Source organism: Pinus tabuliformis, chromosome 9, assembly GCF_031772625.1.
Source record: "Pinus tabuliformis cultivar Carrire ecotype Pingquan chromosome 9, CPIR1, whole genome shotgun sequence".
Lineage (NCBI taxonomy): Eukaryota > Viridiplantae > Streptophyta > Pinopsida > Pinales > Pinaceae > Pinus > Pinus tabuliformis.
The window spans coordinates 1,489,416,658-1,489,560,836 of record NC_142307.1 but is presented as its reverse complement, the minus strand read 5'-3'; the positions used below and the strand labels follow the sequence as shown (position 1 = coordinate 1,489,560,836).

Here is a 144,179-nt window from a genome sequence, read left to right as displayed (position 1 = left end):
CAACACCTTTGCTCCTTCTAGGCTTCTGCAATCTCTCATTCTCTTTTGAGAACACTTCAGTTGTCCTCTCTGTCCAATCTCTTGTCGGATTCTTCAGGTTCACTGCCACTTTGAGTATTTTCCTTATTTTGTCTTCAAGAACTCATCTGGTTCTCCTCTCACAGTTTCTCTTGCTGTCACCTGTGCATTAGTATAAAAACACACATTCTCAATTTAAAACAGAACATATTACCTCACCTTCAAGATCTCAACATGATCTTGTTTCACCATTCCACCTGTGCTTTGAATGGATTGCTCTTTGTCTTGTCCCTCAAGTCCTCTTTCCTTCAGAACTTGCATTAAGCAATCTTGCTTTCTCTTTCCTTCAAGGAATCCTTTGTTCCTATCTACTCCAAGCCTCTACTGGAATTGCTTCAATCTCCCACTATAGTCTTTATCATTCAACACATTACCTTCTTCTATGTGCAAACTCCCTTTCGCAGAAATCTTTCTTCGCTCTGATTTCAATTCTGGCTCTGATTACAGATCTGCTCTGATACAAACTTTTGCTCTGATACCACTAATGGTGCAGGGTATAAACCCACACATACCCACAGTATGCATTAATATGCATAAATACCTATGTCCCAGGTAATTGACTCTCAAAGGAGTCAAATCTTCAAACCATAATTGGTTAAGGCCCTACAGAACAATTCCTTTTTATCGAAACTCAATCACCCCCCAATACCTCCTATCGGGACTTTAGACTCTTTATAAACCTTCCTCCTTTCTATCGGGATTCATTAATTCTTCAGAACCTTTATATAACGTTATAAACCCATAAGCCCGCATATACATCAACCACCCCTCTTAAACCTTGGTTAATATATATATTTATACATAAACCCCTTCGTAGGCGTTATCTTTTATAAAACCCATTAACAAAGAAAATGCTGCAAACATACATTTTTTCTGCTTTCCGTACGACTTTGGCACAGATTCTGAGGTTGTACCTCTATCGCAATCAACTATCGGCTCTTCATGGGTCATATAGGCCTCATCACCCCTTTTCTTCCGATACGCGACTATCGGAACATAATATAAAGGAAATCATGGGAATACACTATCGGCGAGTCTTTTACAAGGGAAGTGTTAATATACTCAAATACACTATCGGCACTGGTTTTCCACAGGATTGTGCTATATGCAAAAGCACTATCGGCGATCATTGTCGGCAGTTCCACATGGAACGGAGCAATAACATAACACTCCGATAACTCTGATGCGATATAACATGTGGGCTATTGTCAACAATCGCAATCGGCGGTCCCGATATGCTAAGCTTTCCCGTTAAAGGCTTGCAATGTGACCTTTATAGTGGACCCGATATATTATAAGACCTCCTCTATAACGTTTCGGATCCGGTAGTATCGCACTATCGGATTTTGGCGCTCCAAAGGGTTAGTCCCTCCTCACTGTAGTTCTGCGATGCGATATTGGTTCGGACCTGATATGGGTATAGACTGCTCTTTATAGGATTTCAAGTCCGGAACTTAATTCCGACTATGGTTTACACTCATTTTCAGTGTAAACTGGATTTTGGCTTGCGGGACTTAACCTTTATAATAATTTCGCCGATGCGATGCTTCGCCCTTCTCCTCATGACATCATCTGAACCGTTGATCCTTGTGATCCAACGGTAGCTGAGCGTCGAACTTCACTTCTCTGTTCTTCCCTTTTACTTGATTTTTTCCACGATTTCTTCAATTTTACCTCTGAGGTTCGGTTCTTCTGAAGGTTCCCGTCCTCTGCTATTCTGCTTTACACTCTCCCTCCTAAGCTTACTCTATTTCTTCAATTGGATTCTAAAATCCCTTATGATTCCTCTGAATCATTTTGCTCCTCCGCGTGTTCTGATGAACTCTGTTTGCAACCCCTGTTACAGAACCTACGAGTTCACATAAAATCCAACACTTAAAACATGCATTCCACTCAGAATTGAGATGGTTATATTAATAATAGAAACAATGGTTACAGAATGAGGTCTCTGTGCTTCACACACAGGCCTGTTCTTCAATATTGTGGCCTCCCTCCATCTACTCTGCCCGTAGGCTTACATATATCTAGAATGGTTCTGTTGAACTAATTCTGGGGTAAATCCTAGATTGACTCCTAAATCCTCTCGATCCTCTATGTCCACTTCTAGTTTTAATTAATTCCTAAAGTCTCTCCTTAGTTCCTCGAATCATGCAACTGTTTAAGAGTCATATTTGACTTCTGACTCTTGTCATTTATTCATCACTCAGTTCTCATTTATTTGAGAGCTTTTACAACTTCCTCCACTATCTAATTAAATCACACTTAAAGGCCTAAATATTGCATTAGCTTGAAACTTAGGAAACTACTTCTCTAAAGCTACATGATCCCCTATGTCTATTTAATTACAATGGTTTTTCTCTTGGGTGAATGCTCCAGCATCAACCAATATGGAGATTCAATCACTGTAATAGCTCTATGATACCTGCTATTGGGATGATGTTTCTTATGGCAGCCCGTTCCCGAAGCTCGATCCAATGAAACATCTTTAGGCATCCCACCCAATTTCCTATTTTCATACCCAGATTTAGAGACTCCCCATCGGAAGGATCTGTGTAAAGGGGCGATTATGTATAGACATTATGCTATGAAAATTTTTCAAAATGCACTCGCCGAGAGGCATCAATTCTACTTTATAATCAGTCACAAAGAGTAACGAGTCAGTTTCCTTCCACCACATTGTCTTGGGCTCTCGAGCTAGGGGTTCCAACCTCCATAGATCTTCGAAAATGGTAGTTTCATTTGACTAATTCAGTGAAACAACCAAAATTGAAAGAAGTTGAAAGTAATTCAATCAAAAGGAAAATTAATCAATCATAAAGAGTAATCGGTCAGTTTCCTTCCGCCACATGGTCTTACGCTATAGAGCTAGGGGCTCCAACCTCCATAGATCTCCAAAAATGGTAGCTTCATTTCATTAATTCAGTGAAACAACCAAAATTGAAAGAAGTTGAAAGAAATTGGATCAAAAGGAAAATTTGCATTATTCTTGAGTACATATACCTGACATTGGACAAAGCTAAGGCTGAAGAGACACCCTTGCCTCCACCAGACATATCTTCTCCAAGAAGTAACTTGGCAAACCTTTCTTTCATCAACTCCATATCTGTGCAATAAAACTCCAATTATTCATTCAATAATTAAGAACTCGTGTTCATTGTATTATTTCAATCTTTAGAAAGCCCCAATTTTGCAGAGTTCTCTGATCCCTTATATCAAAAGAAAAGTAAACTTTGCCTTCTCATAGCCTCAAAATGATCTTAAAAATTAGTCCTTGTTATAGGACCATCAATATTCAAGCATACCATTTTAAGTTTTTGTACTATTCTTAGACATTCAAGATTTCATATAAACCAAACCTAGGATAAACTAAGCATGGAAGATATCAAATTGGTACCAGAACTACTTATTTTGTGCCTGATTCTTGGATCAACTATGTGGTACCAACTCCTGTGAAGCTTGACAGTTAGGCAAAAGTGTGCTGATCCATTAAAAACATGAACCTTACAATCACATAAGATTCGACTGCAATATATCCTAAAGCTTTGGCCGAAACTCGTCAACGGTCTCCAACTTTGGCTTCCACGATTTGTTGGTGTTCAATATCAGCTGCGCAAGCATCGTTGATAGCTCTGGATCATCTTCCAAATTCAGCTTCGGACTAGAAGTTGATCCTCCTATGACCTACCACTTTGTTTCCCCTCTTCCAATATGAATACATTCTTTTTCATTTCTTATGGGAGGGGACAAATGAAGTCATCAAGGAGGGGGGGTACTTTGGTGCCGAAGTGCCGCCTGTTCGCAACTTTCATGGAAAAATTGGCCTTAAATGCCAGGGAGGCCATGTCTGTTCTAGAGAGTAGCAAGTGCAGTTTGGGCATGGGCAAAATAAAATAGAGATGCCCCAAATCCAATTCTTCATCTGTCGTTAAAGGATTAATGCTACGCCCAATCTACAAACTGTTGGCATGACATACAAAGTGTTGGGGATTGTCCAACATCAAATTTGCTGCTTTTATTCGCCTCTGAAAGTCCTGAAGGCTGCCATTCCAATGTATGACTTTCACAGTGCTGGAAGGAACATTGTTTAAAGGGCAAGAAATGTAACTACCCATCCTCAATATTATTACTTCTCTATTTGTCTGTGTGTAGTGATCGGGAGGTAAAGGGAGTGCAATTGTGTGCAGGGAAATTTATGCCAACGCTTGCTACGAGAACCTTCGGTGTTCGGATGGTGCTCGAATCTTGGATTAGAAACCTAGTCAATCACAACTATTTCAAATATCCTGAAGGGTTCCAACCACCCAACTACCTTCCAATAATTGAACAATTGACAATCCTCCAATCGTCTAACACATAATCTAACGGTGCAGAGTGATGACAGGTAGCCTCTAGGGAAGTTCTTCTCAGAGGGACCACCTTACGACATAACAAGCAACTCGACCTCTTGAGTGACACTGTAAACCACACATTCGATCTGCAGTTTGGATTAATAAAGTTAATGCGAAGACCTAGAAAAAGGAGAATCAAGTCAAGTGAAGATGAAAGGAAGTTTCTCAAAGCTATGGAGAACCGAAATTTTGATGTTTTTCTCTATCACATGTGTGATCTTGAAACTAGTTACAAGGACCAAAATTAAGAGATTGAGTTGCAGAAGTTACAAGAAAGAAGAAGACAAGGATCTAGATGACTACTTGTGTTAAGGGTTGACTTGGTGGATGGAGTGAGTCTATGTCTTTGGTCAAAAGGTCAAAAGTGTTTCAATTTGATTTGAATTTACTAGTGGAAGAGTTTGACTAGGTTTTCCCCTCCATAGAGATTTTTCACTAGCTGAGCTCCTACATCTTGTGTCCTTTTTCTTGTGTTTGTGATCTTCATCTATTTTGGCATTTGTCTTTTAATAGAAAAACTCTAATATAATAAAAAAAACTAAATAATATCACAATAACTTCTCAAGATAAGATAAATCATTTAAAGAACCCTAGTCTAAATATTGCCAAAATTTCTCAACATAAAACAACAAAAAGCAAAACATAAAACTCTAGTATCCAACTGCGTCGTCATAAAAAACTAAATAATATCACAATAACTTCTCAAGATAAGATAAATCATTTAAAGAACCCTAGTCTAAATATTGCCAAAATTTCTCAACATAAAACAACAAAAAGCAAAACATAAAACTCTAGTATCCAACTGCGTCGTCATATTACCATCCATGCTTGTTCCATGTGCGTCATGGACAGCGTTGTCCTCCACCTCCCGCGGTGCCGCAAGAATGGTATTATTTGCATCTTCTCCTCCAATCGATGGACACATTCCTCAAGAGCTTCGAAAGTGGCGCAGATTTCTTCCTTGAAGACCTCCCTTATCCCCTATAACAACTCATGCTTGACGTTCAAAAGAAGCCGAAAGACTGTCTTTCCGCCTCCGCGGCCGAACCCCAATGTTGCAGCACCTCGAGCAAGCGTTCCAGAGACCCAGACAAGGTTGCCAATAGATGGTTGAGTTCATTACACCTTTCCCCTACAGTCTGTGCCACCGCTCTCTCCATACTCCCCATCAACAGCTTCATAGAGAGAATCAGAGTTACCAACCTCTGCAATGAGTGAGAATTATCAAACCCAGTCGCACCGTAGCAGTATCGTCCATGAAGAATTTATAACTACCAGCTCTGACGTCTTCCATTCGCACATGCAAATCCATGCCAATTAACCACCCGACCACAAGGAATGTCAATTCGCCAGCCGAGCATTCCAAATAATGAAGCTCAAAATCTTCCCATCTTAATTGCAGAGATAGCCTCAATACAATTCGCACAAGGGAGGGCCTCAAACATGTCGTTGGCATTAACCTTCCACCATATATAACCACGGTCAAAATAATTAAAAATCATGCCCAATCAATAAATTTCATTAGCCTTGGTCTCGTCCCTGCACTCCAATGCAATAATTTGACTTCATTTATATTCATAAAATTAGTTCTTCCCCTCTATGAGCAGTATATGGGATTAAAATCCCAAAGATCAAACGAATAATTCACCCTTGTCATGGAATTGGAGAAAGTATTATATTACCTTGATTCATCTGGAGTTCACCTTGAGCTAGATTGACCCCTTGAAAGTATTATATTACCTTGATTCAACTGCAGTTCACCTGGAGCTAGATTGACCCCTTGGCTGGCTAACGAATCAGTGGTTTTTGTTAAGATTCCAGAGAATATGAAAAAATTATATTTGTTCAAAATATTTGATTTGCTTGGCCATCCTGTGCAAAACATGTGTTGCATTGTGGGGGACTGCTTCTTTGAATTTTAATCACCAATATGGAGTCCCCATAAACAACTAATTCTTAATCCTTCTGCGCTTGGCTATTTCTAATCTATGCCACAAAGCAAGATATTCAACATGATTGTTAGTGGTGAAGCCCAACCCCAAGCATTATGTAATTCCACTTGTTAATCAAGGTCAATGATGACCCCTTCCCCTCCTGCCACCTCTAAAAACAAAACTATATTACTAACTTAAGTAATTTATCATTATTATTGCAAAGTCATTTATGTTTGATATTTAAATTAAGAGTTATCAAGATTTTTAGATTGAAATGTTTACTCGTATGTAATTGCATGTTAATTAAATTATTTATCATAACAACCTTATAAATGGGTTAATAAAGATTAAAACAAATATATTTTTGGGACTAGGTAAGGATACAAGTAGAAGTAAAATTAAAGATCAAAACCACCTTCTCTATTTGCAGTATGAGGTAAAAACCACTTCTGGTTGGTTGACTATAATTTAGCTTATCATGTATCATTAGCAAACCATAATGGTGTCATGTCATCTAACAGTAGTGGAAGTACGCTCAAGTAGGTCTCACTACCAAGCTATAATTCACAATGAATATGTTTTTTAGGATTTTCTTGTGATAGGATCCTTATGTTGCCCAAATACAAAGAATTTATGTCGTCATATTACTCATACCAAATCAAATTTTATGAAATAGAGCATGTTAAAAAGTTGTGTTGTTTTTTTGGAACACTTCCAAACCTATACATCATTATTCTGCTCTCCTATAAGAATGATTTTATTATATCGATCTCTAATCAGAGACAATTTCATATAAAAAAGCAACAATAAGACTTTCAATTGTAATTTTACTTTTACTAACAAGTGATGGATTTTTCTTTGAGCTACAAACATTAAGGATATTTGGTATAATTTTGATATTTTCTCATGAAACTCACATTGGTATTGATTCTCTACCTTGTATTTCATGTATACAATGATCACCAACCTCCATTTTTGTATTTATTGGGCTTTGAAAAAACTTCTCTCTTACTAATTGTATGCCTGGTAGCACCTGATTCAGTGTACCAAACACATTGTGACGTGGAGGTTTCCTTGTGGGTGGCCAAAAAAAGATAATCAATTTCTAGTTTAATTTGATTAACAAGTATATTGATTTATAAAAAATTGTTTTGATGTCTTTCTCCACTTCCGTACCCCTAATTGAACCTCTACCTTTAGTCATTTAGACTTCATGTCTTTTATTGAAAGTTAATTTTCCTTGTTATAATGATTTATGCCACAACAATTAGATCTGGAATTTTAAAAATTACTTTTGAAACACTATGAATTATTTGTCTAACTTGAATGCCAAGTATGCATGGCTCTACCATGCCCTATTGGAAACTTGATGATCCAAATTGGATCATTATTTTATTTTTCATCCATCTTGATGCTTTCAGAGTGGAAAAAGAGAAGGAACCAACCCACAACGCCATATTTATCGGTGGGTCCCAGTTTGGAAATTGGGGTCTAAAACCTTCTAGAAGCAATTTGAGGCATCAAATGACATTTTTTTAGAAAGAATTTTTTCACTTGATTGTCACCCCTAACGTTATTATACATACAAACACCTTTACAATGGTGCAAGAATCGCTTGAATCAAAGTCAGTATGCAAAAGTTATGCCTCTCGAAATTTTACCTTCCTATTTTGACCACCATGATTCAAGAGCATGCCACGCCATACCCCATTATTCATGGAAAAAGGGTTAGCCATATGATCATGATAAAAGTGACTCTAGAAGAGTCCATATTGTAACTCAATTTAAGAGTTGAACAAGTCAAACCTATTACCATTAGTAGGCTATCACTTCATATTATAATTGGGCCACTAGGAGGAAAAGGGATTCCAATATTTTTTAGTGGATTTTGTTCCATATATGAGAAAAGTAGTCCTGAGTGGATAGGGATAGAGAGAAAACATAGAGGGTTTATGCATTGTACCAACTTGCAGGCCACAAGCTTCACTTATTTGTACTTGTATCTATTTCCATTTAGAGAAATAGAGAGTAGAGCAGCCTCACCTTCCAACTGGGTTTTCTCCCAAAAGGGTTTCCCGAGTCATATCTTGTGTTATTATTGTTGTGAGTGATTGTATTTTTGTTTCTTCTCTATTTTCTACATAATTGTAATTTGTGCGCGTAAGCAATAAACAATAATTAATAGATCTAGAAGTCTAAAGAGAAATAAACCCTCATAATGTATATTTCAAAATTTTCTAATGTATTTTATTAGAGTTGTTGTGGAAAATATCCAATGGAATATCCACGGCAATTTATGGATTATACTAGTATCATAGAAAGTTTCTTTGGGTATATTATGGGGAGTTGCAAGGGATCCAAATCGGTTAAGATGAAACTCACAAAACCCCAACCACGACTTATGACTCTATGAATAACCCTCGAGATCCTGCAAAGGAGAGGTTTGTGGGGCTAGAAGCACAAGTCATAGATATAAACCACCATGTGAGCCTCCTCATGGCATCCCTGACCAATAAGCTTGGGATATTTGGAGAAGATGGAGGTTCTAATGTAGAGTTCATGAGGGGAGATTGACAGATCAGGAAGAACTAGAGAGTGAATCTAAGAAAGAACCTGAAAAGGAACAACCTAATTCAAGTGCCATGAACCATTGTCAGTCCCTATTCAAAATATAAGTGAAGGTCAACGTCAAGCCATATTAAGTTGACACTGACACTCTAAATTTAAATCATTGGTTGCAACAATTAGAAGTTTATTTTAGCATTCATTGTATAGAGGAAGAACACAAGATTTTGTTTGCTTAATTGAAGTTAGAGGCCCATGCCTTGACCTGGTGGGAAATCCACACAGAGACCTTGAGGTTTGAGGGAGATACTCTATTGACGAAACGAGAGGATTTCCAAACCCCAAAAATTCACAATCTTACCCTATTGGGTATGTAAAGGACCATTGGATCCATTGGCATTACTTCAAGCAGAGATAGGGAGAGATAATGCAAGAGTACACCATAGAATTTAGAAAGATGGTGATAAGGTTGGGTATCTCCCCAAAGAACCCATATGTACTATTCAAGTGTTTGGGGGGTCTATGAAAACATCTATGGAAGCAAGTGATTTTGTTCAAAACCATAACAACAGACAAAGCTTGTGTATAGGAACAAAACATGGAAAACATAGGCTAGAAGAAACAAAAATTATGTAGGTCAAAGCAAAAGGATCATCAGGGAGCATCCAAGGAGGGGGAATAAGAAGTGAAAATGGAGAAAAGAAAAAAAGGAAATATCCATAGCTCACCAGTGCAAAGATATCAAAAACCACTATAACATTAACAGTCATACAAAGAAGAATTGTTGAAAGATGCTTCTAGGTCTCAACCCGATGACTCAAAAGAAAGATGCTAAGAAGAAAAATCTCATGGTCAAAAATATGAGTAATTAAGTGGAAAGAAGCTTAGATGTGGATGAGAAGAATATTTGTACATCAATGAAAAGGGGTGAATACTGATGAGCCCCAATTTTTGGTACAATTTGGGCTCATTTGACCTACTTACCTTGCTCAACCATTCATCTTTTATCACTTATGCATTCATTTCTTAGTATATTCGTGTTATTTGTAGGAAAAAGGGCAGGCATTATATCTATGTGGCTAATACATGATGATTTCAGGTTTTTGGCATTAAAGAGAGCAAAAGACCACGCAGAAGGAGACAAGGGGACAGCAAAGGTGGCATTGCAGGTTTATAGGGAGGTTGTCTACAGCCTTAAATAACCTCCCTCGTGATTTTCACCTTGACTCCGAGCTCCAACAGCTCTCCCCACCAAGCTTAGAGGCAGCCAACAGATTCTACAGGATCAGCAGTTTGACTCTCAGTTGGACAGCCAAGCTCCACGAATGGAGGAAGCCAGCTTGATCTTCATTGTGTATAAATATGAAGGCCGTAGCCTTTGATAGGGGCTTTTTGAACTTTTGAACTAGTATTGTAATTTCTGAGCACGAGCTACAGCTCGGTGTTTGTTTTTGTAAGCCAGTTTTGGCATGACATTAGACTCTTGATTATGAATAAAGGCAAGCAGATTTGGATCTAATTCTGAGATTTTAAGGGAGCTATAGCCCTCAGGTTAGGGCCCAACCTGAGAGCAATAGACCTCCTCTTCGTTGTATTGTTACTTGTTTCCTTGCAACACTTTATTTCCTCTGTTTTGATATGCATTTAGAATTTACAGTCTGCTGATTTGATTTCTTGTATGAGATTGAGTAGGATTCATTTACAGTTCAAGTGCTTTCAGTTGCGTAGATTAGAGTAGGAGGATTGTAATTCATTAGAGCTCAAAAAAGGTTGATAGTGCACTCGCTGCCATCTCTGTCTAGAGATTGGGGGTGTGGGCTGTACCAACCACCAAAAACGCAGTCTTATGCTTTCATGCAAGCTGCCACACAGTCATTGCAGTCGTAGAGCCTTCCATGAATTTTGCTCTAGAGCCATACTTCTTCATTCTAACTCCATGCACGACTTCTCTTCACGATTTACATTGATGTTCATTGGTTAAATAGCACAGGTAGCACAGGTTAATGGATTCTCGTTTTTGGTGCAAGACATAAGCAATTTGTTTTATTTACACTGCTCAGTATCATTCCATTTCCTTCTTCTTCTTCTTAACCCCGCCTAAAGCCACCTACTCGACCTCTGTTCAGTTCGTTTACCTTCCAACTCTTCCATTGCCCACGTAGCTCCATTTTCTTGACCTTTCGTTGCTTCCATCCTTCTATCCACCAACCAACTTCATGCACTCTTCCTCCATCTTATTTCTCTGCTCCTGAGCCATCACAAGCTCCATCTCCATCTTACCTATCTACCCATACCGCTCCATCACCTCACCATCACCCAAAACTCCCACGGTAGAACATCCTGTAGAAGTTAGCAGACTTCCTGTAGAATTCCTGAGTTTCCTGTAGGATCCCCTGCAGACATCCTGTAGGAGCCTGCAAACTCGGTTGCCGAGCACCTGAACGTTGTGGACTTCTATGGACTGATGCTAGGGACCCCCTGGGACCTCTCCTAGCCCTCCTGACCTTTCCTAAGCTTTCTCTCCCTTCGCACCACCTCTGCACAGCCAAACCCTAATAAGAAACAAAATCATAATCACTCCATCCACTTAAGCAAAAATACAAAAACAATGTTCTTTTCAATGGAAGTAGTTTGAGTTCATGCATTTCACATCACTAGAAGTAATGGCATCATTTTTAGACATTTGCACTCTCACTATTGCATCATAGAGGTTAAACTAGTCAGATTAGGGTTTACTAGGGTTTCCATGTTTTGGTTGGCTTTCAGTTCATTTTTGCAAAGTAGATTAATTTCCTTTGAAATAGCCTTCGTCCATCATTTAGAAAGCTTCTTCTGAGAGCATATAGAAGTTGGCTTGAGCCCTAGCGGACTTGTGCCAGCTGACCAAGTGACAGCTGCGACAAGAGCTAGTACTTGTGCATACAGCACCGTCACTTCCAAGTTTGTACGAACTACCGGGTTGATAAAATTAGAGATAGGAAGCCCCAAGAGTTGTAGCATTATTGCTACAATATTGGAGCCCACCAAATATAAGTAGCCTTCAACAATAGGAAGAGGAGGAAATGACTAGGTTCTTCCACATAAATATACAGGTCAAGAAGACAAAGATTGAAACTTTGTTCGGCTCAGGATCACAACCAAATATCATTGCAATAGGGCTAGCCAATGAATTGGGATTGGAAGTTGGTGATCATCCAAGTCCATATCCACTGGGATGGGTAAATAAGGATGCAAAAATAAGGTAACCAAATAATGCAAAATCATATTTGTTAACAATGTTGATTTTATTGATGAAGTAAAACGAAATGTAGTTACCCTCGATGTATGTGGAGTGGTTATGGAAGTCCCCATATGTACATATGGGATGCAATATTAATGTTAAGAGCCAACCAATAGTGCCTCATCAAGGATGGAAAATCCTTCATCATCAATGTGCCTAAGGGCAGGTCCAAAATTTCACCGGTAAGTGCCAACCAAGCCAAGAAATTGATCAATTATAACAAGCAATATGTTTTATTGTTTTTAAGAGAAAATTAATTTGTAGAAGAGTCAATGGGAGAAAAGCCAGCCTTGGAGGGGTGTACCAAGGAACAAAAACAACAAGTAGAAGAGTTGTTATGTGAATATAGGGGTGTGTTCTAGGTGCTTCCCAAGAGGGAAGTGGAGCACAAGATCCAACTATTGTCGGACTCCCTGTTGCCAAACACTGAGGTGTATAGGCAATCTGTTCTAGAAGCAAATGAGGTGAGAAAACAGTTGTAACAACTATTGGAACAACGTGTCACTTGACCAAATGCCTCACAATGTGGGTTGGCCACCATCATTATGCCAAGGAAGGATGGGACTTGGTAGATGTGTATTGATTATAGGGCATTAAACAAAATTACACTCAGGAATAGGTACCGAGTTTATGGTTGGGTGGATAGTGGAACTCCCCTTTTGAATTTTCAACATAGCTTAAGTGACTTAGATAAGTGTATTTATTCCTCTGCTAATGAAATTTTATTGTTGTTCAATATTTAATGATTATTGCTATGCTAGGTTACTAAATATATTGTAATGATGAGATGAGTCATTATTTAGTTGTGTTTGGTTACTAGCCATTATTTCTCATATGAATGAATTTCGTATACAAGGGTATGCTTTGAGGTATGTTGTGATAGATGTGAGATGTATGGTTTTTGAAGTAGAATGTGTAAGTTGAGATGAGATTTTAATCTTTTCATGTATTTTTTATTGTGAAAGGCCTTTACCAGGCCATCTATGGGATGGGACAACTATTTTGTATCTCTATGATTGGAGACTTTGTTTCCTCTATAGATTAGTTGGCCTCTCTATTTGAAAAAGTTTGGAGTTGATGTTTGGGAAGACAATGTGGAATTCATGTGTAGCCCATGTGAGCACTCAAAAACCCTATGGGTAGGTAGATGTTGACGTGGCATGGGGAATGAGTTTGGGGTGACATGATATGTTGATGTATTACTAACGTAGCATGTCGACGTGGTGTGATGATGTGGCAAATTGGGGTGTAGTATAGTTGATGTGGTGGTTTCATGTCGCTTGGTGTCATAGGTGACATGGAATATAGAAATAGTTATATTTAAACGGGGCTTTTGATATTTCCTAGATCCAAATATTTAGAAGGTCAACCCATTAACGCAGCAAGAATTCATAAGAGAGGAATAGTTGTAGTAGAAAATAAGAAAATATTGTTTTCCGAAGACTGAAAATCCAAAAAATCATAATAATGATGATTTATGAAAAAATATATGATTGGGATCCAAGAAGTAGTCTGACGTGTCAGGTGAGGATATGGCCCTAGGCTTTGGTGATATGTGGGAAGGGACTACCATGTGTTAGCCATGTGTTAACTGATGTGGCATTATACAGTAGGGACATATGGGAAAAGGACTACCATGTGTCAATGGTATAGATGCTAACATGGTGCAAGGAAGGATGAATATTTAGATGGGCATAATTTTTTGTCCAGAGTCGGGATTTGGATGAAATTTATATTGTTGAAAAGTTCTTGATGCGCAGAAGACAATGATGATCACATAAATACTTAAGGTGGTTAAATAAAGAGGAATTTTGATAACCGCATACCTGTAAAGTAACCTTGGAGTTCGGGTCTAGATTCCCCTTAAAAAGGCCTTGAGGGGTTTGGGCGTTGTCACACATACTCTATAGAAACCATGATCTCCTCTCATGTAAAAAGAGAATCATGAAAGTGACGATGAAGATGGAGAAATATGTTTTAGCAAAGGGAAAAACAAATCAACAAAATAATCAAGGAAAAGAGAAGACAACTAAAAGGAGAGGACTTTTTTATTATTATTGAAAGTTAGGCCATAAAATCTATGATTATAGAGTTAGGGCTACTACATACTTAAAATAAAATAGCAATTTTGCTTGGAATTTAGAGGAAGATAAATTTGTTGAGGTAGAGGAAGATTTATTTGAAACTAAAAGAGAGTATCTATGTTAATCACAACACAAATAAGTCTCTAGAGAAAAGGGAAAGGGAGTGGCAATTGCTTGATTAGATGTTTTAGTTATTAAGTGGACATCTAACTAATTTTTTACCTTAAAAGAAGGAAAATGGCAGTGATTTGATTTCTTAGATATTTTATTTATCAATGGGAAATTCGACTTAATTGCACCTTGAAATATTTCTTAGATATTTTAGTAAAAGCCTTTGTTCAAATAAAGGAGATGTCAATTTAATGAGTTGACTACTAAGGCGGATTTTATCTATTGAAAAATGAAGTACATAATGGGCTAATTGAACACCAAAGAAGTCATAGGATCTGGAAATGAAGCTAAGTAGAAGACAAAACATGGTATCTTCTACAATTTTGTAATCATCTATGTAAACTTTTGTTGATGACTCCATAACATAAGATTTTGACATAAGGATGTAGCCTTTCATGTGGAACTTGTTTTGTGGTTGATAATGAAACATGTGTCTCTCAATAGTTATTTGATTCCGTTGAAAATACAAATATGTAGTCATTATGAAGTCATAGAAATGTCATTTCTTTTTTGTTTATTTTCTTTGTAACACCCATTGATTGTTTTTTGTTCATAACGACTAGTTATGGTTTCTTGCTCAACCTTCTAAAGTCAATAACATATATATATCCCTTGAAATATAAATATTTTTCTTTTCCGGAAAAAAATATTTGTAAACTTTTGATATTTTGTATTTAGATGAGGTAGATAATTGAAAATTAGTATTTTCATGTTAATACTTTTTTGGGGGAGGAATGATTTTGACGATTAATATTCCAAAATACTAGGAGTCAAAGTTTGACGATGTGACTTTAACGTGTATTATAGGTCACATTATGTTAAGAGACCAATTCTAAATTAATAAGCTATCATACTAACTAATCCAAACTAGTTTATATTAGAGACACACTAAATTGGACGGGCGGGTCAATTTTGTTTTAAGTCAGCAACTTCAGGTTCAATTGGTTTAATTGAATTTGATTTAGAATGGCGTCAGTGTCAAAAATTTCAAACTTCCACTTATCTGATTCTCAAATAAAAGGTTCACTATTTTGGTCTATCCATGTTATTTTTATGTTTTGATTCTAACTAGCCCCAAATTCAATATGCATAAACAAAGTCACATGGTAATTATGAAAATCTATTTTAGATCACTAGTTCTATTTTTGTTTAATAGAATCCATCTATATTTTCATATCTTGTTGCCACTTAGGTTTCTCTACTACATCCTCATCAGTCAATGACTAAACAAAGTTCAGTACAATCATCATAAGCATAAAATTAGCAATCAATTACTTCTTGTTCCATATAATTATTTTGAACTTCATTCATATAGTATATTTCTAATTAGTTGATCGCTAATTCTTTTGCATCTTTAGTCGATCATTTCCAACATGTTCAAACACACCAAAAAATTTCAACAACTTGTATCATTTAGGTTTTTCCTTTGTTGACTTTATATTTTCCCCACTAATTGGTGTTGCTTCTTCTTGTATGTCTTATATTTCATGTTAATTTGGCAGCTCGGGTACAAATTCCCTCCTTTGGACAATCTTCCTCATCAAGAAAGACCCCTCCTATCCCTTGGAAGAATTTAATTTGGTTAAAGAAAAAATATATTTTAATATGGAAACCCACATGTGCACAAAAGGATAGGTCGGCCCTAAAAGGAAATTAGACACCCTTGGATGGATATAAATGCAAATCAAGTGACCCTCTTTTGGAGATCATCATCAAGAATTCTCTTCTTCTCTCTTCTTTGGTTTGGCTCGCACAGGTCTGAAGTTGGTTCGTAGATATTGGTTCATACAGGTCCGAGAGTGCAAGGTCCAAAGCTCGCATATGTAGATGAGGTTTTTTGGTTCGCAACAATAGGGATGTTACAAGAAATCTTCAGCCGTAGCCACATGCACAAAAGCCTCTCCGTGAGGCCAGAACGCTTCAGCCACACACATGATCACTTACTCCGTGTGGCCAAGAAGTAGGGTTTCAAGTGACAAGTTGACCGCATAGTCTGATAGTTTATCGCAGATGTTGAAAATTGTCCTCAAGATTATCAACAATGATTTTGATTAGTAGTGTTGTTGGGTTCATCTTTGGGATATTGTTTGGTTGGTTTTTTTGGATAGTTTTGTGATTGAAGAATTGGATCATTGTACTCTCTCTTTGTTGAAAATTTTATGACAATCTAATAAGAAGAAGAATTTGAAAGTGTTTTCCCCCTTGTGTGTAACACCCTCCTCCCACATCTACCAAAGAAACTGGCTAGCTGGGGTAAACATGCGATGAGAGGCCACTATGATAAGTCCCAACCTCCTACGTAACCTTAAGGAAATTAGGTCAACAAAACAAGACCTTACATACCTCCCTCAGGTGCTTCAGGACCCCCAGGAGCTAATCCACCACTCCAGGTGCCCAAACCCTGAGTTAACCTAGAATTTCAATGAATTAAACCCAAAGTTGCTCCCATGACAAGGCATGCATGAGACTGTAAACCTATAGTCGCTCCCACATTGCCTGCAAGGGAGAGACTACAGTCTCTCTCAGCTTGTTTTGTGTCAGAGACTACGAGATTTAAGCCACTTTTTCAAGGTTAGTCTCCAAACCAATGCCTAGAACTTGATGAGACTTTCCAAGGCATCAAAAGACACCAAGGCAAAGCCTATAACACAAAAATTGATCAAGGGCTTGACCTAACCAAGCCTAACCATGATAGACATTTTGTCAAACACTTAGTAAATATGCAACCTACAGGTGTAAATAACATATTTGAGCATAGGGGTCTCACACTTATATGAGATTCGCTATGAACCATTGTCTCCTTATCAAATTAGCTGCCATTTCATCCATTAGGTCATAGATACATTGATCATTCAATAACAAGTAAGAACATGATGAGATCCATACATAATTGTTTTCATAAAATACATACATAATCAACATAATAGGGACATAAATACCAATGAAATCGCAGCCATATAAACCACATATAATCCACCATAATTCTCATAGAGATACAAGGAGAAATAGCCTTTCATTAATGATGAAAAATCCAAACCCGTGATGAGACTTCCATGTTCCACCCGACCGTAGAATGGCTGAGCCAAATCTCTCTTCAACCATTCACCCTCGTGCCATATTCCAAGAATGAATGTGGGATCTCATAGAACACATCAATCAAAACTCATCCAAGGCTTCCAGAGGCCATCCACCTCAACCCATCAAACAATTATTCCACCTCACAGTTGGACATCACAAAACCAACACCAGATAAGTCTCTATCCTAGCCTTCCAGGACACCAGAGTCTTTGTTCCAACCCGAATCTCAGGACTAGTAACTCAACTCACAACCTTTATCAGGCTCCAGAGCATTTGTCCAACCAAGGCTATGGGACTAGTAACTCAACCCACCAATGGCTCCAGAGTGTTTTTCCAACCAAGGCTGCAGGACTAGTAAGTCAACCCAAGTTGTTACAGGTCTCCAGAGCGTTTGTCCAACCAAGGCTATGGGACTAGTAACTCAACCCAAGCCATCACAGGGCTCCAAATCATTTGTCCAACCAAGGCTTCCAGGAACTAATAGCTCAACCCAAGCTAAGGAAACATGTGAACCAACCAGAAAACAAAGCAAATAACTCACAACGCCATGGATATCCAAAAAATGGCAAGGCTAGGTAAATCCACTGTCAATCTAGGCAATCCTCCATGCCAGTGACAGATCATGACCAAGAACCCACATGCATGTGCCATGCATGCTAAATCTAGTGAAGAAATCATACATGCAACTCGGTACCTGCAAGCAAATCTGTTGTAGTTGTTGATCCTGATGCCCTCTTGCACTTTCCTACTCTTCCTTTTCCTTCTTGCTCCAAAAATCCAAGTATACCAGACCCTCCAAGAGTGCTCCAAAAAAACCCTAAGTATCCAAGAGTATGAGAAAGAGAGAGAATAATGAAAGAGCTCCAAAACTGAACTGACCAAGTCTTGCCCATTAATCCTCAGAAGCCTTTTTATTAACAAGACCTCTATTTTCTTCATTTTCCATTATTTTCCTTCATTTTCATCCTTACATGCAACTTGTGACCTTTCACCTCCCTTTTTCTCCTAATTTTCATAAATAGAATGCCAATTAATGCCTCATGCCTTTCCAAAGCCTTCGTCATTTCCTTTTCCAATTTCCTTAGCTATAATAAACTGAATCAACACCCATTAGGATGTTCCCCCACTATTCATCTTGGAATATGTGTCCCATCATCCATGGTATTTATATATTTTTACATGGAAATTTCACCAGGGATGTTATGAAACCCTCCCCCTTGGGGGAACACCATCCTCGGTGTTCAATGACACCTATAACCCATAAGATAGTTGAAAACAAAACATACTACCCATTGAGCTTTATAACATATCTCGTTGCAGTATTTACAATGACCATCTGCTAAAACATGACAAACATACCATTTACTGGAGCTTTATAACACAGCTCATTATAGTACTTACAATCCACATATACATATATACATTTGCTTCAACCAAAAAATAACCATACTGTCTATGGAGATGTATAAATCCATCTTGATACAATATTTACAATAATACACACATATACACATATGTGCATTTTCTCAACCAACAAATAAGCATACTGCCTATGGAGCTTTATAAATCCATCTTGATACAGTATTTACAATAATACACATATATACACCGGCAACCACCAAATAAAAGATATGATGTTTGCGTCCATAATAAGGGAATCTAAAGGCTCACACCTCCACCCTCAAAGTAATACCAGGATTCACCTCCTTCCCAGGAAGTCCAGAATCCACTGCAAAGTCAAACCTACATCCAATGTCCAACGCTACAATCCTGCACCACTTGTCCTCTCAGTGAACAGTTACCGACTCATTGTTCCAAGGCACACTCCCAATGTGCATCTGATTCCATTTGGCAATGTTAATGACCAAAACAAATCCATCCCTGGTCTTCCCTTCTCTTCTATACAGTCCCTTGGGCAAGATGGTCAACCCCTTCCATGTAGTTACTCACCTTCCAAGTTCCACTGGCACCCCCATCTCGGGTAGTCCATCCCTTGGCAAGGCTTCCTCACATTGAAAGATACAACAACCAAGGCATATCCATACCTTAAAACCATCATACCGGTCATAGCATGCTCATGGCAATCAATGGAAACTATTGGGTACCAGTGTCCCACAATGGCCATGTTCCTGAAGTGCTTTACAAACATATTATTTCCTGTTTCAATTCCTTTGCTACTGTTGCTAATTCTTGCAGTCGATTTCAACCACCCAACTAGGCATGTTCATGCTTTCCTGTACCAAGCACATAACTTCCATTAGATTCAAAATAAATTGAAATAAACTCAAATCATACCTCATTGGTAGCTCGTCAATAAGGTACACTTGCAATCCTCAACAAGTCAAACTAACATCATGTATAAAACATCACATCAGGTTAGCTCAAAACATAACCATAATAGATAAAAATCATAAATCACATGTAACCATCATAAACTAGAATCATAAATCACATGTAATCATCATAGACCAGAATCATAAATCATATGCATAGTAAAACTAAAATATAATACCAATAATTATCCTTCATCGATCATTACTTATGCCTTTGTTCTTTCTGTACACACACTGGATCAGTTTCCACACCCAACAAACACCCAGTGCCTTCTCCTCAACCAGGTGGACATACGAATAGTGTACATAACACACATACAACCACACATGACATACACATCATGCAATACATGCGCCTACACCTGACACACAACACATACACCTACACCTAATGATGAGCGCCAGTATTGGAGCAAGGATGCTGCAACTCCTGGGCTACCAGCTAGGTAGAAATGCTAAATCAACATGAAATAAATGATACTATCTAAGTTGTAGAAGTAAGAAGCATCAAACAACACCAATGTGCAAGTAACGAGACTGAACTACATCCGTTTTTGTTTTTTTGTCTTTTTATGCAAAATCAAGTATGCAAACTAATTGTTTTTGTGGATGTGGCAGGTGAATTAAGGATGTTTGAGGATGGATGGAAGGGTTATGAGATGGTTGGATGGTGTGGAGGACCCCTGGGAGGATTTTTGTGACTTCCTAGAGGTTTTCCATCAATTCGGCCTCAAAACAGGCCGTTTCAGAAAAACCTATAGGATGTACTAGAAACCTATAGGATGATCCTGTAGGAATTACAGGAAACCTACAAGATATAGCCGAGAGAAAAATGTGAGGTGTTGGAGGTGATGGGAGGCTTAGGAAAGGTGTGTGATGGGTGGAATGGAGTGGGAGAAGGTCTAGGATCACTTAGGAGTCAATATCCAAGATAGAAGATGGTTGGATTCGCTCAATGTGCTTGGAAGAATTTCTATGAAAAATGATGAAAAAATAGTGAAGGTGATGGTGAAAACAAGGGATGGCTAAGGTGGATGGAGTGGAAGGTGGTTGTTGGCTATGAAGTCTTAGTCTCCTTCTGAAGCACCTGCTCTTCATAAAACATGTGTGTCTTCCAAAAAGCTATGCAACAAGATACATTTTCATAAACTAGAAAAGCAGAATTAATGAATCAATTGCCTATACTATGCATGAAGAAAGTTGCTGAAAGGAATGAAAGCATGGATGAGATCTACTGTAGAAATGGAGATGAAAAAGATCACAATGGAAATATACCTTGAAAAACTAACCAAATACTAAATTAAAGACATCAAACTCCAAAGCTCATAAAAGAACTAGAAATATGTGTTTTAGGGGCTGCTTAAGGGTCCCTTCCTCAAGTCATGGTCCTAGAGGGAGGAAGTGAGGCCGAGACACCTGCTGAAAACATTGTGGTGATCCTTTTATCCTTGCTAACCTGTTGCTTGAAGTAAGGTACAAATGGAAGCAAACTAATAAACAACCAATCTAATCTACACTACTTGTAATGGAAATGCATCTAAAAAGCAAATTAACAATGAAGCTATGAAACTACACTAAACATACATGTATAATAAAGAGGAGCCTTGGCTACTAGGGTTGGGCCCTAACCCAAGAGCTTTAGCCCTCTGAGTTAACTTAGTGTTGGCTCAAAACAAAACTCATTCTTATTACCAAAACAACAAATTACATCAATAGAACTTTCACAAGTATTGTAGCTCGAAAATAGATTAGAGTTTTACAATAAAAATCTGAATCCTATTGAGGTCCTAGGGCTCTCTACTTATACAACTGAATTCCCCAACGACTTCTTTAAAATTAGGGAGGCTTGGCTCCCAAACTCAAGATAAACTGGTGCTTTGTCTCTCACTTGCTCGGCTGCCTTCTAATCCTCATGATTTAGCTGTTTGCACTCTGAGCTGATGTGATGAATGAGCAAATATTCGAATGGAGGAGTAGTAAATGAGGAGGATTTACCTCCTACAATCCCTCTCCCTTGTCCCATTCGAGTTTTGACCTTAGTCTTTGCCAAAATTCCTTGATTTTCTCCTTTAATCTTGCATTCAATGCATATTAGTCCACAAAGCATAATATCCAACTCTAACTCACCTCATAAACAAAATATAATAAAAAACATGTAATAAGTTATGATAAAAGTTGGTTTGACTAAGCTAGGAGGTGAATTAAGGCCCATATAATTACCCAATGATGAGGCTCATCATCACCCCCCTACTGAAAGTGTTGCTCATCCTCTGAGCAACTTAATCAATATCCATATCCTTCATGGCTCTAGTGGCCTCTCTGACATCCCATGCCTCTACTGTGGTCTCCTCCTCTTGTTCATAGAAGCCTACTTTCTTTTCTACCTCCTCCCACTGCCTCTTTTCTTCTTCTTCCTTTCTCCCTTCTAGCATCCCTAAGAGTAGTGGTGGATTGAGTTTTAGGCCAATCCAATTGACTTTCAACCTTTGCATAGACTGCTTATACATAGGTGTCATGTTTAGTGCCTCTCTCAACCTTTGAGGAGAGTGATACTCTCTTATCTTTAAGCTGTATGGCAGTGTGTTCTATCTCCTCAAGCAAGCATGTATGCTATCATCTCCTAGCAACCCACACATGTCCTCAAAATGTGAAATTTCTTTCTCTTGGGCAGTAAGATATCTAGGTGCCAGCTGAGGATCATTTGCAATCAAATTATGGGTACTGATGAGGGCCATGGGATTTGATTGTTCAGCTCTGATCGCAAGAGGTTCTGTTTTCTCTCTTTCTAATTTCCTTTTCATCTCTGCAGCCCTTGACTCCTCATGGTTCATCCATGATGCCAAAGTCGTTAATTGTAGATCTCCTAGCTTGGCATTAGGGTCCCATACATTCATGTCTGTTAGGGCCATGTTGTGAAAATAGAACTTAGCCATCTTGGCCCTATCTTCTAGTTTACTTTGATCACAAAGATCAATGAACTACCGGTAGTCTTGAAATGGCATGGTGCCTCTCTCCTAGGGTCTTAATTTGGAACTGCAGCCACTGTTCTTTGAGGTATAAAGCATAGGATTTAGCTGGCATCCTAAATTGGATTGATTCCAAAGAGGGATTGGCCATACATGCCAATTGATTCTCTCTTTCCTGCAGTTGTCCTCTCAACCATGCATTTTCTATATCTAGTTTATTTCTCATTATGACCTCTCTGTCTCTTAAGCCACTTAGCTCTCTGACCATCTCCTTGAGTTTCTCTTCCATCTGCCCAATGTCCTCCACCCCCTTTTATTTGGCGATCTGCATCCATCGGTGAGTTATGGCCCTCTCCTTCTCAAGCTCGAAGAACAGTGGGATAGCAAATTTTTGAGGTATGACCCTGCCTCCTTCAATAAACCGGTAATAGGAGTCCAAGTTAGGTTGGGGGCTGGGTTCTTTTGTCTCTGGGTCCTCTTCTTTAGTTTCTTGTTGCTCCCCTACCTTCCTTTCCAATTTCTATGCCTCCTGTAGGTTCAACAGAGTATCCTGTAGGACTATTTTTGCTTCCTGTAGATTTTGTTGTGTATCCTGTAGGATTGCCTTTCCCTTGGAGGAAGTTGATCTAGTAGTAGGCCTTCTCACATAGGTGATAGGGGACTTAGGGGAAGGCATTTTCTCCTTTTGTGTAGGGGAGTCTTCAATCACAATAGGAATTTTGGTTGCTGCTTGGGGTTTCCCCTGTTTTATTCTTGTGCTTTTTCTTGTCCTGAAATATAATGGGGTCTGCCTCTGTCTTTTTCCTTTTTGCTTGATGGGGGTGCTAAGAGCAGTGAGGGCAGCTGCTGCCTCTCTCTCAGTGGCTTCTGGAGACACCCTAGGTGACTCCTCCTTGTTTTTTGTCCCCTATTTTCCATTGCCTTCTTCACCTATGTCCTTCCTGTCTTCTTCCTCTTGTAGATCTTCAGCATCTTTATCAGTTTCCTCCTTAACATCCTCCTCTATTTCTTCATCATCCTCCTTCTCTTCTCCCTCTTCTTCTTCTTCTTCATCATTTTCTTCTGTGTCATCTCCTTCTTCATCGATCTCATCCTCATCTCCTTTTGTTTTTTCCTCTTCCTGCTTTACTTCCTCTTCGTCTTCACTGATAGTAGGACTAACATCATATGTGAGAGCTTTGATGTCATCCTCTGCTGGCATGTCTCTAAAAACTGACCATGTTATAGGAATTTTGAGGTTCTAGAGGTCATCTTCTATAAGGATCCTAATTAACCCATGGTGAGCTAACTATTAGGAATTTCCCTCCTACACTTTGATGCTTGAGTTTATTAGTGATTGTCGCAGGAAGTGTGGTATGCTGAGCCTTTGGTGAGGGGGTGTTTCTGCTCCAAATATCATTTCTTCAAGAATCTTAAAATGATAGCCATAGACCACACTATACCTACCCTCACATGAAATGTATTTGATCAGTTGGTAGCTTACCTCATTCCATGGATATGGCAGACTTTCCCTCCTTACTCCATTTTTGTCCTCGATGGGTTCCTCACCTTCTAAAAAGAATTTCCTTTTGGCAACCTAGCTATCTCCTTTGTCTTCTTTCCTCCATGGTATTCCCAGGGGAAGTGTGGTGACTCTGTTGATGAGCTCAGGGGTGAGTTCTATAGAGAGGCCCCTTATTACAACAATGGCATGGATTCTGGTGAGTGGAGTGAGGGAGAGAGAAAATTCTTGAGCCACCTCATCATCATACCCTCTGAATTTTTCAAAAAACCCCATCCAATTATGTCTTGTGAAGATTTCAAGCACTTGGGGGTGTTGTTGGATTCTCACAGTGTTGGTGGGCTCCCTCCTATTAAACCCTCCTGTCATCTTGGTTGGTGAAGTTTGAGGAGATGAGAGGGTTGAGACAATTTTCAAATGCAGAACCAAAACAGAAATGACTGTGTATGTAATTCCCTTACACAGCTTCTAAATTCACTCAAACTTAGAGGATTTCTGGTTCAATTAATTTGTAAAGAGGGATGTAATTACAGAGCCTACCTCTTTAGATTGTTTGCAATGACCAACTCCCGTGTTATCCCTTCTGAAATCTTCTCTACCAATCCTGTAGACAGTCTCTGTGTATCTTGTAGGAATTCCTGTGCATGATCCTGTAGGAATTCCTATGCAATCCTATAGGAATTCCTGTGCAGTAAAACGATGGAGTTTTTCTTTCGATGGGTTTTCTGGGTATGAGAGCGACCTGAGAGAGTGAGTTTCGAGGAAGTGAAATGCATGAATGCATGGGAACAATGTTTATTTCCTCTTATGGTGATTCGGGGTGAGGTGGTGTGCTAGAAGCAAAGGTACGTTTCCATTTTTGGACCGTTGGTCCCCACTACCACCTCATCATTCCCCACTCCTCATAATCAACTCCCACCTTATGCATCCGTAGTTTTAACCGCTTTTGTCCTACTCCTCTGTCTTTGAGTTGATTGCAGCCACATGTGAGAGGACACCCTGTTGTGTATGTGTTGACTGAACGAAGGTGGCCAAGTTAACTGGCCACCTTTTTGCTTATAAACTAACTATCTCGTAACCCTTACATTTTTTTGACTACATGATGCATATGAGAGAGTGAGCAGGATACTTACCTATGGTTCCAATGCTATGTTGCAGTTGTCGAAGACCAAAGGTGTTGCTGTGTGTATTTGCTACATGCTATTCTTCTTCCTCCTCTTGTTGTTTGCTAATGACTTCTTTGTTTGTGTAGGTACCTGTGGTTGAAGATGGTGATGCTGCTGTTTTGGAGCTCCTGGATCATCATGCTGGAGGCTTGTTGCTGGTATGATTGGTATTCTGTGGGATAGGCTGCTACAGGATGTCCTGTAGCTGCTTCTCCCTCAAAACTCTTGATCATTCTTTTTGTTGGGGTTGTGAGGATGGTGACATGGATGGAGAGAAAGAATGGGAGTGTGGAGAGCAAGGAATATTCAGGTGATGCTCTTTATTCCTCCCTGTTTCCCTTTTTTCGAAGACTAGAAAAAAAAATACTCTTGAAACTGATTTTTTTCTTTTTAATGGTGAGTGCAGGGGTGATGATGGTGGACAAGGTATGGTGATTGAATGATGAAGGGGTGAAATTTATTTTCCTAGCAAGTCATTCATTTTCCTTAGGACTACTTCCTGTAGGATTTCTGGGTCACTGTAATTCCTACAGGATCATCCTGTAGGTTTTTAGGGGATCTTGTAGAAAACACAGTCCCTTTGTAAATTGAAGCAATGGAGTGGAAAAAATGACAGAAATGGTGGAGGAATGAATGGTAATGAGTGGAAAAATAAATATGTGAGTGACAGGGGTCTCTTTGTGATCCTCCTTTGCTCCTTGACCGTCCTTCTTGCTGACCTGCAAATGGAAATTTCATGATTTAAAATTTATTTTTTATTTTTTAAAACAACTAGGCTGCCTCTGAGAGGTTTTCACCCTAGTTATTTGCCCTGGGCGCCTCAAGAGAGGTTTTCACCCAGGGATCTTTCTTATTCTTTTTTTTCTCTCTTTTTTTTTTTGACACCACTGAGCCACCTCAAGAGGTTTTCAACCCAATGATGGGACTCAGGCACCTCATGGAGGTTTTCACCTGAGTCCTTATTCTTTTTTCTTTTTCTCAGTGATTTGATGAGGGAGGAGCTGGAACTTGCTCCACTATCATCATTGTTTTATTGATATCATCAATGAACTCTTGTTTTGATAAAGGTCTCTTGTAAATTTTCAATCGATGTCCATTAACAAGCAAAGGAATGGCCTCTTCATCTATGGTTCTTATTTGCACTGAACCATTATCATGGCATATTTCCACAACATAAGGTCCTAGCCATCTTGTCCTTAACTTGCCCTTGAAGTCTTTATACCTCGAATCATATAGCAATGCCCAATCACCTTCCTGAAATTGCTTCTCCTTGATGTTTTTATCATCCCAGATCTTTCTCTGAAGTTGAACTACCTCTGTATGTATGAGGGCCTACATTCTGAATTCATCCAAACCATTCAACTGGAACAATCTCTCTTTCTGGGCATTGTTGAGATCCAGATCTAGTCAGGCTGCCATCCTTAATGTGTTATACTCAAATTCAATGGAAAACAAGGCCTTTTTCCCATAGACCAGCTCATAGGGTGTGAGTCCAGTGGTGGTCTTCCATGTGGTATTATAGGCCCAGGTGGCCTCAACTAGTCTATCTGTCCAATTCTTCCTGCTACTGTTTACCACTTTAGTCAAGATGCCCTCCAGTGCTTTGTTGGTCACCTCCACTTGCCCATTAGCTTATGGATGGAGTGGAGGTTCTATGCTTGATCTTTTGATGGCTGAGCAGGTCTTCAATCATGTTGGAGGTAAACTGGCCGCCTTGGTCTGTGACCAGCTCTCTAGGGTACCCAAATTTGTAGAATACATTCTCCCTTAGGAACTCAGCCACCTTCTCCTATGTTGCTGCCTTAATTGGCTTGGTTTCAGCCCACTTAGTCAAATAATTAGTGCAGACAATAATATATTGTTTTTTCTTGTAAGGAGGGTCAATAGGCCCAATGAAGTCCATGCCCCACTTGTCAAATGGCTCGAAAGTCACTTGAGGCTGTAGAGGCATTTCATCTCTTGGAGTAGGCCTTCCCATCCTTTGGCATTGATCACACTGACTAGTGTATTTTTTCACATCTTGATGAAGAGTGGGCCAATAATATCCTGCTTGTAACACTTTGAATGTTGTCCTCTTTGCTGCAAAGTGACCTCCACAAGGCCCATCATGACAGGTCAGAAGGATGTCAAAGACTTCCTCCTCCCTGACACACCTTCTCAAGATTTGATCTGGGCCAAGTTTGAAGAGATTGCCCCCAATCCAAGTGAAGGGGGCGCTTTTCCTTACTATCTTGCTCTTTTCTTTGGAGGAAAAGTTTGGTGGGAACTATGCTGATACCAAATAGTTTGCTATATCAGCAAACCATGGAGAGAGAACTGAAATAGCAAATAAGTGCTCGTCCGGTAACTGGTCATCAACCATTCCTTCTTCACCTGTAGGCAAATTTACTCTAGACAAAAATTCTACAACAACATTTTCCTTATCAGGCTTATCAACAATGGTCAGATCAAAGAGCTATAATAAAAGTAACCATCTTATAATTCGAGCATTCACATCTGGTTTGTTCATTAAATATTTGATTGCAGCATGGTCAGTATGCACAAATGTTTGATAGCCTGTAATATAATGCCTGAATTTGTTCAATGAATGCACAACAACTAGGAGTTCCTTTTCAGTCACTATGTAATTTAGTTCAGCCTTTGACAAATTCTCACTGATAAAATAGATAGTATAAGGTAGTTTTTCATATATCTGACCTAGGGCTGCTCCTATGGCTTTGTGTGAGGCAACAGCATGTATATGAAAGGGGAGGGCCCAATTTGGGCCTCGGAGAATCGGTGCAGTGGTTAACTTATCCTTTAGGATGTCTAAGGCCTCTTGACAGCTTTTTGACCATATAAACTCAGAGTCTTTGGCCAACAAACCAAATAAAGGAGACGCCAACTTGTTAAAGTCCTTTATGAACTTTCAGTAGTATCCAGCTAACCCTAGTAAAATTCTGACATCTCTCTACTTTTGAGGAGGTGGGACCCTTTGGATGATAGCTATTTTTTTTGGGTCCACCTGCAGTCCTTGCTGATATTTTTAATGACCTAGCACGGTCCCTGCAGTCATCAAGAATTCACATTTTTCGGGACTGAGAGACGGGTTCATTTCACTTCATTTGTACAGTAATTTGCCTAGGTTAGACAGGGATTCTTGAAAATCATAGCCATAAGGTGTAAAATCATTCATATAAATCTCCACCGCATCATGGACTAATTTGGCGAAAATACTCAAGACCGCTCTCTGGAAAGTGGCAAGAGCATTGCATATGCCAAAAGGAAGGACCCTATAGGCAAAAGTACCCCAAGGACAAGTGAATGTGGTTATGTCCTGATCTTCCGAGTAGATCTGGATTTGGTTGTACCCATTGAATACATCTAGGAAGGAGAAAAACCTTTTCCCTGCTAGGCCATCTAGCACTTGGTCAATGAAGGGTAGAGGGAAATGGTCCTTCTTTGTGGCTTTGTTCAACTCCCTGTAATCCACACAAATTCTCCACTTACCATTTTTCTTTGGAACCAACACCAAAGGAGAGACCCATTCACTGTAGGAGATAGGGTAAATGAATCCTACATCTAGCATTTTTTGCAGTTCTTCTTTGACTATATATTTAAGAGCTAGATTCATCCTCCTTTGGGGTTTCCAGACCAGCTTGCAACCTTCTTTGATGTATATGTGGTGAGTACACACTGAGGGGTGTACTCCCTTCATTTCTTTGTAACTCTAAGCGAAGGCTTCTAGATTTTCCTTTAGCATGTTACATAACTTCTCTTCTTGGAGAGCAGAAAGAGATGGATTGATTTTCAAGGTTCTCTCTGGGCCGAATTCTATGGTTTTGACACGGAGTGGGTTGGAATCGGCCAAGCATAAGTCAATTGGATGATTGTTCTGGGTTTCCTTTACTACTTCTTCTAAGGGCAATGAACTGGGAGTTGGACTTTGGAGTAGGTGTTCAATCAAGTCATCCTCATCCTGCTGTCCTCCTCCCATGGTTGCTTCTAAAGTATAAAGTTGGGCGGAATAAACTTCATCTTCTTCCTCCTCCTCCAACCATAAAGGTAATTCATGCTCTAGAGAAGGTTGAGCAGGAGGGTATAGGACTAACTGCTTGGACATATGCCCATTCTTGATGGTCATATTCCCAGCTTTGCAGCTAATGTAAGCATCGGCAATGGCCAACCATGGCCTCCCAAGGATGAGAGGGTAACCAATAAGCTTAGCCTTAGGCTGGAGAACTAGGAAATCTGCAGGGTACTCCCAAGAGTCAATGGAGATTATCATATCCTCCACAATCCCCTCAAGGGTTACTGTGGAATGGTCTGCAAGTTGTAGAATTGTTGTGGTCTTCCTCAATGAACCTTGGAGGTTGAGCTTAAGCATTGTGTCCTTCGTCATCACATTAATGGCAGCCCCAAGATCGATCAGAGTGTGTGGGACAATGGTGCCATTGATGTGCACATCTACTACAAGGCTTCCAGGGTCCAAATATTTTGGATAGATTACCTACCCTAGCATCAAGTCAGATAGTTGCCCAATAACATTAATGGTAGGGGCATCCCTTCTTCGCCTCCCTGGATGCTTGAAGCACTTCTCCTTAATCAACTTATTGTAAATAGGAACATCTTTTATTGCTTGGAGAAGTGGAATCTTTACACATAGATTTTTCAATTCTCCCATAAGTTTAGTCTCTTCTGGGGTAGGCTGGAGTGGTTGGGCTAATCTCTCAGGAAAGGATGGATTTACTTTTTTATTTCTTTCCTCTCTTTCTTCCTCAACCTCCCTAGGTGGAGGTGGAGGTTGGTTATCCGGGAGAACTCTCCCAGATCTTAGGTTAATCTCCTGGATTTCCACAACATAAGCTGGATATGATGTCTCTCCACTGTATACTTGCTGAGCCTGCCTGTTGTTCGGGTTCGGATTTGGCTGGGCAGGCATCTGGGGTTGCTTGGGTGGAGCAGAGTGTAGAAATGGTTGGGTAGGTGCTGGAGGCAATAGAGCTAAAACACTGTTGTATTGGGGCCTCCACCCCTAGGGTGGTGCATTCCACTACGGTTGTGATGGAGAATAAGGTTGAAATGATTAGCTGGATGGCTGGGAGTGATACTAAGATGCATAGGACCAAGGAGGGGGTGTAGACCAGGAAGGATGAGCAAGGGGTCCCCAATAAGGTATGGTTGTGGTTTGGTTGGGGTTGTAATATGCATGGGACGACCCTTGCATGCCTTACTGGTATGGTCTAGGTCCATGAGGTCTCCTTTGGTTAATGTAGCAAAGCTGCTCAATGACCCCTTCAGCTCCTTGATATACAACTTTGAGTCCGGGCAAAGAAGGGCACTTGTCTGTGGAGTGGTTTTCTTCACAGACCGAGCAAATTTCAATAGAGTTCAATGGACATTCATTCCTAGGATGCCTCCTGGTGCATCTAGGACAAAAAATGGCCAAGGCTCTCTCTGCTTCCTCCTGCTTCCTCTTAATGTGCATGGTGTCCATTTGCAAGGCAAGGGTTTGCAGCATCTCACTTTTGAAATCTTCTAGCATGTTTCCAATTTCACCCTTGATGGATGAGTTGGAAGCTGATGTATTGACCATAGGTTGACTGCCCCTACCCTTTTTCCTAGCTACCATAGAATGGTTTTTGAAGATAGTCTTGATATCTTCATAGGGTAATTGGTAGATATCTCCTCCTGCTAACAAATGTAGGGTATCTAGAAGATCTTCCCTTACTCCCCTAAGCAGGACCAGCTTTAGTGACTCGGGGTCAAGTGTGCACCTGGCCCTTTTGTAACTAAGATGGAATCTTTCTTCGTAATCCTCTAGGGATTCATCATTGCCTATGTTCATCCTAAAAATTTCTTCTTTAGTATCCTTTGACCGACAGTAGTCCCGATATTTGTTGTTAAAGGTCTGTTGCATCTGAGCCCAAGTTGTGATGCTATCTCCAGGTAAATCATGAACTAGCGCAATGTTGCATCCTTGAGGGTAGGTGGAAATAGTTTTAACTTCTTCTCATCATCTGTATAGTCATAGGTTCGGCATATAACAACAAACTCAAATAGGAAAGTGTCGGGGTCCTTTGTGGTCAGGCCATGGAAATGAGGTAGGGCAGAGGGGCTTATATTTTTCATCTTAGTGTCCCCATTGGTTTCCTTGATGGGGAAGGCACCCTCAACTCTCTCTCTGTTCCCTCTGTCATTTCCATTTTCAACCATTAGTTCAGCAGGAATGGGTTATTCTTCTTCTTCTTCCCTTGTAGGTTCTTCAAATATGTTAGGTTGCTCACCTAAGGGTTCCTCCAGTTCACAGCCACCAAAGAAGAGGGAAGGTTGGCTGTTTGATGCAGTGGGGGTATTTGGCAAAAATTTCCCTAAGTTGTCCCTATTCCTACGAGGCATGAAAGGAAATATTTTTGGTTGGTTTTGTATTTTTTCAAAGTTAGAAAGTACTTGCAGAATTGAAATTGCCGATTGCATGAAAATTACTGACAGAATGAAAAACCTACTTGCTGAATTGAAATATTTCTTGCGAAATGGAAAGGAAACCAGAAAATGAAAAATGGAAGAAAGGAAACTACTAGATTACATTTGCAGAAATAAACTAATGGCATAATATTGAAGACAAGAACATAGAAGAAAAGAAAGTAGTATTCACATTCTACTCAGACACCTCCCCAGCAACAACGCCAAAAAGTGATGAGTGCCAGTATTGCAGCAAGGATGCTGCAACTCCTAGGCTACCAGCTTTACTTATCAACCCGGGGTTTGTACAAACTTGGAGGTGACAGTGTTGTATGCACAAGTAAAAGTGATGGTTTTGCCTATTGTCACTGTTCAGCTGGCGAGAGACCAATGGGGTTCCAAGCCAGAATTATATGGAGTCAAAAGAAGCTTAATTATTTGATGGAAGAAAGGTAAATATACTCTAAGAGAGAGTTACTCTACTGCAATAATGGAGAAGGTCGACATGTAATGCTAAATCACACCATTCCCTAATTAACCATTTAAGAAGCTATGCTAGGCAGAAATGCTAAATCAACATGAAACAAATGCTACTATCTAAGTTGTAGAAGTAAGAAGCATCAAACAACACTAATGTGCAAGTAAAGAGACTGAACTAAATCTGCTTTTTTCTTTTTTTGTCTTTTTATGCAAAATCAAGTATGCAAACTAATTGCTTTTGTGGATGTGGCAGGTGAATTAAGGATGTTTGAGGATGGATGGAAGGGTTATGAGATGGTTGGATGGTGTGGAGGACCCTTGGGAGGCTTTTGGTGACTTCCTAGAGGTTTTCCATCAATTCGGCCTCAAAACAGGCCGTTTCAGGAAAACCTACAGGATGTACTAGAAACCTACAGGATGATCCTATAGGAATTACAAGAAACCTACAGGATACAACCGAGAGAAAAATGTGAGGTGTTGGAGGTGATGGGAGGCTTAGGAAAGGTGTGCGGTGGGTGGAATGGAGTGGGAGAAGGTCTAGGATCACTCAGGAGTCAATATCCAATATAGAAGATGGTTGGATTCGCTCAATGTGCTTGGAAGAATTTCTATGAAAAATGATGAAAAACTGGTGAAGGTGATGGTGAAAAAAAGGGATGGCTAAGGTGGATGGAGTGGAAGGCAGCTGCTAGCTATGAATTCTTAGCCTCCTCCTGAAGCACCTACTCTGCATAAAACATGTGTGTCTTCCAAAAGGCTATGCAACAAGATACATTCATAAACTAGAAAAGCGGAATTAATGAATCAACTGCCTATACTATGCATGAAGAAATTTGTTGAAAGGAATGAAAGCATGGATGAGATCTACTGCATAAATGCAGATGAAAAAAAAGACAATGGAAATCTACCTTGCAAAACTAACCATATACTAAATTTAATACAACAAACTCCAAAGCTCATAAAAGAACTAGAAATCTGTGTTTTTGGGGCTGCTTAAGGGTACCTTCCTCAAGTCATGGCCCTAGAGGGAAGAAGTGAGGCTGAGACACCTGCTGACAACCTTGTGGTGATCCTTTTATCCTTGCTAACCTATTGCTTGAAGTAAAACACAAATGGAAGCAAACTAATAAACAATCAATCTAATCTACACTACTTGTAATGGAAATGCATCTAAAAAGCAAATTAACAATGAAGCTATGAAACTACACTAAACATACATGTACAATAAAGAGGATCCTTGGCTGCTAGGGTTGGGCCCTAACCCAATAGCTTCAGCCCTTTGAGTTAACTCAGTGCTAGCTCAAAACAAAACTCATTCTTATTACCAAAACAACAAATTATAACAATAGAACTTTCACAAGTATTGCAACTCGAAAATAGATTAGAGTTATACAATAAAAATATGAATCTTACTGAGGTCCTAGGCCTCTCTACTTACACAACTGAAGTCCCCAATGACTTCCTTAAAATTAGAGAGGACCGGCTCCCAAACTCAAGATAAATTGGTGCTTTGTCTCTCACTTGTTTAGCTGCCTTCTAATCCTCATGATTTGGTTGTTTGCATTCCGAGCTGATGTGATGAATGGGGGAATATTTGAATGGAGGAGTAGTAAATGAGGAGGATTTACCTCCTACAATCCCTCTCCCTTGTCCCATTCGAGTTTTGACCTTAGCCTTTGCCAAAATTCCTTGATTTTCTCCTTTAATCCTGCATTCAATGCATATTAGTCCACAAAGCATAATATCCAACTCTAACTCACCCCATAAGCAAAATATAATCAAAACAATGTAATAAGTTATGAGAAATGTTGGTTTGACTAAGCTAGGAGGTGAATTGAGGCCCATATAATTACCCAATGATGAGGCTCATCATCACCTCCCCACTGAAAGTGTTGCTCATCCTCTGAGCAACTTAATCAATATCCATATCCTTCATGGCTCTAGTGGCCTCTCTGACATCCCATGCCTCTGTTGTGGTCTCCTCCTCTTGTTCATAGAAGCCTGCTTTCTTTTCTACCTCCTCCCACTGCCTCTTTTCTTCTTCTTCCTTTCTCCCTTCTAGCATCCCTAAGAGTAGTGGTGGACTGAGTTTTAGGCCAATCCAATTGACTTTCAACCTTTGCATAGACTGCTTATACATAGGTGTCCTGTTTAGTGCCTCTCTCAACCTTTGAGGAGAGTGATACTCTCTTATCTTTAAGTTGTATGGCAGTGTGTTCCATCTCCTCACGCAATCATGTATGTTATCATCTCCTAGCAACTTAAACATGTCCTTAGAATGTGAATTGCTTACCCTTGGGCAGCAAGATATCTAGGTGATAGCTGAGGATCATCTGCAATCAAATTATGGGTACTGGTGAGGGCCATGGGATTTGATTGTTCAGCTCTAATCACAAGAGGTTCAATTTTCTCTCTTGACAATATCCTTTTCATCTTTGCAGCCCTTGACTCCTCATGGTTCATCCATGATGCCAAAGCCATTAATTATAGATCTCCTAGCTTGGCATTAGGGTCCCATACATTCATGTCTGTTAGGGCCATGTTGTTCAAATAGAACTCAACCATCTTGGCCCTATCTTCTAGTGTACTTCGATCACAAAGATCAATGAAATGTTTGTAGTCCTGAAATGGCAAGGTGCCTCTTTGTGCTAGGGTCTTAATATGGAACTGCAACCATTATTCTTTGAGGTATAAAGCATAGGATTTAGCTGGCATCCTACACTGGATTGCTTCCAAAGAGAGATTGGCCATACATGCCAATTGATTCTCTCTTTCCTGCAGCTGTCCTCTCAACCATGCATTTTCTGTCTCTAGTTGATTTCTCGTTATGGCCTCTCTGTCTCTTAAGCCACTTAGCTCTCTGCCCATCTCCTTGAGTTTCTCTTCCATGTGTCCAATGTCTTCCACCTCCTTTGATTTGGCGATATGCATACATTGGTGAGTTCTAGCCCTCTCCTTCTGAAGCTCGAAGAACAGTGGGATAGCAAATTTTTGAGGTATGACCCTGCCTCCTTCAATAAACCGATAATAGGTGTCTAGGTTAGGTTGGGGGTTGGGTTCTTTTATCTCTGGGTCCTCTTCTTTAGTTTCTTGTTGCTCCCCTACCTTCCTTTCCCATTTCTGTGCCTCTTGTAGGTTCAGCAGAGTATCCTGTAGGACTGTTTTTTCTTCCTGTAGATTTTGTTGTGTATCCTGTAGGATTGCCTTTACCTTGGAGGAAGTTGATCTAGTAGTAGGCCTTCTCACATAGGTGATAGGGGACTTAGGGGAAGGCATTTTCTCCTTTTGTGTAGGGGAGTCTTCAATCACAATAGGAATTTTGGTTGTTGCTTGGGGTTTCCCCTATTTTATTCTTGTGCTTTTTCTAGTCCTGAAATATAATGGGGTCTGCCTCTGTCTTTTTCCTTTTTGCTTGATGGGGGTGCTAAGAGAAATGAGGGCAACTGCTTCCTCACTCTGAGTGGCTTCCGGAGACACCCTAGGTGACTCTTCCTTGTTTTCTGTCCCCTCTTTTCCATTGCCTTCTTCACCTGTGTCCTTCCTGTCTTCTTCCTCTTGTAGATCTTCAACATCTTTATCAGTGTCCTCCTTAACATCCTCCTCTGTTTCTTCATCATCCTCCTTCTCTTCTCCCTCTTCTTCTTCATCTTCACCATTTTCTTCTGTGTCATCTCATTCTTCATCCATCTCATCCTCATCTCCTTCTGTTTCTTCCTCTTCCTGCTTTACTTCCTCTTCCTCTTCACTAACAGTAGGACTAACATCATATGTGAGAGCTTTGATGTCATCCTCCCTGTTTTCCTTTTTTCTAAGATTGGAAAAAAAATACTCTTGAAACTGATTTTTTCTTTTTAATGGTGAGTGCAGGGGTGATGATGGTGGACAAGGTATGGTGATTGAATGATGAAGGGGTGAAATTTGTTTGCCTAGCAAGTCATTCATTTGCCTTAGGGCTGCTTCCTCTAGGATTTCTGGGTCACTGTAATTCCTACAGGATCATCCTGTAGGTTTTCAGGGGATCCTGTAGGAATACAGGGGATTCGGTAGAAAACACAGTCCCTTTGTAAACTGAAGCAATGGAGTGGAAAAAAAGACAAAATTGGTGGAGGAATGAATGGTAATGAGTGGAAAAATAAATATGTGAGTGACAGGGGTCTCTTTGTGGTCCTCCTTTACTCCTTGACTGTCCTTCTTGCTGACCTGCAAATGGAAACTTCATGATTTTTTATTTTTTTTTATTTTTTTTATTTTGAAAAACAACTAGGCTACCTGTGGGAGGTTTTCACCCTAGCTATTTGGCCTGGGTGCCTCAAGAGAGGTTTTCACCCAGGGATCTTTCTTATTCTTTTTTTTTCTCTTTTATTTTATTTTATTTTGACACCACTAAGCCACCTCAAGAGGTTTTCAACCCAATGATGGGACTCACGCACCTCGTGGAGGTTTTCACCTGAGTCCTTATTCTTTTTTCTTTGTCTCAATGATTTGATGAGGGAGGAGTTGGAAATTGCTCCACCATCATCACTATTTTATTGATATCATCAATGAACTCTTGTTTTGATAAAGGTCTCTTGTAAATTTTCAATTGGTGTCCATTAACAAGCAAAGGAATGGCCTCTTTATCTATGGCTCTAATTTGTACTGAACCATTAGCATGACATCTTTCCACAACATAAGGTCCTAGACATCTTGTCCTTAACTTTCCCTTGAAGTATTTATACCTCGAATCATATAGAAACACCCAATCGCCTTCCTGAAATTGCTTCTCCTTGATGTTTTTATCATGCCAGATCTTCCTCTGAAGTTGAACTACCTCTGTATGTAGGAGGGCCTGCATTCTGAATTCATCCAAACCATTCAACTGGAACAATCTCTCTTTTTGTGCATTGTTGAGATCCAGATCTAGTTGGGCTGCCATCCTTAATGTGTTATACTCAAATTCAATGGACAACAAGGCCTTTTTCCCATAGACCAGCTCATAGGGTGTGAATCCAGTGGTGGTCTTCCATGTGGTATTATAGGCCCAGGTGGCCTCAACTAGTCTATCTTCCCAATCCTTCCTGCTGCTGCTTACCACTTTGGTCAAGATGCCCTCCAGTGCTCTGTTGGTCACCTCCACTTGCCCATTAGCTTGTGGATGATAGGGAGTGGAGGTTCTATGCTTGATCTTGTGATGGCTGAGCAGGTCTTTAATCATGTTGGAGGTAAACTAGCTAGCTTTGTCTATGACCAGCTCGCTAGGGTGCCCAAATTTGTAGAATACATTCTCCCTTAGGAAATCAACCACCTTCTCCTCTGTTGCTACCTTAGTTGCCTTGGTTTCATCTCGCTTAGTTAAATAATCAGTGCACACAATAATATATTGTTTTTGCTTGGAAGGAGGGTCAATAGGCCCAATGAAGTCCATGCCCCACTTGTCAAATGGCTCGAAAGTCACTTGAGGCTGCAGAGGCATTTCATCTCTTGGAGTAGGCCTTCCCATCCTTTGGCACCGATCACACTGACTAGTGTATTTTTTCACATCTTGATGAAGAGTGGGCCAATAATAGCCTACTTGTAACACTTTGAATGTTTTCCTCTTTGCTGCAAAGTGACCTCCACAAGGCCCATCATGACAGGTCAGAAGGATGTCAAAGACTTCCTCCTCCCTGACACACCTTCTCAAGATTTGATTTGGACCAAGTTTGAAGAGATTTCCCCCAATCCAAGTGAAGGGGGCGCTTTTCCTGACTATCTTGCTCTCTTTTTTGGAGGACAAGTTTGGTGGGAACTATGCTGATACCAAATAGTTTGCTATATCAGCGAACCATGGAGAGAGAACTGAAATAGCAAATAAGTGCTCATCCGGTAATTGGTCATCAACCATTCCTTCTTCACCTGCAGGCAAATTTACTCTAGACAAAAAGTTTGCAACAACATTTTCCTTACCAGGCTTATCAACAATGGTTAGATCAAACGGCTGTAATAAAGTAACCATATTATAATTCGAGCTTTCACATCTGGTTTGTTCATTAAATATTTGATTGCAGCATGGTCAGTATGTAGTGTTTAACTTATCCTTTAGGATGTCTAAGGCCTCTTGAGAGCTTTTTGACCATATAAACTCAGAGTCTTTGGCCAACAAACCAAATAAAGGAGAGGCCAACTTGTTGAAATCCTTTATGAACCTTTGGTAGTATCCAGCTAACCCTAGAAAACTTCTGACATCTCTCTGCTTTTGAGGAGGTGGGACCCTTTGGATGATAGCTATTTTGTTTGGGTCCACCTGCAGTCCTTGTTGAGATATTGAATTACCTAGCATGGTCCTTGCAGTCATCAAGAATTCACATTTTTCGGGACTGAGAGACAGGTTCATTTCAATGCATTTGTGCAGTACTTTGCCTAGGTTAGACAGGGCTTCTTGAAAATCACATCCATAAGGTGTAAAATCATCCATATAAATCTCCAACGCATCATGGAAAAATTCGGCGAAAATACTCATGACTGCTCTCTGGAAAGTGGCAAGAGAATTACATAGACCAAAAGGAAGGACCCTATAGGCAAAAGTACCCCAAGGACAAGTGAATGTGGTTTTGTCGTGGTATTCGGGGCAGATCTGGATTTGGTTGTACCCACTGAATCCATCTAGGAAGGAGAAAAACCTTTTCCCTGCCAAGCCATCTAGCACTTGGCCAATGAAGGGTAGAGGGAAATGGTCCTTCTTTATGGATTTGTTCTGTTAGTGTCGGTCTTGAGCCCTCCATCAGTGATCAATAACTCTTTGCATATGCATTTATAGGTGTCTCATCAGTGTCAGTTTTGCATCCCACTAGGCATGCCATAACACTGAATGGAGGAGCTGGTCTTTGTTCCCTTCTTGGCTTTGCTGGATCAGGTCATACAACAATGAAATTGAGTCATACTTGTTTTTTGTTTTTGTCTTGAGATCCCATGGTCTTAGGTCTAGGGTTTTGAGTCAAAATCATTTCAAGGTAATGAGTCATGGTCAGTAAGTGCCCAGCAAGCCGGAAGGAATTTTGTACATATGTTTCATTATCATTTTCTTCAGCTACAGCTCACTTTATGCCTTGGATTTAAAAAACCCTGTTTTTAAGTCCAAGGCCATGAGGAATTTGTAAAAATAAAGAAATTTTCAAAAATTTGTAAAAGTGCCGGCAACAACCCTGGTTCCTTCACTACAGTCCATCAGGCGGTCAACCTGCAAAAAGAACGGAGTCAAACGCATCAAAAGAGCTCATTTCAGGACAAAAAGACTCTAAACAGTGTTTAAAAGAAAAGCAAGTTGAAAACATTAGAAAGTGGGTTCTAAAGTTAAATTTTTTAAAACTGACCCTATAAAAGCTAATTTCCCTCTCAAATCACTCTTATTATGCAAATGAAAGTCAAAATTTCGTGCTAGAAAGCAAGCAAGGCGATTTCGTGGCAAGTTTCTGCAGTTTCAGGGCTTGGAGTAGTGGCGACCATACTGGGGAAGAACAAACTTGTTTGTGGGTTGATGTGTTTGTTTCATAAGTCTTAGACGGAGCCTGAAGTTACGCCAGGAGCCTTCGAAAACGCTCTTGTTTTACATCAGCGTTAGTAGATAAACGCTGCTTCAGTCAATCTCCGTGAGCTTGTGAAAACAACACTTCGGTTGCATTTTACCCCAGTACATGTATCAAATTCAGATCTGACTGTTGATAGTGAACAACGATCAGACACTTGACAGGCTGAAACATTCACCTGGCGACTCCAACTCGATCCAGACGTTCCAGTGCCTGTTGATATGTTCATGCAATGGTAGGGTATGTGGCAAACCCTGCACTGTGTGAAGCTCTAAATGAATTTCGAGAAAGCTTAGTGGATGTTGAAATTAATGAAGAAGTTTTAAGTTTTTTCCTTCAATGTTTGAAATCTCCGAATTATCATCCTAGCATCTGTGAGTTACTTGTTGAAAGAATCGAGAAGGAGATTCAAGATTTAGATGAGCAGATCCAGTCTTATGATTTCCAAGACCCTAAAAAGTTCTTGGAAATCCTTCTTCCTTCACAACAAGCAATAACAGACTTGCCTATAGAGGTATACATTGACAATGTGCAGCTGGAAGTATGTGTTGCAGAGTTGGGGCAGCCAACAGAGTCCGGCTTCCGTGATCCTATTGCAGCATACATGGACACATTTTTCAGTTTTATTGACAGATCAGGCTGTCTTTTCCATGACCAGGCTCAATACGTGCATGAAGGGCTGCCAGCATTTGCGTCTGTGACTTCGTGGCAGCATTCTCAAGCAGCTTCATTTTCAGGTTTACTTGAATGGTTAATATGGCATTTTAGCATTACCTGATCTATTATTTGTACAGCAGATTAGAGTAGATGTTGTACATAAATAAGCAGCCATAAGGGCAGCATCTTGTTTTAGTTGGCTTGAAGATTGTTAAGTTGTTTTTTTTCAGTCATTTCAGTCTTGAGATCAAATCAGTTTGAGTTCAGTTTCAGTTGTGTTGATAATGACTCCATTGCCCAATGGTTGAAAGCACTGGTCTGCTCTCCCAAAGTTCTGCGGTTCTTGGCACCTCCAGGAAGCTGCAGCTGCCATCCCAAATGGAGCCAATGTTAGACTCCGTCTCATGTCAGAGACTGATTCTTCTTCAAAACCCTGTTTTGAAGAAGAAATCATTAATATGTTGTTCTAGATTATGTAATTTGTTCTTCAGCTATCTAAAAGGCAGCAGCAAACTTCAACGCTCCTATCCCTGCACAAGCACAATTTGAAACATCATCAACAATCAAAGTCTGGCAATTTATTCCTGTATATCATGCTGCCCTTCTTGTTGTTATCTTCTCTTGGAGGCCTCCATTGAATCCAGTTCAACTTCTCACAGTGCGGCAAAGGCCTTTGTTTTGAAGCGCCTTGCTTACACTTTGCTTTGAGAAATAACGAAAGTATTGTTTCTGGTGGTTCAGCATTGTCATACAAAAGAAATTTGATGCTTTAGTCTTTATGAAATTAGTCGCTGCAATGAAAGAAAATATCCATGATGATAGCCTGTACAAATTTCTGGGCCAGATGTTTGATGCAGATGTTCTAAATGTAGAATTTGGTGGTTTTCCAAAGGGCCAAGGATATCCGCAAGAAGAATACTTTCGAAGTTGCCTTTTTCTGTTTCATATGGTTTCAATTTGGCTTGAAATCTCCTCTTTATGCACTTGTATGATGAAGGCCATATTTGATGAGCAGACATCCAATGCAGTGAAGAGATGGCACCAGGTTGCCAAAAGTAACATGAAGCGGAACAAAAGATCGGGTACTTTCTCTGGATTTAAAAGAGGAGAATCTTCAAATCAAGGATCCTCCCCAGCGCATTTGCTGCACACGGACAAAACACTCTTCTCTAGTATTCAGTACAAGGTTGGACATTTTAACAGAATTAAGCTACTCCTTATTCAGTCTCATTTTAAATTCGGTAGAAGATTGTTGGACTGTATGTTTTACAGTGATAGACTGTATCAAAGGTATGCTTGAAATTGTGTTGAAAAGAGAAAGCCTTCATGTGTCTAAAGGCACACAAAATACTGTAGAAGACTTGCAATTGGGTACGAGAATTGATACTGAAATGCCTCCATGCGTTGAAAGCCGGCTTGATCGTTGTGAGTTGAATAAGCAGGGTTGTTATGCCTCCAGGCTCATGGTGTCTCTCTGTCATTGTTGGTGGATGTGTCTGGATAAGCTTGACGTGGAGGGAGATCTTGATAGCAGAGTGTATAATAAAGTGAAGCAAATGACTAAATATGTAATACAGCTAGATTCTTCCAGTTACCTTCTATACTATCTAATTCCAGCTTTATCGAAATCATGTTATGCTTATTGATTTGGACTGTTAGATGGTTGCAAAGTGATTAATGATACAGATGCTACTACACATGTCACAGACACAAATATGGAGATATATTTCTGTCTATTTCAAGATCACTTTTGGGCTCAAAATGAAAATTTAACTTTGGATGGCAGCCAGGGCACGATTTAACATAATTGACTGCAAGGGAAGTGTGCGGACTGTATTTGCAAGGGAGTTTTTCAAAGGCTATCGGATGGTCGACTTGAGACATGGCGAAATATTGCTATCAGTTTTTTTTTTTTACCATTTACAAGGCAGGGTGAATATGTCAAGGAGTTCAAGCGTGCTCGGCGCAGAGATGATGACATTGCACTGGTAAATGCAGATGTGCATAGCGCGTTTTTTAAATTACAGTTACCTTCTGGGCCCTTGATTGAAAATTCACCAGGCATAAAGCCTGGAACCCTGATAGCTTGTGATCGAGTCTGTATTCCTGGCCTTCAAAGGTTGCAGCATCTCAAGAAATATGCTCATTCACGTCGAGTCAAGGTGCAATATTCAGAAGGAATATCAAAATTAAATCCAACGAAGATTGAAATTTGTTTTCACAGGAATGCATCACTGGGATTGGGACAATGTCTGCAAAATGAGTGGAAAGCACTTGACAAGGGTTCATGGACTGCTCTCATGTCACCTTTTGAAACAAAATTTATTGATATTAGAATGCCGGGCACGCTGTTTGATTCTCTCACAATTTCGGTTGAAGAAACGGAAAAGCACAATATATGTTGTTTTGTATGGATCAATTGTTGGGCTTGGGTCAGTAATTCCACGTTACGTATCAGGATTGGTTCATTCCATGCTTCAAGAATTAGGCTTTGGTGAGGAAATGTTTAATCCTGTAGCGGCATTTCTTCTGTTATGTGTTATCCTGACAGGAGCATGGTTGGGTTATTGAGGAGTGAGAAAACTAGTTCTTTCGGAAGATGGGAGTGTGGACATAGGTACAGCCCAGTTTGTTGCGTTGGCAATTCGCATAGTGGCATCTGTTATGATTCTTCAGAGTTCCCATGATTCATTGTTGGCACTACTGATGCTGATTGTTGGAGTAACTTTTACATCAGCTGCTAGACATATGGCTTTCACAATGCCAAGATCCAGATCACGGTGCGATCTTTGGAGATTTTGTGGGATCGAGGGCGATGTGGCGCTTAGAAAGTGGAGCTTTTGAATGCAGCCATGTAAACTGCTCTCGGTTTAGTTGTCACCATAAGCCGAATCGGTGGAATATTAGTTTGAAGGTCATTGTATTGGCAAATGTAACGTGGCAAATCGAACTTAAGTCCAGATTATCTATTATAGCCACAAATGCGATTTTGTTTCATCTCTTAAATGGTAGATCTGCGCTCCAATTTTGGCCAATCATCAGCAGATTTAGAGGAAGAGGGACGCTGCATTATTTTAGGATGATGTAACTCTCCTTTCTAATTTTAATAATTGTAGTGGAAATAGCGCAGAGGTCTTGGGGTTGATTGGTTTTCCCCCAGCTGTATTTTGTTTCATATTTTTGTGATGTTAGTTAAAACAGCGCCCCTGTTTTGGGCAGCAGTTTTATTTATTGTATTAAAAATGTCATTTGTAAAAGAGAGTGAGAGGGGAGATTTTTTTTTTTTCTGAGTGCTGAGTGCTGGAACAGAGCTTTCATTGTACAGTTTTTGGCAGAGAATTTAATGGAATTTCACAGCTCTGTTTGCTGAGATTCATGTGGTATGTTGATTTAGCATAAGTTTTCCCTTTGTCTCATATGTAAACTGTTATGTTTCATTCACCTCATGATCATATCTAATTGAGCAAATGAAGTGTTTAGGTAGGAATTCATAGTATTGTATGCTCCTCCTATAAATTTGCTCATATTCAATGTTTTCTCCTGTTTAAGGAGGATTCAAAGTATTATTTGCCCTCCTTAGCTCCTCACCAGTCTTGCCATCCCATTTAAAATCTAGATTTGGTGTTAAATTGCTTGCCTACCTTGCCTCAGTTGATAATCTGTGTAGTCATTATATTTCTCTGTTCAAGCTGTGATTTTGCCCATGCAGCCCAGAAAAGCCCCGTCATTTAATTAAAAACCCCAAGCAAACCTTCCTATATCAATTTACTAGCCTAAGATCTTTATTCCTAATTGGGTCAACTCATCCTATTGAAAAATCTACCGAATTTGACCCGAGAGAGCCTTCTCATACCTCGTAGGGCTAGCTACGAGGTGAAATGGTTTGATGTAGCCTTGAAGGTTTACCTTCCTCAGCCTAGGGTGAAATCTTAGTCGCCTAACATATTGGCGACCATACTGGGGAGAACAAATTTGTAATTTGCTCATTGGAGTGTGATTTCTTAAGTCTTAGACGGAGCCTGAAGTTACGCCAGAAGCCTTCGAAAACGCTCTTGTTTTACATCAGCGTTAGTAGATAAACGCTGCTTCAGTCCATCTCTGTGAGCTTGTGAGTACAACACTTCATTTGCATTTTACCCCAGTACATGTATCAAGTTCAGATCTGATTGTTGATAGTGGACAACGATCAGACACTTGAAAGGCTGAAATCATTCACTGGCGACTCCTTTCACTGAAGAATCCAGCAACCTGTGCTTCATGGTGACTTCACTGCAGAGAGATCAGTAGCTTTGAGATTTCTCAAGATGGATCAGATTGCAAGAAGATATGCTCCCTTGAGCCGAGATCACATTCCAGGTTTTCCGAATAAGATGCCTAAGGTAGATTGGTCAAGGAATCTGCCCACATTTAACGCTGAAGGTAAGAAGGATGCTGCTTTACATTTGATTAGATTTCATATGCATGTTCGCAAGTTAAAGATCAATTTTCCTGAGGACTGTTTGATGAAAATGTTTATGGCTACTCTGGAAGATGAAGCCCGATTCTGGTATGAAAGTTTGCCATCTGCTTCAATTTATTGTTTAAGGGGTTTTCATACCGTGTTCTTTGAAAAGTATAAAGAATCATATCCATCTTTGATTTTAGTTCAGAACTGTTGTAGCCATGTACATAATTTTATTGAAAGCCTTGAGAAGTATTATGAAGATGATAATTTTATGGATGTTGAGATCATGGAGGCTTTGTATGAGAATCCATTTTAGCAACATGAAGAGAACCTAGAGGATTCCCATAGAGACGATCATGAAAATTTGCAGCAGGACCAAGATCTTAGTATGGTGGAAAATGAAAAAATTTCGCCTCTTGACAATCAACAGAAATTGCATGAAATGGATCAGCAGTATGAGGAAAATCTGTATACTCCTTCACTTGAAATCAATGAAGACAATCACTGTTTGAGCAGAAGAAAACAAAAGGCATTATCTCCTTTGTCCGAAGAGGAGATAGATCAGCTCTTGAGAGGTCTTGCTCCAGCTCAAGTTAATGCAGATTTGCAGTGCACACATGGTCAAAAAGATGATGGTGGACCTTCTTCCTCTTCTGAGAAGGATGACAGTCTTGTAAGCAGCTTTATAGATCAGCAGGTTGAAATTTGTTATATGGCTGAAGATGGTGAAAGAGAAGAGCTCATTTCAGATCTGCCCACAGAAGAAGACAGCATGCAAAGCCTGCATGAGGAGGTAATTCAGTCAGTTCATGAAAAGCAAGATGACATCTTCATTCAAGTAAGTGAAACAGTTCCTTTGGATGAATTTGTGGTAGATGATAGAAATGTCATTTGTGCACTTCAAGAATCAGCTGAAGTTTCTTTCCTTATGATTGAAGGATGTAATAAGGAACTAGATAATTTGGTTGTGATATCATATGAAGATGACCTACAACACATTCACACCATAGAAGATCATAGCATTCAGGATTTCCATTCAGATTCTTCATATGTCTCATGTGTTGAAATGTTATCCCAAGAAGAGATCTGCTCATCCATTTGTTCGGAGTTTTTTGAAGCCCATGAGCATACTTTCACCGAAGCACATGAAAAAGGTAGATCAGAATTTGAAACAAAAGACACCTTGTTCTTTCAGCAGGAGGTGGCAATGGCAATGACAAAAGACACCTTGTTCTTTCATGTTTTTCACGATCCTCTAGCAAGTTTGTTGCAGCCAGCAGTGATAGTGTTTATTGCAGTGTTCAGTGATGAAGGAGATCATGGTCAGCTATGTTTTTGGATGCCCGGTTACCAGTATCTATTGTTGATCATGAGATCTGATTGGAAGAAACAATCAAGAAGGCATCTGCTTGATTGGTTGCATTGGCATTTTGATATAGTTTGATGTATATTGTCTTGTAAGAAACACAGGTGGTTGTCATCATGATTTCAAATCTTGATGGACTGCTGCCCTTCAAAAAGCTTTGTAAAGTCTTGTTTTATCAGTCATGAGTCATTTGTGAGTCAGTTTTCAGTCATGTTGGTTTCATAATTGTGTTGGTTTGAATCAAGTTTCAGTCAATAAATGAGTCAAAGTCTTGTGTTGTGTGCCGAAATAATGACTCCATCGCCCAATGGTTGCAAGCACTGGTCTGCTCTCCCAAGAGGTCTGAGGTTCTTGGCACCTCCAAGGAGCTGCCATCCCCATTGGAGCCAATGTTAGTGTCGGTCTTGAGCCCTCCATCAGTGATCAATAACTCTTTGCATATGCATTTATAGGTGTCTCATCAGTGTCAGTTTTGCATCCCACTAGGCATGCCATAACACTGAATGGAGGAGCTGGTCTTTGTTCCCTTCTTGGCTTTGCTGGATCAGGTCATACAACAATGAAATTGAGTCATACTTGTTTTTTGTTTTTGTCTTGAGATCCCATGGTCTTAGGTCTAGGGTTTTGAGTCAAAATCATTTCAAGGTAATGAGTCATGGTCAGTAAGTGCCCAGCAAGCCGGAAGGAATTTTGTACATATGTTTCATTATCATTTTCTTCAGCTACAGCTCACTTTATGCCTTGGATTTAAAAAACCCTGTTTTTAAGTCCAAGGCCATGAGGAATTTGTAAAAATAAAGAAATTTTCAAAAATTTGTAAAAGTGCCGGCAACAACCCTGGTTCCTTCACTACAGTCCATCAGGCGGTCAACTTGCAAAAAGAACGGAGTCAAACGCATCAAAAGAGCTCATTTCAGGACAAAAAGACTCTAAACAGTGTTTAAAAGAAAAGCAAGTTGAAAACATTAGAAAGTGGGTTCTAAAGTTAAATTTTTTAAAAGTGACCCTATAAAAGCTAATTTCCCTCTCAAATCACTCTTATTATGCAAATGAAAGTCAAAATTTCGTGCTAGAAAGCAAGCAAGGCGATTTCGTGGCAAGTTTCTGCAGTTTCAGGGCTTGGAGTAGTGGCGACCATACTGGGGAAGAACAAACTTGTTTGTGGGTTGATGTGTTTGTTTCATAAGTCTTAGACGGAGCCTGAAGTTATGCCAGGAGCCTTCGAAAACGCTCTTGTTTTACATCAACGTTAGTAGATAAACGCTGCTTCAGTCAATCTCCGTGAGCTTGTGAAAACAACACTTCGGTTGCATTTTACCCCAGTACATGTATCAAATTCAGATCTGACTGTTGATGGTGAACAACGATCAGACACTTGACAGGCTGAAACATTCACCTGGCGACTCCAACTCGATCCAGACGTTCCAGTGCCTGTTGATGTGTTCATGCAATGGTAGGGTATGTGGCAAACCCTGCACTGTGTGAAGCTCTAAATGAATTTCGAGAAAGCTTAGTGGATGTTGAAATTAATGAAGAAGTTTTAAGTTTTTTCCTTCAATGTTTGAAATCTCCGAATTATCATCCTAGCGTCTGTGAGTTACTTGTTGAAAGAATCGAGAAGGAGATTCAAGATTTAGATGAGCAGATCCAGTCTTATGATTTCCAAGACCCTAAAAAGTTCTTGGAAATCCTTCTTCCTTCACAACAAGCAATAACAGACTTGCCTATAGAGGTATACATTGACAATGTGCAGCTGGAAGTATGTGTTGCAGAGTTGGGGCAGCCAACAGAGTCCGGCTTCCGTGATCCTATTGCAGCATACATGGACACATTTTTCAGTTTTATTGACAGATCAGGCTGTCTTTTCCATGACCAGGCTCAGTACGTGCATGAAGGGCTGCCAGCATTTGCGTCTGTGACTTCGTGGCAGCATTCTCAAGCAGCTTCATTTTCAGGTTTACTTGAATGGTTAATATGGCATTTTAGCATTACCTGATCTATTATTTGTACAACAGATTAGAGTAGATGTTGTACATAAATAAGCAGCCATAAGGGCAGCATCTTGTTTTAGTTGGCTTGAAGATTGTTAAGTTGTTTTTTTTTCAGTCATTTCAGTCTTGAGATCAAATCAGTTTGAGTTCAGTTTCAGTTGTGTTGATAATGACTCCATTGCCCAATGGTTGAAAGCACTGGTCTGCTCTCCCAAAGTTCTGCGGTTCTTGGCACCTCCAGGAAGCTGTAGCTGCCATCCCAAATGGAGCCAATGTTAGACTCCGTCTCATGTCAGAGACTGATTCTTCTTCAAAACCCTATTTTGAAGAAGAAATCATTAATATGTTGTTCTAGATTATGTAATTTGTTCTTCAGCTATCTAAAAGGCAGCAGCAAACTTCAACGCTCCTATCCCTGCACAAGCACAATTTGAAACATCATCAACAATCAAAGTCTGGCAATTTATTCCTGTATATCATGCTGCCCTTCTTGTTGTTATCTTCTCTTGGAGGCCTCCATTGAATCCAGTTCAACTTCTCACAGTGCGGCAAAGGCCTTTGTTTTGAAGCGCCTTGCTTACACTTTGCTTTGAGAAATAACGAAAGTATTGTTTCTGGTGGTTCAGCATTGTCATACAAAAGAAACTTGATGCTTTAGTCTTTATGAAATTAGTCGCTGCAATGAAAGAAAATATCCATGATGATAGCCTGTACAAATTTCTGGGCCAGATGTTTGATGCAGATGTTCTAAATGTAGAATTTGGTGGTTTTCCAAAGGGCCAAGGATATCCGCAAGAAGAATACTTTCGAAGTTGCCTTTTTCTGTTTCATATGGTTTCAATTTGGCTTGAAATCTCCTCTTTATGCACTTGTATGATGAAGGCCATATTTGATGAGCAGACATCCAATGCAGTGAAGAGATCGCACCAGGTTGCCAAAAGTAACATGAAGCGGAACAAAAGATCGGGTACTTTCTCTGGATTTAAAAGAGGAGAATCTTCAAATCAAGGATCCTCCCCAGCGCATTTGCTGCACAGGGACAAAACACTCTTCTCTAGTATTCAGTACAAGGTTGGACATTTTAACAGAATTAAGCTACTCCTTATTCAGTCTCATTTTAAATTCGGTAGAAGATTGTTGGACTGTATGTTTGACAGTGATAGACTGTATCAAAGGTATGCTTGAAATTGTGTTGAAAAGAGAAAGCCTTCATGTGTCTAAAGGCACACAAAATACTGTAGAAGACTTGCAATTGGGTACGAGCATTGATACTGAAATGCCTCCATGCGTTGAAAGCCGGCTTGATCGTTGTGAGTTGAATAAGCAGGGTTGTTATGCCTCCAGGCTCATGGTGTCTCTCTGTCATTGTTGGTGGATGTGTCTGGATAAGCTTGACGTGGAGGGAGATCTTGATAGCAGAGTGTATAATAAAGTGAAGCAAATGACTAAATATGTAATACAGCTAGATTCTTCCAGTTACCTTCTATACTATCTAATTCCACCTTTATCGAAATCATGTTATGCTTATCGATTTGGACTGTTAGATGGTTGCAAAGTGATTAATGATACAGATGCTACTACACATGTCATAGACACAAATATGGAGATATATTTCTGTCTATTTCAAGATCACTTTTGGGCTCAAAATGAAAATTTAACTTTGGATGGCAGCCAGGGCACGATTTAACATAATTGACTGCAAGGGAAGTGTGCGGACTGTATTTGCAAGGGAGTTTTTCAAAGGCTATCGGATGGTCGACTTGAGACATGGCGAAATATTGCTATCAGTTTTTTTTTTTTTACCATTTACAAGGCAGGGTGAATATGTCAAGGATTTCAAGCGTGCTCGGCGCAGAGATGATGACATTGCACTGGTAAATGCAGATGTGCATAGCGCGTTTTTTAAATTACAGTTACCTTCTGGGCCCTTGATTGAAAATTCACCAGGCATAAAGCCTGGAACCCTGATAGCTTGTGATCGGGTCTGTATTCCTGGCCTTCAAAGGTTGCAGCATCTCAAGAAATATGCTCATTCACGTCGAGTCAAGGTGCAATATTCAGAAGGAATATCAAAATTAAATCCAACGAAGATTGAAATTTGTTTTCACAGGAATGCATCACTGGGATTGGGACAATGTCTGCAAAATGAGTGGAAAGCACTTGACAAGGGTTCATGGACTGCTCTCATGTCACCTTTTGAAACAAAATTTATTGATATTAGAATGCCGGGCACGCTGTTTGATTCTCTCACAATTTCGGTTGAAGAAACGGAAAAGCACAATATATGTTGTTTTGTATGGATCAATTGTTGGGCTTGGGTCAGTAATTCCACGTTACGTATCAGGGTTGGTTCATTCCATGCTTCAAGAATTAGGCTTTGGTGAGGAAATGTTTAATCCTGTAGCGGCGTTTCTTCTGTTATGTGTTATCCTGACAGGAGCATGGTTGGGTTATTGAGGAGTGAGAAAACTAGTTCTTTCGGAAGATGGGAGTGTGGACATAGGTACAGCCCAGTTTGTTGCGTGGGCAATTCACATAGTGGCATCTGTTATGATTCTTCAGAGTTCCCATGATTCATTGTTGGCACTACTGATGCTGATTGTTGGAGTAACTTTTACATCAGCTGCTAGACATATGGCTTTCACAATGCCAAGATCCATATCACGGTGCGATCTTTGGAGATTTTGTGGGATCGAGGGCGATGTGGCGCTTAGAAAGTGGAGCTTTTGAATGCAACCATGTAAACTGCTCTCGGTTTAGTTGTCACCATAAGCCGAATCAGTGGAATATTAGTTTGAAGGTCGTTGTATTGGCAAATGTAACGTGGCAAATCGAACTTAAGTCCAGATTATCTATTATAGCCACAAATGCGATTTGGTTTCATCTCTTAAATGGTAGATCTGCGCTCCAATTTTGGCCAATCATCAGCAGATTTAGAGGAAGAGGGACGCTGCATTATTTTAGGATGATGTAACTCTCCTTTCTAATTTTAATAATTGTAGTGGAAATAGCGCAGAGGTCTTGGGGTTGATTGGTTTTCCCCCAGCTGTATTTTGTTTCATATTTTTGTGATGTTAGTTAAAACAGCGCCCCTGTTTTGGGCAGCAGTTTTATTTATTGTATTAAAAATGTCATTTGTAAAAGAGAGTGAGAGGGGAGATTTTTTTTTTTTTTTTTTCTGAGTGCTGAGTGCTGGAACAGAGCTTTCATTGTACAGTTTTTGGCAGAGAATTTAATGGAATTTCACAGCTCTGTTTGCTGAGATTCATGTGGTATGTTGATTTAGCATAAGTTTTCCCTTTGTCTCATATGTAAACTGTTATGTTTCATTCACCTCATGATCATATCTAATTGAGAAAATGAAGTGTTTAGGTAGGAATTCATAGTATTGTATGCTCCTCCTATAAATTTGCTCATATTCAATGTTTTCTCCTGTTTAAGGAGGATTCAAAGTATTATTTGCCCTCCTTAGCTCCTCACCAGTCTTGCCATCCCATTTAAAATCTAGATTTGGTGTTAAATTGCTTGCCTACCTTGCCTCAGTTGATAATCTGTGTAGTCATTATATTTCTCTGTTCAAGCTGTGATTTTGCCCATGCAGCCCAGAAAAGCCCCGTCATTTAATTAAAAACCCCAAGCAAACCTTCCTATATCAATTTACTAGCCTAAGATCTTTATTCCTAATTGGGTCAGCTCATCCTATTGAAAGATCTACCGAATCTGACCCGAGAGAGCCTTCTCATACCTCGTAGGGCTAGCTACGAGGTGAAATGGTTTGATGTAGCCTTGAAGGTTTACCTTCCTCAGCCTAGGGTGAAATCTCAAGCGCTAACATGTTCAACTCCCTGTAATCCACAAAAATTCTCCACTTACCATTTTTCTTTGGAACTAACACCAAAGGAGAGACCCACTCACTGTCAGAGATAGGGTAAATGAATCCTGCATCCAGTAGTTTTTGCAGTTCTTCTTTGACTATATCTTTAAGAGTTGGATTCATCCTCCTTTGGGGTTGTCAGACCGGCTTGCAACCTTCTTTGATGTATATGTGGTGAGTACACATTGAGGGGTGTACTCCCTTCATTTCTTTGTAACTCCAAGCGAAGGCTTCTAGATTTTCCTTTAGCATGTTACATAATTTCTCTTCTTGGAGAGCAGAAAGAGATGGATTGATTTTCAAGGTTCTCTCTAGGTCGCATTCTATGGTTTTGACATGGAGTGGGTTGGAATCAACAAAGCATAAGTCAATTGGATGATTGTTCTGGATTTCCTTTACTGCTTCCTCTAAGGGCAATGATTTAGGAGTTGGACTTTGGAGTAGTTGTTCAATCAAGTCATCCTCATCTTGCTGTCCTCCTCCCATTGTTGCTTTTAAAGTATAAAGTTGGGCGGAATAAACTTTATCTTCTTAAATTGTAAGCATAAATTATCGATGAGGGTAGGTAAATTGATGAAGTGCAAGTGCATTGTATGTGCTAGAAATATTTTATGTCGTTAAGGTTATTATGTTATCGTTATCTAAGTTAAAGTCAAACTCTAGAATTAATGTTGAGATGATGTTATTATCAATACTAGGATGTTATTTCTAAGATTTTATTGTTAATTGATTATCCTAAATGTTATCTCTAGAATTAGTTTTGATTGAATTGAGTTTTTAGAATGATTGGATAATGATTTTAACTCTTTTCAATGAATATGTTATGTTAATCTTCTTTTCAACTTATCAATTGTTTTTGGATTTTTATGTTGCAGCTAGACAAAGCTAATTATGAAAGAATGAAATGACATAAAGAAAATCCTAATTTATCAACTTGGAAATGAAATGTGCTTGAATTCAGAAGCTGAGAAAGACTGCCACTCTTATTTACTGCAACATTATTTCAATGCAAAAAGCAAAACATAAACGAGATTACTAAGTGAAGAAATCACTAAGCTATGAATGAAACAAAATTACTGATTTTATGCTAGGTATTAAGCAAACAAAATGACTAAGTTTATGCTAGATATTAAGAAAATGAAATTAACAATACCGAAATCAATCAAGTGAACCTAGTCGTGAACTTCATTGAACTGCATCTTAAAAACATGAAAATAGGGCATCCATGAATTAAATCTATGAAACAAAGAAAATCTAATTGTTGTGAATCAAAGACCTGATCTGCGCGCAGGGGCCCTCCACGAGGCAGTCAGTCGCCTTAAATCAACAACACATAAAATATATGAAACAAGAACTTTGCATTAAGCGAAAAAGAGTTCTACAGGATGCTCAAATTACATACAATGGCGCACCCATTACACAGAGTTGTTGGTGTTTTTATAGAATTCTTATTAACAATATGAGAAATTTAAGTCTATAGGTCTTCACTATAATCCTTATCAAAACTAAATCGTATCTCTTATTTGCCGCTTTGCTATTGAAAAAGAAAATCGATGAAATCTCTTAAAATTCAGACTATGTTCCAGCACGTTGTCTTGCTGTTGACCGCCATGGTTGATCGTGTTGTAGTGCGGATATATTGGTAAATTAGCTCGAGTAAATAGGAAGAAATCCATGAGAGGATCATTCTCTATCTACCCATATACTCCTTTGTTGAGCTGGCGCACTTGAACCCTGTCAACAATGGAAGTAGCTACAGATCTGTGGATTAGCTGCAGAATCAGGTCAATTTTGTAGTTGCATGTAAACTTTAATAGAACAATAAGGCATATTGACAAAATATGAAAAAGAGGACATATGAATGTTTACCTTATCAAAACCTTATTTTCACTGCATTTATTTGGATGATAGAGGTAGGGAAAAGGAGGTAAATATGGACAAAAAAGAGGTCAAGATAAAGCAGTTCATAGACTCTACATTCCCCCACACTAGAGGTTTTGTATGTCCTCATACAACACAAAATTGTCATTTTTTCTGTATTTCTTTAGATACCTTTTCCATCACATCCAGGTTTCACTTTCTTCTTCTTCTTGGAAGTTACTGCCAAGGATCTTATACTTCAGGTTAATGATTTCTCTTTTCATGGCCTTGTTTTCTTTCTTCAATTTCTTATTCTTTTTATACCATAGACTTAAGTGAAGAATGAGGTTATCACTTTTGGAAATTTTAATTCCATTTTGTGCCTTCAACGTTTGATTTTCAGTTTTGATGTGCCTGTTTAATGTCTCCAGCTCAAATATTTCTTGTTTCAAGACATTAGATGTTGGAGGTTCTTGTGGATCATTAAACTGGTCGATTCCTTCTTTTGGGCTCTTAGTTGATCCTTTGGCTACTGCTCCCTTTCTCTCTAATGATTCTATGTAATCATAGATTTCTTGTTGTACAGGATCAATACCTGGGCTTTGTATTGGACTCTTTAGAGGTGAAATGAAGAGAGGTGGTGATACCCGTGGTGACAGTCTTAGTGATTCTCTTGGAGAGTCCTCGAGATCTTCAAATTGCTCTTTTGACTTAAGATCAATATGCTCTGTAACTTCTGAGGCTACTTCTTTCATTGTGTTCAATCTGGTGCTTCTTCTCAAACCTGTGGTCGACAGCCTTTGAATCTTATTTTCCTTAACTTTTGGAATTTCTTTCTGAGGCAGGGTTTTTATTTGGGATAAAACCTCTATTTTCTTGCTAGATTTCTTTCTTCTAAGACTTCCTATGTTCATTTTCTATAAAATTTCTACAATTGGTAGATCATCCTGATGCAGGAGCATCCAAGCACTCATAATTAAAGGAGGAATCCAAAGCAAAGCAAGGAGAAGGACGTGGACCATCGGAGCAAAACAGGGACATTTCTGTTAGAGTAAATGATGGAGTGGATAAAGTCTCTCGAAGACTTATTTAATGTAATTTAATTTTCCATCTGTGTGCATAATAGGAGATTAGGGATTTGTTGAGTGATTGTGGGAGGAATCGTGCATCTTAAATGATCCACGACTGTTGTAATCTCTTATATAAAGAGAGTCTGTGTAAGGAGGTGATAGAGAGAGTGATAGATAGAGAGAGTGAACAAAATGTAACCGAAGGGAGAACTTGTGCCTAAGGCTGAAATGCCTTAGATTGTAACTATTCTGTATAATATAGAAAAGTGTGTGTTTAGTGTTGATTTTATGCGCCTGTGTGTATATTCTTAAATAGAGTTAATCTTATGTTGCCAGATTGTTGATCGACCATCGATCACTGAAGGATCGATGGCGATCTAAAGATATCGTAACGAATTGTTGTATAGGTGTCGGAAATGTTTAACAGTGTAAAGATAGAGTATGGCAGAGAACCTGGAGTTTTAGCGTAAATCCATCAAATGGCGGACGAATGAAGGATGCATGAGATCTGTCGGATCTCATAGATCAACGGTTATCGTGTAGTTAAACTATGGGAGTGTTAGCGCGGGGAAAGTAGTTTCAGAACAGTACAAGTGGATTTCAGGTGGCCTCAAAACCATAAGTGGTTTCGAAGCATTTGGCTCCGATTCCACTAATCGGAGGACACGTAGCAGCAGAGGAGTGAGGGGAAACCGCTTTATCGGGCGGTTAACCCCCATGTGTGTTGTCTATCCGAAACCTACCGTGAACCGTTGGATCTTGCGAGAGGAGATCAACGGTTGAGGTTAGTCGTGCAAGTTGGATCGAGCGGGAAAAGATGATAACCATTGGATCGGTTAAAGAAGTGGACGACGGAGATTGAAATGATCGGTGATCGCATTTTGGAGGAGGTAAAGGGCTGGCGACAGTGGAATAATGAAGGGCCGATATGCGACATCACGATATTGCTGATAGGCCGATATAGCGCCGATTGGAGATCGGGCCAATCAGTAATCGGAGATCAGAGCAGCGCTGTGGAGCGACTAAAGGTGCAGACCCGACGATTTTATAAAAGCGGGCTTATAATATTTGAAGTCTGGCTTTGTGTTCCGGCAGAGTTTTTCCCATGTTTCCTATGTATTTCAATTAAACGAATGGTCCCGGGTTTTTAAAGGAAAACCTGATAAAGTGTTGTGGTCTGGTTTAAAGGCTAAGGCCAAAATAAACGCTTCCGATAGGGTTTGTGGGCCATAACCCACAGGCCTCAAGATCGAATATTGATATGAAAGGGGTTTTGGCCTTACCCCAAAATCGCTTTTCATCATTTAGTATCAAAACAAGTTTAAGCTCTTTTGATCAAAGTAGAATTGTAATCAGAGTAGGGAAATGATTTCTTGTGGGAAGGGAGAAGAGTGCAAGCAGAAGGATAAGGAGGTACAGTTGTGGTGAAGACCGAAGAGTTTATGGTCTTACTGTCGTGCAGAGAATGGCAACGGAAGGTGAGAAGACTTGCAGCAACCTAGAGCAAGGAGTGCTCAATTGGTTCCAGAGAAGAGAACCAGAAGGATGCCAAAAGATTGAGTGAGGAGAGCTTGGTGAGGTATCGTGTAGCAGAGGAAGACTGTTACTGTAGAGGTTGGTTGCAGCTCATAGAAGATCATGAAGGCAGTTCCACTGAGAGGTGGGTAGAATTGCTAAGGACAAGGAGAAGCATATGACCAGGAGGTCATAAATTTTTGTGCCTTAGGAGTCTGATGCAGGAGCATCCAAGCACTCATAATTAAAGGAGGAATCCAAAGCGAAGCAAGGAGAAGGACGTGGACCATCGGAGCAAAACAGGGACATTTCTGTTAAAAACAGAGTAAATGATGGAGTGGATAAAGTCTCTCGAAGACTTATTTAATGTAATTTAATCTGCCATATGTGTGCATAACGGGAGATTAGGGATTTGTTGAGTGATTGTGGGAGGAATCGTGCATCTTAAATGATCCATAACTGTTGTAATCTCTTATATAAAGAGAGTCTGTGTAAGGAGGTGATAGAGAGAGTGATAGATAGAGAGAGTGAACAAAATGTAACTGAAGGGAGAACTTGTGCCTAAGGCTAAAATGCCTTAGATTGTAACTATTCTGTATAATATAGAAAAGTGTGTGTTTAGTGTTGATTTTATGCGTCTATGTGTATATTCTTAAATAGAGTTTGTAGGTTTTAACCCCGTAGAGAAATTACCTGCATACGAATTCTAAAACACAGAAAATAAAAAATGTGAGAGCATAACACATAAAACACATATACACAAAGATTTTCCCCTAGATCCCAAAACCGGGACTACCAGCTTGATTTTTCATTATGTTCCTTTCAATGTTACAATACATACTTATACATGCCGAAGCATCCAATACCATGGACCGAAAACCATCGCGTCCAAGACCATGGACCGAAAACCATCGCGTCCAAGACCATGGACCGAAAACCATCGCGTCCAAAACCATGTGCGAAAAACATGCACAAAACCATAGGTAGGTCCGCCCAACCTAACATAGGGTCCAAAACCAAAATTTTCCGGTGCGCGGACCCCATAGAGTGGGGTTACTTGCACCACTTAAACCCCCTGTAACTCCCCTTGCTACGCAACCGGCACAACGAAGGGGGGGCTCCATCCCCCCTCTAACCCCCTGGTTAACTATGTGGGCTAGTCGTGGAAAGAATATAACACAACCCAACATTCTCCCACTTGTTGTTTTCTTTCCACAGGGGGCCACAAGAGAGCTTAGTCATTTATCCAGCCTTGCAATGCCCATTGTTTCTCTACACTAAGATAACTTCTCAAAGCTCATAGATTTTTTCAATGCATCTGCAGTATTCTTCAAAGTGTCCACTTTTACCAGCAACACCTTTTTGTCTTCTATCATATCCCTCACAAAGTGATACTGAACATCAATGTGCTTTGTCTTTGAATGATATGCAAGGTTCTTTGCCAAGAAAATTACACTTTGGTTGTCACAGTCTATCCTTATAGCTCCCTGTACTAACCCCATACTTGAACACAATCTCTGCAACCAAACTGATTCCTTGTTTGCATGAGTGGCTACCATGTATTCTGCCTCTGTAGTTGATAGTGCCACTACAGATTGTTTCTAACTCATCCAACTGACTGCACCTCCAAACAGGTTAAACACATACCCACTTGTAGATCTTCTCTGATCCAGATCTCCAGCCCAGTCTGCATCAACAAAGCCACGAATATCCAACACTCTGTCCAATCCTGGTCTTCCTTGGTAGCACAAACCATAATCACTAGTGCCACGCAAATACCTAAAAACTCGCTTCACTGCTGTCAAATGCTCCTTTCCAGGGTTTTGACATAAACCTGCTCAATACTCCCACTGCATGTGCAATGTCTAGTCTAGTACAGACCATTGCATACATCAGGCTACCGACTGCACTTGCATATGGAACACGGGACATGTCCTCTTCCTCTTCTTATGTCTTGGGACACTGTTCAGCAGATAACTTTACACCTACAGGAATAGGAACCTTCACTGGTTTACTATCCTACATATTAAACCTCTACAGTATTGTCTCGACATACTTCCTCTAGTTTAACTAGAGCTTCCTCTTTGTCTAATATCTTTTAATTTCCATGCCCAAAATATAGTTTGCAGCACCAAGATCTTTCATGTCGAATTTGGAGGACAATTGGGTCTTCAAATCCTGGATAATTTCTTTATAATTTCCAACAAGCAACATATCATCCACATACAAGACCAGATAAATAACACGGTCACCAATTAATTTAAAATACACATAGTGATCTGCTTTGCTTCTGGTGAAGCCAAGTCCCCGTATAAATGTATCAAATTTCTGATACCACATCCTCGGTGACTGTTTTAACCCATACAAAGACTTCTTTAACTTGCATACTAGTTCTCTCTTACCCTTCATCGTAAAACCTTCAAGTTGCTTCATGTAAATATCCTCTTCCAGATCCCCATGAAGAAATGTTGTCTTCACATCCATCTGTTCTACCTCAAAATCAAAAGCAGCAGCAACAGATAAAAGTAATCTAATAGAAGCTACCTTGACAACAGGAGAAAAAATATCACCAAAATCAATTCCCGGCACCTGGGAATAACCTTTTGCTACCAACCGAGCTTTGTATTTCTCCACCTTTCCTTCTACATTTATCTTCTTCTTGAACACCCATTTGTTGCCAATGGGTTTCCTTCCAGTCGGCAACACCACCAGATCCCATGCCTCATTTTTGTGCAAAGATGCCATTTCATCAACCATGGCCTCTTTCCAGAGTTTTTCATCCTCTGAATCCACTACTTCCTTCACAGTTCTAGGATCATCATCAGTAATAGATAAAGCAAAATTTGAACAAAAAGCAGATGGACTATACCTTTTTGGCTGCCTTCTTTCTCGAACTGATCTTCTCACACCCGGAGTTTGTGGCTCTTCATCTTCTGATTCCTCCTCTGCTGTAGACTCTGATTCTTCCTCCTTTAGCTCAAACTCTATATTCTCAGGTTCCTTTGGTTGGACTTCATTTTTAATAACATCTTTCACCTCTCTGAACACCACATCTCGACTGTACACAACCTTCCTTGTTACTAGGCTCCAAAGCTTATAACCCTTTAAACCATCCTTATACCCAATAAAGATGCACTTTTCAAATTTACTATCCAACTTTTCTCTTTTCTCCTTTGGAACATGTACATATGCATCACATCCAAATACCCTCAGATGTGAAAGAGTGGGTTTCTTACCAGTCCATACCTCTTGTGGAGCCTTATCCTCCAACACAGATGAAGGTGATCTATTGACCAGGTAACACGTTGTCTCCACCGCCTCTGCCAGAATTCTTGTCCTAACCCGGCACCACTGAGCATGCTTCTTGCCCTTTCCATCAACGTCTTGTTCATTCTTTTTGCAACTCCATTTGCTGAGGTGTATACGGAGTAGTCTTTTATCGTGATATACCACACTTCTTACAAAATTCTTCAAATTCCTTACTACAAAACTCTCCACCGTTATTTGTCCTCAGCACCTTTATCTTCTTCTCTGTCTGGTTTTCCACCAGAGCCTTAAATTCTTTAAACCTGTCAAAGACTTTAGATTTCTTCTTAAGGAAATATATCCATGTATTCCTTGAGAAGTCATATATAAGTGATACATAGTACACAGACTTACCCAGTGATGGTACCTTCACAGGTCCAAACACATCACTATGCACAAGATCTAGTATTTTTTTCGCCCTCTTACCACGAGAGGGGAAACTCACTCGATTCTGCTTCCCATATACACAATTTTCACAGAAATCAAAATCCAGAGAGCTATTACTCATACCTTCTACCATACCTTTACCATGAAGTATTCGAAGGCCCTTCTCTCCAATATGTCCAAGCCTTTGATGCCACAACATGGTCTTCTCTCCAGAGACCACTAGATTTTCTGCTCCACTTTCAGGAACCACAGAACTGTTGCACCCATCAACAACAGTGCTACCTTGTAGCTTGTACAGAGTTCCAATTCGAACTCCCCGCATCAATACCAGTGCCCCCCGAACCATCTTGTAGGTATCCTTCTCGAACACTGTTTTTACACCTGCATCATCCAACTTGCTTACAGAAATAAGATTTCTGGCTAATGAAGGAATATGTAGAACACCCGGAAGTGTTCTAACCCTCCCGCCTTGCAACTTCAACTTTACTTTTCCGCGACCAATGATTCTAGCCTTCCTGTTATCCCCCAAGAAGACACCACCACCATCATATTTCTCATACTCGCAGAACCACTCTCTATGGGGAGTGAAGTGAAAGGATGCACCTGAGTCAATCAACCATGCCTCATGATCTACATGTGTACTTGAAGAAGCCAAGTACACATCCGCACCTTCATCTGAGGTGGTTTTCGCCTTTGTAGAATGAGCATCATCAGATCCCTTTCCTTTATCAAGAGCCTTAGATTTACAGTCCCTTTTGTAGTGCCCTTCCTTTCCACATTTCTAGCACACCACCTTTGCAGGTTTTCCTGGAGATTTAGATCTCCCTCTAGATTTAGATCTCCCACTCGATGACTTATTTTTGTTTCTGTTCTGGGACCATCCTCGTACAAACAAGGCATCACCATTCTAGCTCTCCATATTTTTATATCTCATCTCCTCCGTCAGCAAGGATGAGACTATTTCATCAAACTGCAAGGCAGTTTTATTGCTACCTATTGCAATAACCAGACTATCCCATGAATCTGGTAGAGAACAAAACAAACTGATGCACTTATCTTCATTTGAAATTTTAATATCAACAGATAATAACTGACTTCCACAGTATTAAATGCGTTCAGATGCTCTGTCACCGAGTCTCCATCTTTCATCCTCAGGTTATACAGCTTTTTCAGCAGGAACAGTTTATTCACCAGAGACTTAGATTGGTACAAAGTCCCTAACTTGTCCCACAAAGCCTTCGCTGTAGCTTCCCATGATACATTCAGCAATACTGAATCTGAGACACACAATCGTATTGTGCTCTTTACCTTCTGATCTAACTTCTTCCATTCTACATCGGACACTCCCGTTGGTTTAGTACCCGGATCTACCGCAATCCACTGATCTTTATCCACCAATAGATTCTCCATCTTGAGTTTCCACAACTCAAAACTCTGACCATTAAATTTCTCGATCACTATCTTTCCATTGCTCGCCATCTTCTTTCACCACCAGAATCAATCCCACAGATCTCCCACTGAACAGGGTCTACCACAGGCCCGAGCGAAACCCCTCAGCAACAAAGGCGTCCCCTTGAAGCCAAAAACAACTCTGATACCAAATGTAGGTTTTAACTCCATACAAAAATTACCTACATACGAATTCTAAAACACAAAAAAAAACAATGCGAGAGCATAACACATAAAACACATATACACAGAGATTTTCCCCTTGATCCCAAAACCGGGACTACCAGCTTGATTTTTCATTATGTTCCTTTCAATGTTACAATACATATTTTTTCATGCCGAAGCATCCAATACCATGGACTGAAAACCATCGCGTCCAAAACCATGGACCAAAAACCATCGCGTCCAAAACCATGTGCAAAAAACATGCACAAAACCATAGGTAGGTTCGCCCAACCTAACATAGGGTCCAAAACCAAAATTTTCCGGGGCACTGCCCTGAACCCCATAGAGTGGGGTTACTTGCACCACTCAAACCCCCTATTACTCCCCTCGCTATGCAATCGGTACAACGAATGGGGGGCTCCGCCCCCCCTCTAACGCCCCGGTTAACTACGTGGGTTAGTCGTGGAAAGTATATAACACAACCCAACAGAGTTAATATTATGTTGTCAGATTGTTGATTGACCATCGATCACTGAAGGATCGATGGCGATCTAAAGATATTGTAACGAATTGTTGTATAGGTGTCAGAAATGTTTAACAGTGTAAAGACAAAGTATGGCAGAGAACCTGGAGTTTTAGCGTAAATCCATCAAATGGTGGACGAATGAAGGATGCATGAGATCCGTCGGATCTCATAGATCAACGGTTATCGCATAGTTAAACTGCGGGAGTGTTAGCGCGGGGAAAGTAGTTTCGGAACAATACAAGTGGATTTCGGGTGGCCTCAAAACCATAAGTGGTTTCGAAGCATTTGGCTCTGATTCCACTAATCGGAGGACACGTAGCAGCAGAGGAGTGAGGGGAAACCTACCGTGAACTATTGGATCTTGCGAGAGGAGATCAACAGTTGAGGTTAGTTGTGCAAGTTGGATTGAGCGGGAAAAGATGATAACCATTGGATGGGTTAAAGAAGTGGATGGCGGAGATTGAAATGATCAGTGATCGCATTTCGAAGGTAAAGGGTTGGCGACTGTGGAATAACGAAGGGCCGATATGCGACATCGCGATATAGCCAATAGGCCGATATAGCACCAATCGGAGATTGGGCCGATTGGTAATCGGAGATCGGAGCAGCGTTGTGGAGCGACTAAAGGTGCGGACCCGACGATTTTATAAAAGCGGGCTTATAATATTTGAAGTCTGGCTTTGTGTTCCGGCGGAGTTTTTCCCATGTTTCCTGTGTATTTCGATTAAACGAATGGTCCCGAGTTTTTAAAGGAAAACCTGATAAAGTGTTGTGGTCTGGTTTAAAGGCTAAAGGCTAAATAAACACTTCCGATAGGGTTTGTGGGCCATAACCCACAGGCCTCAAGATCGAATATTGATATGAAAGGGGTGTTGGCCTTACCCCAAAATCGCTTTTTATCACATCCTCTGACAAATATTATTGATGTTGTGGTTCCTCTTCTATTACTGTCCCAATTTTTCTCTTTCTTCCCCTTAGGGTTTTTCTACCACTTGGTTGTGCTTTGAAGATGAAACTCAATAAAAAATTTTACTAACCCATGATGGTACACTGTGTTGTCTATAAGCTGGATTTTCTTCTAAACATTTACTGACATTTTCTTAAGGCTATGCAATAGAAAGTATGGAATATTCATTTGATGTTCTTCAAGGAAATTCATCAATAGCCTAATGTGATAGAAAAACATACACCCAAATTGGCCTTCACAAGTAACAAATTTCTGAAGGATAAGGAGAAAATTTCTCCATTTAATTTTGAGGGCAGAGCTAGGAATACCTTTTATGAAGACAGTAGTATTCATGCTTAGGTTTTTAAAGAAAATTTTCTAGTCTTCCCCTTCGATTCCTCTGTTCTTGAACCACTTTTCTCTAGCTCTAGGCAGTCTGGTGGCTTCTGCAATCAGGGACTTTGTCACTGCGAACTTGACATCGCCTATTTCAACTTTTGTTCCATCAAAATATCGTGCAAAGGTTTTTGTCACCTCCCTGTGGAAACCATCACCCTTTTTTATGAAATCTAACCACTAAGCTTTCTATAACAATTCTTTAGTATGGGGGTATCCTTCCAAAAATTTCCTTCATGTTGGTTATGTTCGAACAATAATGCCCATGGTGAGAGATGTTTCGTCTCAAGAACTGTTTTACTTGACAGGGAAAATAGTCTCAATAGGGTTTCACTCTAGGATGGAGATACTGTATGTATTAAAATAATGCGATAATGGGTAAGTATAATGAAGGTTCATGGGGATGAGTTAGCCATTTGAATGCATTTAATTCAATGATTCAGCGATCAAATTGATGGATCCGAAATGAGTATGGGATAGGAGTTAAAATAATGGATTTGACAAGGGACTATCATCCATGAACTGCAATGATTTCGGTTTTTCGGTAATGTTATGTCCACATAATTCATATATGCAATATGTAAACCACCATTGTAAAATTAAAGTGTTACATACCTTAGATTTATTTGCTAACCTTTATTTGTCCTTTGATGTCATTTGCAGGTACTTTGCACTTTGAAAGGAGTCAATCATTTCTTCAATTTGAGCCACCAAGTGTCCCTATCAGATTGGCTGTAGAAACCTTATAAGAGCTGCAGAAACTCTCCAAAGATGCAGAAATTCACTAATTTTGTAGTTATTTTTTTGTTAAGAAAGGGATGGTTAGAAAAAGGAATTTTTACAAAAATGGTTAAGAGAAAATTTAAGGTGCCAACAAGAGTTGGTTTTCACTTTAAATTTTCTGTATAAGCATGCCAACAACTTGTTGGTTTTCATGTTTATACATTATTATTATTATTATTATTATAATTATATGAAACAAGAAAAATAAAATTTCTAAGGTGGAAAAGAAGAAGAATTCCTCTCAACCATCTTCAATTCTGAGTTATCTTGGAAAATTTTGACAAATTCTTCTTTTGTCAATGGCTTCTGATAAAGTCTAAGTCGATGTCCATTCACTAAAAGAGGAATTTTCTCTTCATCAATAGTCCTGATTCTGATTGCACCGTCGTCAAAGACATTTTCAAATTCATAAGGTCTAATCCAGTGACTTTGGAATTTTCCTTGGAAGTTCTTGAAATTTGAAAAAAAAAGTAATGCCCAATCTCTTGGATGGAATTTTCTTTCTTTGATGTATTTGTCATGCCATCTGGATCTCTGTTGTTGAACTAGGCTGGTCTTCTGGAAGGCATCTTGTCTTATTTCATCAAGCTCATTGAGTTGTCCCATCCTTTGTTTTTGTGCTTCTGATAAGTCAAGATCCAACTGGACTGTTGTTTTATAGGTCTGGATCTGGAACTCTATTGGAAGTAAGACTTGCTTCCCATAAACAAGTTCATAGGGAGTATGTCCTATAGTGCTTCTCCATATAGTTCTATAAGCCCACAAAGCTTCTAGAAGCTTTTATACCCAGTCCTTCCTATGTAAGTAGACTCAACTTGTCCATTGTCTTGTGGATGGATGGAGGAGATTTCTGATGCTTGATTTTGTACTTTTCCACGATTTTCTGCACTAATATGGAAGTAAACTGTGTTCCTTGATCTGTTACAATTTCTCTTGGGACACCAAAACGAGTAAAAATATCCTCAAAAATAAATGAAACTACAAAATTTTCAATAGCAAAAGGAAGTGCTTTAGCTTCTACCCATTTAGTGACATAATCAGTACATACCAAAATATACCTTTTTTTTTAAGGTGGATTGGTTGGACCAACAAAATCTAGCGCCCATTTCTCAAAAGGTTCAATGAGTACCTGAGGTTGTAATGGCATTTCATTTGAAAGAGTAGTTTTCCCCATCCTTTGACAATTGTCACATCTCTTAACATATTCTTTGGTATCCTTGAAAATGGAAGGCCAATAATATCCTAAGAGAAGGATCTTATAAGCAGTTCTTCTGTCAAAGAAATGTACTCGACATGGTTCATCATGGCATGCTTTAAGTATTTGCAGTATCTCATCTTCTCGAACACATCTTCTGATGATGAGATCTGGTCCTGTTTTGTACATTTCTTCGTTTATCCATGAGTAAGATATGTTGTTGTCAATTATCCTCCTCTTTTATCTAGGAGACAAATGAAATGGTAATTTTCCTGTAGCTAAATAATTAGCAATATCTGCATACCAAGGTGATTTAGTAGATACTACAAAAATATATTCATCAAGAAATTTATCCTCTATGGGTTTATCATTGTTATCATTCTGAATTCTAGATAAAAAGTCAGCAATTGTATTTTTTTTCCGAGTCGATCTAAAATGGTGGTGTTGAATTCTTGCAACAGTAAGAGCATATGGTTATTCTGCCATTAATGATTGGTTTATTCATTATATATCTAATGGTAGAATGGTCTGTGTGAATGAAAGTTGCATAGCCATTTATATAACGTCTGAATTTATTAATGGCATGAACTACAGCTAAAAACTCCTTCTTAGTTGTAGTATAATTTAGCTCTATTGGAGTTAAATTTTTACTGGTATAATAGATTGCCTAAGGAGTAAGGTATTTTTGTCCTAACACAGTTCCTAAGGTTGTGTCTGAAGCATCGGTTGATATATGGAAAGGCAATTTCCAATTAGTTCGTTTTAAAATAGGTGCTTCAAAGATTTGCTTTTTCAAAGTTTCAAAGGCATTTTGACAATCAAAATCCCAATTGAATTCACAGTCTTTGGTAAGTAGTTTGAAGAGTGGAGATGCAATTTTTGTGAAGTTTTCTATGAATCTTCTATAGTATCCAGTAAAACCAAGAAAACTCCTAACATCTCGTTGACAATTTGGCACTAATAATTTAGAAATGACCTCTACTTTAGATGAGTCTACCTTAATTCCATCTCCTAAAATATGGTGACCTAAAACAATTCCTTCATTAAACATCATAAAACATTTCTCATGACTTAATGAAAGATTTGTTTCTTTACATATTATTAGAACTTTTTTCTAAATTTTCAAGTGCTTCTTCAAAAGAATCTCCATAAACTGTGAAATCATCCATATATACTTCCACATAATCATGAATAAGATCAGAGAAAATTCTAAGGACTGCTCTTTGGAATGTTGCCGGAGCATTGCATAATCCAAAAGGAAGTACTCAGTAAGCATAAGTTCCCCATGGATAGGTAAATGTGGTTTTATCTTGACCCTCAGATGCCACCTGAATCTGATTATTGTTGGGTTGTGTTATATTCTTTCCATGTAGTTAATAGGGGGTTTGAAGGGCACCCGTAACCCCACTTTATGGCTGCCCCGGAAAATTTTGGTTTTGGACCATATGTTAGGTTGGGCGGACCCACCTATGGTTTTGTGCATGATTTTCGCACATGTTTTTTGGACGCGATGGTTTTCGGTCCATGGTATTGGACACGATGGTTTTTGGTCCATGGTATTGGATGCTTCAGCATGTATAAATATGTATTGTAACATTGAAAGGAACATAATAAAAAATCAAGCTGGTAGTCCTGGTTTTGGGATCTAGGGAAAAATCTCTGTGCATATGTGTTTTATGGGTTATGCTCTTGCATTGTTTATTTTCTTTGTTTAAGAATTCGTATGCAGGTAATTTTTGTACAGGGTTAAAACCTACATTTGGTATCAGAGCTGTTTTGGCTTCAAGAGGACGCCTTTGTTGCTGAGGGGTTTCGCTCGGGCCTGTGGTAGACCCTGTTCAGTGGGAGATCTGCGAGATTGATTCTGGTGGTGAAAGAAGATGGCGAGCAGTGGAAAGATAGAGATTGAGAAGTTCAATGGTCAGAATTTTGAGTTGTGGAAACTCAAGATGGAGGATCTGTTGGTGGATAAAGATCAGTGGATCACGGTAGATCTGGGTACTAAACCATCGGGAGTGACCGATGAAGAATGGAAGAAGTTGGATCGGAAGGCAAATAGCACAATACGATTGTGTGTCTCGGATTCAGTATTGCTGAATGTATCAGGGGAAGCTACGGCAAAGGCTTTGTGGGTCAAGTTAGGGACTTTGTACCAATCTAAGTCTCTGGTGAATAAACTGTTCCTGTGGAAAAAGCTGTATAACCTGAGGATGAAAGATGGAGACTCGGTGACAGAGCATCTGAATGCATTTAATACTGTGGTAAGTCAGTTATTATCTATTGATATTAAAATTTCAAATGAAGATAAGTGCATCAGTCTGTTGTGTTCTTCTACCAGATTCGTGGGATAGTCTGGTTATTGCAATAGGTAGCAATGCAACTACTTTGCAGTTTGATGAAATAGTCTCAGCCTTGCTTACGGAGGAGATGAGACGGAAAAATATGGACAACCAGAATGGTGATGCCTTGTTTGTACGAGGACGGTCCCAGAACAGAAACAAAAATAAGTCATCAAGTGGGAGATCTAAATCTAGAGGGAGATCTAAATCTCCAGGAAAACCTACAAAGGTGGTGTGCTGGAAATGCGGAAAGGAAGGGAACTTCAGAATGGATTGTAAATCTAAAGCTCCTGATAAAGGAAAGGGATCTGATGATGCTCCTTCTGCAGAGGCGAAAACCACCTCAGATGAAGGTGGGGATGTGTACCTGGCTTCTTCAAGTACACATGTAGATCATGAGGCATGGTTGATTGACTCAGGTGCATCCTTTCACTTCACTCCCCATAGAGAGTGGTTCTGGGAGTATGAGAAATACGATGGTGGTGATGTCTTCTTAGGAGATGATAGGAAGGCTAGAATCATTGGTCGGGGAAAAGTAAAGTTGAAGTTGCAAGGTGGAAGGGTTAGAACACTTCCGGGTGTTCTACATATTCCTGCATTGGCCAGAAATCTGATTTCTGTAAGCAAGTTGGATGATGCAGGTGTAAAGACGGTGTTCGAGAAAGATACCTGCAAGATGGTTCGAGGAGCACTGATATTAATGCGGGGAGTTCGGATTGGAACTCTGTACAAGCTGCAAGGTAGCACTGTTGTTGATGGGTGCAATAGTTCTATGGTTCCTGAAAATGGAGTAGAGAATCTAGTGGTCTCTGGAGAGAAGACCATGTTGTGGCATCAAAGGCTTGGACATATTAGAGAGAAGGGCCTTCGAATACTTCATGGTAAAGGTATGGTAGAAGGTATGAATAATAGCTCTCTGGATTTTGATTTCTGCAAAAATTGTGTATATGGGAAGCAGAATCGGGTGATTTTCCCCTCTGGTGGTAAGAGGACGAAACAGATATTAGAGCTTGTGCACAGTGATGTGTTTGGACCTGTGAAGGTTCCATCACTGCGTAAGTCTGTGTACTATGTATCATTCATAGATGACTTCTCAAGGAATACATGGATATATTTTCTTAAGAAGAAATCTGAAGTCTTTGACAGGTTTAAAGAATTTAAGGCTCTTGTGGAAAATCAGACATAGAAGAAGATAAAGGTGCTGAGGACAGATAATGGTGGAGAATTTTGCAACAAGGAATTTGAAGAATTTTGTAAGAAGTGTGGTATAGCACGGTAGAAGACTACTCCATATACACCTCAGCAAAATGGAGTCGCAGAAAGAATGAACAAGACGTTGATGGAAAGGGCAAGAAGCATGCTCAGTGGTGCCGGGTTAGGATAGGAATTCTGGCAGAGGCGGTGGATACTGCATGTTACCTGATCAACAGATCACCTTCATCAGCGTTGGAGGATAAGACTCCACAAGAAGTATGGACTGGTAAGAAACCCTCTCTTTCACATCTAAGGGTATTTGGATGTGATGCATATGTACATGTTCCAAAGGAGAAACGAACCAAGTTTGATATAAATCTGAAAAGTGCATCTTTATTGGGTATAAGGATGGTTTAAAGGGTTATAAGCTTTGGAACCCAGTCACACGGAAGGTTGTGTACAACCGAGATGTGTTGTTCAGAGAGGTAAATGATGTTATTCAACATGAAGTCCAACCAAAGGAACCTGAGAAGATAGAGTTTGAGCCAAAGGAGGAAGAATCAGACTCTGCAGCAGAGGAAGAATCAGAAGATGAAGAGCCACAAACTCCGGCTATGAGAAGATCAGTTCGAGAAAGAAGGCAGCCAGAAAGGTAAAGTCCATCTACTTCCAGTTCAAATTTTGCTTTGTCTGTTACTGATAATGATCCCAGAACTGTGAAGGAAGCAGTGGATTCAGAGGATGGAAAAATCTGGAAAGAGGCCATGGTCGATGAAATGGCATCTTTGCATAAAAATGAGGCTTGGGATCTGGTGGAGTTACCGACTGGAAGGAAACCCATTGGCAGCAAATGGGTGTTCAAGAAGAAGACAAATGCAGAAGGAAAGGTGGAGAAATACAAAGCTCGGTTGGTAGCAAAAGGTTATTCCCAGGTGCCGGGAATTGATTTTGGTGATATTTTTTCTCCTGTTGCCAAGGTAACTTCTATTAGATTACTTTTATCTGTTGTTGCTACTTTTGATTTTGAGGTAGAACAGATGGATGTGAAGACAACATTTCTTCACGGGGATTTGGAAGAGGAAATCTACATGAAGCAACCTGAAGGCTTTGCGGTGAAGGGTAAGAAAGAACTGGTATGCAAGTTAAAGAAGTCTCTGTATGGGTTAAAACAGTCACCAAGGATGTGGTATCAGAAATTTGATACATTTATACGGGGACTTGGCTTCACCAGAAGCAAAGCAGATCATTGTGTGTATTTTAAATTAATTGGTGACCGTATTATTTATCTGGTCTTGTATGTGGATGATATGTTGCTGGTTGGAAATGACAAAGAAATTATCCAGGATTTGAAGACCCAATTGTCCTCCAAATTCGACATGAAAGATCTTGGTGCTGCAAACTATATTTTGGGCATGGAAATTAAAAGAGATCGGTCAAAAAGGAAGCTCTGGTTAAACCAGAGGAAGTTTGTCGAGACAATACTCCAGAGGTTTAATATGCAGGATAGTAAACCGGTGAAGGTTCCTATTCCTGTAGGTGTGAGGTTATCTGCTGAACAGTGTCCCAAGACACAAGAAGAGGAAGAGGACATGTCCTGTGTTCCATATGCAAGTGCAGTGGGTAGCCTGATGTATGCAATGGTCTGTACTAGACCAGACATTGCACATGCAGTGTGAGTATTGAGCAGGTTTATGTCAAAACCTGGGAAAGAGCACTGGACAGCAGTGAAGCGGGTTTTCAGGTATTTGCGTGGCACTAGTGATTATGGTTTGTGCTACCAAGGAAGACGAGGATTGGACAGAGTGTTGGATATTCATGGCTTTGTTGATGCAGACTGGGCTGGAGATCTGGATCAGAGAAGATCTACAAGTGGGTATGTGTTTAACCTATTTGGAGGTGCAGTCAGTTGGATGAGTAAGAAACAATCTGTAGTGGCACTATCAACTATAGAGGCAGAATACATGGCAGCCACTCATGCAAGCAAGGAAGCAGTTTGGTTGCAGAGATTGTGTTCAAGTATGGGGTTAGTACAGGGAGCTATAAGAATAGACTGTGACAGCCAAAGTGCAATTTTCTTGGCAAAGAACCCTGCTTATCATTCAAAGACAAAGCACATTGATGTTCAGTATCACTTTGTGAGGGATATGATAGAAGACAGAAAGGTGTTGCTGGTAAAGGTGGACACTTTGAAGAATACTGCAGATGCATTGACAAAATTGGTCAGCTCTGAGAAGTTCTCTTGGTGTAGAGAAGCAATGGGAATCTCAGGGCTGAAAAAATGACTAAGCTCTCCTGTGGCCCCATGTGGAAAGAAAACAACAAGTGGGAGATTGTTGGGTTGTGTTATATTCTTTCCACGTAGTTAATAGGGGGTTTGAAGGGCACCCGTAACCCTACTTTATGGGGTCCGGGGCAGCGCCCCGAAAAATTTTGGTTTTGGACCATATGTTAGGTTGGGCGGACCCACCTATGGTTTTGTGCATGATTTTCGCACATGTTTTTTGGACGCGATGGTTTTCGATCCATGGTATTGGACGCGATGGTTTTCGGTCCATGGTATTGGATGCTTCGGCATGTATAAATATGTATTGTAACATTGAAAGGAACATAATAAAAAATCAAGCTGGTAGTCCCGGTTTTGGGATCCAGGGAAAAATCTCTGTGCATATGTGTTTTATGGGTTATGCTCTCGCATTGTTTATTTTCTTTGTTTAAGAATTCGTATGCAGGTAATTTCTGTACAGGGTTAAAACCTACAATTATATCCACTAAAACCATCCAAAAATGAAAAATAATTTTTCCCTGCTAATGTGTCTAAGACTTGATCTATGAAAGGAAGTGGAAAATGGTCTTTTAATGTTGCTCTATTCAGTTCCCTATAATCGATACATACTCTCCATTTCCCATTTTTCTTAGGAATGATTACTAGGGGTGAAACCCACTGACTATTTGATACTGGATAGATGAAGTTTACATTTAGCAGTTTTTTTAGTTCCTCCTCAACAATTTCTTTCAGATTTGGATTCATTCTTCTTTGTGGCTGTCTAAATGGTCTTGCACACTGTTCAATGTAGATATGGTGCATGCAATTTTTAGGATTAATTCCTCTCATATCAGTGTATTCCCATGCATAAGCAGAAGAGTGTTTTTGTAAAATTTCTACCAGTTGGTTTTTCTGTAATTCTTCCAGGTTTTCATTAATGTTCAAAGTTTTGCCTAGAAAAATTTCTATTGAAGAATTTCCAAAATTTTCCATAGAGTGTAAAGACACTTGTCTAGATGATAGATATTTGATTCAACTACGGTCATAATGTGAGGAGGGTTCATTATTTTCCATTAGATTTAAAATTTGGTCCTCCTCACTTACTTGTTCAGTAGTGAAAACAGGTTGTATATCATCATCATCATCTATCCATTCCTCACTCTCTATTTCTATTGTTGTTTTTGCAGGTGGATACAATGTAAATTTCTTTGTAGAACTTCCATCTAAGATAAACATGTCACCTGATCTACAACCGATGAAAGCATCAGTCGTAGCTAACCAAGGTCTTCCTAGGATTAATGGATGTCCTCCTAAATTATTCTTGGGTGTTAAAACCATGAAGTCGACAGGATATTCCCAAGAATCTAAGGATACACAAACATCTTCTAACACACCATCAGGTTTAATTACAGACCTATCTGCTAATTGCAACAATGTTGGTGTGTATTGAAGATTAGGAAGCCTTAGTGAATCCATGATTTGTTTACTCATTATGTTTATGGCTGCTCCTAGATCAATCAGTGTGTTTGGTATTTCAATTCCATTGATGTGAATTTTCACAATGGGGCTCCCTGGATCTAGATATTTTTGTATTGTTGCTTTCCCCATCATGATGTTTGCAATTTTCCCAACTAATTGAATTCTTTTTATGTCTTTTCTTTTTCTTCTTGATCTTTGAGTACTCAATTCCTTGATTATTTTTGCAAAAATTGGTATTTCTTTTATAGCTTGCAATAAAGGAATTTTTATACAAACATTTCTTAATTCATCCAACATATTATAATCAAGCAATGTGATTTGTTTTTCTACTCCTTCATCAATTTTCAACCATTCAGGAAAAGGTGGTTTAATGGATACTGAGGGTTGTTCTATAATAGGAGTATCATCATAATTTATAGGAACATTTTCTGTTTGATTATTTTCTTTTTGAGGAAGAGAGATTTCTCCTTCTTCAGATTGATTTTTATCTTTTTGAAGATTTGTCCTTGCTTCCTAAATGACAACAGGGGGTTTTCTTTGTAATACTCTACCATATCTTAATTGAACATTATTTAGATCTAGTGGAGTTATTACATAGGTTTGAGGATTTTGACCTTCCATATTGTAAATAGGTTGTGACATTTTATTATTTGGATTCCAATTATTTTGTGAAGAATGAGAAAATTCTTGTGATCTAAAGCCTTTTGGTTGATTTGCTTGAGAGTTCTGCCATGGTTTTTTGACAATAAAATAAAGAGGTTCTACTTGTTCTGGTATTCCTTCATCATTATATACAGCCTTAAGACTTGGTGGAGAAGGAAATTATTTAGTATCATGGTTATCTTCACATATGGCACAAGTTTCTATGGTTTTTAAGTCTAAAGGACATTCTCTTAGAGCATGCTTCTTTCTACACCCGGGACAAAAGATGGATAATGCAGCATTTTCAGACTTTTGCTTGTTTTGTATTTTAAGGGTGTCAATTTGTTCACTCATACTCCCTAAAATATTTGTCTTAAAAGTATCAAGCAAACTTCCTAATTTTACCCTACTGATTGTCTCAACTGCAGATTTATTGATTCTTGATAACGGAGGATCCCTAAGACTTTTCACAACTCGTGCTTTACCTCTTGAGATATGTACACATAGATCACAAATATCTACAAATGGTAATTGAGAAATATCTTCTTTTCCTGTCAAGTTAAGGAGATCAATCCACTCATCTCTGATAGATTTAAGTAGGAGGGCTTTCAAATTTTCCTCATCCAGACTATCCATTTTTTCCCTTTTAAGATTATAAACAAATCTCTCAACTAAGTCTTCAAGATTCTCATCTTCTTTCTATGTCATTTTTAAGACTTCGTCCCTAATGTTGTGAGGCATATAATAGTCCCTATATTTATCTAAGAATGCTTCTTTCATTTGTGCCCATGTCCTTATAGTATTCGTTCATAGACTCATGAACCATTTCAATGTTGAATCCTTTAAGGTAGCAGGGAGCAATTTTAATTTTTGAGCATCATATAGATAATCATATGATCTGCATAATACTTCAAATTCAAAGAGAAATGCCTCTGGGTCTTCACTTCTTTTTCCATGGAAATTAGGAAGAATAGAAGGTGAAATATTTTTCATTGTGAGGGTTGTATCCTCATCAAAGATATGAAATCCAAAAGGATCTTGATCTCCTCTACCTCTACCTCCTCCTCCAATCCTAGGTTGTTCGCCATTAACATTGTGTACTTCTCCATCTCCTTCTTCAACCATGATGGATTCTTCAATATCTGGTTCCTCTACGAATGGATAATCAAGATGAGTTTCTTATTCCTCTTCTTCACTAGGAATTTCTAATTCGTCTCCTAGAATTTGTTCACCAGTGGAAGATAGAAAACTACTCCTGTAGTTGGGGATGTACCATTTTCTTCGATTATAGCCTCAGTAGATGAAGTAGGTGAAGTTCTAGATTGGATTTCAGATCTTAAGACTTCAGGAAGTCTTTGTTGGCCTATGGATGGATTTTGAGTTTGAGTGTGTGGTGTGGAACTTCGAAGTCATGGTGGAGTGAGCAGATTTGTGGGAATTAAGTTTCTTCCTCGACCTACAAATCTACCTCTAGAGTCTCTTTCCCTATGCCTATCATCTTATTATTATTTTTTTTTTAACTTCTATTTGAACTTCCTCGACAACAACACCAAAATATTTAGTCAATTTAATGTTCTTAAATTGTAAGCATAAATTATCGACCAGGGCAGGTAAATTGATGAAGTGCAAGTGCATTGTATGTGCTAGAAGTCTTTTATGTCGTTAAGGTGATTATGTTATCATTATCTAAGTTAATGTCAAACTCTAGAATTAATGTTGAGATGATGTTATTATCTATACTAGGATGTTATTTCTAATATTTTATTGTTAATTGATTATCCTAAATGTTATCTCTAGAATTAGTTCTGATTGAATTGAGTTTTTAGAATGATTGGATAATGATTTTAACTCTTTTCAATGAATATGTTATGTTAATCTTCTTTTCAACTTATCAATTGTTTTTGGATTTTTATGCTGCAGCTAAACAAAGCTAATTATGAAAGCATGAAATGACATAAAGAAAATCCTAATTTATCAACTTGGAAATGAAATGTGCTTGAATTCAGAAGTTGAGAAAGACTGCCACTCTTATCTACTGCAACTTTATTTCAATGCAAAAAGAAAAACAGAAACGAGATTACTAAGCTATGAAATCACTAAGCTATGAATGAAATGAAATTACTGAGTTATGCTAGGTATTAAGCAAATGAAATGACTGAGTTTATGCTAGATATTAAGCAAACGAAATTAACAATACAGAAATCAATCAAGTGAACCTAGTCGTGAACTTCATTGAAATGCATCTTAAAAACATGAAAATAGGGCATGCATGAATTAAATGTATGAAACAAAAGAAAATCTAATTGTTGCAAATCGAAGACCTAATTTGCACGCAAGGGCCCTCCATGAGGCAGTTAGTCGCCTTAAATCAACAACACATAAAATATATGAAACAAGAACTTTACATTCAGCAAAAAAGAGTTCTACAAGATGCTCAACTTGCATATGGTGGCGCACCCATTACATAGAGCTGCCAGTGTTTTTATAGAATTCTTATTAACAATATGAGAAATTTAAGCCTACAAGACTTCACTATAATCCCTATCAAAACTAAATCGCATCGCTTATTTGTCGATTTCATATTGAAAAATCAAATTGACGAAAATCTCTTAAAATTCGGACTTTGTTCCAGCGCGTTGTCCTACTGTTGACCGCCATGGTTGACCGTGTTGTAGTGTGGATATCCTGGTGAATTAGCTCAAGTAAATAGGAAGAAATCCATGAGAGGATCATTCTCTATCTACCCATATACTCCTTTGCAGAGCTGGCGCACTTGAACCCTGTCAACAATGGAAGTAGCTGCAGATCTATGGATTAGTTGCAGAATTAGGTCAATTCTGTAGCTGCATGTAAACTTTAATAGAACAATAAGTAATATTGAAAAAATATGAAAAAGAGGACACATGAATGTTTACCTTAGCAAAACCTTATGTTTACTGCATTTATTTGGATGATGGCGATAGGAAAAAGGAGTTAAATATGGATAAAAATGAGGTCAAGATAAAGCAGCTCTTGGACTCTACAGATATCCATAACAATAACTAACTAACCTATTCACATCACAATCTCACAATCATTTGTCATTCATGCATAACAATCACATATGTACGATCAATCTAGATTAGTACGACACCATATCACAAATATGTCAGCTCATACCTGAATATCGCAACCATAACCATCTACATAGGTCAAACCAGGTTAACATAATACATATAACATCAATATCTTCAATGCAATGAACATAACCATCACACATATGACCAATCCAAATTACAACATCAAGATCTCAATGAAATAACCCTAATCATCAAGTTAATATCACATAACAATAATAAGTTATATATCATGCTCATCAACAACATAAAACCTAATCGTCAAGCTAACTGTCATATAGCAACAACAAGTTAACCTATAACATACTCATCAACAACATATCATATAACATAATCATCAAGTTATCTAACCTAACCAACAATAGCAATGTGTTGGGTCCCTATAATACTAGTGATTACCCCATTACTATTATAGTTATACCCCTTATTTATATTGTTGTGCCCCTATTACCCCCTTATTGTTATTTATGTGCCCCATAGAATCCCTCTATTGTTATTTTTGTGGCTTTATATTATTATTGTTAGGTCGGCTGGATTATATTGTGACTCCTTAGACTCCTATATATAGAAAGGAGGTTTTGTCATTTGAATCATTCAAGAATTGTTCATTTATGTAATGTAAAGGAGGTTGCCCCCTCGAAGAGGCTGAATTCTAAGGCGTTGATCTATCTTTTCTATCTTTTCTTGAGCTGGTTTCATAACATTTGGTATCAGAGCTTTGGATTCTAGGGTTTCGCTGCTCCAAACAGGTCATCGTGGCATTTTCGCTATAACTTTTTTTTCTGTGACGTTTCAGAAGTCGCAAAAAAAACCCATTTGAGAAGAAATAACGTTGAACCTTGGGTCTGAATTTTAGAGCTTTTCGCACGATATTTGCGGAGATATGATCTGAGGAAGTTGGTATTTTTGCAGACTCCTGAATTACATTCAAAACAGGTGACCTGGGGAAAATTGTCATAACTTTCTCTCTAGGAATTAGATTGAAATTTCGTAAGAAGGTACAGAAAGAGGACGGACTGTAGTTTCTTGTATATCATTTTCAGAACCAAATATCGAAAATTGTACACGTGGCACTTCATACAAGTTCGCTCTACTGAAAGGTTATAATCAGGTCATCTTGGGAGATTGTGCATAACTCTTTCTTGGAGAATCCAATTTGGATCAGACTGGTGGCATTGGAAAGAGGACACAGAGAGCTACTACAGGTCACAAATTCAGAACTAGATGATTGGAAAATACAGAGATACATCAGAGGCAATATCGAGCTCCTACAAAGTGAAAAAAGGTGTGTAGATTTTTTTAAATTTTTGCTTAAGCTTGGTTTGAAAATTTATTTTGAAGGAATTCAAAGGGCATAGTAGAGCATTATTATCGGTAACTGATGCCCCGAGGAAAGAAAATGCAAACACCTAGTAAGGAACCTGAAAGCTCTAGCATGACTCATGAAGAAGAGGAAGAAATGCTACATGATATATCAAAATTACAAGAACAAGTGCAACAAATGTCACGCTCACAAAAGTTAACAGATGCTAAGATAAATGGCGTGGAAGCTAAGATAAATGGCGTGGAAGCTAAGATGGACAATTTGAATATAGATTTGAACACAAATTTGAAGACAGGTATGGCAGATTTGAAGACAGATTTGACAAATTTTCTACAAGAAATACTTACTAATGGTGAAAAGGTAGTAAAGGAAACTCATGATGAGAACAAAAGAAATGTTAATCATGATTCCATAGACGCTAATGTTGGATCGAAGAATCACCATATTCCAAAAATCGATATGAGGAAGTTTGATGGCAAGGATCCCGCCACATGGATATTACAGATGGAGCAATTCTTCGATCTCAATAATGTGCAAAACACACAAAAGGTACGTATGGAAACTGTATATTTGGAACCAAATCAGTTTGTATGGTATCAATGGCTTTGTTCTCGTAAACAATTTATCACTTGGGCAATTTTTACGGAAGAATTGATAGCACATTATGAGGATACAAAAAGCAACACTTTTTTTAGCCAATTGATAAGTCTCAAACAAAAGGGTTCAATAATGGAGCACATTGAGGAGTTCCAAAAATTGAACATAAGGGTAAAAGATATTCCAGAGGAGCATAGGATTGATGTGTTCATAGGGTCTTTAAAGGATAATATCCAACATGATGTTCGCCTTTGGGAACCTGATTCATTAGAGAAGGCATTCAGGTTAGCAAGAAAAATGGAAAGCAAAATTATGGCAACTAGGAAGCATACCACTCACAACTATAAAGACGGAAGTGTTGTTGCCCCTAGTCTTCCACAACCTACAAGGTTGACACCACAATTGGAAGAAAAAAGAGCAAAAGGGCTTTGTTACAATTGTGATAGCAAATACACAAAAGGTCATAAGTGTGCTGAGAAGAAATTATTCTACATAGATTGTGAAGAGGAAGAAGAAAAGGAGCAAGAAAGGTCAAAAGAAGAGGATATATTCCAGGAACAAAGCCTAGATGAAGAACAAATAAATCCGACCATATCTTGTAATGCATTGGCGGGAATTACCACTCCTCAAACCATCAAGATAGAAGGACAAATCAAGAAGAAAAAGGTAATAGTGTTGATTGATTCAGGAAGCACCCACAATTTTATTCATTGTAGGGTAGCAAAAGAATTGAATTGCTTCCTATATCCAGCACCAGAGTGTCAAGTGATGATTGCAAATGGAGGAACAATAAATTTCTCTGGAAAGTGCCATAATATCAAGCTATCCATGGGAGAATATGTATTGACTAGCCCAATGCTTTCCATTCCAATGGGAGGTGCTGATGTTGTACTAGGAGTCCAATGGCTACAATCCTTGGGTACAATAGCTTTTAATTTTCAAGAACTTTTCATGAAATTTTCTGTGGAAGGAAAGGAAGTTGAATTAAGGGGTATTGCAGGGAAACCAGGAAAGATAATCAGCTCTAATGGCATGACAAAGCTTCTAAAAAAGGAGCAAAGAGGTGTAATTGCACAATTATGTTCGCTAGATGTTTCCACATTGGAATCATCTATTTCTCCAGATCTCCAAAAAGTCCTGGACAATCATTCCAAGGTATTTGAGACTCCCAAAGGTCTCCCACCTATGCGTGATCATGATCATGCTATTCATCTGATTCCAGGAAGTGTTCCTCCAAACATCAGGCCGTACAGATATCCCTATGTCCAAAAAAGTGAAATTGAACGTATGGTTGCAGAAATGCTAGAGGCTGGTATAATTCAACCGAGTCAAAGTTCTTTCTCAGCTCCAGTAGTATTGGTGCACAAGAAGGATGGATCATGGCGCATGTGTCCGGATTATAGGGAGCTCAACAAGCTCACTATTAAAGATAAGTTCCCCATTCCTGTCATTGATGAATTACTGGATGAATTGCATGGATCAATTTACTTCACCAAGTTGGATCTTCGTTCGGGATATCATCAAATCAGAATGAAGATTGAAGACATTCCGAAAACGACATTTAGAACTCATGAGGGTCATTATGAATTTTTGGTCATGCCTTTTGGCCTTACCAATGCACCTTCAACATTTCAAGGTTTGATGAATTCAATTTTCAAACCATTCCTTAGAAAATTTGTGTTAGTATTTTTTGATGATATACTAATCTACAGCAAGTCTTGGAAGGATCATGTTGAACATGTTGACAGGGTGCTACAACTATTGGAGGAGAAACAATTATATGCAAAAAGATCCAAATGTTTCTTTGGAGTCCAGGAGGTGGAATATTTGGGTCATATTGTATCTCATGAAGGAGTTAAGGTAGACCCTAGCAAAATTAAAGCCATTAAGGAATGGAAAATCCCCACATCCATAAAGCATCTGCGAGGATTTCTTGGGTTGACAGGGTATTATCGCAAGTTTGTTAAGAATTATGGGAGAATAGCAGCACCTCTAACAACATTATTGAAGAAAGATTCATTTTCATGGACTCCAGAAGCAACAAAGGCCTTTGAACATCTTAAAGAGGCAATGTGCCAAGCACCGGTCTTAGCTACACCGGACTTCACAAAAACCTTTATTGTGGAATGTGATGCTTCAGGAAATGGAATTGGTGCTGTTCTAATGCAAGATGAAAGACCCATTGCTTTTGAAAGTCGTCCAATCAAGGGAAAGTTTTTAAGCAAAGCTATTTATGAGAAGGAAATGTTGGCAATACTCCATGCACTTAAGAAATGGCGACCCTACCTAATGGGAAGACACTTCAAGGTAAAAACGGATCATGATAGCCTTAAATACTTTTTAGAACAAAGATTATCCTCTGAAGAGCAACAAAAGTGGGTCACAAAGATGTTGGGTTATGACTTTGAAATCATCTACAAAAAAGGGAAGCAAAATGTGGTGGCAGATGCACTCTCAAGAAAGGATGAGGATGTGGAAGCATTGTTGTGTGCCATTTCTATTATCCAACCAGATTGGATAAACGAAGCAAGGGAGGAATGGAAGAATGACGAAGAAGTGTGGGCACTTATTCGAAAGCTACAACAAGATTCCAGTACTTCTGATACATTTAGCTGGCAAAATGATTCGTTATGGTACAAAGATCGCTTATACCTCTGTAAGAATTCCCAGCTAAAACAAAAGATTCTTATGGAATTGCACACTTCTCCCTTAGGAGGGCACTCAGGATTTTTAAAAACTTACCACAGGGTTAAGAAGGAATTTTTTTGGGATGGCCTTAAATCAGATATTCAAAAGTTTGTGGCGGAATGTTTGGTTTGCCAACAAAATAAAGTTGAAACAATTAAGACACCGGGTCTATTACAACCTTTATCCATTCCAAGCCAACGTTGGGAGGAGGTTTCAATGGATTTTATCACAGGTTTACCCAAGTCTGAGGGAAAGAGTGTCATCATGGTGGTAGTTGACAGACTTACCAAGTATGCACACTTTTGTGCATTATCACATCCATTTAAAGCCAGTACAGTTTCTACTGCATTTATGGAAACAGTTCAAAAGCTACATGGAAACCCAAAGATTATTGTAAGTGACAGAGATCCCATTTTCACTGGAAATTTTTGGACAGAATTATTTTCTTGTCTTGGTACTCAGTTAGCTCATAGCTCATCTTATCATCCTCAATCTGATGGGCAAACTGAGATAGTAAACAAATGTTTGGAAGGATATCTTCGTTGCTTTGTATCTGATAAACAGACACAATGGGTCAAATGGTTGCCTCTGGCTGAATGGTGGTATAACACTTCCTTCCATACAGCAACAAAAATGACCCCATTTATGGCACTTTATGGGTATCAACCACCATCCATCACATCATATTTAAGAGAAAATTCTAAGGTTCAGGCAGTGGAACATCACATCGAACATCAACAACAAGTCCTCCAACTCTTAAAGGATAACCTCGTGTTGGCACAAAATAGAATGAAACAACAGGCAGATCAACATCGCAGTGAAAGAAGTTTTGATGTAGGTGATTGGGTATTCCTACGGCTACAACCATATAAGCAAATGTCCCTAAAGCAAGCTAAGAAGGATAATAAATTATCACCAAAGTATTATGGTCCATACAAGGTGTTGCAAAAGATTGGTACTATGGCATACAAATTGGAGCTTCCTGCAGCTTCTCGATTGCACCCAGTTTTCCATGTTTCATGTTTAAAGAAGGTTATAGGCGACAAGCTCCCAATTCAAACAATATTGCCAGAACTTGACGAGGAAGGAAAAATTATATTGGAACCGGAAGCAGTCACAGAAACAAGAACTCGACAGCTACGAAATCGATCAATTTCAGAGTATCTTATCAAGTGGAAGAACTTATTCGCTGAAGATTCCACATGGGAGGATGAGAATTTTATGCAGAAGTATCCAGAACTACTCAAGCGTTGAGGACAACACTTTTTTGAAGGAGAGGGGCATGTTGGGTCCCTATAATACTAGTGATTACCCCATTACTATTGTAGTTATACCCCTTATTTATATTGTTGTGCCCCTATTACCCCCTTATTGTTATTTCTGTGCCCCATAGAATCCCTCTATTGTTATTTTTGTGGCTTTATATTATTATTGTTAGGTCGGCTGGATTATATTGTGACTCCTTAGACTCCTATATATAGAAAGGAGGTTTTGTCATTTGAATCATTCAAGAATTGTTCATTTATGTAATGTAAAGGAGGTTGCCCCCTCGAAGAGGCTGAATTCTAAGGCGTTGATCTATCTTTTCTATCTTACAACCACATGTTACTATCATTCTTAACTATCAGACTCATGTGAATATGACTATGCTAATCAACTATCATCTATTAGGTATGTAACCATAACATCAAAAGACATGTACATAACCTAATGTATATAACCCTAATGCATATAACAATCCTTAACTTACATAACTGCATGCCCAACATACAAACCTGTATGATGACATGCTCTCGCCTCGAGGTCCAATGCTACAACTTCACTCCGATGAACTGCATTTCCTACTTTACCTCATTCAACACATTAGTATCATAATATACCAATAGCACCATGATGACCTAAATTTCATACAATGACTTCACAAGGCATATTTGACCTACTATTCATGCATAACTATAACCAAGACCATACATGCATAACAATTGCATATATACATATAACGCATGAGTACAAAACCATGTACACACCATTCTAGCTAGAGTACAGTCATCAATGCATGACCATATCAACTACACAAACCATGACCTCATGCATGACAACAACAACCACCTCACGTGCATTTGATAACATGTGAACACTGACGTGCATAACAATTCATAATCAACCATACACACATGAAGACATACTCCATGACAACACCTTCAACCTTCACATGGTGACATCACTACAACCATGATCAACACCATGCAAATGCAACAAGAACATGTGATACATGCATAAGGAAAACATATAAAACCAACATGAAAGCCTAATCAACACACATCCCAAGGAGAGTGCAACCACACTCTGATACCACTCTGTAACACCCTCCTCCCACATCTACCCAAGCAACCAACCAGCTGGGGTAAACATGTGACGAGAGTCCACTATGATAAGACTCAACCTCCTAGGTAACCTTAAGGAAATGGAGTCGACAAAATAAGACCTTGCATACCTCCCTCATGTGCTTCAGGACCCCTAGGACCTAATCCACCATTCCAGGTGCCCAACCACTAAGTTAACCTAGCATTTCAATGAATTAAACCTAAAGTCGCTCCCATGACAAGGCATGCATGCTACTGTAAACCTATAGTCGCCCCCACAGTGCCTGCAAGGGAGAGACTGCAGTCTCTCTCAGCAAGTTTTGTACCAGAGACTGTGAGATTTAAGCCACTTTTTCAGGGTTAGTCAACAAACCAATGGGTAGAACTTGATGAGACTTTTTGAGAAATCAAATGACACCAAGGTAAAGCCTATAACATAAAACTTGATAAAGGGATTGACCTAACCAAGCCTAACCATGACAGACATTTATTCAAAAACTTAGTAAATATGAAACCTATAGGTGTAAATAACATATCTGAGCATAGGGGTCACAGATACATTGATCATTCAATAACAAGTAAGAACATGATGAGAGCCATACTTAATTGTCGTCATAAAATACATACATAACCACCATAATAGGGACATAAATACCAATGAAATCACAACCATGTAAACCACATATAATCCACCACAATGCTTTTAGAGATACAAGGAGAAATAACCTTTCATTAATGATTCAAAATCCAAACCCGGGATGGGACTTCCACGTTCCACCTAACCATAGAATGGCTGAGCCAAATCTCTCTTCATCCATTCACCCCCATGCCATATTCCAAGCATGAATGTGGGATCTCATAGAACACATCAATCAAAACTCATCCAGGACTTCCAGAGGCCATCCACCTCAACCCATCAAAAAGTGATTCCACCTCACAGTCGGACATCACAAAACCAACATCAGATCGGTCTTATCCCAACCTTCCAGGGCTCCAGGGTGTTTGTTCCAACCCGACTCTCAGGACTAGTAACTCAACCCACCAAGGGCTCCAGAGCATTTGTCCAACCAAGGCTACGGGACTAGTAACTCAACCCAAGTTGTTACAGGGCTCCAGAGCATTTGTCTAACCAAGGCTACAAGACCAGTAACTCAACCCAAGCCGTTACAAGGCTCCAGAGCATTTGTCCAACCAAGGCTTCCAAGAACTAATATCTCAACCCAAGCAAAGGAAACATGAGAACCAACCAGAAAACAAAGCAAATAACCCACAACACCATGGCTATCCAGAAAATGACAAATCTAGGCAAATCCACTGTCAATCCAGGCAATCCTCCATTCCAGTGACAGATCATGACCAAGAACCCACATGCATGTGCCATGCATGCCAAAACTATTGAAGAAAGCATACATGTAACTCGATACCTGCAAGAAAATCTGATGTTGTTGCTGATCTTGATGCCCTCTTGTGCTTTCCTACTCTTTCGTTACCTTCTTGATCCAAAAATCCAAGTATGCCACACCCTCCAAGAGTGCTCCAAAAAAACTCTAAGTATCCAAGAGTATGAGAGAGAGAGAGAGAATAATGAAAGAGCTCCAAAAATGAATTGTCTAAGTCTTGTCCACTGATCCTCAGATGCCTGTTTATTAATGAGGCCTTTATTTTCTTCATTTTCCATTATTTTCCTTCATTTTCCTCCTCACATGCAACCTGTGACCTTTCACCTCCCTTTTTCTCCTAATTTTCATTATTTTCATAAGTAAAATGCCAATTAATGCCTCATGCCTTTCCAAAGCCTTAGCCATTGCCTTTGACAATTTCCTTAGCCATAATAAACCGAATCAACACCCACTAGGATGTTTCCCCCACCATTTAGCTTGGAATATGTATCCCATCATCCGTGGTATTTATATATTTTTACATGGAATTTTCACCAAAATTGTTACATTGTGGGGTTTTTCCCTGGTCTTTGACCAATCTTGGTGTCTCTACGTGTGGATGCTTTTCTTCTATTGTTCCTTTATGTTTCACTACATTGATGATGATATTTTTCTTTCTATATAATTGTGTATGTTGCTAATGATGTTATGATGTTATGGGGTGAATTCAATATGTAAATGATGAAATGCAATTATCTAAAGAAAAGAACAACATAGCCCTAAGAAAAATTAACATTTCAAAGTGTCTCAATTTCAATTAAAATCGCTAAACCTTGATATCTTATGTTTGTTGAGTTTTGTTACGAACACTACTTCAAAGATCACATTTGTCTTAATCACCAATTTGTCATCTTTGTTGTCATCGACTTTGTAAGTTGGATAATCCTTGTCATATCTAAGTAGAAAACACTTACACGACCTATTGGATAATTTATGTTGTGTCTCTATTGGAACATGATTGTAAACAAATTTTCAAAGCACACATAAATGTATCACACTAGGTTTCTTATCACTTCAACTTTCTTCATGGGTTTTGTTCCTACTTTGATCAAGTTTAGGATTATCAAGGAAATAATACAATACACTACAACTACTCATAACTTGTCCATATTGTTCTTATGTTTTTGACATTTGCAACTAACATCCCAACTAACTAAATTCTTTCACTTTGCAATACATTTTTTCTTTGACATGTATGTAGCTATGAATTGTTAATATATAGCCCACTCTTTATAGTGATTCTCAAGGGAAATACATCTACTCTCACCTCCACTATAAAAAAAAAATGCTATTGTAGTTGTAATGTCCCTATCATTTCTAAATGTGTACATTTTTTCTTTAATATGTATGTAGTTGTGAATTGTTAATACATATCCCACTTTTTATAGTGATGCTTAAGGAAGAAACATTTACTCTCACCTCCACTATAAAAACAAGAGCCACGTGGTGGCAATGTCACTGTTTTTGCTTTTTTGTTTGGTTTTCCAGTGGAATATCAATCCCTAATCTGTTGAGGAATAGTAAAATTAGTGATAAACACAGAGACTGACGAGTCAGACTCATCAACCATGTTGTACCCTAGAGACAATTCTCGACTAAAAAAGAACCAGTGCCCAAGACATCTATTTCAAATTAATAAAGATTATTAAAAATGTTTGTCCAAGGGAAATATATCCTCGTGTGTAATGAAGACTTAGACTTGGAGATATAACTTAGCACCCAAACTGGCCTTTTATTAGTGATTACAAACCCTAAAATATTTTGATAGAAAGAAGAATTGAAAAGGAATTAGGGTTTTATAACTTGGGTTTTCAAGAATCCAATGTTTAAACCCTAGGAATGAAATTGTGAATGCTATAAACAAATAATGTAAATGATGAAATAATGGAGTTCTCTTTAAGGCTTCTCTAAAGAAGATTACACATATTTTCTGCCAGTTTTTAAAGAAACATTAATAAATTTGTATTTAATCCAAGAAGACCTGCTACAATTGTACACTTGCTTCATAAGAAGAAAACATAGATGAAAATTCACATAAGAAGTAAAACACATACTGTAATTCACCCATAAGCTGGAATTAATATAGTGACCTTTATTATCTCCAAGGAAGTATGATATTACACAAGTAGCCAAAATTTTTATGTCTCTTTGCTGGTCTTTTATTTTCTCCCTGACATTAACTATCAAAATCAGTTAAGGAACTAGTTTTTAAAACAATTATAAAATTGTCTCTCTCCTTTTGCTTTAAAAGAGTTTAAATAAAATAACATTGAGATTTTTTATATGAGTTCTGATAACTCATAATACAACATTTGAATAAATCTTTTTATATATATATAACCTTTTTTTAAAAACTCCTTTACAAAATTACAAAATTTAATGGATATAATATTATATGTATAATAGTTCATGGGTGGTAGCACAATTGGCAAAAAACATGTTGGCAAGCCCTTGTGAATCCAAGTGGTCAGAAGTTCAATCCCCCAGAGATGTCTCACCAGCCAAACTTAAAAAATAAATTATTATATATATGATAATATATATAACATTAAACCTTTGCAATAAAATAAAGTCCCGCCATTTTATAAACATTTACTATATATATATGGAATGAAAAAAAGTACGTGTGGGCTAACTTTTATCATGTGCACAAGGAAACCATTAATGGTTTTGTGGAGACCGGAAAAAACTATGTGACACCCCCTCTAGTGGTTTTGAGAATCACAGGGGTGTCATATTAAATCTGGAGCATTTATTGTGCACTGGTGGTTTTTGCAATACAACTTTGCGGGACCCCCTCTCTATTTAAACTTCAGGAGGACAAGAACCCCCACATGTCATCGATCTGGTGCTCAAAAACTATAAGCCATCGATCGCTCTGGTACTTACAATTGTTACAACCCTCCACATCATCATCCTCTTCTCCTCGAAAACACACTGTTAAGTGCCCATTAAGTTCTTGGTTTGAGCACATCCATAATTGATTATATGAATCTTCCAGCCATAAGCTTGACGAACAAAAAAATGTAGTGGTGCAGAGGGAACACTCTTATGTTGCAGAATTCACATCGTCTAAACCATAATTCACATTGTATCCTACAAAAGAAGCAATTACAATTTCAGCTTTCCAATCCCATTTTAATCTCTTAATGCCATACCTAGTTGTTAAACTATCCAAACCAACTTTTTCTTTCCTGGTGCTTCCAACATATGCGTTGTGTGCCTCTTTTCTATATTCTAAATAATTTTTGGCTGAAAAACCTTTATTATGAGACATTGTGTGACTGTCTGCGCCATTTTTTTCAAGCAAGTCCCATCATCTTGTTGTCTTGGAGTTCTTAAAATAGTTGAGATTTTGTTTAAACTAACTGCATCATTCTGCTTTCGACTCTCGGAACCACAACTAATACAATGACCATTAGGGTGGAATTTTGACATGTATTTAGTTGATCTCTTTTATGGAAATCACATATTACTCTCCAAAAGACCATTGGTCTCAATTGTGTCATATTTCACATTTGAAAGGATAAAATTAGACAAGCGACATTTTTTTCTTGTTATCACCCTCAACTATTTTCATAAGATTGTTTTTAGTCTCGCCCTTGGTTCATTCAACGATCACATGCTTGAATAATATGTTTCCCCTTTATTAATGTCCACACTACCCATACCTTTCTAGTGTTATAGCAATGCATTTGAGCAATTGGAAGCAAACTGGAAACTCCAAAACATATTTGTAATAGGAAAGAAAATAAGATAACATAGGCCTTGAAGGTGAAGAGAGAATTTCTTTTGGTCTCTACCTAAAACCTCATAGTAGTTATAGTTTCTTCCAACCCACTTATAAATTGTGAGCATAATAGACCCTTCAAAATAGTCATAGACCCAAGTTAGAGAATCATCTGAAGGAGTTGAACATCCTTTCAAGCATATGCTCCAAAACCCACTTTGGTAAACCTAGTTTAGATCGTTCTAGTATCTCACTTGCAATTCACAAAGATCTTATTTAGAATTTGGTTTCCACAAAGATTACCCGTGTAATATAAACAATATACAAGCTTGAAAATGTGTAGGAAGAGTGCACATGCATGTACATTCAGTGAGAAGAAAATAAAAATATAAGTTTTAATCATAATCTTCAATATGCGTTTGTCCTCCAATGATGGTGGCATATCAAGTTCTGGGTTATAAATGCTTTTGTTTCCTCTTTAAAAGAGTAATTTTAGCACTAACATAGCCAAGAATTCTCTTGGATCGAGCCAATTTCCAAGCAACTGTAAAATACTAAATTTGATTATCATTCTAGGCACCGAGACTCTGCTTCAATTTCAAATCTTGTCTAACTTAACTTGTTTTATATCTCGATTTCTAAATTTAGACAAGTCACAAAAGATGCTTCTCTGCCACTTCATCACAAATATCAAGGGATTCTTCCAAATTTCCTTCTAGGTAGTTTTTGATAATCATATTTGGAACTAAACCAGTCTTTCACAACTCATTCAACAATTCCCTTTCATTTTCTCCTTTTTGCAAAGAATCTTGATAAGTGCATTGTTTGGACCAACGATAGACTTGAGATTGATTCCATCCATTTTCCATGGAGTTTAGATGCCTCCTAAAGATCACCTGTTTTGCAATGTTTCTTGATACAAAAATTGGATAAATTGTTATCAGGAACAATCCTTCATTAAGAGTTATTTTGCCTCTTTGTTATTAAGTTATGGACAATTTCTTTCCATCACCATAATATGGGAATTACATCTTATATAGTGGAATGACAAGCTATAAAACTAGTACGAAGGTAGCAGTAACAATATTTATACTCACAAGGGATATTAATGAATGAGAATTTTATAGGGTTCACCCCACAAACCAAACATGCATAATCTTTAGCAGATCTTCAAAGTGTTTGGTCTTCTTCTTGTATAAAGAAATAGCAAGCGGTTCAAAAATAATGTAAATTTGTAGGAACTCTCTACTCGTTGGAGTAGAACCCATGCTTGCTAACATTGCCTTTCTCATTGGAAAATGGTGAGATCTATTTTATAGTCTCAACGCTTAAGTCAAATATAAATATAAGCCCACACATCATTAATATATATCAGAATTTAATAATGATGGGCATTTTTACAACAAGCACCTCCCTTCATTTTTAATAGTCATGAACTTCAAAACCATGGTCATGTAGGCTAGCTATGGCAGAATGGTGGTATAACACTTCCTTCCATACCGTAGCAAAAATGACCCCATTTATGGAACTTTATGGATATCATCCACCATCCATCACATCATCTTGAAGAGACAATTCTAAGGTTCAAGCAGTGGAAGATCACATCGAGCATCAACAACAAGTTCTCCAACTCTTCAAGGATAACCTGACTCTAGCGCATAATTGAATGAAACAACAAGAAGATCAACATCACAGTGAAAGAATTTTTCATGTTGGTGATTGGGTATTTTTATGGATATAACCATACAAATAAATGTTCCTCAAGCAATATAAGAAGGATAATAAATTATCACCCAAGTATTATGGCACTTACAAGGTGTTACAAAGGATTGGTACTATGTCATACAAATTGGAGTTGCCTACATCTTCGTGATACACCCAATTTTCATGTTTCATGCTTAAAGAAGGTTATAGGGTACAAGCTTCCAGTTCAAACTATATTTCTAAAACTTAATGAGGAAAGAAAAATCATATTGGAGCCTAAATAAATCACATAAATATGAATCTGACAGCTATAAAATCAATCAATTTTAGAATATCTCATTAAGTGGAAGAACTTACCTGCTGAATATTCCACATGGGAGGATGAGTATTTCATACAAAATCATAGAAAACTACTCAAGCGTCGAGGACAACACTTTTTTGAAGGAGAGAGGCATGTTAGGTCCGTATAGTACTAGTGTAGCCCCCATATTATTATTGTTGTGCCCCATAGAAACCCAATTATTGTTATTGTTGAGCCCTTACATTATTATTGTTACGTAGGCCCTAATTATATTTTGACCCTTTAGACTCCTATATATAACAAGGAGGACTTGTCATTTGAATCATCTAATAATTATTCATTTGTGTGATGTAAAAGGATGTTGACCCCTCGAAGAGGCTTATTTTCAAGTCATTGATCTATCTTTTCATATGTTTTGTGATTTGGTTACATAACCTGTATTCATCCCATTCGACAATGAGTATATCCTTCTGATGGTATGTGGGTCTCAAATGCAAAATCATAATATTTGCTGGGAAAATATATAATTTCTGCAAAAACAATTATATAATCATATGGTATTCTTCAATCTCACTGGGACCTCATTAAACATGAATTACTCTTGTTGTAATCTTATTGCGCAACGAACAATAGCAAACTCTATCCCTGGACAAAAAAAATTCCCTGCAAATTTTAGTTACAACACAAGACTTCAAATCACATGTGTAACTATTGTTTTGAGATCTCATAACCATGTATTGTACCAACAGGTTATCAACTTCTAGATGTGAATGAAACATAAAACATTTGTTATTGGTGTCATTAAAACACCAAAAATTGGATCTGACACTATTAATTGCATCCAAAGTTTCATTTTGTTACACAATGGCTCCTCGTCATTGACCTCATTTACAAAAGGTATGCAATCATTACGAATATACTCGTTGAACATGAGACTTTGTTACATTGAGCAACAAATCCAACATTTTGTCAAAGCATTAAAGCCACAACAACTAGTTTTATTTCAAGAATTTTGGTAAACAAAGGTTTACTACCAAAGTTGATGAAACTAAAATAAACCCTGGTACTAAACTCCAAACCAATTCATCCCAAGGACTAGTATCTTAGTAACAAAAAGCTAAATGACTCATACAGTGACGTATTATCCAGAGAACAATATGCCAAATAGTTGAGACATGTAGTTCCATGAGTAATTGATAGTGACATACTGCAAGACACTAAGAGATCCATGTTTACAGAGCTACTAAGATTTCAATTTTGAATCGATTATTTGGATTTGCTTTGGTATGACAAATCCCACAATCTCACAACCATCTCTTCCAATTCGGCTTGGACTCCTTTGATCTTCTCTGGATTTCAGATGAGTTATGTCATGGTGACTTGATAAATTTAATGTTTGGCAGTCGCTTGGTAATACGACCAAATGTACTTGCCTACATTTAGTTGTAAGAAAATTGAAGTCTTTATATACTTTGTCGTAGAAGAGGACAAGTAATAGTTAATGGATGTGTTGTCGCATCGGGTTTTGGAGCCCTGATGCAACGACGCTCCATACGTCATCACTTTGGGAAAATGCAAAACCTATAGTCCAAATAATAAAATGCCAAAAAAGTTTGTTAAATTATTTGCACGACACATATTAATACCTCCATGTTGATGTTATATGTCACTACATGTAGTGACATAAAACAAGTGTTATTACTCTCACCTCCCCAACAATAGAGGTGTGCTTAGTCAGTGGAGCAATGGAGGCACATTTGGTTGATCGTGGATAGGCAGTAACCTTGTTGGAGTACTTTTTGGGGTCTCCAACAATTATTCTTTAATCTGTGTTTAATTTGTGTTTTCTGACTGTTTCATTTATTTTGAAGGCTACTTCTATTTGTTGGTTGTTATTATCTGCACATTATTATGCTGGAACTCCTTACTATCATCGACAACATGGATTATTTCACCTAAAGGAAGGTGGAGGCATATTACAAAATATCATTTGGCAGACAATATGCCTTCTACAAAATCTCTACGGCAACTTTTGCGAGAAGCAGACACCGAGGATAAAGGATTGGATTGTGGAAATTATTCACAAAATTCAAGGGCAGTAATTTTGGCTGTAGATGTGGAGATAGATGGATTAAATTTAGCCTTCACTGGTGCAGTTTCTGGTGTTGTTGGGTGCAATATGTCTAATCATTATTATTTGATATTGATACTTCAATTTTTTTCCTTGATTCTGGATGATATCAGGGATCACTACTAGTTATTTTGTATCGAGGCACATTGATATAATTTTGCTTTCCACTCTAGTTGTTGGTCTTCTCTGTGGTCTATCTGAGATACTTGTTGGTTGTTTTTACATGGTATTTCTTCTGAACCTTTGCTCCGATGTATCTTCCTGCTCCTTCTTTGGGTTGGGATTGGTCGATCAGGGGATTTCCGAGGATCCCTGCTGCTACGTAAATGCATTCATTTTGGTGTGTGGAGTTGGTAACAATTTTGAATTTTGGATTTGTACCATGTAGGAGTCTCTTCGGGTCATTAATTGGTTTGTGGGGATATTTTCTTCTAGTTGAACATTGATTATATGAGGGAAAATCCATTAATGGTTTGTGTCTTTATTGAAGATTTTTGTTGATTGTGTGCTTGATGAGATTATCTGAGGGACATTGGTCGACGGTGATTGATCAGTCTATTGTATTTGAAGGGTTGTCCTAGTGGATTGTGTTGGAGACGACCTACTTCAAGTGGGGTATATGATTGATAAGTGACATTAATTTACCTTGTCCGCATATTGGAGAGATTACAAGGTATCGACAGTGTCAGTTGTACATCTGACCTTTACAACTATCGGTAGGATGTCTCTTGATACTGATGGCATTTGGGATGGTGATGTGCCATTACTTGATGCATTGGTACATGTTGGACACCTAATCCTCTAAGGGTTGGTGTCGAATGTGAGGAGTCAAAAGAAGTCCAAGAGACCGTGGAATATGGAATGCAACGGTAATGCAAAATGTATTACAGATGTAGATCATGTGAATAATAAAAGTATAACACACGATTATCTTTCACATTTGTTGTTCACATTCCATGTATGTTTAACATGGTATCAAAGCTGCAACATTCCTAACCTTCTCAATCTTGTTTAAACCACTATTTTTTGTGGTCTTTTCTATGCCTGTCAGTCTCACACCTTTGAATTAGCTACCTTGCCATTCTATCCTTTTTACTACTGCGGTGTGCTCATTTTCCAATATAACATATTTGTATACCTCTCTCAGATTTTCCATTTCCCCTGCAAATTTTGTGTCAGTTTCTTTTCTCAGCACTATTTTTGGATGTACGTTATTTTGGGAAATCTGCAAGTGCGACCCCAATATTAGCCAATGTTCGTCAAATTGCACAACCCACCTATTAGACATGTGCCACAGTCTCAAAGTCAGGTGGCTAGTAGATTCATGATTTTAATTATAATTGCGGCAAATAAGTAAAAGAAACGCATCTCTCCAACATTCAATTCAGTGATTGTAGAGGATAATTAGAATGTATGTTGTGTTGAATCACAAATTGTGCGCTATGTTGGAGTATCATTTATAGGGAATGGTGCGTTGAAACTCTTGGTTGATTTCTTTATGGAATAAGCACACTTCTATAGAAATCTAGTAGTATCCTTGTTTTTCATCTCTATCATATGGTGTCCATGAAGCATTCTTTTACCCTCTCATAGCCTCTTCTCCCCATTATTACCCTGAGTTTAACATGAGAAGAAAATTTCACTATGCTCTTTGTGAGTGGCGTTACACCCTCTTTGCCAACAACATGCAAAAGACCTGTTGAACCATTGACGACAATTTTCATCGTACCTCTATCTGTTGTGCCCAATATTGGTAGTTGAAATGCCATTGCCTTAATTGTTATTCTCCCAAAGCATTCTCCTCATGCCTGAGAATTATGGACCAAAACATCAATTGTTGCTAAATCAGAATTTCATGGAATGCACGTAGAAATAGATCTTGGCCCTTGCCTCTTGAAACACTATTGATAATAGCAAATAAAAGATCTTCATTTTGTACACCAAGAGATTCATGAATATGCTCCCGAAGGACTCTCTTTTCTATATTATCTTCGACTACTTCCATTAGTTCTTTGTTGTTACCCAAATGCACCACGTACATCTATGGCATATTTATCCCAAGTCATTCCTGAGTTCTATTGTGCCAGTAGTCGGTTGTTGTATATGAATCAATCATCACACCAACAACATTTGGCAAGTGCTTGACATAATCCAAAATTAAAGTAGTGCCCACGCATCTCATGAATCCAGCAAATAATCTTAGGTAAAACATCTCGAGCATTGTCTTTGAGAATCGTATCAATCCACTTCCCAGCAACAACCTTATTTAGAATAACTATATCTTCCTTAAGAGCTATGTTTACGGCTTCCTAACCCTTGGCTAGTAAAACCTACACTCCTCTATTTAAAATTTTGTGTTCCAAATTGTATATGACCTCATCAGGTTCAGTTGGCTTCTGAGTAGTAATCCATACAACTTATGTGTTTGCATTTCACAATAGAAAATCCAGCTCAATTAAGAGTAGTGGACCATCAGAAAGAGACAGCTCATGGGAAACGAAGAGAACTAGCTTAGACGTCATGAAATCTAAGGCATTAGAGATTTGAACAGTAGACTCGGGAGGAGGAATCCTTAAATTCTCTTGATGGTTTTCTTCGCAAACATCAAATATGGCTCTGAAAATGAGGAAAATGGCCATTGAAAGAGATATAATGAGCAATGATACAAGAATCCATTGTTTTCGAATGGCCATCCAGCCCCCTATAGATTTTCCCATCGAATTGTATAGTCAAGTTAGAGGCTAAGTTTGTATTTTTAGAGGAATGTTCTCACTGTAGTGGCTGATTGAAGGAACCAGTGGTTAATTTTACCCATTTTAAAGGTAGCTCGAATACCCAGTCTTTTAATCATAACTCATTGTTGGTCAAGTCTCCCCTCTTCCTGGGCTGCGTATTATTTGAAGAGTGGAACATATGGACTGTAGGAGGTAAAGTATTGCTACAGGCAGGCTGTGTCATGTGTTTTGGGTGTGAAACCAACTCTCAAGAGGCTGCACTCCATTTATGGGCATAACCACGAATTATAGACTTCTTTTTGAGGGGTCGAAAGTCATCATTCCACCTTCTGTTATTGTTGTAGCTGCATTGAAGGGACTACATGCTATCTTAGACATATAATGAGTGTGGTTTGATGATGATACAAGGATTGTGGTGAAGATGGAACCTATGCTTCCATTTCCTAGGCAGCATACATCATAAATAGATGTTGAGGTGCCATTATGGGGACTAAGAATTGCATATGTACTTATTTGTGTTGGTTGTCATTTAATTTTCAGGTTTTATCTTCCAATCTTCTCATTGAATAGTTAAGTTTTTGAATGAGAAATGTCCATTCTATAGGAGTTGTCACTTAATGGATATTGCATTTAATTTGGAGAATGTTAGTGCATGTGGAAGCCTTAAAAGCAATGTACAATGAATACACTTATTAAAATCACTCGCAGTGCCAAAAAAATGAAGGGAGAGAATTGTGTGCGCGAGAGGCGTCGACATAGTGAGAGACTATGCGTAGCACCATCGCTATGGCCCTAGGAGGGGGCCGCGAGTTGGATCCTCCCCTCCCACCTGAGCTAGCTGCGTTTCGGGAACTGGTAGCGCATGAAATAAATGGCCAACAAACGAAAACCAACAGAAGTTTGTCAAAAGAATGGAAACCATTCCCACAGTTGCTTTGCTCACTGAAGAACCTTGCAAAGCATCTTTGAACCTACCAGAACAAGGGCTTATTGGGCAGTTCACTGGGCTATGGTCCTCGCCTAAAGATGTAGATACTTGGGTGAAAGGAACTGGCAATCTCTTGTCAAGGAAGGAATCAAAAGCCACTTTTTTGGTCAAGTCTTATTTGTATTCGTATTTGAATCGATAGAAGACAGGAACCTCATATTCAGAAATGGCCCGTATTTCATGGGGCCTCAGGGTTTGTACCTGAACCAATGGACTCCAGACTTTGACTCGACTCAGGATGTGCCCTCGGCTGTCCCCGTCTAGGTGCACTTGCCTCATTTACCTCTGCACTGCTGGAACCCCAAATCCTTAGAAACCATAGGCAATAAACTTGGCAAATACATCGATCGAGTAGAGAGGAGGGACCAGTACTCCTGCGCGAGAATATGTGTAGAAGTTGACCTGGAGGAAGGCCTCCCTGAAGCTATAAAACTTACGGTGGCTGACTGGTCTCACATCCAAGTGTTAGATTATGAGCAACTCCCATTTAAATGTCGGCATTGCCATGGCTATGGGCACTTTGCCAGGCATTGTAAAAATAAATCAGAGGAGGGGGCCAAGAACGCGAAAGGAGATCAATGGACTCAGGTCCCAAAATCAACAACATCTAAGCATAACAACAGGAACAAAGGGAAAGGACTATTCACGGGGAGTGGTGCTCCTTCCATTGTGTAAGCGGAGGGGAGTTCAGTCCCTCCAATAGTAGACATACCCACCAATCCCTTTGAAATACTCAGTACACCAGAAAAACTCCCAGATCCAGCAGATAAAGAGGCTGAACAGAAAGCCACCACCATGGAAGAAGAAAAAAGGCAGGAGGAAACAGGCCCTCTCCAAACTGGAACTCTAAGAGGTGTCACTTGTTCCCCAACCTATGCAGATATGACAAGGAAGAAGACTCCAGAGATTTATGTATCCTTGGAAGATGAGACAACCGAGAGGCCTTCGAAAAGAGTGGGGAGGAAATCTCATAGAGAGGCCAGAGAAGAAGAGGCGAAGAGACAAAAAATGCAAGGTAGCCTGCCCATGATTGAGATGTCCATCGACGAAATACTAGAACCAGGCCTCCCAAGGGAGGTACTTCCCCCCACCCCCCTGCTAGTAAATAATGCAATTAGTCTCTTGGAATTGCAGAGGACTGGGGAATCCCTCAGAATCTGAAGCAGTCAAGAACCAATTGAAATTAGAATTTCCCGAGATCCTCATGATCCAAGAGACTAAAATAGAAGGGGAAGCCCTTCTGGACCTCAGCAAAGTAAAATGGAAAACTAAATCTGGAAAAGCAGTAAGTGCAAGGGGTACATGCGGTGGGCTTGCCACTCTCTGGGAGGAAGACAAGTTTCATCTTGAGAGCTCCTTTCAAATGCAACATTGGATTTACACTGAACTTCGACACCTTGCTAGTAAGATTACCTTTGCTCTCTTTAATCTTTACATACTTGTCCTCTATGCAGAAAAGAAAGACTGCTGGAAAACCCTGTTCGATTTCCTTGAAGCTTACTCCCTCAAGAATATAATTCTAGCAAGAGACTTCAATCTAATCCTTGACCCAAAGGAAAAAAGAGGAGGAATCAGCAGCAGGGACCACTTCCTTCCCTTCGTGGAAGACCTGATTCAACAATGGGATTTACTGGACTTTAAGCCAAAAATAGGGCTTTACACATGGACAAACAATAGAGTTGGGGCGGAGCACATTTCAACCCGGTTGGATAGATTCTTACTTCAGAGCACCTTCCTCTCTGAAAAGAAGATCATTTCCACAAAAATTCTACCAAAGCTGACTTCAGATCATAAACCCATTCTTCTTCAGCTAGAAGAAGAGGAAAATTTGGGGCCAATCCCCTTCCGGTTTAGCCTTCTTTAGGCAGATTGGGAAGGTTTCATGGATACAGTCAAGAAGGCCTGGTCCACCCATGTTCTTGGATCGCCCAACTATGTGTGGGAACAAAAGATGAAGGCCACCAAAACAGCCTTGAAATAATGGATAAAAAAGCCCACAGCCTCCCCCACTAGTCATAGAAAATAGAATATAAAGAAATTGCTTGATTTGCAAAGGGGCATGGACCTGTAAGATTACCTACTCAGAAATTCAGATCAAGCAAGAACTTCAACTCAGCACTCTCCGATCATTCAGAGAGGAGGAAGAATCCTTGAGGCTCAAGTCACGTAATATCTTTGTTATGAAACTAGCTCACAAAAAGATAGAAAAGATATATCAACGCCTTAGAAATAAGCCTCTTCGAGGGGGAAACCTCCTTTACATTACACAAATGAACAATTCTTGGATGATACAAATGAAAAGACCTCCTTTCTATATATAGGAGTCTAAGGGGTCATAATATAATCAGAGCCGACATAACAATAATAATGTAAGGGCACAATAATAACAATAGTGGGCTTCTATGGGGCACAATAATAACAATATGGGGACTAAATGGGCACAAAAATATAATAAGGGGGTTGTACTAATAACAATAAGGGGTTACACTAGTAGTATAGGGACCTAACATGCCCCTCTCCTTCAAAAAGTGTTGTCCTCAATGCTTGAGTAGTTCTTGATGCTTTTGTATAAAATTCTTGTCCTCCCATGTGGAATCTTCAGTGGATAAGCTCTTCCACTTGATGAGATACTCTGAAATTGATCGATTTCGTAGCTGTCAGGTTCTTGTTTCTGTGACTGCTCCAGGTTCCAATATGATTTTTCCTTCCTCGTCAAGTTCTGGCAATATTGTTTGAACTGGGATCTTCTGCAACTTTTGAATGAGTAGCCAATCCTTCTTCCATTCATCCATTGCTTCGTTTATCAAGTTTGGTTGGATAACAGAAATAGCATAAAACAATGCTTCCACATCCTCATCCTTTCTTGAGAGTGCATCTACAACAACATTTTGCTTCCCTTTTTTGTAGATGATTTCAAAGTCATAACCCAACATATTTGTGACCCATTTTTTCTGTTCTTCTAAAGATAATCTTTGTTCTAAAAAGTATTTAAGACTATCATGATCCATTTTTACCTTGAAGTGTCTTCCCATTAGGTAAGGTCGCCATTTCTTAAGTTCATGTAGTATTGCCAACATTTCCTTCTCATAAATAGCTTGCTTGAGATGTAGCCGTAAAAATAACCAATCGCCTACATCAAAACTTCTTTCACTGCAATGTTGATATGCCTGTTGTTTCATTTGATTCTGCACCAAAGTGGCATTATCCTTTAAAAGTTGGAGAACTTGTTGTTGATGCTTGATGTGATCTTTCACTGCTTGAATCGTTTTCTTCTTGATATGTCCTTCTATATTGAGAGTTTGAGGAGTGGTAATTTATTCCAATGCATTACAAGATATGGTTAGATTCATTTCGTGATGCTCGATGTGATGTTTCACTTCTTGAACATTTTTCTTCTTCATATGTCCTTCTATATTGAGAGTTTGAGGAGTGGTAATTTCTTCCAATGCATTACAATATATGGTCGGATTCATTTCTTGATGCTCGATGTGATCTTTCACTTCTTGAACATTTTTCTTCTTGATATGTCCTTCTATCTTAATAGTTTGAGGAGGGGTAATTCTGACCAATGCATTACAAGGTATGGTTGGATTCATTTTTTCTTTCTCAATGTGATCTTTCACTTCTTGAACCTTTTTTTTCTTGATATGTCCTATCTTGAGAGTTTGAGGAGTTGTAATTCTTTCCAATGCTTTACAAGATATGTTCGGATTCATTTCTTCTTTCTCTGGGGTTGTTTCCTGGTGTATATCCTCTTCTTTTGATGTTTCTTGATCCTTTTCTTCCTCCTCTTCACAATCTATGTAAAATAATTTCTTCTCAGCACACTTATGACCTTTAGTGTGTTTTCTATCACAAATGTAACAAAGTCCTTTTGCTCTTTTTTCTTCCAATTGTTGCCGTGTAAACCTTGTAGGTTGTGGAAGGCTAGAAGAAAAAACACTTCCATATTTATAGTTGTGAGTGGTAGGATTCCTTGTTTCCATAATTTCACTTTCAATTTTTCTTGCCAACCTGGATGCCTTCTCCAACTGATCAGGTTCCCAAAGACGAACCTCATGTTGAATGTTATCCTTTAAAGTCCCTATGAAGATATCAATCCTTTTCTTCTCTGGAATATCATTTACCCTTACATTCAATTTTTTGAAATCCTCAATGTGCTCTGCCATTGAACCCTTTTGTTTTAGATTTATCAATTGGCTAAAGAAGGTTTGACCAAGTGACAAGTGCTTTACGAGAACACAACCCTTTATACCATAAAAATTGATCTAGTTCTAAATATGAAGATGCAATACATACCTTTTGTAACAGTTGCACCTCATGTAGATCAAAATATTGCTCCATCTATAGTATCCAATTTACCGAATCCTTGCATCAAACTTCCTCATATCAGCTTTTCTTGGTTTTAGGAGCTCAATCTTGAAACAACTCTAACTATGTAACATTTGATTTTCCAGTTCTTAAATCGCGACCTAGAGTAGCCCTCTGTGTCCTCTTTCCAATGCCACCAGTCTGATCGAAATTGGATTCTCCAAGAAAGACTTATGCACAATCCCCCACGATGGCCTGAGTATAGACTTGTTCAGTAGAGCGAACTTGTACGATGTTCCGTGGGTCAGTGTTTCAACCTTAGGTTCTGAAAATGGTACCCAAAAAACTATAGTCTGTCCTCTTTCTGTAACTTCTTACAAAATTTCAATCCGATGCTCAAAGAGAAAGTTATGACGATTTTCCCAAGGTGACCTGTTTGGAATGTAATTCCAGGGTCTGCAAAAACCATAACTTCCTCAGATTGTATCTCCGAAAATATAGTGATACAGGATGTGAAATTCGAAGACAAGGTTCAAACCGATTTCTTCTCAAATGGGTTTTTTTTAGCTTTTGAAACTTTGTAGAAAATTGTTATAGCGAACATTCCACAATGACCTGTTTTAAATGAAATTATGGAGCTTGGAAAAACCCTAACTTCCTCATATCATATCTCCAAAAATATAGTGAGACAAGAAATGAAATTCAGACCCGAGGTTCAGCATGATTTCATCTCAAATGGGTTTTTTTTCTTTGCTTCTGAAACGTCGCAGAAAAAAGTTATAGCGAAAATTCCATGATGCCCTGTTTGGAGCAGCGAAACGCTAGAATCCAAAGCTCTGATATCAAATGTTATGAAACCAGCTCACAAAAAGATAGATCAATGCCTTAGAAGTAAGCCTCTTCGAAGGGGAAACCTCCTTTAAATTACATAAAAGAACAATTCTTGGATGATACAAATGACAAGACCTCCTTTCTATGTATAGGAGTCTAAGGGGTCATAATATAATTAGAGCCGACATAACAATAATAATGTAAGGGCACAATAATAACAATAGTGGGCTTCTATGGGGCACAATAATAACAATATGGGGACTACATGGGCACAACAATATAATAAGGGGGTTGTACTAACAACAATAAGGGGTTACACTAGTAGTATATGGACCTAACACTCTGGCTTGTGTCTGGAGACAAAAAATCAGCCTTCTTTCACAAGCAAATTTGAACCCGACTTTCTAGAAACCACATTGTTGAAATCACCTCACCGGATGGGGTTGTTATCCAAGGCACAACTCTGATAAAAGAGGCTGTAACCTCTCATTTCCAACAGCTATACAAAGAAGAAGGTGTGGATGATGAGGAGGAATCGCAAGACTTCCTCAATCACATCCCAAGACTGGTTAATGAGGAGGATAACTCAAGACTCCTGAAGCCTTTTACTGAAGACAAAATCAACAATGTCATATGTAAAATGGAACCAGACAAAGCTTCAGGACCCGATGGGTTCTCCATTCACTTTTGTAGAATCTGTTGGGACATCATCAAGGGAGAATTGTATCGAATGATCAAAGGCTTCCTCCAAAAAGCCAAAGTGGGAGGAAGCACAAACTCCACTTTCCTAGCGCTAATCCCAAAAGAAGCGAACCCAGTGGCGTTCGATCACTTTAGGCCAATCTCGCTATGTAATGCGTCCTACAAAATTCTCACCAAGTTACTTGCGAATAGAATAAAGCCGCTGCTGGAAAAACTCATCTCTCCCAACCAAGGTGGGTTTGTCAAAGGCAAGCATATCCTGGACAACGTGATTCTGGTGCAGGAAATCATCCATTCCAGCCACCAACGCCAAGAGCAAGGTATGCTCATTAAGCTAGACATGGCGAACGCCTTTGACCGAGTAAGGCACTCTTTCCTCCTCCAAGTTCTTACTACAATTGGTTTTGGTTCTAATTTTATAAAATTGATTAAAGCATGTATAGAAGAACCTTGGATAGCCCCTTTAGTAAATGGCATGTCGACAAACTACTTCAAAGCTTCAAGGGGCATTAGGCAAGGCTGCCCACTGTCCCCCTTCCTGTACATTTTGATGGCAGACTCCCTAAGTCGAAAGCTTACAGCAGAGAAGCACAATGGGACACTTCCAGGCATCATGACGATAAATGGAACAACGCCAATCAATCATGCCTTGTTCGTCGATGACTCTATCATTATGGGAGGAGCCTCCATTAAAATTGCAAGGGCCTTCAATGAAGTAATCCAAAGCTTCTGCAGAGTTTCCGAAGCTATGCTCAATAAGAGGAAAAGCATTGTCTATGGCTGGGTGGTAGACCAGCAAATTATTCTCAGGATTGCCCAAGCCCTGGGCTTCACAAGCTACGTCTCTTGGGACAAATTCAAGTACCTAGGCTTACCTTTAACATTGGGATCCAACAAGGTCCCTCATTGGATGGAAATTATCAGCAAAATCAAGGCAAAAATGAATGCATGGGGTAGGCAGTGGCTTACCACATTCGGGAAGCTCATTCTTGTTAAATATGTTATCTCCTCCCTTCCAATCTATTAGGCTTCATTTCTTTTAGCTCCAAAAATGATCATCGAATAGCTATCTAAGCTGATTCAAAATTACCTATGGCAAGGAGGAAACGGGAACCAAAAAAAAATTCACCTTGTAAGCTAGGACATAGTGAAAAGGCTAATATTTGAAGGCAGACTTCAAGTAAGAGACAGCAGGTTGGCCAATCTAGATTTGGGAGGTAAGATCCTCTGGAAACACTTCTCAAACCAAAGACATCCTGTAAGTCAAGTTCTAATTAAAAAGTATCTTCATAGGCTCTCAATAAATAATATGGATGAAGGAGCTTCCTACAAAGGAACCACGCTATGGAAGCTTTGCAGCCGAGGTTGGGAGTTCTTTAAAGACCATCTCTACAGAATCCCTGGAAACAGAAAAAGAATTGGGCTGTGGGAAGACAAGATCATGGGCCTCCAACCCCTAAAATTTTCCCCTGAAATTGCAGATTTGCATGACTGGCTCATTCAGAAAGGCATTCACAAGCTGGCTGATATATGCTCTTGGGATCCCAGAGGGAATTGGAGCAATTGGGCTCTCCATTGCCCCCATGACTGGTTGATTCCTCAACTTCACCTCTTTCTAACAAAGCTCTCAGGTCTGGCTCCTGTGCATCTCAATTCGAGGCACAAGTGGGGCTGGGGGGAGACTGGAGCTTACTCAGCATTGCAGTGCTTTGCAGCTCTTCAAGATCATCAACCTCAGACCCATTCTACATCGCTTTGGCAGCATGTTTGGGACCCCTTTGGTCTCCCAAAAATCAATTTCTTCTGTTGGATTCTCATGCACATAAGGGTCCTCACTGGAGATAATTTAGTGAAACATGGAATTATCGGTCCTCATAGATGCCCTCTCTACTACACGGCTCAGGAAACGATTGAACATATGTTCATCGACTGCCCCTTCACTCAAGAAGTATGGTCGCAAGAAATGCTCGAGCTCAATACCCAATTTCCAGCGTAGCTTTCGGTAGTAAGTCTCTTCATCTCCTAGAAAGATAGCTACCCTCACACTTTGAAGAGAAAATCAACACGGGCCAAAATATGGAATGCAATTCCAAAATACATCTGCTGGGAAGTTTGGTTAGCTAGGAATGAAGCCATCTTCAACAACATATTATAATCTACCAATGTAGTGACTGCCAAAGCCAAAGCTGTGTTGTTGGAAACTTACGAAAATAGACCTCATAAGCCAGACAATGCTCTCTTCCCGAAAGAGAGCTGGCTAAGTGAGTCCCTGAGGCGGGCCAGTAATAAAAAGAACCCCTCTCGGCCTTGCCTCAATCCAGAGTGGCGACTTTGGATCTCGGAGTTGGACTTTCAAAAGTGGTGGAAAAAACAGGGAAAAGTTTCGATATTCTTCGACGGAGCCTCCAAAGGAAACCCAGGGATATTAGGGGCAGGGGGAGTAATTTACTCCTCAGACGGAAATAAAAAGGACAACTTCAGTTGGGGCCTAGGACAGAGCACTAATAACCAGGTAGAGATTCTAGGACTTCTCAGAGCATGTCAGCTTGCTTAGGGGAATAAAGGGGATAACCTTCAAGTCTTTGGGGATTCAGAAATCCTGACAAAAATCCTAAACACAGGAGATCAACTAAATAGCTCAGCGCTTAACAAGACCCTTGAATGACTAAGAAAACTGTTGCAGAACTTCACTACCTGTTCATTCTACCGTATCCTCCGAACTCTGAACAAGGAAGCTGACATAATGGCAAATAAGGGATGTCTATTAGCCCAAGGTTTTCTATCAAAGAATGATGAAGCAACAAAAGGCCATCCAATTCCTTAATAGAGAATACCAGTAGTGCAAGGTCAGGGCAACCAATATTTCACTCTCCTTATGCAATGACTCTGTCTCCATGAATGTCCATTACTCGGCGTAGGCAGCATACAACTGAACCACATCTAAACGTTCAAGTACTCTGATGATCGACGGCCTTGTTACATGATGATAAATGCTACTTAACGATGTTGAATGTAGATGATGCACGATATTGACATAGTACAACTCCATCATCTCAAAAAGAACCTCGCAACAGGCTAGACACATCTAATGCGACCAACACTTAAGCATTCAACAGTCAAGCAGTGAGATAATGAATAGGCTCAACAATGTTTTCATAAACGGAGGATTCAGTCTGAAGAGTAGCAGGAATTGATTTTGGGCAATGTCAGGTCTACCTTATCTTGTTAGAGAAAAGAGGGATAGAATCCTTAGATGTCTCCTTGTTTTTAGGTTCCTATTCCTTATAAAAATCAACTGTACAAGTTGGCCCTCAGCGAATGCCCAATGGATAAAGCCGAATTTTGAGGATTCTGAAACGCCAGAAATCAAATAGTTTAAGCTCAATGTAATAGTGGTTGTTTGGCTCAGGCCCAACCTTTCTTTATTAAATAAAAATCAATCGTTCTTGTTAAAAAAAAAAATCACTCACACTGCAGAACATTGTGGCAAAAATCATTTTCATATCAATGTTTATCTATTGAGACAACGGCCAGACTTGAAGATGCATTAAAGTTATTGAATATCCTAATTCATTCCAATGTTGATGGGATGGTAAAGGTAAGTAAAGAAACTATTTTTGACATTCAAACTTATTTGCAAAATACACAAGAAAAAATAGATTTCTTGCAGCTCGAATCAGAACTTCAACAAGATGAACTACAACAGCATAAACATCATTTTGAACCTGTTTCTATTTAGAAAATTAAGACAAAATCCCATTAGCTGCCAGAAATTAATCATGGTATTAAGATTGATTCAGATGCAATACCCATCTCAAGAGCAGAGTTGCATGCAAAAGAAAAAATTCATCATACACTTCCCAAACCCATCATCAGACCTTGAGAAGAGATTCTCCATAACAAGCATAGAAATGGTCTTGGATATGACAAGGATGTGTCCTTTCATATTCCAGATTACTCAAAGCTCATCAAGTTCCATAGTGTTGGATTTTTTTATGACAATTCATCTTCAGATGTTCCAAATTTTGGTCATGTTCCACAATAGCCAACACAGATTGTTAAATGCCAACATTATGACTGAGTTGGCCATATGAAAGATCAATGTTTTGATCTTCATCCATGTGAGAACTGTCGTAAAACCACTCAATCTTCAAATAGATGCTTCAAAAATAAGCCTCCTGCAAGAACAAAGATTCATATTGGATGGATTGCTTCTTGGCAATGGGCTTCAACAACCAAGAAGATATTTCAATCATATGTAAGAACTTGTTCTAAAGTATTGAACAGTCTTGTAGTTGAATTTTCTCCATAATCTTACCTTGTATCTGACAGGGGGAAGTGATGGCCATATACGAGTTTTAAAGCCACATCAAGCTAGCCTGAGCCACAACCTACCATACAAGATTCAGAGTTGTAGCCATAGACAAAGATGCCCCTAAGCATGCCTTCGGTTAGTGGTCAACCTTAAACCATCTATGCGGGGTTGAGACCTCCCTTTTCAGATTGAGCTTCTCCCTCTTCAAAGAATTGGGGACACTTCCTCTAGCAGAATACTTCAACTTCTTGCTAGTTTTCGAAGAGTTCCAAGAATTGCATTCCAAAATTGGTGGTCATCCTTAAACCACCGTAGGATACCTCCATTTTCAGGTTTAGGTTCTCCCTTTTTTATGCAAGTTGCAGACCTCTTTCTCCTAGGTTGAAGGTCTCCCTCTCCAGAGCATTAGGGACACTTGCTCTAGCAGAATATTTCATCTTCTTGCCTGATTTGGAAGAGTTTCGAGAACTACACTAAGCATTCCAATGTTGGTGGTCATATTTAAACCATCACCTTATACCAAAATTTTAGAGAGCACATTCAGCCTAGTGCTGCCATGGATTTTTTCACATTTTATATTCCATCTCTCTTCTTGGACTCATACATACCCCTTTGGATTAAGGGGGGGAATTTTGTACACCTAATCCTCTAAGGGTTGGTGTGGAATGTGAGGAGTCAAAGGAAGTTCAAGAGACCTTGGAATATGGAATCCAAATGTCATGCAAAATGTATTATAAATGTACATCACATGAATAATAAAAGTAACACACGATTATATTTCACATCTGTTGTTCACATTCCATGTATGTTTAACTGTACATGCGGCTATTGAGGTGGACAGTCGTGGTTGCTCCAACTCAGGAGTCTAGCCCTCTGGGACGTCTCTTGTACATGAAACTACCCACATGGATTCAAATGTTTTGGTATCCTCACCGGCTATTGAACTTGAATGTGGTAATCCACAAATAATATTTTTCCATCGTTCACAGAAAAAGAAGGTAGTTAAGGTTGATCCAGATTATCAAAAACTCGTTTTTGGTTCTGATGTATTTTGCGACTGGGTGGTAGGATTAAAACAATGTGATGTGGTGGGTAAGTGGTGTAATTTGCATATGGATGGTTCTCAGATGGCATCTTGGGTTAAAGAACATTGGTACCTTATTCTTAAGTACTCTCCTCTTTTTATCATTTTATACAATCAGTGGTTCTCCTTCCACTTTATTACTATATTGGGTTCATGGCCGTGGGTTCCTCTCTTTACATCACTGACATGTTGGCTTTGATCCATATATAGAATTGCCACGAAATAATTTGGTTTGGGCAAAACTCCTTAATTTACCCCTCCTATTTTGGTCATTTGAATCACTGATGATGATTGGAAATTCCATTGGTAATTTTTTTCCTTGGGGAAGTTAGCCTATTACAAAGAGATAAACATATCACATGGATTTTGGTGGAGGTGGACTTCACCGCTGGCCTCAGTGCAGAGGTGGAGCTCAATTGGGGTGCCTTCTCTACTAGGTAGCGAATTGACTATTGGGAAATTTTATTTCACTGCCTTGGTTTTCATAATGTTAGACATCTTATTACCGAGTGCTTGCGTATATTTGGAAATCGATGACATGGAATATCAGAGAATGTCGAGATGGGGGTCGTCGATTGACATCTGTACATTCTTCGACGAGTCAGGAGTTTGGTTCGCATTCCCTCTCGAGTAAGCTTGAAATCACACCACCTAATACATGTACTGAGCATCATATTCGTAATGATTTGGTATTGGGTGTTGTTAGTAATATTCCATCTCATCCATTACATATTGTTTCTCCACATATTTAGCTGCCACATTTTGATTGTATTGAACATTATTCACTATTACATGTATCGTACATTTCTCCCTGTTCAAACAATTTGGAATCTATACCCCTCTTTCTTATGATGTGAATAGGATGACCTCCACTGTTAATGTCCCATTCACTATTAGCCCTGACCTTGCTAACATTCAATTTGGGAATTTTTCTGGAGACCTTTCTCCAACTAATTCGATGGGGAGTGATATCGAGCTACTCTGCCTTCACCATGATATCCATCTAAAGGCCATAATGATTCATTCCTCCTCCTCTCCCAAGATCTCTATTAGTCCCAATTCTCACCATAATGTGACCATTAGGAAGGGTCAGGTTTCGAAACCATCAAATCGTTCTAATGGGGTTGATATTGATATTCAAAATCTTTCTACACTAGATCCTGGTCTATCATCTTCTGGTACAACTTCTTATGTTTATTCTTTCTCTCCTATTCGGGCCTTTAGAGATTATTTGCCCGATTATGAGGGTTTACCATGATAATCATGTCATTGAACATTAAGGGTTTAGGGAGTGCCTGAAAAATCCTCATACCCCAACACTTGATTAGGGTTAATCACCCCTCTATTATCCTTTTTCAAGAGATAATGATGATTGGGGACAAAGTTTGGCCCATTCTCCTCTGCATTTTTCCTGGGTGGCGGGTATGTGTTGTGGATGCTTTGGGTTTATTTGGTGGTCTTGCAGCTTGTTGGGATCTCAAGGTCATGATTTTTCTTGCCTATAAATCCTTTTTTGGTATCCTTCTATATGGTTTCATCATGTGCTCGAATGACATATTTAATATTCCTAATACATATGCACCATATTATTACAGAAGATACTTCTGGGATAAATTGGAATCTTGTGTCCTACTAAAGATAGGATCCCTTATTTTGGTAGGGGATTTGAACCTCACCATTAATGAAGATAATGAGGTATGGGGGGGAAATTGTAGATTGGACCCATTGGCAGGATACTTTATCGATTTTTTTGGTAGGAACCACTTGGTGGATATCTTGTTGGATCCCTTTATTCTGACTTGGAGAAATGGTTGGGTTGGGTCCACAGGAATCACTAAGAGACTTGATCGTTTCATGCTTTACCAACATTTGGTGGAGTGCTTAGGGTATTGTTAACAGTGTTTGAAATCAGTCAACGAAGGGGGTCTCCCTGATGTGAAGTCCTAATTAGACCTCACATCGTTTGGAATAGTAGCCCCATCCGGGATATCAACCCGACTATAATATATTCTTATAGGTTTTCCTTGGCTACAAAGTTCAACACAAGAGAGTTATGCACATGTAATCTTGAATTAGAAAGTGAGTATGCATGGTGAGTGTTTAGTTGTATGTGTATCAAGATTCTTATACTATAGAGGGAAAGGAAAGTGAGCCTCTAGGAGAGAGGTAATAGTAGCACCCTAGTAGAGAGACACACACACAAAAGATATTCGTCTAACATCCAATGAAATAGTCCACAAAGATGTGACGGTCATTACAAACATTACAACACATTCTCATATAGATAAGCACTAAAACAATCGAAATAGTTTAACTACTTTAGTACAGGTGAAAGAAAACATGAATCATATATATTCTTAGAACATTCTTACAAATATTCACCATCCATGCATGAAAACGTGTCGGCCATTAGGCTTCAAGTATTAAGTAAAAGTCACAAGACACATGTATACAACAAACACCACTAGCCCCAATAATGGAGCGTTGGAGCCACTCCTTGCTCCCCAAATGAACTAGCTTGTCTCTCTAATTCCCTGCTGGAGGAGCCAAGGTGAAAAGTCATTTGCTCATATAATGAGGGTGTATATATAACTAATAGGGTGATGCTTCACCTCCCTTGTGACTCTTTGACTACCCTCATGACTGTTTGACTTCGTATGACTTTTCAACTTTACATGACTCTTCATCTTCTGTACATGTCCTTTGGACTTCCACTTTACAATACATTTTCAAATAAGAAATCACATAATCCATAAGAACGGTGTGGCAAGTGATGACTTGTGACATGACATGGCATGACACTGCTGACAAGGACTTATTGATGACATGGCAATGTCGAGCCATTCTTGTTGCTCCTTTGTCTTCAACAAGAGATGTGCAATGCTTCATCTTCATGAGAGATGTGTTTTTTTCTTCATATCTGTTAGCACTCAGGTTGTTCCCTTTGACTCCCAAGGGAATACGGCCGAGGTAACCACTAACCAATCTTTGGGTCACAGGTTCTAGCCTACCTATGACCAGAGAGGGCTCTCTCTTTATGATTTAACTTTGTTTGTATACTATTTTAGGCTAGTTATGATGCTCAAGGTTTTGTTTTGAATTTTGCTGGGTGATGATTTCAGTCAAGATAGATATATGTTTACAGGGTGATCTAGGCCATTGGGCATGGAGTCAGTGATGTTTAATTGCTTGATATGTTTGTGTTGATACAATAGTGATGCTACAGAGCCAGATAAGTGTCCAAGGAACAATTTTTTTAAATCTGTAATTGGGTGTGATGTAATCAGGGCATGAAAGGCAATTAAGGGTCTTTCAGTAAGCTGATATGGAGAACAGTGGGAATATTACTTAGGAGCACTGAAGAATTCCTGCATAATATTCATATACGTAGAATTGATGTAAACATGAGCAATTAAGAATTCATGTTCATGATTAATTCTGAAGAAAACATTTCAACAACACAGATTGAATACAGGGTGTAAACAAACATATCTTGTACTATTCTTTCTCTCTGTTATTAGATTGGTGAAACATGCATATGATTCAAACAAGCATAGGAATATAAAACATAGATTAAGAAGACTTATTGTTCCATTAGACAGCACAGGAATTCTGCAACAACACGCAGAGCATCATTGAGACATCAAGCATCCAAGAAACACTGAGCTTTTCCAGCCTTTTGCATTAGATTATCTGAAAATATACAATACATTTGCCTCAGAGTGAAAATCACCAACCCCTAATACGTTGCCAGGGGAGGTATATATACAAAATTTACATCAGAAAATATCTAGCTAGTGAGTTAATGGCTCATTAATATTGTGCCAACTCCTGGAGCGTTGTAGCTGAGAAAATAAATGCTGTAGTAACTTCTAAGTGTATTAGCTGTCCAAAATGGTCAGAGAATGTTGACTTTGTGACCGTTGGAGTCGGCTGAAGATGTGCTGCCCAAAATTTGCGCATTTTCCTATATTTGGCTTGCTGCCGCTGTCTTTATGCTGAGTCACCCTTTTCGGCTGCCTTGTATGCTGTCCAGATTCTGCTTTTTGCTTTTGGCTGAGTGGAAGCTGACTAGGATTGATCAACTGAGATCACTGAGGCAAAATTTGCAGCATTGCCTGCCAGCATTCCTCTTTGGGCAGTTGGTGTCTTCGAATTTTCACCAAGGTTTCATCTGCCTCTGTATATCTATAAAAATTCGGAGGAACCTCAAATAGGTGATTGATTTCATGTTCAATGAAAAATAGATTTTCAAGCTTGTCATAGAGGCCCTGTTTCCTCTGAAGTACTGGCAGATGCAGTAATTTGATTTTCAACCAAATTTGTCAACCTGGTAGCATATTGCTCACGAGGGAGCAGTCTTCCTGTGCTAGTCAGTAGGCTGGGCAATCCCTTTCCTTGTAGTGCTCCCATTTTGAGCTTGTATTCATCCACCTTAGCCTGTATTTCATGGAATTTCCTCTCTACAGTTTGTACAAAATTCCTGAGAGTCAGCACCTTTTTAGCTGTAAGGACAGCATCTGTTCTGTTAACAATGTTGAGGGCTGCCAGCTCCTCCTTAGTCTGATTGTTCAGAAAATTTATGATTCTATTGGCCTGCTCAGGCCTGTTCCCCAGTACTGTTCTGGCTTTCTGGATCTCAATTTGTGCTTGGCCAATCAATTCCATTTGTTCATGCACAGTCTTGATTGACTTCCACTATCTAGTAAGGGAGTGGTCAATCTGGGCCCACAAAATTCTCTTTATTTCTGCCAGAGCATTTTCAAGTTTGAGCTCCTTTTCTATGGCCTTTATTTTGTCTTTGAGGGCCTTAATTTCTCTAGACTGCTCTGCTACAGTCATCTTTGATTTGTCATATTTTGCCTCTAGTTCTGCCAATTTTTCCTTGGCCTCCTTGATCTCGGTTGCCTGAAGTTCCAGCTCTTTGATAGCCTTTGTTAATTCATCCATGTTTAAGCTGGAGTCAGGAGCTGTTGTTGTTGTTGCTGTAGTAGTTGCAGGGGCTATTGCTGCTTTTGTAGTGGTGGCAGTGGTTGAGGTAGTTGGAGGAGGTTGGGAGGTTGATTCTCCCTGTTTGTCTTGCAGTGCTCCTTTTAGTTCCTTCTCTAGATCAATAACCTTTTGATTCAGCTGCATTATTAGATCAAGCTGATCTTCAGACTCTTTTTCCTTTTGCAGCTCTGCTGTTTGGGGGTGCTCAGTAGGAAGCAGTTTCAGCCTTTTCTTCAATGCAGTAAGATCATCGTCCTTCTTTTTCATGAGGGCCCTCACGCCCTTTGGGTCCTTAGGATCATGTCCTAGGTCTATGATGATGTCCTCCAGTGTCTTAATCCTGTTGTCCTTGGCCATGGAGGACATTCTCTCGAAATCCAACTGAATGTTGGTATTCTTCAGTGATTCTTTCAATTCATGGGCCATTGTGGCCCTGTCTACCAAGGTGGCATAGACCATTTCCCCCGTTTGTTTGTGCAGCTCTATCTGGTCCATGGGGTGAATGTCCTTTGCCATGACTTCCACCCTTGTTCTTACAAAATCTGCAGCTGATTGAGGCTGCGGTACCTTGGGCTTGAAGTGGCTGAGGATCATTTTCTCCTGTTGTATGTCATATACTGACATCAGCCTCTCTTGCTTAGTTGGTGTTTCTTTGAGGAATTGCTTATATACCTCTATTCTCAACAGCTCATTTTGTGCTTTTATTTCTTTGAAGGAAGCCTTGGTGCTTGAAGGCTTCTTGCTGTGCTGAGTGGAGGAGGACACCTCCATGCCAAGTTGTAATCCTTGCTCTTGCTGAAAAGAGCTTGTAGCCGTTTGCTGACTGTCTCCCCCTTCTTTCCATGGACTCTCAAGAACTTCTTCACTTATTTCTTCTATGACTGGGGAGTCAACCTTTTGCCTCTTGGCCTCAGGTTGATGGGAGGATCCACTAGCAGGAGTGGACTCTTCTCTGTCCCTTTTCTTGCCCCTCTCCTCATGTGCAGGGGTCTGCAATATAGGCGCTGTTGGTGGTTCTGTTTGTGGTGGAGGGGTTTGCTCTTGTTGCTGCCTAATTGAGGAGGCAGGCTTTTCTTTCACTATCTCTTCTTCAGCACCCATTATTCCTTTGCCCTTGTCTGTGCCTGATGCTACTGTAGATGGCGCCTAGGTGGCTGGTGCAGTTGTAGTGGTTGAGGTCCCTTCTCCAACCGGATGCGGTTGCTTGAAGATCACCTGTTGCACAGAATCTAAGTCAAGAGTCTTTTCCAAATCCTTGACATTTCTTTGCATTATTTCTTCTTCAGTTAGTTTCTCAATTAATGTGTCTTGCAACCATTCTTGCTGATTGGTATACTGCTCAATATGTGGAAATTTACAGTGCTCATAGCCTAGCAGCCTGTACTTGACCCTTCTAGCACAGATGAAGCCTTCGGGGTCATAAGGGACCCACCGGAAGCTTTTTGATAGCTTGTATTTATCTTTGAGGATTTGCTCAGCCTCTTGCCATCCCTATTTTTTGTTCATGATAAAGGGGCCCAGGTGGTGTTTAAACTTGAGGTGGGCTTTCTTCTTAGCACTATGAAAGTGGGTGAGGTCAGAGTGAATAAGCTGCCTATAGTACTCCAAGGCAAACAGTCTCATTGGTACATATTTTGGGAGCCTGTATGGACAGAGCTCACAGCCATAAATTCTGATGACTGTATGATCTTGGTATAGGTACCAATCACCTATTTTATAATTTTTGGATAGCTGCAGAGTTTTCTGGATTTCAAATGACACTCTGGGAGGAGGGGACCTCATTAATAAGCAAGAGACTGGGTAGACAAATTGATCAATAAATTCACAGTATGAATATGGTGAATCTTGGACTTGGTGAAAAACTGATGTCCAGAAGATGACAGACCTTCTTTCTCCCTTAGAATCCAGCTTTTTGATAGGGCATTGAAAAGCCTCGGACTGATAATACATGAACAAGTGGTAGATGTATGATGAATATTTGAATATGCCCTCCCTGTCCACTTTGAAGAGTTGGTCATGTATTTTGTTGGCTATGAATTTAGCAAAGTTATACTTGTAGGCAGGAGGTTGGCCTGGGCTGTAAGCTGCTAACAACACCAGCACTGTCTCATCAACATGCTCACTGGTTTTATAGCCCAACACATAAGAAATCATGTCAAGCAGAAGTTTGCCTACATCAGTAAAATGGACATACAAGAAAGGAGGAGGCCCTGTGGGCTGGCAGTCAGCTCTCATAAATATCTTGGTGATCTTCTGAATGTCAGCAGTGGAAAGCTTGGCACCTGTATCCAGCAGATAGTTCATGGAGAAGGGATACAGCAGCTGAGTTTGTTTGAAGTTGAGCATCTGGTTGATGGACTCAGCATTGATGTGGAAGAGTATGCTCCCAGATGGAGACTTGACAGCTCTGTGATTTGGATCATAATTCTCAGCACATAAGCGGATAATTTCTGGAAAAATGTTAACAGATGGGAGAAAGTAATAAGGAAGATTAGATTCCCATATCCCATATGTGTCATTGTTGTTCAAATAGTTATCCCTCAATTCCCAGAAGGTCTGCAAATGGTTTCTGTCACCCACAAGGTCTTGGATGAGGTAATCTCTGTCAGCAAGAGGCAGGGCCTCAAGCTCTTTGTTAGGTGGATTCATGGGGGCAACACTGAGAGCTGTGGGTGCAGGAGCAGCCATTGTATAGCTTTTGGGTGCTGTCTTTAAAATGCAGTTTCTGAAAGCAACAATGTGAGTGCAATAGCTTGCAAATCTTTCTAGAAGTCAACTGGCAGATTGAATGCAAGTGATGCCAAATATGTTCTTCAAAGAGGAGTAGGTGGATTGAGCAGGCTTGCCTCTGTTCTGCTCTGGTGAATTCACAACGATTGTGAATAAGGAGGATAAATTGCAGAGGGGGGGGTATGATTATAACTTGGTAAAATTCAGTTCTTCAAGTATGTACTCGGCAAAAGGGAACAATGCCGGGCAGTTTGAGGACCAATTGCAAATTAAGGCCGCGAATTATTGTTTTAACAGCGAATTTTGGAGCAGGGGGCAATGTAGGTTGTTTTGGTCCAGCATTAACTGAATGACAGTCTTTAATTTAGGATTTACCAGGTATTAGTGGAGAATTTTGCAGAAAATGGCATGAACACGGGCAAAATAGGTAAATTTCGGCAAATACCTGGATAAATGACGCCGAGAGCCGTCGGGTGAGCAATGGATGAAGAACGCAGCTAAATTGGTGAGTGGCGGCGTCTGAAGCTTGAAATTCGTGGCTTGGCGGCAATTTTTGGAGCAAAGGAGTAACGGCTCTGTCTTCTTTCCAGTGAAAATGACATAAAACGGCTCAATTGCGCGTTTATAACGATAAATTCAGAAAATATGGGTCATTGGCGCTTTTCCGCCGATGATGTCAGCATGACGTCATGGTGGGCCCGGGTACGGATGGTGACGTGGGTGCTGAGCTGGAGGCCAGCATGGCAGGACACGGTGGCGGGATGTGGGGGCGACAAGATGATGTGGAAGGCGACAAGGCGTGGTAGCGGGGGCCGAGGGTATGACGTAATGGTGATGCGGGGTGACGTGACAGGGGAGGCGGGTTGAGGGAGGGCGGTATGTGGTTTCCCCGCACCGCTATTGGGGAAAGGCGGTAAAGGGGAGGGGGGCTCCGAACACCTCCGATGGCCACCACGCGTCCAGCGTACGGGAGCAAAACCACCCGCTCCCCGGACGCTAAAGCGCGGCAGGTTCAGATATGAAAATGACCGCCCACCTTTGGATTGGGGGCAGCGGGAGATCGACGGCTGGCGGGCGCCCCGACCCAGCGTGCAAGTTTGGGTGGGGACCCGCCGGCTAATTAAATAATATTTAATATGTCGGGGTCAGAACTTTGGTTATGGGGGTTTTCATGGTTTTTGCAATACATATGTGGGTTAATATGTCGGGGTTCAACCAAATAGTTAACCTTAGGTTTGAGCGGGGGGAAAGGGTTTGCATGTATTTTCGGAAAATGGGGTAGGAGAGGGTTTAGAGTAGGTTATTAATCTAACCAGAGGTTAGAGTAATCCCAAAGCAAGGGTTGACTATAGTCCCTGGTGGACTAATGTCTCCCATAGAAGTGCTATTTAGCTATAATGCTAAAGGGGGGGATATTTATACATTTTTTGGGTTGTTTGCATACAATGCTATAATAGTAGGGGGAGGGGTAGCACTTAGGGATTTATATAGTAAAATTAGAAATTAATATGAATTGGGGATATGAGAGAGGGGTAAAGAGCTAAGTTTAATGAGTAAACTTAGTTTTAGAAGCAGATGGGAGTGAAGAAAGATTTTACACAAGAAATGTGGCTTCTTTTCAAAAAAGAGAAGTCACTTCTGACATGAAATTTTTACAAATGAGAAATGTAAGGAGGACTGATCAGGCAGATCCTGCAGTGCTCAAGGGATGTTAGTAAGAAACTTTTGAAGGGGATGAGGGAGGTTAGTGATGGTTTGGTAGTTTGCCAAATAGGCCATTGCTCTTGCCTTTCTCCTGCTGGTGACATCATATGTGATTTTTCTCATGTCATATGCTTAGATCTTGTATTCTGCAACCTTCAACTGCCTACCCTGCCTAATATGCCTAACATTTTTTCTTCCTTTGGATGGGTGCACTTAGCCTTGCAAACCCTGATAATTCTCTTTTCTTTTTGCTGCCCTCCTATCTAAGTCTGCCGTTATAACTTCCAAGGGTCCAGATTAAGCAGTTGGGCTCCTTCCTTTCTCTATCCACCTAGTCATCTATCAAGCTTAATGCTGTTTGAGCAGGTACTTCCTTTCTAGTCTACAACATGCAATTTAAAACATGGTGAGGCCCAGCTTGAGCTGTTGGACCACCCATCAAAGTAGCAGTGGCATTTTGGATTAGCCACTTTCATGGTCTTTATTTGGGGTTCATTTCTTTTATTTTTTCTTTGACCAATTCATTTTCTTGCCTTTTGATTTTTCTTTTAAGGCATACCCTCTTTACATTTTTTAACTGTCTGCCTCTTTCACAAAAATGGAACCTTAGTAGCATGGAAGGTGAACATTTTTGGCACTTCCACTGTCAATCATGAGAAATGAAAACCTATTGGTATAGGAGGCTAACAGTGGCTCCACTTGGGGATGGCTTTTCCAGATGAAAAGCCAAGAACAGCAGGTCAGATTGCCTGAGTTCTGCTTTCTTGCTGCAGTCTAAATTTTTCTGTTGTTGGAGACTATTGCCCAGGATCTTAGATACTTGCAGGCAGTAGCTAGTGAGCTGATTTGCTGTGAATTTGCAGATCTGTTTTTTACCTGTTTCTCAGAATTTCTCCTCATCACTTGATAGTTACCCTGTGTTTTTCCTTGTTTTCCAATGCTGGGATCAAAAACTTTTTCCAAAAAGAAAATAGTGCAGCATCCTGGTCTTCTCAAAATATGCTCCACTTGGTGCTTTATTTATCTGCTATGAATGAAAGTACTTGAAAATACAAATATTTATGTACAATATATGCATGTTCAGTGTTTGATCAAAGGGAGTCAAAATAATGCTTGAGCATTCTCCCATTGACTGGGCCTTCCTCAGTGTTTGAGCCATCCAGACTCCTTAGAAAATAGGTGTTGTTACCTTGTATAGCAAAAATGACATAAGGTCCCTTCCATAAGAAATCAAACTTACCATGTTTGCCTTTGTCCTCCCTCCTGGAATCCCATCTTAGGACTTTGTTTCCTATAAAGAAATCTTCAGCTTTGGTTCTTTTGTCAAATATTCTTTTGAGCTTTTCTTGTAGAACTTGGGTTCTTTGATAGACTTCCTCTCTCGTTTGCTGTAAGTGAATTGTCTGATTGATTCTTCTTTGAATGTCATTGGGCTCAGCTTGTATTTCTTGCAGCAACTTGATCACAGGAATTCCTAGAGATGTAGGAAACTTTGCTTCTAGCCCATAGACCAGTTCATATGGACTCATGCCAATTGATCTCTTGGTGGTCAGTCTGTCTGCCCACAATGCATTTACCAACTTCTTATGCTAATTCTTTTTGTTTTCTTTCAAAACTTTCTTAATAATGTTGATGAGGCTTTTATTGGAAGACTCAGCTAGGCCATTACCTTGAGGATAGTAGGCAGTGGAATGTCCTAGGGTCATGTGATACTTGTGACAAAAGTTGATCATTTTTTTGGATTTGAAAGCAGCAGCATTGTCTGTAATAATTTTGTCTGGACAGCCAAACCTGGACAAGATGTTGGTTTCTAGGAATTGTATAATAATGGAGTCATTGGCTTGCCTACAAGGGATGGCTTCTATCCATTTGGTAAAATAGTCTGTGGCAGTGAGAATCCACCTATGTTGGACAGAGGATGGAGGGTGAATTTCACCAATGAAGTCTAGACCCCATTGCTGGAATGGTCTCTCAGTTGAAACTGGTATGAGTGGTAAAGGCAGCAGCTTCCTCTTGCCCTCAAAAATTTGGCATTTGTGACAAGACATTACAAATTTCTTCACATCAGCAAACAAGGAGGGCCAATAAAATCCAGCCCTTAGGATTTTATCAGCTGTGGACTTCCAGTATAGGTGTCCTCCACAGTCACCTGCATGAAATTCCTTGAGGACATTGTCAGTTTCTCCTAATGTTAAGCAATTGAGTAGGATTCCTTCATGATTTCTCCAAAATAAAACATTGTCAATAATACAAAACTTTGATGCTTTCATTTTCAAGAATCTTTTCTTGGTTCTGGACAACCCTAGAGGAGCTTGCAGGTTTAATAATACAAAACATATATCAGCATACCATGGAGATTGCATAAAGGCTTGGTTGATCTGTGGAGTCGCCATCTCATGTTCGTCGTCCAGTTCATTAATGTCAAGGGCTTGAAAATTGGTTTCAGTCATTAGTTTGGCTAGCCCTTGTCCTTTTATCAGTTTGGTAGGTTTAATCTCAATGTCATATTCTAGGATATTGGCAATCCACTTGCCCCTCTTGCCTTCAATCCCTTCTTGGGTTAGAATGTCTTTGACCACTGCATTAGGAACATAGGCAATTATGTGAGAGTACAGGATATAGATTCTAAATTCCTTGATGGCTTTTACCAATGCATAGGCTTGCTTTTCCATGATCTGATATTTCAAGGGAGCATCTCTAAGGGCTCTGCTAAAAAATGAAATGGGTTTTTCACAGCCCTGGTCATCTTTTTGTAGCAGAACAACAGCAATTGTATGTTCAGATGCAAAAGAAAAAATGATAAAATCTTGATCAAATCTAGGGCTTGTTAGGACTGGTGTGTTTGTCAATGCTCTTTTGATATCCTCAAAGGCTTGTCTAGCTTCCATGGTCCATTTGACCTTGGAATCCTTTTTTAGCATATTATTTAACAGTCTTATGAGTTCAGCCAGATTGGGAATGAACCTCCTCAAGAAGTTGATCTTTCCTAGAAAGCTTTGTAGTTCTTTGATGTTTCTTGGATGTGGTACTTGTAGGATAGCTTGAATTCTGTCTGGGTCAATCCTAATACCATCTTTTGAGATTATATGCCCCAGGAGTTTACCTTCCTCCAGCCCAAACAGTGACTTCTTTGGGTTCAACGATATGCCATACTTTCTACAAATTGTGAAAACCTGCCTCAGGTGTTCTAAGTGTTCTTGATCTGATTTTGAAAAGGCAGTGAGATCATCAAGATTGACAACTAGGAAATCATGTATTTCCTTGGCGAAGGCAATATCCATTGCTCTTTGGAATGTGGCCCCTGCATTTTTAAGCCCAAAAGGCATTTTGACATATTTGAATGTTCCCCAAGGTGTTGTGAAGGCAGTTTTGTCTTGATCATCCGGGTGTACTAGAATCTGATTGAATCCTGAGAAACCATCTAGTAAAGAGATCCTAGCAGCCCCCACTACCCTTTGCAAGATATGATCCATTTTTGGTAAGGGGTAATGGTCTTTGAGAGAGACTTTGTTCAAATTTCTTAGGTCAACACACAATCTGATTTCCCTTGTATTTTTCCTAGTAGGCACTAGGTTTGAGATCCACTCTGAGAATCTGATTGGGGCAATGATCCCAGCTTCATACATACGTTTAACCTCTTTTTCAATAAGGGGGAGGAGGACTGGATTGACTCTCCTAAGCTTCTGTTTGAAAGGCTTTTGATTTTCTTTTAAAGGTATGGTGTGCTGGATAACTGATGTATCATAAGATTTAAGGTCCTCATAGCTCCAGGCAAAGACATCTTGAAACTCTTTGAATAACTCAATGTATTTTAGTTTCTGCTCAGGTGGTAATGCTTTGGATAACTTAACCATTTTGGGATTTTCAGGGGTCCCAATGTTACAATCTTCTATTTCAGCATTCAATGGTTGCATTTTTGGTTTTCTTGAGATATCATTTGAATCAAACAGATCCTCCAAAGGGGTTAAACCTGTGGGCAGAAAATTATCCTTTAGCTCAATTACCTCATCTTCTGCTTCAGCCATTTCCTCTCCATCTGGTTGTTTCAACTCCTGTATAGTTTCCTTGTCAAAGGTGGTAGGATGTAAAACCAGATCAGCTGTTTCAGCTGATATTTTCTGTGTAATTGTGCATGCCTGTGGTTGATCATCTCTAGTGCTAGTGTCAATGTTCATGCCAGAAAATTCTTCCTTTAAAGTGAGGAAGTTATTTATCTGTGTATTACTCTCGAAGACTTGCCAATTCTTGATGTTATCTGGAACTGAAGGTCTGTGTTTGATTTCAGCAGTAAATGTATGATTGGTTTTGAAAGGCAACTTACAAGTGCTGGCAAAAGTTGCCAAGCTGTGAGCATGTAGATTGAGTTCTCTGGAAATTTTAGTTAACTGTGATTGCGAGAAGCTCTCAAGTAGTTGGATAGCTGCTCCCTTATATGCTCTCAACCTCAGATCATTTGTGGTAAAGTTTCCTTTAATTTGTTGTATAATTAGGTCTGAATCTCCTAAGATTGAGACTTTGGTTGCACCTAGATTTTTTATGAGTTTCAGACCTAACAGAAGGGCCTCATATTCAGCCATGTTGTTTGTACATCGGAAATTTAACCTGTATGCATGACCCTCAGCTTGGTCATTGTGCATATTGTGGATCCAGACTCCTGCCCCAGCTCCTAACTTGTTTACAGAACCATCAAATTCTAAATACCATAAGGTTTCATGATCAAGATTTGAATTGAGATTTTTAGTGAGTTGGATCATGGGCAGATTTGTTTCCTGCAGATTGGTTGATACATTGTGTTCTGTTGTTACCTCAGTTATACCTACAGTCCCTTGGTCTTTGAAAGCACATTGCTCATCTAACTCCTCGGTCTCTACTGTCATTAATAGTTCAGAATAAGCTTTGTGGCAGATGTCGGCATTATAGAGAATAAATGAATCCATGTCTGAGTGTATTGAATAGATTGGAAAGTTTTGGGGCTTCTCTTGACTGCTTACCACATATTTCATCAAAGTTTCACGGTATAATCTCTTTGGCTGCCCAAAGACTGAGATAGTTGCATAGGACATATCCAATTGCAACGATCCTTGGAGTTTGGCCCCCCAGGATCTGGACAAGAGCATGCCATACTTAGGGGGTATGTCAGCTACCACTACATCCATCAATATTGTCTTGGTTGGGTATTGGACCAGGGAGACACATAAATCTTTAATCAAGCCCAAGCACCTGACTTGGCTTGAATCAAATGAGAATAGATCTTTGTAAGGTCTTGTGACAGGCTTAGGGCTTGTACATTGATTTTTTCCATTGTGTGGTTCTGGAAGACAGAGGGGCCCAGGTGATTATGCAATTGCGCAATTCAAAAGCTTAGGGCTGAGGCTTGAGCCTTAAGACTACGTAATGTGCAATTTAGGCTAGACTATGTAGACATATTGCACATTTTTTAGGCTCAGTGAGTCAGGTTGTAGGGTTTTGCACTATTTTTGTCAACTACATGGTTTTTGGAGGTAGAGAAGACCTGGTGATTGCGCAGTTATGCGGTTCAACAGATTAGGGCTTGAGCTTGAGCTCAGAGAATGTGCATATAACATCCCTAGTCAAAATTCCATGTAAAAGTTAATAAAGGCAAAATAATAACCACGGTTGATGGGATACGTATTCCAAGCTGAATTTTGGGCAAAAAAATAGCGATGGGGATCACTAGTGATTGTTTAATGGCTAAGGAAATTGGCAAAGACAATGGAAAAGGTTTTGGAAAGGAAAATGGAATTTTGGCACATTTATTTATGAAAATAATGGAAATTAGGAGAAAAGGGAGGTGAAAGGTCACAGGTTGCATGTGAGGAGGAAAATGAAGGAAAATAATGGAAAATGAAGAAAATAGAGGCCTAATTAATAAAAACGCTTATGAGGATCAGTTCGCGAACTTTAGTCAGTTCAGTTTTGGAGCTCTTTCTCTATTCTCTCTCTCATAATTTTAGACACTTAGAGTTTTCTTTGAGCACTCTTGGAGGAGTGTGGCATACTTGGAGTTTTGGAGCAAGAGGGAAAAGGAAGAGCACGAAAGTGCAAGAGGATATCAGGATCAGCAGCTACAATGGGTTTTTATTGTAGTTACCGAGTTGCATGTATGTTTTCCTCACTAGTTTTGGCATGCATGGCATATGCGTGTGGTTTATTGGTCACACTCTATCACTGGCATGGAGGATTTCCTGGATTGAAAATGGATTTGCCTATCCTTGCCATTTTCTGGATAACCATGGTGTTGTGGGTTCATTTCGATGTTTTTCTGGTTTGTTCTCATGTTTCCCTTAGCTTGTGTTGATTTACTAGTTCTTGGAAGCCCTGGTTGGACAAACGCTATAGAAGCCCTTCAACAACTTGGCTTGAGTTACTGGTCCTTGAAGCCTTGGTTGGAAAAACGCTATGGAAGCCCTTTGTGTGTTGAGTTACTAGTCTTGGAAGCCCTGGTTCGACAAACGCTCTGGAAGACCGACAACTGTTGTGGGTTGAGATACTAGTCCTGGAAGCCTTGGTTGGAACAAACGCTTTGGAGCCCTGGAAGGCTTGGGTAGAGACCAACCTGGTGATGGTTGTGATATCCAAATTTGAGGTGGAATCACTATTTGATGGGTTGAGGTGGGTTGGCCTCTAGAAGCCCTAGATGGTTTTTATTGATGTGTTTTATGAGATCCCACATTCATGCTTGGAATATGGCATGGAGGTGACTGGATGAAGAGAGATTTGGCTCAACCATGTCTACGGTCAGGTGCTTTGTGGAAGTCCCACAACTGGTTGGCCTTTTCATCATTAATATGAGGTTATTTCTCCTTTTTATTTCATGAGTATTAAACTTGTTTATATGTGGATTATATGGCTATTGTTTCCTTGATATTTCTGTTGCTATTATGCTAGTTATGGACATGTATTATGACAGTGGCTATGTATGGCTCTCATCATGTTTTTACTTGTAAATGAATGAGCAATGTATCTATGGCCTAATGGATGAAACTGTAGCTAATTTTTTTAGGCATCAATGCTTCTTAGTGATTCTTAGATGAGTATGAGACCCCTATGCTTAGATATTTTATTTAAACCTTTAAATTACATATTTGTGACATGTTTGAAGAAATTTTTGTCATGGCTAGTAGGGGTCCAGTTAATTATTTGTTCAAGTAATTGTATGTGTATCATTATTATGTTGTTATCTTGCAATTCTGAAAGTGTCATTAAGTTTTGGGTAGTGACCTAGGCTTTGGGTTTGAAAAAGTGACTCAAATCCCAGATATGCAGGCACAACACTAGGCAGAAAATTCCCTGGACGTATGCATACCCATGTTGTGGCAGCATCTGGAGCCTCCTGAATGCATGCTTTCCCATATCAAGGGAGCGTCCGAGGTTTTAATGGTCTAAAAACTCAGTTGGTCTCAAGGGTTATTTACCTAAGTGGTTGGGATGGCTCTTGGGAGTTCTGTTGCTGATGTGGAAGGTCTGTATAGTGTGTTTCCGCCTGTTCCACTTCCTTAACTGACACATAGGGAGTCGAATCATATCATAGTAACTTCTCATCACATGTTTACCCTAGTTAGATGGTTACTTGGGTATATGTGGGAGGAGGCTGTTATAGAGTAGTATCAGATCATGGTTCACCCCTTAGACTGGATGGGTTGTGTGTTGGCCATGCATTCTTGTTGGTTGCATATGTGTTTCTTGTGTTATAAGACGATGTGCTTGTTTCATTTGTATGGTATGGGTTATGGTTGCAATGAGGTCGCCATGGGAATTTTATGGTGTTGTTGCAGTGTGTGTCGTCATGAGTGTATGGTTGATTATGCATTATTTATGCATGTTAGTATTCACATGTGGTCAAGTGTACAATGATGTGGTGGTTGTTGTCATGCATGAAGTCATGGTATGTTTAGTTGGTATGGTCATGCATTGTTGACTGGACTCTAGCTAGAATGATGGGTATATGGTTATATGCTTATGTGTTATATTTATGTATGTTGTCATGATTATATTTTTTCCCCAAGGAAAAATCGTAATTTTCATTAAGATGTTGAAAATTACATGTTGTAGATGCTAAATAACATATCCTGTATAGATGGTTGTGCCACTCTCATATAGTAACTCATCAAAAATTTCATAGATTAGGAATCTAAACAAAACTGATAGAAAGACTATCAAAAATATATACATGAAAGAGCTAATATAAATATATACACAGATATATTAGAAAATATCATCAAATCAGGGCTTATTGGCCCCATCAAGTGGTTGGTTCTCATATGTTCAGTGGAAATATTGGTAGAAATCCTGGTCAGTCTGCTCTTAAATCAACCAGTGCCCCCGTGGCTAGAGTGTGACCTCCTTGGATAATTTGTCGGAAATCTGGTTGCGCTCCCTGATGAGGTTGTCATGATTATGTTATACATGTATTACACTGATTTTTTGATCCTTCAGACAAGGTATCCTCCCCGAATTATGCTAAGGTACATTGGTTTATTATTATTTGGTCTAGCTGACATGATATACCTTGCAGGAAGAATATCAAAGATGACTAGCAAGATGGTAGACTACAATTCCTGAGACTCTCCCTACGGATCAGATGAGCAACATAGTGTTGAGCACTCTTCTAATTTGGCAAACACACTGAGAAGCTTAAACACAGAAATAAGGAGTTGTAAGGCAGACAATGACATAATCATATGGGCAAGGGAGAGACAAGCAGAGGTAAATGCAGTGATACTTCAAAGTTTGTCATAATTGCAGCGACAAGGACCCCTTCAGATCAACCATGAATAAGAGGACATCACTAATGGGGCATATGGTAGTAGGTATCATGGTGGTCACAGGTCGGATAGAGATGACACAGTGAGAGATGGCAGGTTGTTGGATACTTTGAATAGGAGAGGTGATGGACACAGGTACTACTCTAGTTCTGGTTTTGATAGGAATTCTGGTCATCATCGTTATCATCCTTACAGGAGGAGTGATAGTGGATACTTTCTAGATGAAATTAAGAAAGAAAAGCCACCTACATTTGATGGGGAGGTGAAGAAGTCACATGATGTAGAGGCATGGTTGATTGGTGTGAGGAAGTTCTTCAAGTTGCATGATTATTCAAAGAACATGAAAACCAAATAGCTACATTCAACCTCAAAGGTAAAGTGGACATTTGGTGGGAAGAAGTGAAAAATGCTAGAGGTATTCATGAGGAGGACTTTACTTGGAATGAGTTCGAGATACTATTCAAGATGAAGTACCTATCAGATAGATACTTTGATGACAAGGTAAAATAATTCTATGAGTTGAAGATGGGATCGATGATAGATGAGGAGTACACTAGAAGATTCTTGGAGCTAATGAGGTATGTACCTTACCTGAAGGAGGAGAAGGCCAAGATTCAGAGATTCATTAGTGGATTATCGATTGCATTCAAAGACGGGATTGAGTTCGATGAGCCTAGATCATTGGAGGAGGCCATCTGAAAGCTAAAGCATTGCTATGAGAAATTGAAGTGCAAATCTAAGACTAAGCCAGATTGGAAGGGTAATGATAAGAATAAAGAAAAATGGGACAAGAAGTGAGTAGGACCTTAGGGTACATGTAACAAAGAGAATGCAACGCCATCTAAGAAGTTCAATGCATCTGATAGAGGACGGGGACTTCGGTATGAGGAACATAACAAGGATGTAGGCTGGAAGTCTATAGAGTGCTGGACTTGTGGCAAAGATCATCGGCGGAGAGATTGTCCACAACATTAGGGTGGTAGATCGCAAATCTACAGTGCTCAGGAGGCATAGAAAGTGGGATATGTTGGGCAGAGTATTCCTAGGATCTATGCAGCATTGGATAACATACAAGCAGACCATCATACATCTATCATTGAGATGGAAGGTAAGCTTTGTGATAAAGTTGTTTCTATTTTGATTGACCCTAGATAGAATTATAGTTATGTTAATCCTTCCTAGTGGATAAGTGTGGTTTGAATAAAGAAGTGCATGTAGAATCTTGGTTAGTGTAGTTGGCTACAGGTACAAAGAAGCGAGTTCATAATTGGGTAAGAGCTTGTAAATTTGATTTGAATGGTGTGCCTACCTCAGCACATTTGAATGTATTACCATTGGGATCATATAGCATCTTGTTTGGCATGGATGGTTCTACCTTCATAGAACCAAGGTGGATTGTTATGACAAAGATATTGAGTGCTTGGATGACAATGGAGGACGAAGAGTCTTGTGGGGTAAGAAGAAAGCAAAATCAGTTACAATGGTGAAAACTATGCAGGCCAAGCGTAGTCGCAAGAAAGGGTGTGTGTTATTTGCAGTACACATTCCTAGTGACAAAGGTATGGAAGTTGAGGATGTAGATGTTTTGAGCAGGTACCCAATTCTACAACAGTTTCAGGATATATTTCCTGTAGATATTTCAGAGTTGCCACCTCACACGAAAGTAGACTTTTCTATTGAGTTGGTGTCAAGGGTAGCTCTGGCATCAAAGGCACCTTATAGGATGAGTACATCTGAGTTGGTAGAGTTGAAGCTGTAGTTGAAGGAAATGTTGGACAAGGGATAAATTAGGCCAAGTGTATCACCATGGGGTGCAACAGTACTGTTTGCGAAGAAGAAAGATGGTACTCTCAGTCTATGCATTGCCTATAGGCAATTAAACAAAGTGACCATCAAGAACAGGTATCCGTTACTGAGGATTGATGACTTGTTTGATCAATTGAAGGGAGAAACAATGTTCTTGACGATTGATCTGAGAACCGTATATCATCAAGTACCCATTAAAGAAGAGGAAATCTACAAGAAAACTTTCCCTACCAAGTATGGGAATTATGAGTTTGTTGTAGTTCCATTTGGTTTAACAAATTTTCCATATACCTTTATGTGCTTGATGAATAATGTGTTACGTCTGTATTTGGACAAGTTTGTTATTGTGTTCATTGATGATATATCGGTGTATTAAAAAAATTAAGAAGAGCATGTCGAACACTTAGTAGCAGTATTGAGATTGTTGAGAGAGCATCAGTTGTATGCTAAGCTAAGTAAGTGTAGTTTCTTTCAGACTGAGCTACACTATTTGGGACATGTGGTTTCCAAGGATCGCATAGCAATGGACCCAGAAAAGGTAAGATTTATCATGGAGTGGGCAACTCCTAGGAATGTGGATGAGGTGATATCTTTTATGGGGTTAGTAGATTATTACAGGAGGTTCATCGAGTACTTATTGCATATTGCTTGTCCTATCACATCATTGTAGAGGAAAGGTAAGAAGTTTGAATGGAAAGAGTGTGCAGCTAGTTTTGAGCAACTCAAGTAGTTTTTAACACATGCACTAGGGTTAAAGATTGCAGATATGGACAATGAATTTGTAGTATGTACAGATGCTTGAAAGAGAGGAATTGGTGGAGTCCTTATGCAGGATGGACAGGTGGTATGTTATGAGTCACGGGAACTGAATGAGCATGAGCAGAACTACCCGACACACGATCTTTAGTTTGCATCGATCATACATGCATTGAAGATGGAGAGGCACTATATTTTGGGCAAGAGGTTTGTATTGATGAGTGATCACATCTGTTTGTGATATCTATTTGACCAACCTAATATGAATGGTAGGCAGGCTTGGTGGTTGGCCACGATCAGTGAGTTCGACTTTAAGACCAAGTATATCAAAGGTAAAGAGAATAGGGTGGATATGCTCTTAGCGGGCAGATATGGGTAGATCACATAGTAGCTATGAGCCCCTATGGGATAGATTTACAGGATAGGACCTTGTAGGTAGGTCAGCAGGATGACAGGTATATGGAGATTGTGCACAGGTTGTAGCAGAATACAGGTACATGTACAAGTACAGATGCAGGTGCACAGGATGTGGACTATCATCTCACGGTAGATGAATTGGTTAGCTTTAGGGACATGATATATGTGTTAGATAGAAATCGGCTCAATAAGGTGATCTTGAGGGAGTTTCATGCAAAACCATATTCAAGTCACACATGTTATCAAAAGACATTGATGATGGTGAAGAAGTTTTACTATTGGCTGAATTTAAAGAGAGATGTAGAAAATTTTATGGCTAGGTGCTTGGATTGTCAGCAGGTGAAGGTAGAGTGTAAGCATCCAGGTGGACTGCTACAGCCGATTCTGATTCCAGAGTGGAAATGGGAGGTCATTTCCAAGGACTTTATCACATGTTTGGAGGACAGTGAGACAACATGATTCCATCATGGTAGTGGTGGACAGGTAGACAAAGGTAGCATACTTTATTCTAGTGAAGTCTACATTCTTAGTGAGTGATGTAGCACAAGTCTTCATCACAGATGTGGTCAGATTGCATGGAGTTCTGAAGAATATTGTGTCAGACAAGGATGCGAAGTTCACTTGCAAGTTTTGGAAGGATTTATTTGCAGTTTTGGGCACAGAGTTGGCCTTCAGTACACCTTATCATCCGCAGACAAATGGATAGACAGAGATAGTCAACATGATATTAGAGGACGTGTTGAGGATGTATGTGATGCATCAACAGTGGAAGTGGGAAGAGTACCTTCCACTGGTAGAGTTCGCTTACAACAATGGGTACCAGGAGTCACTGAGGATGAGTTTGATGGAGGCATTGTATGGGCCGAGTTGTAAGACTCCCATCAATTGGAGCAATCTAGTTAACAGGGTGTTTATTGGATCAGACATGTTGGGAAACATGGAGCGGGAAATGTAGGTAATCAAGAAGAATTTGAAAGTAGCACAGGGTAGGAAGAAGAGCTCCCTGCGGATTGGATCATGTGCCAAGTTAGCACCTTGGTTTTGTAGACCTTTCAGGATTATTGAGAGGATTGGTCTTGTAGCCTATCGACTTGCACTTCCTCCAACAGTGAAAGCCAATGATGTTTTCCATATGTCATTGCTTAAGAAGTATGTTAAAGATGTTGATCATGTGAATTATTGATTTGTATTGTAGGAGGAGCCAGAAGGAGAATTCCAGCCGAAGTTGTAGTGTATTTTACAGAGAAATATGCTCATGCTCCAAAATCGATCAATCGAATAGGTTAAAGTGCAATGGAAGCAGTTTGGGCCGATGAAGCTACATGGGATATGGTGGATCAGATGCGGGCTATGTATCATTCCTTATTCATTCATTGACCGTATGTTTTAGGTATATGTTTTTGGTACATGTTTTGGTGATGTTTGGTATTGTACATATGTATATGGATGTAAATACCACCAGGAGATATGTTATAAAGATCCAATGAGTGGTATGGGTGTCATGTCATTATGATGTTATACTTGTTATGTTGTCATGTTGGTTTGTTTCTCAGCAGGATGATCATTGTAAATACTGCAACGAGCTAAGTTATAAAACTCCATGGGCAGTATGTTTTGCTTACAACAACCTTGTTGGTTGTAGCTATTGTTGAACACTGAGGATGGTGTTCCCCCAAGGGGGAGGGTTCTGTAACATCCCTGATAAAAAATCCATGTAAAAGTTAATAAAGGAAAAATAGTAACCATGGTTGATGGGACACGTATTCCAAGCTGAATGTTGGGCAGAAACATAGTGATGGGGATCACTGGTGATTGATTAATGGCTAAGGAAATTGGCAAAGGGAATGGAAAAGTCTTTGGAAAGGCAAAATGTCATTTTGGCACATTTATTTATGAAAATTATGGAAATTAGGAGAAAAGGGAGGTGAAAGGTCACAGGTTTCATGTGAGAAGGAAAATGAAGGAAAATAATGGAAAATGAAGAAAATAGAGGCCTCATTAATTAAAATGCTTCTAAGGATCAGTTCACAGAATTTGGTCAGTTCAGCTTTGGAGCTCTCTCTCTATTCTCTCCCTTTCATACTCTTGGACACTTAGAGTTTTCTTGGAGCACTCTTGGAAGAGTATGGCATACTTGAAGTTTTGGACAAATAAGGAAAAGTAAGAGTAGAAAAGCGCAAGAGGACATCAGGATCAACAACTACAACAGGTTTTTCTCTCAAGTACCGAGTTGCATGTATGTTTTCCTCACTAGTTTTGGCATGCATGACATATGCATGTGGTTTATTGGTCATGATCTGTCACTGGCATGGAGGATTTCCTAGATTGACAGTGGATTTTCCTAGACTTTCCATTTCCTGTATAGCCATGGTGTTGTGGGTTCATTTCATATTTTTTTTTTGGTTGGTTCTCATTTTTCCCTTAACTTGGGTTGAGTTACTATTTCTTGGAAGCCCTGGTTGGAAAAACGCTCTAGAATTCCTGTAACAACTTGGGTTGAGTTACTAGTCCTAGAAGACTTGGTTGGACAAACGATCTGGAAGCCCTTGGTGGGTTGAGTTACTAATTCTGGAAGTTCTGGTTGGACAAATGCTCTGGAAGCTCAAAGACAGTTGTGGGTTGAGTTACTAATCCTGGAAGCCTTGGTTGGAACAAATTCTCTGGAGCTTTGGAAGGCTTAGGTAGAGACCAAGATGGTTGTGATGTCCGACTATGAGGTGGAATCATTATTTTATGGGTTGAGGTGGGTTGGCCTCTGGAATCCTTGGATGGTTTTCATTTATGTGTTTTATGAGATCCCACATTCATGCTTGGAATATGGCACGAGGGTCATTGATTGAAGAGAGATTTGGCTAACCTATGTCTATGGTCGAGTGCTTTGTGGAAGTCCCACAATTGGTTGGCCTTTTCATCATTAATATGAGGTTATTTCTCCTTATTATTTCATGAATATTTTACTGGATTATATGTGCATTATATGGTTGTTGTTTCCTTGGTATTTATGTTGCTATTATGTTGGTTATGAATATGTATTTTGATAGTGGCAATGTATGGATCTCATCATGTTTTTAGTTGTAAATGAATGAACAATGTATCTATGGCCTAATGGATGAAACGACAGCTAATGTGTTGAGGCATCAATGCTTCTTAGCGATTCTCAGTTGAGTATGAGACCCTTATGCTCAGATATGTTGTTTAAACCTGTAGATTACATATTTGTGACATGTTTGATGGAATGCCTGTCTTGGCTAGTACGGGTCTAGTCAAGTCCTTGTTCAATTAATTGTATGTGTTTCATTATTATGTTGTTATCTTACAATTCTGAAAGTGTCAATGAGTTCTGGGCAGTGACTTGGGCTCTGGGCCTGAAAAAGTGGCTAAAATCCTAGAGACGGCACAACATTGGGCAGAAAAGTCCCTGGACGCATGCATACCCATGATGTCGGAGCGTGTGGAGCCTCCTGAATGCATGCTTTCCCATATCAAGGGAGCGTCCAAGGGTTTAATGGTCTAAAAACTCAGTTGGTCTCAGGGGTTGGTTACCTAAGTGGTTGGGATGCCTCCTAGGGTTATGTTGCTAATGTGCAAGGTTTGTATGGTGTGTTTTCATCGGTTCTAGTTCCTTAACTAACACATAGGGGGTCAAATCATATCATAGTAACTTATCATCACATGTTTACCTCGATTGGTTGGTTACTTGGGTAGATGTGGGGGGAGGGTATTACATCGCAGTGTGCAGTTGGGACCAGGCTGGAGGGTTGCATTGCGCAATTTTTGAGGGTAAGGCTTGGGCTTGAGTACTGAAACTACGTAGTGCACATTCCTAGAAGGCAAGAATTGTGCAATTCATAGTGTCAAGAGGTAGGGTTGCATCTTGAAGGTTGGGACTGCGTAATGCGCAGTTCAGGAAGGTCAGATGAGGCTAAAATGTTAGGAATTTTCAGAAATTTGGCTAAGTGTAGGATTAAATTATTAAAATACACTAATTTAATCACTTGGAAAAACAAGACACCAAGAGATGAGATTCTTGCCAAATCCCATTGGTGAATGGGAAGGGATAATTCTTTCATGATAAGACTTCTAGATCCAATTCTAGATAAGCTTAATGGATTAGAGATAAATATCCATTAAGCTACTTAGCTGGAGAAAGATGTTAAGTTAAGAAAAACATAAAATCCTCGCGGGAGAGAAAGGCAAGCTTTTATGTGAAAAAGCCTTGCGAGAGAGAAAAGCGAGCTTTTCTAGGAAAAGCCTCGGAAAATGGATAAAAAAGATCCATAAAAGCGGGACGCCGCTAATGGAAACCATATCATGAAAGAGGGTATTAAATACCCATTGATTAGATCAACAAGAGGCATTTGATCCATGGCAAGAACTCTCAGCTCAGGGATGAAACAGAGGAATCAATTCTAGATTGGGTGGTGGTGCTCGATTCTCCAAGTGACATTCTTTCCAATTTCTCTTGTCTGAATCACTTGCATGGGATGTACTGTATGTTTACTCCTTACTTTTTATGTTGTTGAATCATTCAGCATATGTATATAGTTGTATGTGTTATCTTTATTTATGAGGATGATTGAATTCTTATGCATGTGACCACTATTGAATCTAAGTGTAGATTTAATGATGGGAGCATAGTAGGTAATTACTAATAGTGGGTCAAGGAGCTATATGGCATATGTGAATAATGATAGAATTTGCATGTGACCACTATGCATGAGTAGAATTGCCTGTGTTAACTTTATTTATGAGATGATTATATACGGATGCATGGAATAACTATTGAATCTAAATTTAATCACAATTAAATTTAGTGAAGGAACATAGTATGTCTTTAAACTTATGTGTTATCTCAGTTTTTTAAATGGTGAATATTTATGCATGAGACCAATATGTATGATGAATAATTATGTTTTTAAGATTTGAAAATGTATAGCTAGTGGTTTAGGTTACCTATGCTATGCATTATGCATCATGGGGGCAGGGGGGGGGGCGCATTGCATCCACTAAGGGTTGTTTTAGCTATTTATTCACTATGATTAATATTACATAAGATATATGTCAGAATTATTTCGACTCTAATTGTAGGATTATAATCATGATATATGGCAATGCTAGCTACAATGTATTTATGCAACGTTTCCATTAATGCTTGTGTGGAGTCATCAAAGGACTGAAATCCAAATGCATAATCTTATCATGTTGAATGCCCATGATTGATTCTTTCCTCCAAGTTATAAGGTATGCATAGGAAATGTTGAAGGGTTGATTCTTAATGTATTAAATAAGTTTATTAATGGAACCCAAAGGTCCACATCTATGGATTTAGTGGAGCATAGTAGGTAGTTAGTGGATGTGCCAAGGGGGTATGTGACAAATGGTATCGGAGATCTAAGTTCCAACGTTGTGGACTAAGGGCCAATCCGCCTCTGTAAGATATGAATGAGTTGTAGGTCCTAATTTAGGTCTTACACCTAGGTCTTACACAATTAAGAAGTTTAATGAAGGATTCAATTATAAATTACCATAAGACAAATATTCTAGAATCCATAATAGTTGAAATTAAATCCTAAAATGATTTATTAAAGGGGGATGTTGATGCACTAGCATATATAATATAATATATATGTTATGCCATATATATTATATTGATTAATTGAAATCAAAGATGATTTTAAACTAAGGTTTCGAGCAGTATTCGATATTTTTATACCTCTCCATGCAAATGAAGTGATATATATTAAAACATTGCAATGAAGGTGATACTATGATATGCTATGTTTAAAGATCATACAAAGGCGTTAAAAGACCAATACAAAGGTACTGATAAACGGTTTGATTAACATTGCAAAGGTCATATTTAGCAACGTATGCAAGGTTAAATCATCGCTGTAAAGTTTATACATAAATTATTGCATGCAAGGATTATATGTATGGCCACGACCACATTTATATAAAATCAGAAAGTGTTTGTACTATAAGATGCAGTATTCAGTATTTACCAAGCTTATGGCATTAATATAGAAACTTCATTTGGTCTCATAAATGCATAAGCACTCTAGTGTGTTGATATGCACCATGGGGGTGTGAAGTTGCTATTAAGTACCTCAAATCGAATTGTGTGATTCTTAGCATTAGTTAAAATTGTAATGAGTATGAACACATTTAGGCTTAAAGCTACATAATCTGAACACACACGATGTTAAATTTACCCGAAATAGTGTGAACCTATCAGTATGTGCTGATAGTTCCATGCGTTGAATTATTTGAAGTTGCATGGTTATGGCTTTTCGAAATTTTTGAATATTTGAAAATACTGCAAAGTTCAAATCAAAGTAATCTTATGCACATCTCTTTCATTTAGGGTTTAATAACGAAATCATCTTAGCGGATGTGCAGACACAGATTCTTTTGATCTCATTCTTGCTAATTACTGGTTGTCATCCAATGCAAATTGGGCTTGTTTATTAGATTGAGTCAGATTCGGGGCAATGACCCAAATCATATATATATATATATATCTATATATATAGACATATATATCTATATATATAGACATATATATCTATATATATGATTTTAACATAGTAGACTAGATATTGGAATTCCCAGATAAGAGATTATTTGTAAGGTTATTGAATATTGTATCAGTTATGGGCTCAAAGAAATCTGCTAAGAAGCCTTTCGAGTTGGTTGGATTAGTCATTTGGGTAATGTTGGGAGTGGTGTCAATCAACCTCGGCCATGAAAAGCGAGAGAGAGGCCTCCACGACACTGGTTAATAGATACTTCCACTTTTTGGGAGTTACTGCTTCCGGATTTCTTTAAAAAAATCAATATCGTTTTTTCGCTTGCTTTTATCCATGAATCTGGAGTGGCAACTGATGTTTCCCTCTCTGTTTGCCTTATCCGCAGAGCTGAAGGTATCTGAATGCGGATTAAGTTGCCACCAAAGAATTTGGTGGATAATGGTTATCTTATATAAGTTGGATAGTGTTTATCATTACCTACACTTGGACAAGTCGAAGTGAGAAAAGGCTCATTAATATTATCTTCTCCATGCATTAAGGGTCGATATACTCAATGTCTGTTTGATCGATTATAATCCTCAAAATAAATACGCCCATACCTCTTCCTTGGTTCTAAGCTTATCGCGTCATCCTAGATCTTGCTTGCCTACTGTGTTGTATTCCTGTTGAAATTTCTTTACCTCAATACTCTGGTGGGTTGTTAATGGTTGCAAAGAGAGGACGAAATTTATGTTTCCTGGTACAGAACATTTCTTGGTTTATCCGTTTCATTGATTTTATATAGATATATGTGAAAGTTTATTAGTGGTAACATTACCAAGTAGATTGCAGAGGGCTTATGAAGCTAACGACATTGAGAGGGATCTCTAAATTTGTGGCCATATCTTCACTCAAAATCTTACGTATATGGACTTACGTATAGGTGAAATTTAGAATTTTACGAAGTAGCAGATTCTTTTTCTTCAGCGGATACCGACTCTTCTTTTCGCCCCCTTTTAAGATGATTCAATTCTAACTGGTTTTATTTTCCTTGATCATCAAGTCAGCCAATATTTTGTCGCTGGGGAAACAAATTGTGGAACCCGTAGAAACAATGTCATTGTAATAATTAACGGTTTATGATATTCTATAAACCTTTCATGGATGAGCTCAGGTACACTTGCATTGAACATCTTAGAATATGTGGGCATGCTTGAATGTTAGAAGTGGATAGTGGTTGGCTTTAAATTTGTGCAAGAACAAAATAAAAATAGAGGATGGAAAAAAACCCTCCATGGAAGATGGAAAGGAACATAGTCAAATAGGTGGTGGAGGTCCCTTCTCAGGGAAAGTACAGTTGTGAACGGAGTATCTGGCATGGTGAAAATTTTGTATACGCTGGACATCCTTAGATTTATTTATTACCAAATATTTGTTTTATGAATCGAAATACTGGACATCTAAATCTGCCTCCACGTCATTCTCTTTCGATGGCAAACTAACAACACAATTTAAAAAAAATGGTAGATTTGCACGTATGTTTACATCTAATCAAATACGAGGCTCATAATATTCTCCCTCATTGTATATAATTTTGGGTTTTCTCACTTACAAAAGAAAACCGTGTTATGAAACCAACTCACAAAAAGATAGAAAAGATAGATCAACGCCTTAGAATTCAACCTCTTCGTGGGGGCAACCTCCTTTACATTACACAAATGAACAATTCTTGGATGATACAAATGATAATACCTCCTTTCTATATATAGGAGTCTAAGGGGTCATAATATAATCAGAGGCGACATAACAATAATAATGTAAGGGCACAATAATAACAATATGGGGACTACATTGGCAGAACATTATAACAAGGGGGTTGTACTAACAACAATAAGGGGTTACACAAGTAGTATAGGGACCTAAAAAACCGTCCCGACATTTTACTAATCCATGTGACCTGTATTAATCTTCGTAATAGAGGAATTCAACTGAGTGATTATGTGTTGACTATCTGTGGATCAAGCTATGGTGTTGTGTGTTCTAGTACAGGACGATAAAGTTGTTGCAGCAACAAGTTAAAAAGTCATAAGAATGAATTGGTTCAACTCTGAGAGGTTATTCATGAACAAGTTCATGGTTATTTAGTTGCATGTTTTATTATAAACACTATGATGCGCCTAGGTCAAACATTCATAGTTGTATATATATGCCACCATCCTTATGGTAGTTGTAGATGCATAGCTATACAAGTATTGTATGTATTCTTGAAGACTGTGGCGCACATATATTATTTTGTTCACGTTAATATGTGAAACACACCAAAACAAGTGTAACTTGGTTGACATAGATGCCATGGTTTGCTGCAATATTTAATTGCAATTTCCTTTCAGATTATTCTGCATAATTATTATTAAGCCATCAACACAATATTAAATGACGTGTGGGGGACTTTGTTTAAAATTGGTGTTAGCTAACAACAAGCTACACAGATGAGTTAGTATAAGCTTATATGGCCTATATGGTTATTATGCATCCCATAAGAATGTGAATACTTTCTCCTCAAAATTACGTGATTAAATTATGTTGTGAAGGTTGTAAGTTCATCCTTCCTCGTTTGGCATATAAAGAGTGTTGGGATGAATGAGGATAATGCCCCAAAGTCAATGAGGTGATTACCTATATGGAGGTTTAAATATTCACTATTCATGTGCTTATCTACATGAATGGCTCAATTGTGTACTTATATACATACATGGCTCATTATGTGCTTACTATGAGCTGCAATTGTATGCAGGAAAAGATTGTGTGCTTTCATGCATGGATGATGCAAATTCTCACTATTTACCATGATTTAAAAATTGATTTAAGAAATCTTACAACGGGTATAGTCGAGCTTGATGAATAAACTAGAAGGTATTTAATCCTTGCACTTATATCAAAATTATCAAATCTAAATATTGTGGATAACTATAGTAACATTAGGGGGAGAAAGGAACCGTGAAAAGTTATATGGGAACAAATAATCTGCAATGTGTTATAAAACATAAAACCTTGCCATGTTGTAGTGGAATAGAGAGCGTTGCAAAGTAAGGTCGAGAATTAACACATTGATTATTTCAATAAGTAGAAAGGGTCAACCATAAATTGGTTACTATTTTATTATGCTACTTATTGAGTGTTAGAAAGTACATACAATTAAGCAGAATGTTATACCCATAGTGTTAATAAAATACTCAATTAGATAGCATGCGGTACATATCTAAGAAGAATATATATCATTGAAATTGAGGTAAGAGAAGGCTCAAATACTAAATGCCTCAACATAAGAGGAGTAAATCATATAACCAGCTTGAGGAAGAATAATGGATATATTATGAATAAATAAGGGCGGTGAATAAGTAATTTTAAAGTATGGTTATTGGATTAAAATTTTGATGATATGGTCATCATGTTATTTTACTCATAGTAAAATCAAATTATGAGTTGTATGATTTCTATGCAAGGGCATAGCTTAATAAAATTCCAACTAATGTCGGTAAGGATAGTCTAGTCAAGGACATCACTTAATGGAATAAAGTTTATGATATTAGAGATCCTAAGAAAGGATGATATATGAAAGAGGAAACGTTGAACTCACATAAGGTAACTCACAAACAAAAATAGATAAAATGTCAAGTGTTTTTCTTTCCATAGATCATGGCCCACATGAGGAAAAAAAAAACGAAAGTATATAAATGGAAACTATATAAATCATCAGGAAAGAAGTTCATGACATACTATCAACAATAACAAAAGTTGATGGTTAATTAAGTGGGTTTCATCCTAGAACAAATTCTGAAGGTTTTATTTAATGATATCTATTCATGAAGGTTCCCATGAAATATCGTTAAGCACATGAGACTATGTATTTTTAAAATTGTCTTTCGATTTAATATGGTTGTGTTGATTAATAATGCAATCCATTTTGAAATGTGGTTTTGCCGCTGGTTGAGCCGTTAATTCATTTTATTGGGAAAATGCTTCAAATATACACTATTGAATGGAACTAAGTCTTACCAGGTTATTATTCAATATGTGTATTTAATTTGACATGCATAATTTGGAACCTACAAGTTTCTTTTGAGTAAAGAAATCTCAAAATAATTGTAACTAAAGCAGATAAGAGGCACAAATTATATTCCAATCTAGATGAAACTAGGGTTAGAGTTGAGAAGTAAATGCTCAAATGCAATGCAACTCACTGTATGCATGTTGGAGAAGACATCATACATTAATAAATTATGACTCTAATAAGAAGGTCAATGGGACTGACACCAAAAATACATCTAGTATAAATACATAATGGGAGAGTAAAAGAAACTCCTGGTGCTTCTCGATTAATAGTAGAAAGACATTATCAAGCTTAAGAGCACCTTCCCAACAATTCACTCAAATTATAATGTGTGAAACTTTGCAAGTGAAGGTATACCTTAATGTACATACCCATCCTGATATAAATGGGGTTCCGTTGGTAATATCTCACAAACAAGAACCTTTCCAATTTGCAGAATGATTGAAGATGTTACAAATGTACTTCTTGTGGGAAGTGATAAGATTAAAATAATTGTGTGCTTCTACTTTATATAAACAAAGTATACTTGCAGACTAGATATGGTGGTGCTTGATGCATTAGAGCAATTCATAACAACCTGATGAATAATAAGAATTGTACACTAGATTTGGAACATGATTGTCTGAATTAATAAGAAAATTCTTGATAAACCCAAAAGGTTTTCACATTAATATAACTTATGACGATCTAAGGATCTTATGCTAGTAATAAAATACATCCACCAAAGGGGTGACATATAAAATGTTCTAGAAAAGAGAGAATAATAAACTATACAACAACTTGATGCTTTAACCATATTGGGTGGCTAAATGATATTGGAAAGTAAATTTATTCCAATAAAGTGATATCTAGCAATTGTCAATTGTACAATCTGAAATCAAGCAATATGGGAAAAGTCTACCTGTCAGATTGTATTGATAGTGTTGTCTGGATTTGAATATTATTGCATAAATAATTTGATTTAAGGAATTTAACAATTAACTTGGTGAATTTTATTCTACCAAGTCATGATCTAGTGTCAAGGTTGGGTATCCACATGTTAATGACTCAAGCCCACATCCTGGTATACAAAGTACCCTAGAAAGTAAGAGATTGGGGAATGGGAAAACATTGTAACCTTCAATCATGACTCTTGTATAGGAGGTGTATGTACTTATATACTAATTGTTCGATTGATTTTGAATACACTGAATTATTCATGGCCAACAAGGGGTTGGAAGTAGCGTTAAAAAGAGAAAACAGGGAATCATATGACATAACCAGTTTATATGTGGAGTACTTTTGAGTACTAAATGGTTATTTTCTTGGTTAAACACAAAGATACGATTGTTATTAAACTTCAAATATAACATTGAAGTCCATATTAGACTAACTCTGTTTAATGATTAAGTGGAGGTCATATTCCATTGTTGTTAAAACCTTGTCTAAGTGACAAATTTAATCCCAAAACTCCAAGTTATGGGTATGATAAAGTTGTAGTATGCATGATTACCTCTATGGTATTATTTTGCTGACATTATACTGCAACCACAAGACACATGAAAATGATTTGCTAAATAAAAGCACGTGAATACTTTGACATAAAATTATTCACTGGTTGCAGAAGTTGAATAGGTCCATGAAATTCCTTATTCTCCAATCGATAAACTGAGCACGGTTTGATCGAACTTGCCTAAAGGTAATATAAATAAATGAAGAAATTTTTGGCATAATACTAACATGGTTGAAAACATGTGGATGAAGTATATGTCATGCAGGTGATGCTATGGACATTGATATTGGGTACACGTGTACAGGTGGTACTATGTACAAACGGTACATATGGTATTGGTATGGATGCACGTATTTCATGATAATATATGACATGTATAACTGTGTGTGTGTAATGCACACTATGTGCAGGTGCACATGGTAGAAGAGAAGGTACTGGGTGATTTTCTGGTATGGAAACCAACCCAGAGTGCGTACAAAAGGAAGAAGCTAAGAAGTGATTCAAGGATAAGTATCTGTATTTTGTTTTAGTCTTAGTATACATATGACATATGACTCTGCTTTATGATGGTTATATATGGGTTATGATTTTGATGGTTATGTTTGAGCTAACCTGATATGATATTTTATACATGTTGATTGGTCAAATGTGCTAGTTTGACTTGTTATGACTAATGCAGGGAAATTGCAGGAAGCAAGTGTTCAACAAGAACACAAATGCTTTGGAAGAACATGCATTTATTCCTATTATTTAAATACAATGAAAAGAGGAATCATAGTTAAATGGTGGGCCACATTAACCCGTAGTTACTCATGTAGTAGTACTGGTACATTAACTATGGTAAACAAAATTGAGTTTCTGCATCTGAAAATCTCTCACAAAATTGATTGAAACAAATGTATAGGTAGCAATGGAAGGAGATTGCTGGTAGAACACCTTTCTAACCAATATATCAGAAGTTCTGATTCAGGTGGCAAGGCCATAGGAACCTGAAAATTTAGAAAATAGTTACCTATGAACGAGGAAATAAATTGTATGATGCAGTAATACATTGAGGACGATGTAAATTAAGGGGGGGGGAGTATGTAACACCCCTCTGTTGTATGTAACACTCTATTGACCTAAGCTAAGAAAAGCTAGGTCTCATGTGTAACAATGAAAGTAAATACTTAATTATTAAAATAAAATAATTTAATCACTTGGAAAAATGAGACACCAAGAGATGAGATTCTTGCCAAATCCCATTGGTGAATGGGAAGGGATAATTCTTTCATGATAAGACTTCTAGATCCAATTCTAGATAAGCTTAATGGATTGGAGATAAATATCCATTAAGCTACTTAGCTGGAGAAAGATGCTAAGTTAAGAAAAACATAAAAGCCTTGCGGGAGAGAAAGGCAAGCTTTTATGAGGAAAATCCTCGTGGGAGAGAAAGGCGAGCTTTTCTAGGAAAAGCCTAGGCAAATGGATAAAAAAGATCCATAAAAGCAGGACGCCGCTAATGGAAACCATATCATGAAAGAGGGTATTAAATACCCATTGAAGAGATCAACAAGAGGTAGTTGATCCATGGCAAGAACTCTAGGATCAGGGTTGAACTGGAGGAATCAGTTATAGGTTGGGTGGTGGTGCTTGGTTCTCCAAGTGACATTTTTTCCAATTACTCTTGTCTGAATCACTTGCATGGGATGTAACGTATGTTTACTCCTTACTTTTTATGTTGTTGAATCACTCAGCATATGTATATAGTTGTATGTGTTATCTTTATATATGAGGATGATTGAATTTTTATGCATGGGACCAATATTGAATCCAAGTGTAGATTTAGTGATGGGAGCATAGTAGGTAATTATTAATATCGGGTCAAGGAGCTATATGGCACATGTGACTAATGATAGAATCTGCATGTGACCACTATGCATGAGTAGAATTGCCTGTGTTAACTTTCTTTTATGAGATGATTATATACAAGTGCATGGAATAACTATTGAATTTAAATTTAATCACAATTAAATTTAGTGAAGGAACATAGTACATCTTTAAACTTATGCGTTATCTCGGTTTTTAAAATGGTGAATATTTATGCAGGAGACCACTATGTATGATGAATAATTATGCTTTTAAGATTTGAAAATGTATAGCCCATGGTTCAGGTTATCTACGCTATGCATTATGCATCATGGGGGGTGTGAGGGCGCGAGGAATTACATTCATTGAAGCTCATTTTAGCTATTTATTCACTATGATTCATATTGCATAAGATATATGTCAGAATTCTTTTGACTATGACATAGGACTATAATCATGATATATGGCAATGCTAGCTACAATGTATTTATGCTAATGTTTCCATTAATGCTTGTGTGGAGTCATCAAAGGACTGAAATCCGAATGCATAATCTTATCATGTTGAATGCCCATGATTGATTCTTTCCTCCGAGTTGTAAGGTATGCATAGGAAATGTTGAATGGTTGATTCTTAATGTATTAAATAATTTTATTAATGGAACCCAAAGGTCCACATCTGTGGATTTAGTGGAGCATAGTAGGTAGTTAGTGGACATGCCAAGGGGGTATGTGACATACAAACACAACCAAAAGTGAGAAATTGTCGATGTCAACGTGCACTGACTGTCGACATGGATTGGACATCACATAGGCACA

At 38.9% G+C, this 144,179-nt stretch overlaps 1 pseudogene; it reads right to left on the bottom strand.

Moving 5' to 3' along the window:
- Positions 1-94,799: 94,799 nt before the first annotated feature.
- Positions 94,800-95,939, bottom strand: LOC149154242 (uncharacterized; annotated as a pseudogene).
- Between the last annotated feature and the right edge of the window lie 48,240 nt (positions 95,940-144,179).